General features: G+C 36.0%; 1 protein-coding gene across 1 annotated transcript; it reads left to right on the plus strand.

Moving 5' to 3' along the window:
- The first annotated feature begins 6958 nt into the window (after positions 1 to 6958).
- Positions 6959 to 102058, plus strand: LOC123871675. Its single transcript, XM_045915587.1, has 9 exons — positions 6959 to 7388; positions 16651 to 16873; positions 64318 to 64535; positions 70479 to 70617; positions 72842 to 72991; positions 74417 to 74560; positions 91207 to 91299; positions 98966 to 99112; positions 101319 to 102058. The coding sequence occupies exons 2-9, from the start codon at positions 16801 to 16803 to the stop codon at positions 101840 to 101842; spliced, it is 1488 nt and encodes a 495-aa protein (XP_045771543.1). The 5' UTR covers positions 6959 to 7388; positions 16651 to 16800; the 3' UTR covers positions 101843 to 102058.
- The last annotated feature ends 42121 nt before the right edge of the window (positions 102059 to 144179 follow it).

Here is a 144179-nt window from a genome sequence, read left to right on the forward strand (position 1 = left end):
ATCAGCTCTTTTCTAGTTACTGTAACCTTAACTTGTCGGGGGTGTTATAAATTTTTAATTTACACTTGTATCCAATGACCTTCTAAAGGTTTAGAAGAAAATTAAATTAAAAATTCATTTTTAATCAAAAACCCAAATACTAATTGATTCGCATAAAGGGATACGTGCCTGAAGTTATTATGTCAATATAATATACCTACCAAGAATAAGAGTAAAATCATCACTTCACATCAATCACTTGTTGTTTGTAATAATATAATTTAGATTTTTAATACTTATATTCGAGAGAAAATGCAAAATAAATTAATCTCACATAATATTTTTACATTAATATTTAAATTGATTGCATTGCATGTAAGCACAAAACTATGCTATAATTTTTTTTAACTTGACTCGTTTAAAGTGTAGATATTCCACAGCGAAGATAATGTGTAAATAGCTTAACTTTTGCAATGTAGGTGAAGTGTGTTCAAATATGCGCACGCAGGTAATATTGCGATCCTCGACGCTTTAAAGGGGTGCCTGGGCGTAATGAGTTATAAATAAAATGACTTATTAACAACTTCCACTTATCTTCATACTAGTGACCCGCCCCGGCTTCGCATGGGCACAATTTACGACAATTAGGGAACTTGTAACTAAACGTGGTTTCGACGTCACTAGCAGGCGTCAAAATATGTTCTTACATTTGACGCTAAGTAGTCTATGAGTCGCCTATTGTTCTTTGATTTCCTAATATTTGACAAATCGACGATTCAGCATCAAACCTAGAGTTCAATCACTCTAGTCCACTCTACCTAACAAGTGTAATTAAAAATTTATAACACCCTCGACAAGTGAAGGTTATAGTAACTAGAAAAGAGCTGATAACTTTCAAACGGCTGAACCAATTTTCTTGGATTATAGCTAAGAACACTCTCGATCAAGTCACCTTTCAAACAAAAAAAAAATAGTTTAGGAGCTATGATGCCACAGACAGTTACACAGATATACACACGTCAAACTTATAACACCCCTCTTTTTGGGTCGGGGGTTAAAAATGAACAAAACCAAGCCTTTGGTTGCAATTATTCTTTTTACCAAATCTTTTAACCAACAGTTTTACGTTCACTAAACGACCAATGAATTTGGTACCGAAAACGCCTAAAGGCAGATTGAGTTTTTTAGGTATCAATTTGTTAAAAATTCATATCCGAATTGGTTTCGTGAACAAGGTTTTATTAAAATTTTCGATACATGAATAAATGATGCAGTCTCCGGGTAGCTATACGGTTTCAAGTAGGCACTGCTACATAATTGAATAATACGAATCTGTATGGAACTCATTTATTTTATTTTAAATAAACTAGATGAGCTTCGCCTGCGTGGATTGGTCAGATCCCCTGCAGCATCAGGATTGAGGAGTTGGAATCCAAATTTTTAATGAAACAATGTCGCAAAGTTCCCTTAACGATAAAAAAAATAACGCAAATCGGTTCAGAAATCTCGGAGATACCTATCAGTGTACATAGGTAGAAAAATACAACTCCATTTTTCAGTCGGTTAAAAAAGTAGCCTATCTTACTCCTTGTTTAATCCTCTACTTGTCTATGAAAGTCCCGTCAAAATGGGTTCAGCCGTTCCGAAGATTAGCCCGTTCAAACAGACACGACACTTCAATTTTGCTTATTAGTATGAAAAATCGGTCAAGTGTGAGTCGGACTCGCACACGTAAGGTCTGTACCATCAAACAGAAATAATACTTTCCATTTATTTTTAATTTTCATGGAAGTTACTTTGAAATGTAATAGACACACATATTGTGTGAAAATTTTAACTCTCTACCTATTTCGGTTCACGAGATACAGTCCGCTGACAGACAGACGGACGGACTGACAGACCGACGGGCGACGGACAGCGGAGTCTTAATAATATACGTAACCTTAAAAAGTAAAATCCCATGTTCGTCGCCAGGAAGCAAGCTACGTCTAATCCAAACGTCAAGATTGGTTTATCGGTGGAGCCGGTGCAAGGTCGCCATTCTATCTCTTGGGACTCCAACATCTATTGATTTTTCCCCATTGCCACTTCAGCTTCGCAATTCGTTGAGCCATATCGGTTCACCTACAGATCACTTCATTTCTGATTTGATTACGTAGAGAAATTCCAAGCATAGCTCACTCTATCGTCTGGTGAGTGACTCACGTATAGGTCCCGTCTCGTAAAAAGAACGCTGGCCGTTTTCTGATCTCTTTCTCTTTCCGACTTCCATACGCAGACACATCCCCTCTCTCTTTCTCAGCGTTCTTTTTATGAGACGGGAGCTGTAAGTAGGTTTATTTATTTAACTGCTATTTGCAAGAAGATTCATATTACCAAACGTATTTTATTTCAGCGAAAATTCGCTCGTTAAACCGATTAAAAGCTTCAGTAACAGCGTACAGTAAACCACGGACCAATTGCACGACACAAAGAAGTGTCCTTAATTAAACAATGGAATGGGACATCATTTTCCGAAATAAAGCCATTACATGATTGTGTGAACAGAATTAATATCCGGTTGTAATGCATGGATAAAAAGCGTTTTAATTTCCACCCGGTATTTAAGTTTCCGGCGTTGTTTAAAGCCAGTTATTCATAATATGTGAGTTGTAACTGTAATGCAACACGTTACGTGTTACGTGAGCCTTTCGTGAACGAATCATTGTGGGCTCGCGGCGCGTGTTTGCCTTTTTCCCGTGAGGGATTTTTCGTTACTATCCTATCTATCCGATCTATATATCAAATCTTTGAAAAGAGCTACCGCCGAGTTTCTTGTTGGTTCTTCTCGGTAGGAAAGGCATTCCGAACCAGTGGTAGATGGTCTTGACGATTCAAAAGTAGTTGTAAAAATCTAATTGAATAAAATATTTTGAATTTGAATTTAATATAGATACGGATACAAAGCGTTTTTATTTCCATACGGTATTTAAGTTTCTGGTGTTGTTTTAAGCCAGTTATTCATATGCGAGCTGTAACTGCAATGCAAAACGTTACATGTTACGCGAGCATGCCGTGAACGAATCGTCCTGGGTTCGCGGCGCGTGCTGCGTATTTTCTGAGATGTGTTTATTAGTAGCGGTCTGCAAACAAACGTAGCTTGGCTCTCATTTGAATACTAACCAATCAAACTCAAAGAAATTTTGTAGATACTTGTTTTATTACCAATTTCGACCATCAAATCCTTTTGATGGTCGAAATTGGTAATAAAACAAGTATCTAGTATTTATTCAAAGTATAGTAGGTACAATTGTTATCCTCCTGTATAACAATTGTACCTACTTTGAATAAAGGATTTTGACTTTGACTTTGACTTCATGATTGCCGCAAGTTAAGCATAAGTATTAACAGCTTTTTGCGGTTGTAGTGCCCTTATTGAATGTATTTAATCCTATCGAAATTAAATAATATTTTAAGTTTCTCTCGTCTTGTTCTTTCAATTAACTATGGAAACAGTAACACCTCATTATGAATTAGTCACGAATTTCAATATAGCTAAAATTTCGTAACTTGAAATGTACTTAAGGCGTAAGACACACCAACGGAGTCAGCTGGCGGGTGGCGCGGCGCATGTATACGCGGTTTAATGTGCACATGTCCGTTTATTTGATGCTCGTTAACACGTTAACAGGGCTCTCTCCGTCACTCGTTTCCACTCGTTTCATACAATCGTAGTTCCAATTTCATTTGAATATTAAGCAACCAAAGTCCATGAAATTTTGCAGACATATTCTAGAAACTAATATCTATGTCGGTGGTTTTTTAGAATTTTCTAAAAATATGTAGTTTTAAAATTACAGGGGCTCAAAGATTTGTATGAAAATTTCAAGACCGCGTAACTTTGAAACCGAATATTTTAACAGAAATCTGGAAAACCACAGACATAGATATTAGTTTCTAGAATATGTCTGCAAAATTTCATGGACTTTGGTTGCTTAATATTCAAATGAAATTGGAACTACGATTGTATGAAACGAGTGGAAACGAGTGACGGAGAGAGCCCTCTTAATTAATTGGTAATCCAATAATGCTAATATGGAAATGGAAAACACGAGATGCCATATTTTATTGAAGCTAATTGAAGCCCGTAACTTACGGGTAAGTAGCTTGCATAATCTACTTAGCACTACATTTATTTCTCTTTCTATCCATCTCTCTGATTTCAGCTTTTTTACCTAACTACGGCAAAGTCATAAGGAAGGGTTATAATTTTAGCAGTCTATGTATGTATGTATCCTATGTATGTATGTTTGTATCAGATTTTGTGTGTTCCACTGTAACGCCTAAATTACTGGGCCGATTTTGATGAATAAGGTCTCAATCAATTCGCTTAGTAGCTGTAATGTGTGCTTTCTGTGTGTTGTGCATTACGCGACACTGGACGGGTGCAAAGCTAATTCTGTTACTGTTTGTTACCTACCTATAATAGTAATATATTATTATAGTTTAGTAAACGATAGTAGATATGCATTTTCAAATTACGCGCTTGGTATGGCAAAAGTTTGGTATAAGTTTAATCACCTATTAATATCAATAGGTAACTAATGAGTAAAGTGATTAAAAGTTCATAATCTAACTTTACCACCTACAGAATATTTGTGTAGGTGTTAAGTCTTCTAGTCTAAGTATAGGTCCTAATATTTCTAATAGGTAAGTACAACAATAAATTGCAATTAATGTTATAAAAATAAGTCCTCTGATATTGTGTTACTAGACGATAGATACATGCGATTACGTTGGTGTAGATTTAGGTTTTAAAATCCCATGGAAAGCTTATGTTTTTCTGGGATAAAAAGTAGAGTGCCTATGTCTGTCACCGGGATGCAAGTTATCTCTACCTCTACTCATTTTGCTTTCTGTAATAAGCTTTAACCGCTTGTATGTAAATATACCTAAGTATATATAGGTACAAATGCTAGCTGATGTCCGCGACTTCGTCCGCGTAGAAGGTATCAAAATGTCCTGTCGGACCCATAGGTACTTCAATCAAGCCCATCAGAGGGCGTGATTGAAGGAATAAACCAATCAACAAACACACTTTCGCATTTATACCTATTAGGTAATGGAAATATTGGGAGTCAAGATTTAAAAAAAACTGTTTGAATAGTTAATGTAAAAATAACAACCTTTATTTTTAAAAGCCAAAATCAATATCTGAATAAAACAATGGAACATTTTTAAATATTCATCTCTTGTTCTCGGAAATACGGTATTAATTTACGTTTAAAATAAATAAACAACTGAATTTATTAAGAAATTTCAGCACGCGGAAGGTTCATATCAATATCAATTACAGAATATACTATTTACTTACAGTAGGTACTTTTTAAAAAGGCGGAAATGCTCTATGCCTATTCATTCTTGCCTTGTCTCTATACCTGGCAAGAAACACGAACGTAGGAAGAGCAAAGCGGTTCGTATCAAAACTGCGGTTCGTATCAAAACTGCGTTAATATTACATCGATTCAAAAATCTTTAAAGTTATTTATTAGTTTATGATGGTTTCTAGTAGATTTTGTGTATTCCCTCTTGACCTTTATTATTATAGTATTTTGACCTTTAGCGCTTCAACCTTTTGAATTGCATTCCGCCCTTACCTTTGACCTTAAAGCTGTCCACGTTCTGTTGAGCTCAAACTCTTAAATGATATTGATATTGTTTTTAACCCCCGACCCAAAAAGAGGGGTGTTATAAGTTTGACGTGTGTATCTGTGTATCTGTCTGTGGCATCGTAGCGGCTAAACGAATGAACCGATTTTAATTTAGTTTTTTTTGCTTGAAAGGTGGCTTGATCGAGAGTGTTCTTAGCTATAATCCAAGAAAATCGGTTCAGCCGTTTGAAAGTTATCAGCTCTTTTCTAGTTACTGTAACCTTCACTTGTCGGGGGTGTTATAAATTTTTAATTTACACTTGTTAAATTTAAAATTGCACTTACCTACCTATTTAAATTAATTTTGGTACTTTACGTCGAGTCGCGAGTAGGTATATTGTAGTAATTAAAAATCTATATTCACGCGTCAAATTCGCGGACATCATCTGATAATGAATTTAATGGTTTGGCCATAGTCTACCACGCTGCCCAAGTGCGGATTTGTAGACTTCATACACCACCGAGAACATTTTGGAGAACTCTCTGGCATGCAGGTTTCCTCACGATGTTTTCCTTCACCGTCATCTTAACCTAACACTAGGCAATCACGGCTATTTCTTTTGAAAAATTTGCCCTAAGTACGTGAAATATTTTAGGCTGGTTTATTAATTGGCACCTACTTTCATTCGAATAAATTAACTACACAAAAAATCATCTTTATTCTTAACTAGATGATGCCCGCGACTTCATCCGCGTGGATTTACGTTGTTATAAATACCGTGGGAACTCTTTGATTTCCCGGGATAAAAAGTAGCCCATGTCCCCGGGATGTAAGCTAATTCTGTACATTTCATCGAAATCGGTTAAACAGTTAGGCCGGACAGACAGACAGACACCCTTTCGCATTTATAATAATTCAAAAAAATTCAAATTCAAAATATTTTTATTCAATTAAACTTTTACAAGTGCTTTTGAATCGTCAAAATAATCTACCACTGGTTCGGAATGTCGTTCTACCGAGAAGAACCAGAAAGAAACTCGGCGGTTGCTCTTTTCAAGTATTCAATATTAAAAGTATGGATTGATTCTTCGCTCACCTAAACAGAGACACTCTACTGTAATCTAGAGTTTCATTAACGGTCTCTACATTTTGACAGATATTGATTCAGGCACAGTTAACGTTAACTTGAACAGTGACCCTCCAGGCTCTAGCCTGATCACGCTACATGAATAGCACCATGTATAAGCTGCGAAGAGCGATGCGTATTTCAGACAAGCGGGATCACTGAAAGCTCTCTGAAATTTCATCCCGGCATACGAGAATTCAGTACCGCCAGTCGTGTCCGCGCAGCTGTGGCGAACAGAGTTCCCGTAGGTTCGTCGATGGATCGAAAAAAACTTTCGTACTACATGTACTATTGAAATTCGAAAGTGGAAACAGATTTTTATGTACATATCCAGAATAAAACCATACTAAATGAGCTACTTAAATAAGTAAATCAAGAACACACTTTCTGTTATTTTTAAAATTGATTGATCGGAAAAAAAACTTTTGTGGTGAATTATCATTGTGCTATTGAAATTTCAGAAGTGTAAATTTTAAATCGACTTGAGGTAACTTCGAGTGTGAAATGTTTGGATATGGTGTATCAATTAAAATTTTCTATACTTTTTCGTTTCGGTTTTTCTTTATAGTGACCTAACATGGATTTGGTTTAGTTGGATTTTTGTATGTTACGGTTAGTGGTTGTTTTGGAATGTGGGATTTGATTTCTTGAAGTAAGTATATTTTTATGACAGCATAATTAGTTAATTCAGTTGTATTTCGAATAGTTATACAGTTAAGTACGAAATATTATTAGTTAAATACAAAAGATATGAATAGTAGAATTAGAATTAACGTAGAATTCGATTAGATCATCAATAGCCGTGTTTGAGCAATATCCGTTTAATTTGTCATTAATTTTTATTAAGTAAATTTAAATATTATCTAAAGTTATAATCAGTTTAGTTTCTACTGGCCCTTAGCGCTCCCAAAATCTATCTTGGAAGATGTAACAAAGACTATTATAAGGGACTAAGTAGGTACTTAAATAAATTTTATGTTAATTTATAAAGTTTAAAGTAGTTGGATCCAAGGGCAGGATATCCTTGGGTTTTCCGTTGGGCGACCCAATTCCTACACTGCATGTAGTTTAGTTTTGGTATTGGTATATTGGTAATTTATATAGTTCGAGTGCCTTTTAGTGGGCATACTATTCCTATTTGTCCGTCATCTTCAACGTTTATAATTTTTTAAACAGAGTTGTAATATATCACAACTTCCAACATAATATTACTCATATAATGGAGTATAAAAAGCACCAACCTTTTAAGTCAAGCAAAAACATCTCGATAATCTTAAACAAGAAGCAAATATTAAGTTAATTTAAAGTTTTAAGCAGTTGGATTCAAAGGAAGGATATCGTTGGGGTTTCCGTAAGGCGACCCAAGTCCTGCACCGCATATGGTTATAACTTGTACCTACCTAACAATTTTTACTATTGGTAATAAAGCGGCATCTCAGTGGGCATGATCAATCCTATTCCTTTTCGTCCTTCATCTTCATTGTAGTATGACACAACATAATATTACTCGTATAATGGACCATAAAAGTACCAACTCTTGAAAAACCCGAAAAGCTTAAAACGAGGAAAATGTTATGTTAATTTATAAAGTTTTAAGAAGTTGGATCCAAGAGAGGGGTATCTTTGGGTTTTCTATAAGACGACCCAAATCCTGCACGGCATATAGTTATAACTCGTAACTACTTTTTGTATTGGTAATATGGTAATATTGGGTATTTACATAGTTCGAGCGGTTTCCCAGTGGGCATGATTAATCATCCTATTCCTATTCGTCCTTCGTCTTGAATGTATATTCATTTATGCATTATTGTGGTGTATTATGTAAGTTGGGAACTATGCTGTGATTGATTTGTTTATGCTATAGTCGAATATATTTGGCAGATCTGCTGTTGCCAAAGGCCTGAATACAAACGATTTGTACAGATTTTCGATATCAGCGAAATCGTTATGGTTTTCCGTTATCTATATTTTTGTTTTGTTAGATAAAGATGTTAGGTCGTTTTCTCGGTTCAAATGCATGAATAGCGAGTTAAGTGAGTATTTATCTAAGTTTGCTATGATTTTATTTGTATGTTGCTGTATTTATATACAGCAACAATCAATGATCAATCATCATCAATCATCATCATAATCATCTGTGTAGGTACTGTGTTTGCGTTATGGTGCCAAAGAAAAGAATAGTTATTTATTTTATTTATATATAAGAGATATATTTTTATAATTATAGTCGATGATCGTCCTTCCTGTGTTGGGGACAATACACAGAGAAACTTTCAGCGTTTATAAAATAACGAAGGTCTGGCACGCGCTGGCTCTCTCTCTATAATATCAATCTTCAAGGATACAAGTACATAAGCTGCATTTACTTGGTATATTAGGTGATTTAAATTCCAGTTTAGAACACGCGATTTTCTCATCAAAATTCTTGTTCTTGTAGCGGGAAATGGTATATCTATCTACATGACGGAGCTCTGATTAATTATTTCACAATTTTCGTATTCATATTTCAATCACGTCGTAGAAGGGAAACGCTGTATTACGCGGTTTATATTCAAATCATTTTTATATAATAATATTCAGTTCATTTTTTTTAATGAATATGAAGAGTGCGATTTTAGTCTCCTATTCGGGAGGTCTGGAGTTCCATCCCAGGCAGGCACCTCCAACTATTAGAAGTTATGTGCGGTTTTAAAGCAATTAATTTAATATCACTTGATTTGACGGTGAAGGAAACCTCCATAGCTGATCTGAAAGGGAGAAATCTGCTAAACATCATTTTGAGAGGAGACTCGTACTCAGTAGTGGGCTGGTAATAGAAGATGATGATGATATTAGGTAATTTAAATTCTAGATTACAACGCGCAATTTTCTCATCAACATTCTTGTTCTTCTAGCGGAAAATGGTATTTATCTATATAATAGAGTTGTGATTAATTTCAGAGCATTCATATTTCAAGCACGTTGTAGAAGGGAAACGCTGTTTTACGCATTTTATTTTCAAATTCAATATTCAGTATGAAATGTAACACTTCGGTCTCCATTCGGGAGGTCCTTGGTATCTCGATTACGTACCTCTAAGTTTCTGTTGCTCTGTGGCAGCGTTACTATAGGTCAAACCAACAAACAATCAAACTTTCGAATTATTATAGTATTAGTAGAATGCATTGAATGAATAATGTCAGTGAAGTGTCAATGGTTCGAAAATAAACGATAGTCATTGGCTGTTCGATTTAACTTTTTTTTGAGAATTTTCTTTTAGCCGAACTTCTGAGTTAATTAATACCCAAGCACGAGTGTCTACCAGCTGAGTAGCATTTTCTGTAAAATCTGTAAGCTGATAACTTTTTTAATTAATCCTATAACACTATATAGCAATATTTTGAAAGGATTTAAGCGGGGTCTCTCCGTCACTCGCTCCATACAAACGTAGTTCCAATTTCATTTAAATATTAAGCAACCAAAGTCCATCAAATTTTGCAGACATATTCTAGAAACTAATATTTATGCCTGTGGTTTTCCAAATTTCTGTTAAAATATTCGGTTTCAAAGTTACGCGGTCTTAAAAATTCACATACAAATCTTTAAGCCCCTGTAATTTTAAAACTACATATTTTTAGAAAAATCTAAAACACCACAGGCACAGATATTAGTTTCTAGAGTATGTCTGCAAAATTTCATGGACTTTGTTTGCTTAATATTCAAATGAAATTGGAACTACGATTGTATGGAGTAAGTGACTGAGAGAGCCCTGTTAAGCTATAGCATCGCGTATTAAAACTCGATCCCCGGGGGTTCATTTTCGTTGAAAATAAAACCTTTGTAAAATACGAAAATTTTCGCTGAAAACCTCAAGGCTTTCAATTTTACATCATGAATTTTACTAACGCTGTTTTACGAGCATGAACCGCCAGTCTAACAAAATGGTGAAATGATTATACCATCATTATTATGTGTTAAAATTTTATTCATTGCACTAGCAAATAATGTTTCATAAGCATAACGGTTTTTAGCTTAGATGAACTTAAAACCCCGTTTCATTTTATGTAAAGCCATCTTCGCAGTGAAAAAGGCGACTGCAATCTAAGAGCCATTTTAGTCTGCAAAGTCCATTCGTTGTTCTAAAATGAATTTTTACTCAGCTCCGATCCGTTCCAATGGTTCCAATAATCACAACTTTCAAAATAAAAACATTCACATATTTTAATATTATTGTTGTAGGTCATAGATATTGACGAGTAAAATGACTTGGTTTTTGATTTAGGATCAGTAAAATGGAGAAACGAGAAAGAAGTGAATAATGTATATTATCGTGAAAACTATATGTTATATGGTTTTACTTAAATATTAGAAGCGGAGTCGGTAGGATTTTGTTCCGAAACTCTTCAGTAAAATATAATATGCAGTATTTTTCACGATGTTTTATCAAATATAATATTTGTATATTTGAAGCAAGCGTAGTGTGGGACGCCCTCCAGCACGATGGACCGACGATATAAAGCGGCTGGCGGGAAGTGACTGGATGAGGAAGGCTGAGGACCGGGTGTGGTGGCGCTCTATAGGGAAGGCCTATGTCCAACAGTGGACGTCCACAGGCTGATGATGATGATGATGAATATTTGTATAGTGTATACTCGTTACTCGTATATACTTTGAATGAATGAATGAATGATTTATTCAATAAACGTGTCTTCCAAATAAACTGACAACGTAGATCGCTATCCATGATTCAAGACTTTTCTGAGAGCAGTTTTTCCGTATATATTTTCATTCAAACTTCTTTTAGGCGCACTCATTGAAAGGCAGGACGCACAACACGGTGATTTTCTAATTGAATACGTAATTAGAGAAACTAGCGTGCAGCCAAATTACCCTTTTATTTTTTGGGCCCACCGCTTTAATTATCCTGTGTAGCTTTATTCGTGGTTTACTACTTTTTTATTGCGGAAATTTGGTCTGACCTCCGTCTTATCTAGAATAATATTATTCTGTGAATACACATTATAAATACGATTTCAAATTAGCTGGAAAAGCGGAAGCTTGAAGGGCATTCCATATTCTATCAGTACTTAGGTATTCTACATAGTATGGTATAGCATTATATGTTCTAAAATGAAATAAAATATTTAGTTGAATAATTTCTTTCTGTGTTTTTTTGTTTAACCAATGAGATCCTTCTTTAAATTTAATTAATCGCGTCCATGTTGAATACAAAAAGGGTTGTACAAGAAAAAAAAATCTTAATGATAAAATTTAACAACCGTAAAACGACTGTACAAGCCGAAATACTTTTAATTTGGGGGAAAAATGTTGTTCCTTAAGGGAACAGACGTTAATTTCGTTCTTCCCTCAGGATGAAGACATGTTTCTTTTTCAAAAGCGCTAAGAATAAATGAAGGCAATCACGGGAGCGGGCGCCCGTTTTATTTTTCTGAAGCGCAGCATTTAATTCTAGTTGAATGATATTTTTACGTCGAATCGTATCTTTCTTAGTTATTTCTAATGAGAGAAACATGAGAAAGGAAAATCTGTTTTTGATTGGCGTTTTGTTCAACTGTTTTACTAATAACAATGTGTTGTTTTACAATTGCATCTTTGCAATTATCTTACAATAGCGAGTCACGTGTGGATGAGGAAGGCGGAGGATCGTGTGCGGTGGCTTGCTCTTGAGAAGGCCTATGTCTAGCAGTGGACGAAAACCGGCTGATTAATTGATTGATTGAGAGTGTCACGTTCCAGATCCTCGTCCAGCCAATTATATTATGTACACTTTTTATTAATCATCATCATTTAAACCCATTGCTGGCCCAATACTGAGCACGGGTCTCTCATCAGAACTAGAAAGTTAGACCACAGTCCATCACGCTGCCTGATCAAGTGCGAATTGTCAGACTTCACACACAGCATACCGGTTTCCTTACATTGTTAATCGTAAAGCAAGTAATATTTTTAGCTGCTTTTTATTTCACTTATTTTATACAGGGTGTTTGGTAATTAGTATATAATGACGACACGTACCCATGCTACTTTGATCTGATAAATACAATACTGAAGTATAATGACGAAATAACATTATAAAAATTTCCATACAAAATTTAAAAAAAAATTATGTCTAAGTTTTCATGACCCTAACGTGCCCTAACTCACTGAGATCGTTGGCTCCACCTATTTAAAGATGGCCAATACCAATACCCGTTTGGCCGATACCAAATACCTGTATAGATGCACTGTTTCGTTGTCAGGTCGTGACACCAGGGTTCTGCCTGAAAATCAGCGCAGCAGTAGTCAAATACTCCAGCATTATGCTGAGGCAAAGCCCCTTTAGCTCAAACACAAAATTCTATTAATATTGTTCTTTGTATTCTCTAGTTTTAAGTTTCGTTTTAATTTTGTAGTCTTTAACATCCATTGTATTTTTATTGTGTGTTATATTTTGTGAGCTAAATAAACTTTTATTTATTTATTTATTTATTAATAATATATAATTAATTGCTCAAATCCTAAATAGCTCTGATTTTGAGGTGCATGCTCGGAATTGGAATTTGGACCACGTATCCTCTGAATACGTGCTGATGCGAATAGCCCTCAAACAACTCAATAACAACAAGGCGCCGGGTGATGACGGCATTACGTCAGAACTTCTACGTGCAGGAGGTACTCCTGTGCTGACAGAGCTTACGGAGTTATTTAATGACGTCATCATGAATGGAACAACGCCGAAAGCATGGAGCAAGAGTGTAGTAATCCTTTTCTTTAAAAAAGGAGACAAGGAGCTGCTGAAGAACTACCGGCCGATCTCTCTCTTGAGCCATGTTTATAAGTTGTTTTCGAGGGTTCTTACAAATCGCCTCGCCCGAAGACTTGACGAGTTCCAACCTCCAGAACAGGCTGGGTTTCGAAAAGGCTACAGTACCGTAGATCACATACACACCTTAAGGCAGATTATACAGAAGACAGAAGAATATAATCTCCCACTCTGTCTTGCGTTTGTGGACTACGAGAAAGCCTTCGACTCTATCGAAACTTGGGCTGTTTTGGAGTCATTGCAAAGATGCCAGGTCGATTGGCGGTATATCGAGGTGCTGCGATGTATTTACAATTCTGCGTCAATGACCGTCCAATTACAGTCTCAGCAGACAAAACCAATCAGCTTGCGAAGGGGCGTTAGACAGGGGGACGTAATATCTCCAAAACTGTTTAACAGTGCATTGGAAGACCTCTTCAAAACGCTGGACTGGAAAGGACGAGGACTTAACATTAATGGCGAGTACATCTCACACCTACGGTTCGCCGACGACGTGGTTATTTTAGCAGGAACTCCGCAGGATCTCGAAGAAATGCTGTGTAGCCTAAGCCGCTCTTCCAGACGTGTCGGTCTCGGGATAAACATGGACAAAACAAAGATAATGCTCAACCAGCACGTTGTCCCGACACCGGTTAGCGTCGAAAATGTTGGCATCGAAATTGTTTCACAATACAACTACCTTGGCCAAATAATTCAATTAGGCAGAAACAATTTCGACGAGGAAGCCAACAGAAGAATTCGGCTAGGTTGGGCAGCTTTTGGGAAATTAAGTCAAGTCTTCTCATCGTCAATTCCTCAATGCCTGAAAACAAAAGTCTTTAACCAGTGTGTCCTTCCCGTCCTCACCTATGGTGCTGAAACGTGGACACTGACAAACGGCCTTGTCCACAAATTCAAAGTTGCTCAGCGAGCTATGGAGAGGGCTATGTTAGGAGTTTCCTTGAGGGATAAGATCCGAAATGAGGAGATCCGCAGGAGAACCAAGGTCACTGACATAGCCCAAACTATTAGCAAGCTGAAGTGGCAGTGGGCAGGCCATGCTTGTCGTAGAGGCGATGGCCGTTGGAGCCGGAAAGTCCTTGAGTGGAGACCGCGTTTAAGCAAACGTAGTGTGGGACGCCCTCCAGCACGATGGACCGATGATATTAAGCGGCTGGCGGGAAGTGGCTGGATGAGGAAGGCTGAGGACCGGGTGTGGTGGCGCTCTTTAGGGAAGGCCTATGTCCAGCAGTGGACGTCCACAGGCTGATGATGATGATGATGATCCTCTGAATAACAAGCCAAAGTCTTAAACATTAGGTTATCAGCCTACCAAAAAAAAAATTGTGATTAGTGGGAGTCCTTGATGGGCAAAATAGCGACAATCCCCCATTTATTTTTAGCGAATGTCGAACAAAAATAGACAAGACAGTGTGGATAAGGGAAATCGTTTGAAGATTTCTGCTATTTGTATTGGCATTCGCTTGTGGATTCGTCCGTTAATGGCACTAATCCTGGGGCACGTTGTTGTAGCAGTAAAGTGTATTTACTAAGAGTCGAATAATATTAATGTTTGTGAGGACTTCTCTAGTTTATTCTTATTTCTCTAGCTCTAGTTTATAAGAAGGAAGAAGTAAAACTGGAGTGCTAGTTTGCTGGCGAAATGACGCTTTTTATAACTAACTAGCCACCCGCCCCGGCTTCGCACAGACAGCTTATTACAATTTTCATGCAACCTACAATGAATAATTAAGTAAGTTTTTCATAAAATTGCTAATAATGTAGCTTTAGGTGAAAGAATTTATAAAGTCGGTTGAGTAGTTTTTGAGTTTACCCTACTTTTCTCTTACAATATTAGTTAATTTTCGGCTCAATTTCTTCCCGACACCTTGAACAGTTATGTCTCAACAAATTAACACGAAACAATATTAGACTATACATATAATACAAATAAACCTTCCCCTTGAATCACTCTATCTATTGGTGAAGACCGCATTTAAATCCGTTGCGTACTTCCTGAAACAACAACCCTTTCGTGAAGATCGACAACATTTTTAACCCCCGACCCAAAAAGAGGGGTGTTATAAGTTTGACGTGTGTATCTGTGTATCTGTCTGTGGCATCGTAGCTCCTAAACTAATGAACCGATTTTAATTAAGTTTTTTTTGTTTGAAAGGTGACTTGATCGAGAGTGTTCTAAGCTATAATCCAAGAAAATCAGTTCAGCCGTTTGAAAGTTATCAGCTCTTTTCTAGTTACTGTAACCTTCACTTTCGGGGGTGTTATAAATTTTTAATTTACACTTGTAACCATCACGACTTCACTCAATATTTATTCTCACTTTATCAAAAATGCTGAACATATTTTCAATATCTCAACTAAACCAAAAGTGGCAAAGACTTTCAATTTTTCATCCTATACAGATTCCCGAGAAAGCGTTATTCCTTTCAAAGGCTAGCAGATTAGACGGGAAGCTCAACAGAAAACTGTTACCTCTCTTCTTATTTTACTGCTCCCGGCATTTTAATATTATTTCCCTCGGGCTTTATTTTTTCAACCTAACTTTGATAGATAGCAAAGGGTTGTAAAATTGGTATATTGTGTCTACCTCCGTACCTATTAAGTATTGAAATAGTAGATTACGCAACATGGGGATAATGTAATATCTTACGTACGGGCACCTGGATAAATCCCAAGCGAACGAGGGATTTTAGAGTAACTCCCGAGCCTATCGAGAGTGTTACATCTAGAATCCTGAGTGAAGGGGTTTAGGGGGGCCCAACACTAGTGTTTTAGATTTTTCTAAAAATATGTAGTTTTAAAATTACAGGGGCTCAAAGATTTGTATGTAAATTTTTAAGACCGCGTAACTTTGAAATTGAATATTTTAACAGAAATCTGGAAAACCACAGGCATAGAAATTAGTTTCTAGAATATGTCTGCAAAATTTCATGGCCTTTGGTTGCTTAATATTCAAATGAAATTGGAACAACGTTTGTATGAAGCGAGTGACAGAGAGACCCCTCTTAAAATATTCCACATTATAAGGTTATCATTGCAAAGAAAAAATATGACTGACGTACAATAACAAAAAGATAATAAAACTAACCATATATTTTTTCTTTCTTTTCAGATCACACGTTCACTTCGTGGGCTAAAAAAAGTATTAGAGTTTAATGAATTTGACAAAAGAAAACCAATGACTCTAAAAGTATGACATATAAAAATAGTGAAATGTGAAAATGTTTTAAAAATAACAAGTGTTAAAAGTGCCGTGGACACGATGGCACGGACGACTGGGTTTCTAATAGTGTTATGGATCACTATCATCCCTTTACATCGAGCTGACAACTTAGGTGAGAGTTTAAATAAAATTACTTCTTATAATACTGTTTGAATAGAGCACATTATATTACTTTGTTATGTTGCGGCTACGTTAAGGTTAACGTCAATGTCCAACAACGCCATAATTATCGCGATAATCAACGCGTTAACTGAGTGGCCACACTTGAACCGTTAACGTCTAATGCCAATTAAAATGGAATCAAAATCGTCTAACACCGAACGGCATTGTGAATGCCGTTGTACGTTGATAGTGGCTACATCTACGTTTAACGGGAAAGACAGACATGGATGATGACGGTTCATATTCATCATTATCACAATCCATCGGAACTGAGAACAAATCTCCTATGAGAAGGCATTATGCCATAGACCACTACTAGCCACGTACGGATTGGCAGACTTCACACACCTTTAAGGGCATTGTGAGAAATTCTCAAACATGCAGGTTTCTTCACCATGTTTTCCTTCACTGTTCTAGCAATTGATAATAATTAATTACATATTCTCTTCAAAAAATTAGAGTTGCCCAGGGTCGAGTCCTGGACCCCACAAATAAGAAAACTAAAAGATTTTTATTAATTTGGCTTATTCAAGTTGTCATAACTATACAAAAAGCTACACGTGTGGTTTACAGTAAATGATTATGGTATCATTGAGCGTCTCTGATGAATGATGATAGCGTTTGGAGGTAGATATTGATATGGCACGACAACTGATTTTAGGCTCATTTATTTTTACTTTGTTTTCATGAGTGCTTTTCAAAAAATAAAATGACAAGGTGATTGATGATGAAAATGGAAGGTGGGCGATCTCTCTAATGACATATAATATTTTATTTTTATGAGTTTTCTGTATTTTTAGTCCATAAAAAAACTTTTAGTTTCAAACTTGTTGTCGTTCCATCTTTACACCCTTTCCAAGCACTGAGTTAACCAAATAAGCTCCACGAACTTTACAGTCACTGCGAATGTTCATTCAAAATGAAATCACACCTGTGATTACTGAGTGACGATCACAAATCCCGGTAACAGTAACAATCACGTTCCATTGTCATGTCATCGATCGTTGGGCAATGTATGGGAGCGTGTCGAAATTACGTCACTTCAATTATTTGCCTCGTCTGGATAAATGGATATGTATTCTGTGTATTCGCTTAGGGTTTTTAGCCAAAAGTTTTTGCATGGTAAAGGTAATCGGGGTCTTCGTCTGTGTTGGTGTTAGCTGGCGGGCATGCTCTGCCTTTTTGGAGTGTTTTTTTTTTGTTAAAACTGACTGGAAAGCGCTCTAAGGGGGTGCCGTGTGTATGTCAGCGAGCGCCGGCACAGAAGGGGTCCATACTTGTTACAAATAACTACAAACTTGACATTATTTGGCTAATCTTTGTAAAGCCAGACGAGAGAGAAAAAAAAGGTAAATCAAAGATAATAGGCAATGCCAGTGACTCCCACACACCCGCTTTTGTGTAGGATGCATTGTATTTTCCCCAGCAAAAAAATAGGCTGATTTTTTAGGGCGATAACTTTTAAAATAAATACAATTTTACTATGTAAGTTATTTTAAGACATAGATACTGGAGAGATAAATCGATATATGGCTTAGTTATTGTAAGCGCCCTCTAGTTACTTAAGTTATTATTATATATTTAATTACGCTATCATACATACACACACACAAACACTCACGCACACATAAAATTCCATCCTATTACCCGCTCTTACACCCCGCTCCTGTCAGTTACCTTTGAACCTGCGTTTACGCACGTCGAGTCTGAAACCCGCTAACTGCGTGACGCATGCTATACTCGTACAAACGCCACGCGCCGCTTGTGTAAAAAACTCATATAACGCTAAATTAATCACGCAAAACCCGCTATTAAACTGTAAAAACGCTACGCTAAGTAAATAAGTTAAAATCACATAAACTTTAAAATTAAGTGAAGTGTTCTGCGAATCTGTGCTTCGAAGAAACTATCCACGGAATACGAGAAAGGGAAGACTCCAGACCATCCGGTGACCTATCCTGCCTAAATCCAGGTATTTATCCTACAGTTATAGAACAACATAATATAATAGAATAATAAGCGTAATACGTTTGTATAGAGAAGTGCGTAAGAAGTGTACCCATAAACATAAAACCCTTTTATATTTCCCGAGTCATATCTCGTAGAGAAAATTCCATTAATTTACCAAAAATCCAGTACAATATTGCAAGTGAAATTATACCCAAAGTAAAATGCCACCTGTGATTACGTACACAAATGTCGGTAACAGAATGAAAATCACATCCCATTGTCATGTCATCGATCGTCAGAGGATGTATGGGGACATGCTCCAATTACGTCACTCGTTGTATTTGCCTCTCTAGGGTGTAATAATGCTCTCTTCGTTATCACGTGATTGTGCGACAGACTATGCTGTTGCAATCAACATTACCTCATCAATATTTTTAAACCAACGCTTAATGCCATTAGTTTTGCAATTATTTCATTCACGCACAAAGTTGCTTAATAATTTAGCCTAACTTTCAAAATAAATGTAATTTCACATAAAACCATTGTCAATCAAACAATAGCTGATAAGGATTTAAATTTTCATATTTTTTTTTTGATATTAATAGGTAATTATGGGATTATGGGATTATAATTTTATAATTGTTAATTTTTATAAAGGTTATAATTTTTGTCTTTTTAGGTCGACAAAATTAGATACGTGTCGTAAGCAATTCTACAAATATTATGGACGATATAAACACTTTCACAAATTAAAATATACAGACGACAATTTTCCTAACAATCAAAGCCTGCTCATTCGTCTTAATAATTTGTTACTCACAAAGATCGAAGCTTTTTATCTTATCCACATTAATGTCTTCTCGTTGCTTTTAAGAACTTCTTTGTTGGAGGTTATCCCCACAATTAATCTTAATTCGCTTCAGGAATCAAACATCCTAAATGTTTTATCGCATTATTAAGTTTATGGAGCTCTTCCCTGCACTCTTAGAGAAAGGAGATATTATTAGATCTAAGAATTTCGTGATCCGGCTGTAAAACTGAGTTGCTTTTCCGAATTTTTACGATTTAGATGTCCTATATGTGCTATACATAATAATTTATGAGTCCCGTAAATTATGCATGAAAGAAAAAAATGCGTTATAGGTGAAAGGTCATCTGAAGCAAATCTCTAGCAGCTGTTACATACAAAATCCCAAGATTCTAGTCTCAGTCGTTAATAACCCCGACCCAAAAAGAGGGGTGTTATAAGTTTGACGTGTGTATCTGTGTATCTGTGAATCTGTGTATATGTCTGTGACATCGAAGCTCCTAAACTAATGAACCAATTTAATTTAGTTTTTTTTTTAAAGGTGGCTTGATCGCGAGTGTTCTTAGCTGTAATCCGAGAAAATCGGTTCAGCCGTTTGAAAGTTATCAGCTTTTTTCTAGTTACTGTAACCTTCACTTGTCGGGAGTGTTATAAATTTTTAATTTACACTTGTAACTCTCGTCGATATGTCAGTCAGTTTCACCTTTAATATGTTACAATATATCATTCCTGAACCAAAATACGGTACAGATAAGCGAAAGATTTCATCTTATTCCATACAAAAGGGGCCACAAATTCGAATCTAAATAATGCTAAGCACACTTATCGGCGTCATCTAACGGTTGGGAGGATACGTGGTCGGTCAGATAAATTCGGCCCATTATTCAGTCGAGGGCCTTTGTTCAGAGTGGATTTTACCAAGTTCTTGTCACGTACAAGAATCGGAATAGGTACTGGCGACTCATCCTGAAGCGTTTCGAGACTTGTGCATTTGGTCACGTGTAAAGATATCTACGGTCCTGAATTATTTGTATGGACTGATCAGAAGTGGTATTAGGGATGCCCCAGTTTGTGTCTACTTTTTAACCCCCGACCCATAAAGAGGGGTGTTATAGGTTTTGAGGTGTGTATCTGTGTATCTGTCTGTAGCTTGTAGCTCCTAAACTAATGAACCGATTATAATTATTTTTTTTTTTGTTTAAAAGGTGGCTTAATCGAGAGTGTTTTTAGCTATAATCCAAGAAAATCGGTTCAGCCGTTTGAAAGTTATCAGCTCTTTTCTAGTTACTTGTCGGGGGTGTTATAAATTTTTAATTTAAACTTGTTGTTTGATTAATCAAACTAAATTTTAGTGTACCGATCAATAATAATTGATAATATCTACAGCCACGTGAACGAAGGAACCGGAATCATCTAGTTCTAGTACAATGTTATTGAAATTAATAAAGTTGTAGTTATTGCATTCTACGAGATTGTTTAGTTCATCTCAGTTATAAGATTCCGTATCTTAAACTTCATCTAGCTTGACTGTTAACTTAGGATCAGCTTAAATGCAGCCGGTTATACATAACGGTTAAGCGGGAATTCGATTAAGTTATCCGTTCTAAAATTAGGTTAACTAATATTTGATAAGACTCTTAATAAAGCAATTTGCCTAAGTCAATAGAAAGTCTTCTCTAACATTAACTTCTAATTGCTCGTCTTTATTGTTGGTTTTACACTATTTAAAGTTGAAATAAGTCAAAGCTTTTTAATGTACAAATCACCACCAATGATAATAATAATTGGTGTAGGTAACTAACTCATTAAATGAAGAAATTAAATTTTAACGATAAAGGAAAACATCGTGAGGAAAACTGCATGCCTGAGAGTTCTCCATAACGTTCTCAAAGGTGTGTAATGTCTGCCCATTTGCACTTGGCCAGCGTGGTGGATTCCGTTCTCAACTCTAAAGCCTTCTTATTTTAAGAAAAGGTTCGGGTAAAAGCCGGCGATGGGTTGAGTTGATCATGAATTAATGAAAATATACCTAATGGACTAAGAGCCAGCGCATGCCAGACCTTCGTTATTTTATAAAAGCTGAAGGTCTCTCTGCGTATTGTCCCCAGCATAGGGAGGAACGATCAGCGACTATAAAGTTTGGATCATGGTGGCAAAAAATATTAATAGGTCTGTGTCCAGATCCAGATTTCTGTAAAAATGTGTGTATGTACATACATACACACATTTTTACAGAAATCTGGATACATACATACATATGTATGTTAATACTTTATTGCGCCACAAAACACAAATGACATGTTACAAACAAGAAAACTTAAAATATAGGTACAAAAAGGCGGTAAAAAAAATGTAAGTGTCATAACCGAAAATGACATACAAATCTTTAAAAAGATTTACTTACAAATCTTTGATCTCGTATATCATTTTAGCAATTAAATATTTTTATTATAATAATCAGTAAAGATATATCATTTTAACAAAAATATTATAATTAAATTAACTGAGATATTTTATTGCATATTACAATGGTTTAACAAATCACCGTTTATACTGCCAATTTAACAGCAATAGTCCACAATTTGTGACACAGCATTAATACCACGATGTAATTTATCGATTCTCTTTGTAATAAATAATGTTAATACCAAAATTGAAACATTACCTCGCGCTTATGCTATTATTTTGTAATTAATATCTGGAACATAGGTTTGTGCTATGAAATTGAGTACCTAATGCAGTTTTGATCGGCATAATTTCATTCACTTTAAAAGTTTAAGCTGATTTTTCTGATAGAGTCTTGACCTATATTATAGTAGTACCTAAGTGGCCTACATGAAACATATCCTACATGTCTTGATTAATGTTATTCCATCTATCGGTAGATAGTGATGATGATGAACGAGGTCACGGCCTTTAGTAATAGAAAAAACCGGCCAAGTGTGAGTCAGACTCGCGCACTGAGGGTTCCGTAGGCACTCGGGTATTTTTTCCAACATTGCACGATAAATCAAAAACTATTAGGTATGCATAAAAAAAATTTTCAAAAGAAAAATAAAACCGACTTCAAAAACCACAAACACTAAAAAGTAAAAAATAACTTTTATTTAGCTACACATGTAATGTACCTAGGTATGAAGTCGAGCGAGCATATTAAAACAAAATTAGAAATCCAAGAGTGAAGCTCGCCCGACTTCATACCTAGGTACATTACATGTGTAGCTAAATAAAAGTTATTTTTTACTTTTTAGTGTTTGTGGTTTTTGAAGTCGGTTTTATTTTTCTTTTGAAAATTTTTTATTTCACAATTTTTAGTGGCCCCACTATACTATAATATGCTATGCCCAGTTAAAACCCTACTGTTTACTAAGCTATTGCACTGATCGCGAGCAATTTGCTCCTATCTATTGAGGAGTTCTGTTCTCCATCTCCGAAGATATTCATCAGATCTTCACCAAATTTATATGGGACCACCTGCACAGTATACCCTTTCAAACAAAAAAAAAATTCCAAATCGGTCCAGGGGTCTTTGAGTAATCGGGGAACATACATAAAAAAAAAAAAAAAAAATTAAAAAAAAAAAAAAAAGATTCCGACGAATTGAGAACCTCCTCCTTTTTTGGAAGTCGGTTAAAAATAAACAAAAATCTGTTTTAGAATTTACAGGTAAAGCTCTTTTATATGATACCCCATTTGGTATAGTTATCTTACTTTGAAAATTGAAACACATTTAAATTTTTTTTAAATGATGTCTCCACAAATTCGCATTTTCAGATTTATTCCTGTATTTGTGGTATAAGTCCTACCTTCCTGCCAAATTTCATGATTCTAGGACAACGGGAAGTACCCTATAGGGTTCTTGACAGACAGACAGACAGACAGACAACAAAGTGATCCTATAAGGATTCCGTTTTTCCTTTTGAGGTACGGAAACCTAAAAAGACGATGAAGACTAGTGTCAGGTGACATTACAAGCATTAGTGGAACGACCAAGAAACGGAAAAGCAAAACACTTTCTACACATTTGTGGAATGTAAATCACGTAAGAAGCGAACCCTTACAACGCCTTAAAGAGAAAATAGTGAAGGAGGATTTAAGAAAAAAGCTGACTGCCTTTTTTTCGGAGTAAATAACATTTGGGTTAGGAATAAATGTATCGCATACTTCGTAAGCCATTTGACCGGGTTGGGGGTTCTAAATAAGCACCTACTTATGTATATTACATTCATTTATGGAAACTTTACAAATTTCTCGGGATTAAAAACGAATAAACAATAATTGAGGAGTTACTGAATAAAACGGTATAAATAACAGGCAAGTACCTCTCTTATATTTTTGAGTGGATTTCATTTTTTACCTTCTAACTTTAAAGTAAAGAGACTTTACTTTACTTAGCTCCATCCTAAAACTTCGACTTTTGCCACAGTTGGTAATTTTCTGGACTAGAAATTATCATAATATCCCGCCTTTCATAATATTAGGAATCCTTAGTCTTTGGGAACACGAATTACAAAGTTCTTGAAGTGGAAACTTCTCTAGCCACTTTGGGTGATTTTGAGATGAATAAAAACCGCCATGCTAATTTAATTAACTTTTAAAATGTATTCCTTAACGCAACTTATCATGATTTAAGTTTTAAATGGAATTGTCAAGTATGCTTTCGGTAGTCGGAGTGGTCGGAGTACCTACAATTCCTAATGGCTCCTAATTTTTTCATTATTTTAAATTCCGTGTGCTGTCTCAAATGACTGCCAATTGTTGCTAAAGAAAGTGACTGCATTAACTAACCTAACCTTACTGTTTTGTTAGGTAGTGAATCTAATGAATCTAACATACGACACGCATAATATTATGACAATTCTCGTAAAATAAATGCTGACTCAGTAATTCCCGGTATCCTACATTTATAGAGATGTTAATCGAACTAATAAAATACCGTTACAGCCTCACAAGGGTGAATTCATAGGTCGTCAAATTTATTACGGCTCAGTGAACTCCATAACTTATAAGGTGATCGCATACCATGAAACGACATGTAAAAGCCGCAGGAAGCTCAAAAGCTGCAAACGCTACCAAAGAGTTTCACTACACATTTTTTAATACTGCACATGTAATATGTGATGTCAGTAGCAAAATTCGGTCACATCGTAGGTACGCTTCGAAGAAATGCTACTAATATCGTCAGCTGAATTGGCACTAATTTTACCTCTACTCATACATAGTATCCATTTATTAGTCATAGGTATTATTTAGATTCATATTCATATATTTTGCACTCCAATTATATATTCACAATGATCCTTAGATCTTTTTCCGATGTAACAAATGTGTATTTTAGCCAATAGTGGGAGAGTAGCTGCTAATCAGAAGTAATTGCGATCGTCACACTGTAGCTAGGAAACAGTGGCTTTAGTCTAACTTGCAGTGCTAAAAATGCGTATCATATTATGACTCTTGCGTATATCTTCTTCAAGCTTAAAATGTGATTATAATATAAACGCAAAGAACTCAACGGAGTATAATTTCTATAACAAGGCAAAAAAATTGAAAGTTCAACAAACTCGCCTTGTTCGGTTTAAAACTTTGCTGTCTTATAGAACTCTTTTAAAGTTTAACATCCCAAAGGCTGAAACTTAAAAAGAACTGTTAACAAAGTATTGAAAAACTCCGTAAGTGATTAATGTAATTTTATTTCACTAAGCACTTTTAAATTTGCTTATCGTTTAAAACTGAACGCATAATGCTAAACTATAATACTTAGACGGGGGTAAGAGTCACAAAGCCTCTCGTAGGTGTACGATCACCTTTAGTATCTGCTAGGTTTTGCCTACCCACTGTTACAAGCATTGACAAATCCAACAATAGCTGAATTCTGAAATAAGCTTTACCTTTGTTCACTTTCATCATCATCATCATGATCAACCCATTTCCGCCCCACTATTGAGTACGGGTCTCCTGTCAGAATGAGAAGGGTTTAGGCCATAGTCTGCCACGCTGGCCCAATGCGGATTGGCAGACTTCACACACCTTTTGAGAACATGGAGAACTCTCAGGTATGCAGGTTTCCTCACGATGTTTTCCTTCACCGTTTAAGCAAGTGATATTTAATTGCTTAAAACGCACATAACTGAAAAGTTAGTAGTGCGTGCCCGGGATCGAACCCCCGACCTCCGATTAGTAGGCGGACGTTCTAACCACTAGGCTATCACAGCTATATTTTATTTAATTTTATTTAACAACAAGTAAGTATTTATATGTACAAAAATAAATAAAAATGAAAATTATTTATCCCATTTCTCACCGTAATAAAGCGTGACATAAATCTGGATTTGCGGAGCAAATGGGCGGGAAAAAGGAATGGCGTGGCAAGTTGACATCGCAACTATATTTTCGCTTTATCAAATTTCCGATGTAGACCTCTTTCAACTTGTCACTCACACAAGTTCACACACTCTTATAAAGTTGATCGCACATAGGATGCACTGCACGCACCTTAATTCTAGGGCCCCAGACTCAGAGCTTTTTAAGTGAACTAATACTCTGACATGTGCGTTAGTTGGTGTCGATGTAGGTTGGTTATCTGTTATTTAATTCGCGGACTCAAAAAATGAATAAGGTCAATCAATCAGTGATGCATCTGTTAAATCAAAAATCCCTTGTCTTTGAAAATGCAAATTTAACTTGCGTAATCTACCTCAAATGACAAATGCCAATTCAGTACAAATGCTTCCTACGAGATGCATATCGCTAGTGTTATTTGCAATTTTTCGAATAACTTTTGCGGCGCGGTTGTCTCCGTCGTCCGTTTTAATGTGCGATCAGGATCTCATGTCACGTGCAAACGTTCGGAAAGAGGTGATATGTTATCGATTCGTGTGTGTGACATTTGCGTTTTCATAATCTTAGGCAAACGTTTATTTCATACTAGAGGATGCCCGCGGCTTCACCCGCGTAGATTTCGGTTTTTGTAGAATCCCGTAGGAACTCTTTGATTTTCCGGGATAAAAAATAGCCTATGTCCTTCCCCGGGATGTATCCCATTTCTGTACCAAATTTCATTAAAATTATGTAAATGATAAACATTTACATAATATTCGATTGTATTGCTTTTCTCAGGAGCATAGTTTTAATAAATATTTTAAACTTGTGTAAAGGCAAGTCCAAAATTGATTGCGGAATTTTGTTATAAAAGATTATACCCATTCCCACAAATGACTTTTGGACCTTTCTAGATAAACTAGATATTATAGATAACAAAAGTTTAGTGATGTGAGAATACTAAAAAGAATTAGTAAAGAAGTCCGTAAAGAAATCCAATCTCAGCTTCGTACGGATAAGAATAGATTTCGCAAAAGAAAATAAACATGACACAATTGCTTTGAATTTATCTTTTGCAGATATAGTGCTGTAACTTTCTAGAGCGCCTGAAGTTCCCGCTAACTTCCCGTTTACAAACAATAGCGTGTGCTCTCAAATGGTTCATTGTTAGTTGAACAAACACGTGAAGTCATTCTGGAGGAACGCTATTCAGGAGTCCTTCGCCTTGGATTCAATGTTAACACTTTAGCTGGAGTTACACCAAAGAGTGTTTTTTTCTCCTTATTTTGTAGCTACGAGCTCATACATACCTATACCTAACGAATTATTTTGCTTGTACTTATTTATATCTTTACGAACTTTGTATACTCTACAACTAGTTCTTTAAATGTCGTTTCAGTTGTTTATGTTATGTGGCATGTGGACCCGTTATACATAGTATAAACCAATGAAAACTGGTTTAATATTTTATCCGCTAGTCCTTTTGATTTATAACCCAACCGATTTTGTTTTTTAGTTCTAATTTAATTCAGAGATAAATTAAAAATAGTAATACTTTTAATATCAGGGCTCAAAAATCTAACATAAATTACGTATCACTTTCATGAGAATTTAATTTTAAGAGGAAAACCATCTCGAATGACTTAGACGATTTCACCTTCAAACTAGCAATTTTGACATGTCATGACCCTCTATTGACAATTAATCAAGCAGACATTTCAATCTGCGAAATTTACGCGGACTTTTAGTATTTTGACGTAGGAGGGTAAAAGATCCAGTACATGAACGAATAAGGATTACCCTGACTTTCACCTAAAATTAAGATATATGAGAATTGTTCTACATATAATTTTTATTTTTTGTGTATCTGTACACAGTATATCAAAAAATCAAATAAAATGCGTGGTATTAATTATTATAAATTATTTTATTTAACAAAAGGATAAATTGCCAGTAAATGAACTGGAAATTTCAGTGAATGAACGAACTCTATCTAGTGCATAAACTCTCGATTCCTATTAATAAATTCTTAAGTATATTTTCGGCTTGGAATTTAAAAAAAAATGTCAGATTTTCAGTTTTTGACTTATTGTATATTTTTTTCTACATTTTGCGCGATAAATCAAAAACTCTTTTACATAATAATAATAAATAAAACCTGTTTTAGAATGTATAATAGAGCCCTTTCATATGATATTATCCCCTTTGGTATAGTTATCTTAGTTTGAAAGTCACCTAAATTTTCTGGAAAACAGTCCAAATGACTACAGAGAAAATGAAACTTAACGCCCTTGTTGCATCCAAGTCGCTGGAAGTGCAACATCAGCTACTGAATGTGTTAAGAGTAGTGAGAATAATATACCGTAACACAAGTGTCTGATGTTATCAGATTTGTTCCTTTGAGCCGAGAAGCCACATGTTCTGATGCTTTTTAGACAATCTAAGATCTCTCATTAAGTGATCCAAATAATTTTGATTGAATGGTCTAAGTTGAGATGTAAAAAAGTCACTACATCGTCACTACCTTCTGAAAGTTCTTGAAATGGTAGATTAGAGGTACTGGGTTGGGGCTGAGGTACAAATTTATCACCAGAAGTCAGAATCGTTCAAATTGCAGACTGCAAGTTACAATAGAGCCGCTTGGAACAATTTTTTTGCTGTTTCTTCTGGTAATATTCACAACGCAGAAATAATAATCATCATGGTGTTTAGATGGTTCGCGCCAAATAATAAAATTTTTTTTTAGTAAAAGTAGTTAACTATTCTTATTTGCTCATAAACGCAACGAGGAAATACAGCTTCCACATATAAAAATTGGAGTCCAGGCCTTGCTGTTAGCTGCTAATGGGTTCTCAAAGTAGCCCGAGTATGCTTGTTTTACTGGGCACAAAAGGAAAGAATGAAAGGAGCTTACCCAGTACATCTTAAAAGATCCGTTATAGATACATGCATCCTGCCATGCCTTACCTATGCCAGCCAAACATGGGTCCAGACAAAGAATATAAAAAGAAATAGTAACTTGCTAAAGGGCGATGGCAAGTTGCATAAATTAAGCAAAAAATATTAAAAGTGAGAATTGAAGACATAAGAAAAAAGACAAAGCCTACAGACACCTTGAGACATGCCCTAAAACTGCAATGCAAATGGTCATATTGTATCGATTTTTACAGATGAAAGAAGGACAGGTAGGTAGACCGAAGACGCGTTGGTCTAATGCTATTGTGCAAATCGCGAGAGAAAATTAGCTTGATAGTACCAAAGACAGAGAGAAATGGGGATACCCAAGAGGGATCCATATCCAAGAAAGAAGAATACCAGAATAAATATAAAAAAAATTCAAAAGAAAAATAAAACCGATTTCAAAATCACAAACACTAAAAAGTAAAAAATAATTTAAGTTATTGTGGTTTTTGAAGTCGGTTTTATTTTTCTTTTGAAATTTTTTTATTTCAAAATTTTTAGTGGCCCCACTGTACTATAATAATATGCCATGCCCAGCTAAAACCCTACTGTTTACTAAGCAATTACACTGATCGCGAGCAATTTGCTCTTATCCATTGAGGAGTTCTGTTCTCCATCTCAGAAGATATTCATCAGAACTTCATCAAATTTATATGGGACCACCTGCAAAGTATACCTAGCTTTTCAAAAAAAAATAATTTCCAAATCGATCCAGGCGTCTTTGAGCAATCGGTGAACATACATTAAAAAAAAATTGAATTTGCTCTTATCCATTGAGGAGTTCTGTTCTCCATCTTCAAAGATATTCATCAGATCTTTACCAAATTTATATGGGACCACTTGCAAAGGGTCCCATATAAATTTGGTCCCATATAAAAAAGGTTTATATGGGACCCTATCAAACAAAAAAAAATCCAAATCAGTCCAGGCGTCTTTGAGTAATCGGGGAACATACATAAAAAAAAAGATACCGACGAATTCAGAACCTCTTCCTTTTTTTAAAGTCGGTTAAAAATATACTAAGATTTACTAACATGGTGTTATACCACAGAGTAGCAAACAGAGGCAAAGCTTCTAAGAAGCGAGCAAATTTTATAACTATTTTGGTAGGGTTGGCACTGGAGGATACAATTTAATTAACAATAGTTATTTGTTCAACAAGATGGTAAAGTTTGTTTTTGTTGTGATTGCCTAGTTTAAATATCGATCAATAGATCTAAATATCGATTTTGAACGAAATCAGTCAATTTAGAAAGAATTATAAATGGTGCCAACTTTTTTAAATTTTGGTTACAGTTTCCTATTTTGTGATCCCAGGGAGCTCTAAATATCGATTTTGAACGAAATCGGTCAATTAACAAAGAATTTCAAAATGGCGTCGACTTTTTTAAATTTTGGTAACAGTTTCTTATTTTGTGATCCCAGGGAGCTCTAAATATCGATTTTGAACGAAATCGGTCAATTAACAAAGCATTTCAAAATGGCGTCGACTTTTTTAAATTTTGGTAACAGTTTCTTATTTCGTGATCCCAAGGAGCTCTAAATATCGATTTTGAACGAAATCGGTCAATTAACAAAGAATTTCAAAATGGCGTCGACTTTTTTAAATTTTGGTAACAGTTTCTTATTTTGTGATCCCAGGGAGCTCTAAATATCGATTTTGAACGAAATCGGTCAATTAACAAAGAATTTCAAAATGGCGTCGACTTTTTAAATTTTGGTAACAGTTTCTTATTTTGTGATCCCAGGGAGCTCTAAATATCGATTTTGAACGAAATCGGTCAATTAACAAAGAATTTCAAAATGGCGTCGACTTTTTTAAATTTTGGTAACAGTTTCTTATTTTGTGATCCCAGGGAGCTCTAAATATCGATTTTGAACGAAATCGGTCAATTAACAAAGAATTTCAAAATGGCGTCGACTTTTTTAAATTTTGGTAACAGTTTCTTATTTTGTGATCCCCAGGGAGCTCTAAATATCGATTTTGAACGAAATCGGTCAATTTAGAAAGAATTATAAATGGTGCCGACTTTTTTAAATTTTGGTAACAGTTTCTTATTTCGTGATCCCAGGGAGCTCTAAATATCGATTTTGAACGAAATCGGTCAATTAACAAAGAATTTCAAAATGGCGTCGACTTTTTTAAATTTTGGTAACAGTTTCTTATTTTGTGATCCCCAGGGAGCTCTAAATATCGATTTTGAACGAAATCGGTCAATTAACAAAGAATTTCAAAATGGCGTCGACTTTTTAAATTTTGGTAACAGTTTCTTATTTCGTGATCCCAGGGAGCTCTAAATATCGATTTTGAACGAAATCGGTCAATTAACAAAGAATTTCAAAATGGCGTCGACTTTTTTAAATTTTGGTAACAGTTTCTTATTTCGTGATCCCAGGGAGCTCTAAATATCGATTTTGAACGAAATCGGTCAATTAACGAAGAATTTCAAAATGGCGTCGACTTTTTTAAATTTTGGTAACAGTTTCTTATTTTGTGATCCCAGGGAGCTCTAAATATCGATTTTGAACGAAATCGGTCAATTAACAAAGAATTTCAAAATGGCGTCGACTTTTTTAAATTTTGGTAACAGTTTCTTATTTTGTGATCCCAGGGAGCTCTAAATATCGATTTTGAACGAAATCGGTCAATTAACAAAGAATTTCAAAATGGCGTCGACTTTTTTAAATTTTGGTAACAGTTTCTTATTTTGTGATCCCCAGGGAGCTCTAAATATCGATTTTGAACGAAATCGGTCAATTTAGAAAGAATTATAAATGGTGCCGACTTTTTTAAATTTTGGTAACAGTTTCTTATTTCGTGATCCCAGGGAGCTCTAAATATCGATTTTGAACGAAATCGGTCAATTAACAAAGAATTTCAAAATGGCGTCGACTTTTTAAATTTTGGTAACAGTTTCTTATTTTGTGATCCCCAGGGAGCTCTAAATATCGATTTTGAACGAAATCGGTCAATTAACAAAGAATTTCAAAATGGCGTCGACTTTTTAAATTTTGGTAACAGTTTCTTATTTCGTGATCCCAGGGAGCTCTAAATATCGATTTTGAACGAAATCGGTCAATTAACAAAGAATTTCAAAATGGCGTCGACTTTTTTAAATTTTGGTAACAGTTTCTTATTTTGTGATCCCAGGGAGCTCTAAATATCGATTTTGAACGAAATCGGTCAATTAACAAAGAATTTCAAAATGGCGTCGATTTTTTTAAATTTTGGTAACAATTTCCTGTTTTGTGATCCTAGGGATCCTCAGATATTGATTTTGAACAAAATCTATGACAGTTCAAGAAAATAGATTTTAAACACTATTTAAATTATTATCATTAACATTAAATTAAATGAAAACACGACGCGCGACGTGTACTGCAGCCCCTGAACTTGAGCACAGGCCGAGCCGGTATAAACCGATTTCTCTCCGTACGCGACGTAGCGCCTGTGCTCTCGCACACGCGCCTCAAGCTTGTAGTAGTGTACCTATCGTAGCGCGCTTGTATGAAGCTTTGACTCTGTTCGCTACTCATGTGGTTATACAACGCAATACCACACTCACAAACACTCGTACAAACATACAACACACTCACACACACACATGGACGCACGCACACGCACTTTTGAACGGTTTGAACGGAACACGGTTTTGAAATTGAAATTGAAAAAAGTGTAAGAATTTGTAAGAAAATATTTAAAAAAGGTATATCAGCCGGTTTTTTATTCCAGCTCTTAATACATGTAAAAACGTCCAATCTGTTCATTTACTCGAGCCTTTACCCTAGTACCTAATTATATCGACCGCCCCATATCAAAACAAAGTAAATGTCATTTTTCCGAAAATCGTTTTATGTCATAAGCCTAACTTTCATAGTATGACCCGTTGTATTGTAAGGACACCCACATTAAAGTAAAATTAAAAGCTAGTAAGTCGCTTTGACCATTTTAAAACATAGTAAGTCTTTGAACTGGCTAGGTTTTTATAGATTAATGCGCCTTACTAAGTTTTTAAAAGGAATTAGATTAAATAAAATAAATATCACCCATTATCTAAATACCATGTCAAAACAGTAAATACTTAATAATGCATTAAAACTTAAAAGTAAGATAGGAAAAGTCAATGACCTCTACATGTCAACTGTTAAAATATGGTTTGCAAGGGAAATACTTTGCATACTTACATAATGTTTTTAGGGTTCCATATCTCAAAAGGAAACACGGGACCCTTATAGGATCACTTTGTTGTCTGTCTTTCTGTCCGTCTGTCCGTCTGTCGTGTCTGTCAAGAAAACCGATAGGGTATTTCCCGTTAACCTAGAATTATGGGCACCTGCCCATGATTCTAGGGCTATGAGAGTTGAGACCTATCTACCTAGATAGGTCTCAACTCTCATAGCCCAAGTAAAGGAATAAATCCGAGAACAAATTTCGTGATTCTAGATCAACGGGAAGTACTGTATAGGTTTTCTTGACGGACGGACGGACAAATGGACAGACAGCAAAGTGGTCCTTTAAGAGCTCCGTTTTTCATTTTGAGGTACAGAACCCTAAAAAAGAAAATGATGCACATGTAATGAATAAATGTGTTGGCCAGTCTTCACACTAAAATATTTAAACCTCTTTAATTTAAAAACTGTCATAGCCTAGTGGTTAGAACGTCCGCCTCCTAATCGAAGGTCGGGGGTTCGATCCCGGAATCACGCACTACTAACTTTTCAGTTATGTGCGTTTTAAGCAATTTAATATCACTTGCTTTAACGGCGAAGGAAAACGTCGTGAGGAAACCTGCATACCTGCAAGTTTTCCATGTTCTCAAAGGTGTGTGAAGTATGCCATTCCGCATTGGACCAGAAAGAACTACGGCCTAAACTTCTTTTGAATTTAAACCACTTACTAGGTTTTGATCTGAGAAAGAAATTTGACATTAATTGACAAAATTGAGAGACCTAAGCTTGTATAAGAACACAGAAGTGTCATAATTCGTGTTCACTTTGCCTAACGTCTCTCAGAGAGCAGAGAGAGATTTAAACTGTTTCTTATAATCACTGGCCATATTTCAAATGCGAAAGTGTGTTTGTTGGTTTAATATTCAATCACGCTGCAACGGAGCAACCAGTCGACGTGGTTTTTTGCATGGATACATTTAAAGACCTTGAGAGTGACATCTCTCTCCGCATCGTATTCTTTATTACTGAGGGTTGTGACCTCTTTCCATTATTCCTACATCTAATGGTAGGTTTTCTTGGGATAATAATGCAGTGGGTTCAAAGAGCCTACGGAAGTCGACTAGAAAAACGAGATTTTGACACTTAGGTTTAACGGTTATGAATTAGTTATTAATATCAGTGATAAAATTGATTAGGGCTTTCAGGTAAAATGACATTTATCTCGGAAAATCAAAGAGTGTCCACGAGATTTTTTTCCAAGTTTGCGCTACTAACTACATATATTATGAAGAGGAAAGGTTTGTTTGTTTGTTATCGATAAACTCTGAAACTACTGAACTACTTGCACTAAAGACATAATCATCAACATCAACCGACAGACGTCCACAGTGAACATAGGTCTTTAATAGGGTCTTCCACATGCTACGGGTTTGCGCCGCCTGAATCTTTGCGCTTGCGCTTGACGACAATCATGCTTTAAAGAAAGCAATGATGAGGTCCAAGTTGGAGCACGCTTACCTAGAAGATGCCTATTCACTCTTGGCTTGCAGGTATCTAAGGTATATATGGCAGGAAACACGGCCGCCGAAATGGCGTTCCAACCTTTAGGCTCTCCCCATTGCCCGCAGCATGAATCTGAGCTTTCTTATGAGACCCATGGTTATATTATGTACATATAATATCTCATAAGAAAGCTCTAACACACAATCCAGCTAAGTAAGTCCAATTTCGAAAAAAGCTAGCTAGCCGACAAATCTAACTCAGGCAGCCTTCGGGAACCTTCGAGATGTCTCTTTCCAAAATTCCTCAATGCTTGAAGAACAGTCTTTGAATAGTGCATATTGTCAGTGATGAAATATGGATCCTAAATATAGGTCTTTTTTTTGTAAACAGGAAATGCCTGACGCATACCCCTCCGTCATGTGGGGCTTGCACCAAACTTGCACTACTACGAAATCCATTTCGGAACACGGCACCCGGAACGAGGCGCGCTATCTCCTAACATAGGTATAATACCTATTTAGAACACTTACTATCTGTCATCATAATCTATGACAACCTCCGAGTATTTACCTGGTAAAACCGTAACTTTAGAATAAAATTTAGTATATAAGCAGGCTTCATTTAGAAATGAAAAAATCCCTATTTTATTTTTCAACGATTATAAACACAACTTTCATTCAAAAATAATAAGCTTAAATTCATTTTAAATAATATTTTGCGACGAAATGACGCGCACAGTCCTTCCGCCATGACAGTCCAGTGGACACTGAATTCCATAGAGCGCCTGCAAGAAAATAAATAGCACAGGAAGTTTTTTGGTTAGTTTTAGATTATTTAAGAAACGAAAAACATTTAGTATAAAACTAACAGTTAAAATTGATTGCTAAACCTAAACATATCATTTTCTGGAGGTTGGCTTCAAAGTATCAAGATGTTAAAGAAAAATTTTACAGAACAAGTTGCGAACAGCAATGTTTTCAACTTGGTTTTTTTTTTTATTGGGATAATGTATACTAAATAAAAAGAGGCCCTTATAATCTTCACAAACTGAAGTTTTTAATTGCATGTATTTAATAGCTGTTAATGCTTTAGAAAAATAAACAATTTACTTCAAAGTACAGCATTTTTGCGATTTGTCAAATAGCAATTACCTTAAGTATAATTTTTTTTGATATATTTTCAAAGTAATAATTATTATAGTTAAAAATATAATAAGATCATTATCTGGTCATATCTACCAAAGTAAATCTGGTAGAGAGACCAAGTTGTATTATAAATTATAGTACAAAATTATTGAAAAGTCCCACGCAACTATAGTAAGGTAAGCAGATGCAGTAATAAATCTGTAATCCAAAATTTTATTTCCCTAACATCTTCAGACATGTGTGGCGCAGGGGTCAATAAAAAGATCTCCCAAGTGCTCCGAGGGTAGTAAAAATTTAATGGCGGACCCGATGTTAGTTTGTTATTATGTTCATAAACTTTTCCTATACACGTTCAAGGGAAATAGTCCCTTGGAAACTGACTACCTGTGACGAATCTCTTGTAAGAAGTGTTTGCAGACGTTCTTGTTTTTGTGATTCTCTTCATCACTACCCATATTATAAACGCGAAAGTGTGTTTGTTTATACGTTTGTTGGTTTATTAGTTTAATGGTTTGTCCTCTAATCACGTCGCATCAGAGCAACGGATCGACGTCATATTTGCATGGCCATATAGTTAAAGGTCTGGAGAGTGACATAGGCTACTTTTTATCGCGGATAATCAAGGAGTTCCCATGGGATTGTTTAAAACCTAAATCCACGCTGACAAAGCCGCGGTCATCAGCTAGTAATCTATACTTTAAAAGTGGGGCCAAGTGCGAGTTAGACTCGCGCACTGAGGGTTCCGTACTCGGGTATTTTTTCCAACATTTTGCACGATAAATCAAAAACTATTATACACAAAAATAAATAAAAATCTGTTTTAGGATGTACAGGTAAAGCCCTTTCATATGATACCCCACTTGGTATAGTTATCTTATTTTAAAAATTGAAACATAGGTATTTTAATTTTTTTTTAAATGATGTAACCACAAATTCGCGGTTTTCAGATTTATTACTGTACTAATTGTGCTATAAGACCTATCTATCTACCCATGATTCTAGGTCAACGGGAAGTACCCTAAAGGTTTCTTGACAGACAGACAGACAGACAGATAGACAACAAAGTGATCCTTAAAGGGTTCCGTTTTTCCTTTATCAACGCATAGCCTAAACCTTTTCTTCAAGGTGTCTTCAAGACGAGGAAAGGGTCCACGATGAATATATTAGATTTCGCGAATTTTGAATTTACTAACTTCCCCTACTCTCTTTGATAAAATATTGAAGCTCTAGTGACCTCGAAGACCTGCTTAAAAGTCGCAACTCTCTTCACCCTCATCTAATGATCAGCTGCGCGTAACACATTAACTTTGGGGTTTAACTAGAACCGGTATTTGCGTATTCAAGTTTGTATAACTACTCTGCTCGAATTACGAAAACTTTACGTCTGATTCAGAAGTTGACTTATAAAGCCATGAGCCAGTTTAAATAATTTTCAATGCTGATCTTGCTCTTCCTACGGATCTTGTAGCGGGTAGCCATATTGTGTGATCTGATCTTTTTTAACCCCCAACCCAAAAAGAGGGGTGTTATAAGTTTGACGTGTGTATCTGTGTATCTGTGTGTCTGTGTATCTGTGTATCTGTCTGTGGCTTCGTAGTGCCTGAACGAATAAACTGATTTGATTTAGTTTTTTTGTTTGAAAGGTGGCTTGATCGAGAGTGTTCTTAGCTATAATCCAAGAAAATCTGTTCAGCCGTTTGCAGATTATTATTAGAGGTTTTTGGGTTGGGCGATTTAAATTTTCAGTTATTAGCTGTAAACGTTGAAAAATTACTTAGCCGCTTTAGACTTATTTTTTCTTGTTAGCAGAAGTAGTAACTAAAATAAAGTATTCTATGGTTTTTATTCATGAGTTCGTAGTACTGCAAAAGTAATATAATATTTTCGCTAAATCATTAATTTGGTACGTTATAAAGTTTTGGTCTAAATTCCAAGAAATACCATTTTGTTTCAAAATAGTTCTGTTATTCCAAGTTATTCTTATGAAAATTGAAATGCATAAAATATGAAAATATCAGAAACAACGGTTAGCTATAAAGCCAAGAACAAAATTTCCAATCATGAAGATGGTTTTAAGCGAGCATCCGTGTTTACTGCCAAGTATATCTTAAATACTACCTTCAAGGTAAGAGTGAATGGGCATCTTCTAGGCAAGCGCGTTCCTATACATATACTTTCATCATTGCTTTTTATCAGGCATCGCTGTCGTCAAACCTATACCACAGTTGTTTGACTTTGGTCGTATATGACGTTTAACCCCCGACCCAAAAAGAGGGGTGTTATAAGTTTGACGTGTGTATCTGTGAATCTGTCTGTGGCATTTTAACTCCTAAACTAATGAACATTTTAATTTAATTTTTTTGGTTTGAAAGGTGGCTTAATCGAGAGTGTTCTTAGCTATAATCCAAGAAAACCGGTTCAGCCGTTTGAAAATTATCAGCTCTTTTCTAGTTACTGTAACCTTCACTTGTCGGGGGTGTTATAAATTTTTAATTTACACTTGTGTCCAACCAAAGATAAGACAAATTTTTCAACATTAAATTAAAAATACATTTTTAATCAAAAACCCAAATACTAATTTGCATAAAGGGATACGTGCCTGAAGTCATTATGTCAATATAATATACCTACCAAGAATAAGAGTAAATCATTTGAATAAAATTTTTCCATTTATATCTCAACGATTACACTGCCATCAATCTTGTTAGAGAATTGAATTGATAGAAAACAGTTGCTCATGATAAAATTCCCTAAGGACCATCCGGATTTCAATTCCAATAATGCCTTTTTGGGAAATGTAGCCGTAATGGAGTAAAGGAGATGTTTCAATCAAAAATTGTTTTTTTTTTTTTAGTAAATACTAGTAATTTTTTTTAATAAAAAAACCGACCAAGTGCGAGTCGGGCTTATGCACTGAGGGTTCCGTATTCGGGTATTTTTTTCGACATTTTGGACGATAAATCAAAAACTATTATGCATAAAAATAAATAAAATCTGTTTTAGAATGTACAGGTGAAGTCCTTTCATATGATGCCCATTTGTAGTTCTTACTTCGAAAATTTAAAGATTTTTTTTTTAATGATGTAACATAAATTCACGGTTTTCAGATGTATTCCTTTACTTGTGCTATAAGACCTAACTACCTGCCAAATTTCATGATTCTAGGTCAACGGAAAGTACCCTATAGGTTTTCTTGACAGACACAACCGACGGACAGACAGACAGACAGACAACAAAGTGATCTTATAAGGGTTCCGTTTTTCCTTTGAGGTACGGAACCCTAAAAATTATGACAATGCTCAAAAATGTCAAATTTAGGTCTGTTTCTGTTTGAGTTAGAACCTTATTAATTTTTTTTTAATACGAGTTCCATTGTTAGTAGAAAGTGTTTTAAATCGATATTAGGTAATAACTAAGTCGATGCATAAAGTTAACTATAACTAAATTCAATAACACTTAACTTTTGTTTTTCAGCCTCTAAAGAGAACGGCAAATAAAGAATCTAACTTATACTATATCTTTTTAACTATCATAGAACTCCGATCTTTTTCTGTTCTATCACACCAAATGGATGCTTAGATATATTATATAGTATAGGTGACAAGTAATGGTAGGTGTATCAATTGGTAGATAGCTGTGTTGATGTAACAACCTAAGATATAGTGTTTAAAAAAAAAAAGAATATTAGAAATTTTAATCCCCCTAACATTCCCCTTTCCCCTCCAACTAAGCGTAAAGCTTGTGCGTAAAGGAGTGGGTACGACAATAGTGCAACGGCTGGGGTTTGAACCGCCGACCATTCGGAATTCAGTCCACTCCCATAACCGTTGAGCTATTGAGGTTTGTCTAGAAATTGCCTATCATCCGTTTACATTTCATAATTATTTGTGTTCAATTCTAAACGGATTCATTTTTCGTCCGTTTTTCGCTATTTTATTCCTCTCCACTGGATAATATTTCTACTGAACGAATTGATCCTATCTCAGCTTATCCTCGCATATTCAAAGCATGTTTCATCAAACAAACTGTGTAGACTTATTCCACAATTCAGGAATAAGCCCAGAAAAATTCTGCAGCGGAAAAAATAGTCATTGTACTTAGTTCTATTTATCTAAGCGAGGTTTTCTGTGAAAATAGTAAAATTTCTTTTTCCGCACAAAGAGGTCAGAAATGTACAATAGCTTTTTAGTGAAAGGATTGGAAAAAACGTAACCTTTCTTTTTTCCTTGCATAGCAAAGATAGCAACGTGGATTGTGGTTTAGTTTCAACTAGCTTATGTTTGCCTGCGTCCACGTGTTTTTAGTTTTTAGTTTTTAAGTTTTTAGTTGAAACTCTTTGACAGTCCCGTGTTATATATAGTCCGATAGTTCCATGATAAAAGCAAAAGTCACGTGAAAGGTCACGTGACTTTTATTCAACCTAAAATAGTTCTAGCCTTCAGTCTAGATTCTAGAACAAAGCCTACGCCGAGTTTGTTTGTTTAGAAAAGTTACTTCACTAACCGTTTAAATAATAGTTTCAACAGCCGTAAGCGTGACTAACTCGGTAAATTAAACTTTGGCGAAGTCTAGCTGTTGTTTAATACACTGTTTGAGCTTGGAATTTGAGCATACGAAGTCCTTTTCAAACGAGTCTGTTATTAACTTGATGTGCTTGATGTCGCTCTAGCAATGCGCGGGACTTAAATTAGGTACTTTTATACACGGCATAATATTGTATATCTTTATTGATTTATTGATCAATGATATTGACGATTCAAAAGTACTTGTGCTAAACGAATATTTTGAATTTTGATGAGCCAGCAGAGCCACCTAGGCTTCACTCAGGTGAAATTTCTTAAAATCATTCTTAGTAGGGGTCTATTTTGTAGAGATATCCTACATGCAAAACTTTGCGGGTTTTTTTAGTTTATTATATGCTTATAGGATGCTATCGAAATATTTTCTTTCAGAATAATATGCACAGTATGAATAATAATATGTTGGTCAAAAACGGCGACATGCGGTCCCAGTAGGTATTAAGAAAACAAATACCATTTCTATTACCTTATTGAAAGTTCTGTGGATCCATCCAATATATTTGAACCACAGAACTCTTAAGAAGTCTTCCCAAATCTGTGGTTTGAACTCATACCTACTATGCAATTGTTCACCAAGTCTTAGCATACTAAGCATTATTTTATATCGAACTTGATAACTTTAACTTCTAAGCAACAATGTTCAGTGCAAATTTCGTTAATTAAACCCACTATGTAACGCAGACTAAACTCCTCCTTAGTTCTAACATTTTGGAGTTAACTCTATATCTACTAGAAAGTCCAAAAGCGCTTTTAGCCACATACCGAAGACAAAGGACTTCATTATACGAGGTGGTATCACAAAATAACAAGGTGGTATGATAAGCAACTTGTTATGTACTATAAATATTATTATGAATGCGAAAATGTAGTACATTGTACTTGTATGTTCGTTTGTTCTTTACTCACGTCGCAACGTAGGTATCGACTTGATTTTCGACCGACTTCAAAAAAGGAGAAGGTTCTCAATTCAATTGTTAGGTTTTTTATGTACGTTTGTTAAGCGATTATTCCGCCAAAAAATATTATTATAAAGTCAGGCTATTTTAACTCTTGTATATATAATATAATCGGTCATAAATTAAATTATTTATGAATTTTTAGTGTTTGTGGTTACTGAAGTCGGTTTTTATTTTTTATTTAAAAAATATATGAAAATGAAAATGAAAAATATCTTTATTTACACTTAACATTGCCTTAAAATAAACAACGATAACAACTGCGTTAGTTAGGTACAAACTGTGTTGCAGTTGTTAACGCCCACCTCCAGATTAACAAAATTAGGTACTAAAGACAAGATAAATAAATAGATATATATATAACATTAAATATATATATATGTGTAACAATCTTAAAAATCAATGAATATTGTGTTAAGTTAATATGCATGTGTGTGTGTGTGTGTGTGTGTGTGTGTGTGTGTGTGTGTGCGTGTGTGTGTGTGTGTGTGTGTGTGTGTGTGTTTGTTTGTATGTGCATGCGAGTGTGAATGGATTATTTCAAAGTTACGATGTCTTCCGTGTCCCTATAAGAGAGTGATTTAAGCCATTGAGATATAAGTATTTTACAGGTTCGTTGATTAGCAGAGTAAATATTTAAGTGATAATTTACTTTGTTGTATATTATTGGGCTAGCATAGCAAAAATGTTTACTTGCTAGTTCAGTTCTGCAAGATTTGATCTGGCATACCTTATCGGATCTTCTTTTACGATGGTCTAACGTAGAATCATAGTGCATTTGTTTGTGTTTTCGTAAAATTACTTGGAGTATGTAGATCTGTCGTACCGTTAGAACATCGCATAAACCATACAACTCACGGGTTGAAAATAGTATAGGTTTCCCTAGCATCACTTTAAGGATAGCTCTTTGAGCTCGCTCAAGTCGTAAGAGTAGTGTTTTTCCGCAATTACCCCAGATTGTGATACAATAAAACAGGATCGACTGTACCAAAGCAAAATAAACAACTTTTAAGGTTTTTGTGTCGAGTATAGGCTTGAGATTTTTGAATATGTAAATCATTTTTCTCGCTTGGCCGACAAGTTTGTCAATTTGTGGAGCCCAGGATAGTGTACTATCAATAATTACTCCTAAATATTTCATACAGTCAACTCGTTCCATTTTACCACAGTTACAATTAGCAATATTGAAGCCGCAAGTATGAGCTTTGATTAGAAAAGGGTTTTGGGGCTGTGAGTTCTTTTTTAAAGAGAATGTGATATATTTACTATATGGCATATATGGCATGGATTGCTCGGAACCGAACTTCGGACCACTTGACTAGGAGATCGACGTTTTATAACCACTATTACTACTCAAACTTAGGTATCAAGATTAAGAATATATAAAAAAAATTGGACCACTATGATGTTTGGACTAGAAGCGAACTAAAACAAAGCATTATTTCCGAGTTCACATATTTTACTTAGAGTGCTAGCTAATAGCTACGTCTGTGTGTAAATAATGAATGTAAATTAAGCCATTAAAATAGACGTACTTGGCTAAGAAACTATCTAGAATTTCCGTGAAATTATATTTATTTTCTTACTTAGAAACCAGAAGCAGTCCAAGCGTAATCGATTCGACATTTATTTTTCTCGTAGCTTTTGCAATGCTTTGTTATTGAAAAAGGTAGATAGTTAGATAATATATAAATGGAAAAATATTTGTTTACGAAGTATTAATTACGAAGACTTTAATTTCAAGGAAATTAAATCTCTAGGTACTTAAATTAAAACTATTCTAATTGTGGGAAAACTTATTGTTCCACAATAAGGTTTCACACTCACCACGAATTTGCTTCAAGCTGCAACGCTGGTTTACAGGAGGATACATTTTATATTTTCAGCGTTTTTCTAACAATGAGCCTCATAATATATCTATGCTAAACAAAATAAGCTATGATTCAAAACTTAATTAATTATACTTAAAAACTAAATAAACAAACAAGGTATTAATTTTACTGACGAGTACCTAATTATAAACAATGAGACTACTGCTCGCCCTTTAACCTGAACTCATTACTAGAATTATGGCTGAATTTTCAATTGTCAAATAACTTTTATCTGAGGAAGAAATTTGACGTATTGACAGATTTCCTATACAAAACTGTCAACCTCTCAAAATTCCTCGGATAAAAGTTATTTGACGATTAAAAAATTGACCCTTAATCACGCTTATGCCATCTACCAAGTGTTTCAATAGGTATACTATTTGCAAGCAAGCAAGATAAAAAAGTAACGAAAGAAACCCACGAGATAGCGTTGTCGCACTAATAGTTCTTGTACCTACTGCTTCTGTATGTGTTAGCAAGTGTGAAATAAACTTAGAAACAGGTCACAGACAAAGAGCCCTCACATTCTACATGAAGTGCTCGCAATAAATGTGAATTGTAAATTCAAACAAGCCATTACACTTGTACGAGTACAATGACTTAAGCTGTGAACTGTCTGTACATATACTATACCTACTGAGTTTGTTAAGAGACTGGCTACAAAATGTATTTTTTTTAACCCCCGACCCAAAAAGAGGGGTGTTATAAGTTTGACGTGTGTATCTGTGTTTCTGTGTATCTGTGTATCTGTCTGTGGCATCGTAGCGCCTAAACGAATGAACCGATTTTAATTTACTTTTTTTTGTTTGAAAGGTAGCTTGATCGAGAGTGTTCTTAGCTATAATCTAAAAAAATTGGTTCAGCCGTTTAAAAGTTATCAGCTCTTTTCTAGTTTTCTTGTAGAAAAGAAGGTTAGATAACCGTTAGGTTCATAATATTATGTCAATTGACAAATGTCAAGCTGTCAAGATGGACGTTGCCTAAATACATAATTATTTATTTGAAACTTGGATGAATAAATACTCAGGATGGTATGCTCCGAAAAGTCAAATGAAGCAGGGCTAACTGTCAGTTGATGAGTATGTGTGCGTTATGGAATGATACCATTCACATATGAAAATTTGCCTATTTTCCTATTTTTCCCTATTTTTCCCTTTCACGATGATTATTATTAATAAATGAGATCTCATTAGATTAGTCTTTATTATGACAGTTACAAATCAATGGATGTTCGATGATAAAAATAATAATAATAGATTGCAACGTATTAAAATTTACCTACTCTGTTTTTACATAACTTTGAATTTTACAGTATAGGGCCTCTAGCCCTATTGAAAATCTCTGCTTAACAGGGTGCCCATCACCATATATACTATATAATCGTATCCTGACATTTAAAAATTAAAAAGTTAAAAAGTCAAATATAAAAACACAATATATTCACTAAAAATATTTAATAATAATCCAAGTATGTACCAGTTGGCGATTTTGTTTAGCGTAGCTCGCAGGGTTAGTAGACTATTCACTACTTTTGGTGTTATACACCGGGTAAGTTTACATCCTTATATCGTAGATCTCTTACCAAATTACACAAAGCGGCTCTTGGGTAGCGGTTTTTTTTTTCTCTAAGCCAAATTCAAAGTTATTTATTCAAAATGGGTTCATATTTCTTGTCTTTCTTCTCTTGTCTCTTGGGGTCTTGTGTTTTCTGACATTTATGACCTTAAAAAAATATCTAAATAAAGATAAATATTCTAGCTATCCGTATAGCGTCCCATCTTTGACCACATCACGCGTGACGAGTCCTCCGTTCGTCGCTAAGGTTGTTTTGGTGGGTGCCTACTACCTATCATGGACTAACTATAACTAAATAATATTATTAATGTAGTAAGATTTTGATTACCTATTTATTTATTTCTTTATTGCACACACAAACATATACATTTGCAAAAAACACAGAAGACAACATGGTACCTAGGTACCTAATTACGTAGGTACTTCATGATAAATTTGGCATGCAGCTATTATGACGGAGACTGGTATATTAAATATACTACAATTTAGTAATAAGTTTTGTTTTAGTTAAATTTCAATATCAATTTAAAATCTTTTAACTAACAAAACAGCCCTTTTCGCTTAATTATATTATGATTGTCATCAAAAATAAAATATAAATTTGTATAAATATAATGAAAAAAAAATTGCTCATTTTTAGGCAAAATTACCCCATTTATTTTCTGACAACCCTAGACTTCAATTTGAAGTTGTGTAATTTGCACAGTACGATTACGATACGATTTAAAATTAAATTATTTCATTGAAGTGTCAAACAAAAAATATAATCACTACGTTGTGTCAAATGCGTATCGGAAGGTGTTAAGCGGCCAGTTTCGTAGAATTTATGTTGAGTTTGTGTGCGTGACGTGTAATTACAGAGATTTGGTCGATAGTTGTGCTTCCTTCGTTTGTACGGTGGGGTCACCGGTTGATTTGAAAATGATGTTTTGGAAAACTCAGATACTTTGGATCGTCGGGGGTGTTATAAATTTTTAATTTACACTTGTTTAAATTCAGATACAAGTTAGCCCTTGGCTGTCATCTTACTTGGTGGCCAGTGATGATGCAGTCTAAGATGGAAATGGGCTAACTTGGAAGGGGTATGGGCAGTTTTACATCAAACCCATACTCCTTTGGTTTCCACACGGCATTGTACCGGAATGCTAAATCGCTTGACGGCACGGCTTTGTCAGTTAGGTGGTAACTAGCCACGGCCGAAGCCTCCCACCAGACCAGACCTGAAATTTAGAAATTATAAAATTCCAAACCCCTGCCGGGAATCGAACCCGGGACCTCCCACTAATAAACCACGCGCTTACCACTGCGCCAGGCAGACCGGCAAAGCATTTATAGCATTTTACTAGTATGAGATTTGCCCAACGGAAGACTTCCGTATCCCTATTCCTCCAAGTATTAGACGAAGACAAGGAATTGAATTACAATGTAAATTATAAATTCAAACAAGCCATTAAACTAGACATAGGTACATGTGTCCACAGCTGCGCTCTTTATGTTTTTCAACGGAACAGCTCTAAATCAGCCGGGGTCGCGTCCATTGACCATGTAGGTACCTACGCTGTAGTCGTAAAAATGTTTTGATGGCATCAGCCGTACGATCCTCGAACGTTAATGTCACGCCATCCCTTACTCTGTCAGGGTTTTTTTCTTTGACGCACGTAAAACGATCTCCTCAGAGTGATTCCTGGGAACATAAATAATACGGTTCACCACGCTCGACTTCAAAAGGGAACGCATTGTTCGCTTAGCCAAACACGTTTTTGTGGGGCTTATTCTAACAAATGTAAGACTTCTCTTTGATCATCGTAAGTGTTATTGAGAAATACATTTTATTTATTACTTTGTCTTTTAAGTGAATGAAGTATAAATATAGCAGTCGGAAGAATCCTGCAACTTTGTCTACTTAGTTCTTATAAAGAGCCTTTTCCTTACAAAACAGAACGTTTGTACTTTGTATCTACTATATTTCTTGGAGTACTGAAGGAATATTTGACTTAATTTTATCTAAAAAGTCTTTAGTAACTTGAGTAATATATCTAAAGGCTGTTTAACGCTGCCGGTTTTACATGTGACAATATGGTATATTTCAAATTGAAGGATAAATTTTGCGGCTCCAGCGTGTGATAGTCTTTTCTACGAGACAATAGCGTGCTGCAGAATTAGAATCCAATGTTACTGCCAATGACTTCTATGTATCCATAGAAGTCATTGGTTACTGCTAACGATTCTTGCTACATATTTAATTTTTCAACCACGTGTCCCTGTGGCTTGCTTCAGCATCGCACGGTCTGGCGTAAAACAGCTTTAAAGCGCAAACACTTTGTGTAGAGGTTTGATGTTACACAAGATTGGGTTACAACTTACAACACAACAGTACAGTAGGTAGTTATGCCTTCACATTGCAGGTTACACAGTTTTTCTACGAAGATCACATAATTTACAGAAAAATTTAAAATAGAAAAATAATTAAGACATCTACCTTTTCTATTCACTTTTTTCACATTAATAATACATTTTAATAAAATATTACAATAAAACTTAAAGCTAGCTTTATCTAATTACTATACAAGATACACATAATATATTACCTTATCTATTTACTTATTACATTATATTTGAACTTCGAATTTGTAACATTATTATAAAATACAGCTAATTTGGGTAACTAAATAGTTAATAATAAAATTATAGATAGATGACTCTTTTGATGGATTACATAATTTAGGTACCTAGTAGTTTTGTTTTAATTGCGATACTAATTGCTTTCTAAATCCGTCTGTTATAATGGAAGTTAGTTGTTTGCGGTTGATTGTATTATTGATTAGCTTAAACCTAATAATATGTATTGTAATTCAGTATATTATATACTCGTGAATAGCTCCGTATTAATATAACTATTAATATACCTACCTACCTAGCTCCTTTCCTTTAAAACTTGTTCGTTAGCTTATCTCATCATCACTATTCACTACCCATCGCTGGCCCACTACGAAGCACGGGTCGCCTCTTAGAATGCTGAAACCAGAGTGCGGATTGGCAGAATTCGTACACCTTTGAAAATGTGGAGAACTTTCCGGCATGCCTAGTAGGTACGTCTTTCGGGTGGAATTAAGTTTTTGCAAATTCCGTGGACAGGTACCTGCTCTTAAATTTTGAAAAGTAAAAAGTGTGAGGTTCTTAAGTATATCCATGAAAAAAATCTGGTCGATCCTTTGCTCTATTGCGGCGTGATTGAAGGACAAATGAACTAACAAATACACTTTCGCATTTACTAAGGTATAATATAAATAGAATTATATTATTTACGATTTTCATTATTAGGCTAAAATGTTTCAAAAAGTCGTTAAGTCCACACAAAAAATAGGATCCATGACGTTAGAGCCTCAGATTGTATTATGTGAAAAATTATTCTCTTTACGGCCCCTATATAATAAAATGGGAAGAAATAAAAATGACTTACTATTTTTTCCTTTAAGACCGCAATTTCTACGCCTTCCTGACTCCCTTTATTAATTCCACGGCTACATGAAAGAAATATCTTTACAAAGGACCTCGTCGACGTCACTTTTCCAATTTCAATCTGAACTACTTATTTAAAAATTTAAACACGAAACTACAGGAAGATATTTATTACTTTGCACTGACAAAACATTTACATAAAACTATTATGTTGATAAGATTTAAATGACAAAAATTGAAGTCAAAATTTTTAAATACTATTTTGACAAGTGTAAATTAAATAACAACCCCGACATGTGAAGGTTACAGTAACTAGAAAAGAGCTGATAACTTTCAAACGGCTGAACCGATTTTCTTGGATTATAGCTAAGAATACTCTCGATCAAACCACCTTTCAAAAAAAAAAAACTAAATCAAAATCGGTTCATTAGTTTAGGAGCTACGATGCCACTGACAGATACACAGATACACACGTCAAACTTATAACACCCCTGTTTTTGGGCCGGGGGTTAAAAACTCTGTTTTCTGTTAACACTTAGGTATATCTAACTGCGTTTGCATTGTCATATAATTTGTTAAAGACATTTTAACATTTTATCAAATCTTGGAAGCTTGCTGGCACAAGACAGCTTCCCAAGGTCGTATACCCAAGCCTCCTCTCCAGCCGCTCCTATTTCTAAAGATAAGTAGAGAATCCATAATAAAATAAACTTTAAATAGAAATAAATACAATAAACTTTAGCTGCGAAATGTTCTAAAATGTATAATTATGATTTCATTAAAATCTACTAAGAAGTTTCGAATTAGTTTCTACAAGTGATATATCTGTAATATACCGATACATTTTTGGCAAAAATTTGTTATTTGTCAAAAGAACCGTATAATTTTTTTAATAGCTTGTCAAAGATAATTAATTAATAACAATGTTATTAAGTAACTTATCGACAAATTACAAATAGATTGATTATATTAATTTCGGCCGGCCGATTCGGTGACTGCCCGTATCATCTAGTCTATAGCTGCATAAAAGGAAAAGCTGACTGACTGACTGATCTTTCAACGCACAGCTCAAACTACTGGATGCATCGGGCTATTTGACATGCAGATATAATATAATATAATAGCTATCACGACGTCGACATTCGCGAAGAAAGTATTTATGAAAATTCAACCCCTAAGGGGGTAAAAAATGTGTTTGTTTGTGTACTCAACGCGAATGAAGTCGTGGACATAAGCTAGTCACACTAATATTATAAAGGTGAAAGTTTGTATGTGTGTGTGTGCGTGTATGTTTGTTACTCCTTCACGCAAAAACTACTGGACAGATTTGGCTGAAATTTGGAATGGAGATAGATAATATCCTGGATTAGCACATAGGCTACTTTTTATCCCGGAAAATCAAAGATTTCCCACGGGATTTTGAAACCTAAATCCACGCGGGCGCAGTCGCGGGCATCGGCTCGTCAAATATAAAATGTTGCTTGGGCTGGGCCGTGGGCGGGCTAAACCTGAATAATGACCGAAAACAGAGGCTCCTTTTTTGAATTCGCTGTAATAAATATTTACGAGCAATATATGGGTGCTAAAATTCAATTAATGATTGTTGGAAATTGAAATAGCTCCATAAAGCCTAAAGAGTCTGGCTGGGGCAGTAATTTCTTTCTTTTGTTTCTTTTATAAAAACAAATGTTCTTAATATTAATGACTTTTCCTTTTTCGTGAGAAACTTTTAAGATCTCCAGTGTTTTAGTAATTTATAGGTACTAATGGCTAGAATGAAATGAAATGGGTATGTTGATAGCCTAGTGCTTATCACTCTTTCGTCTCCTATTCCGGGATAGTCTGGGGTTCAAACCTAGACACATCTAACGTTTCAAGTAATTAATAATATACATACTTAATTTGCTTTAACGGTCGAGGAAAAGATCTTGGTAATTACACAGCTTTCAAAAAGTATTGTAACACCACATTATACATTTTATTTTTGCGAAATTGTGCCTGCCAGAAATCGAACCCGGGACCTCCCAATTAAAAGACCACAGCCTATGAGTGCGGCAGGGAGGCAGTCAAACCAATGACAATGGAAGGGATAAGTGGTCTATATAAAAAGTCCGGAGTTGTAAAATAATTTAGAGCTACCCGAAGGTCCGAATATAAAAAGTACAAATTACTTCACTAACTTCGTCGCGAGTTTCGAATATTTCCATAGCTTTCAAAAATTGATACCCAAACGTGACAAAGATAAATGGTGTGCTAAGTATATCTATACCTCGTTCGTGTTCAATTATTTCGTGAAGCATCCCCTTAAGTAGGATGCATGTTAACCGCACCGAAACAGATGCTGCTTGTTTGGTACAAGTGGGCAATACCGCTGATACTTAAAAAGATTCCTATTTTAAGAGCCCCTTAAAGTAGTCGAATATGGTTTAAAGCATACTGTTTTGTATAAAACATAGGGTAAGATCCCATGACCGCCAGACCTTACTTATTTTCTGAGAAACAAAATGTAGTAAGTAATGGTAGTGTTAGTGTTTACTTTTATCATACACTAGCTGATGCCCGCAGCTTCTCCCCTACTTACTCCCTGGTCAATTATCTACTTGTCTGTGAAAATTCCGTTAAAATCGGTTCAGCCGTTCCGAAGATTAGCCTTTTCAAACAGACAGACAGACAGACAAAAATTTTAAAAACGTGTGACTCAGTTATAGTATCGTTCAAATAACCATATGACCTTAATATGCGGTAGTTACTTCGAAATCACAGACAGACACTCCAATTTTATTTATTAGTATAGATAATAATCTGTGCTACATTGTGCCGACGGGCAATTTATTGGTATCAACTAATGTTACCTACGTAAAAAAAACTGGCCAAGTGCGAGTTAGACTCGCGCACCGAGGGTTCCTTACTCGGGTATTTTTTCCGACATTTTGCACTATAAATCAAAAACTATTATTTTTAAAAATAAATAAAAAAAATATGTTTTAGACTGTACAAGTAAAGCCCTTTCATATGATACCTACTTATACTGATGACAAGTTATCTTACTTTGAAAATTGAAACACATTTTAATTATTTTTTTCTGTGATGTAACCACAAATTCACGGTTTCGGATTTATTCCTTTACTTGTGCTATAAGACCTACCTACCTGCCAAATTTCATGATTCTAGGTCAACGGGAAGTACCCTATAGGTTTCTTGACAGACAGACAGACAACAAAGTGATCCTATAAGGGTTCCGTTTTTCTTTTTGAGGTACTGAACCCTGAAAATCTCAATTTTCTTAAAGTCTGAGTAGACATTTAAAGTACACTGTAAAGCTTGAGAAATTTAATTCGGCAAGACTTAATAATCAGTGGTCCCGATGTTACATGAATTAAGCCTAATTTGACAATTAATAATAATGTAATTTAATTTAAATTAGACTTAATTTGATTTGATTTAATTTAATTTAATTTAATCACTAACATAGTTCATAAGGCCCTGTTACTAACACTATATGGATGAAATGTTCCGAAATAAATGTTTATTATTATATTATTATTAATAACTAGCTGACCCGACAGACTTCGTCCTGTCAAAAAGATTTGTAATGTGGCAGTTTTTGTGCCTACGTATTTTAAAAAATTCTCCTGAACAGAACCGTTGACGTTAGGAACACACCTACATTGCTTAGACAACAGTGAGTGCTTGTAATTTAATATGAACTTTATACCATAGCAATAAAGCTCAAATTGACTACGTTTTAGTTAGAAATCATTTGTATGGGAAAAAGAAAAGGGCTATTTTTAGGGTTTTTCCAGCAATAATTCTAATTTTTCTCGCCGTAAAAACCATCCTTGAACTTCAACGAACATTTTAAAAAAAGATTTGGCCAAATTGGTCCAGGCGTTGTTGAGTTATGCGCTTACCAACACATTTTGCGATTCATTTTTATATTATAGATATTATAAATACAAAGGTGTTTATTTGATTGTTTGTTGGTTTTTCCTTCAGTCACGCCACGACGGAGCAACGGATCAACGTGATTTCTTGCATGGATATAGTTGAAGACCTAGAGAGTAGCATAGGCTTTTTTTATGTATGTTTTGCTGGCAACCCTCCGACATGGTTATCGGAGACTTTGTATAGCTTAACACGGCTTTTTTTTTCTTTTTTGAGTAGCATAGGCTACATTTTATCGCGGAAAATTAAACAGTTCTATGATATTTTTATTTTAAAAGCCTAAATCCAGGAGACGAAGTTGCGGCCATCATCTAGTTGTAATTATTAGACTTTAATGCAAAACGCATTAAAATACAATTAACTTTTAGTAATAAAGAAATTTTAATATATTTTAAAATGTGCTCACATTAATATTTTCTGTAAGTATTAAATTTTATCGTGTCGATGTCGTATACTTTTTTATCGTTTCAATTTATTTTGTTTTATAAATATTAAATATTAAAATGGCACAATGTTGTCTAATTTAAATAGAAAGGTTAATAAATTCTTAGCTCTTTTATATTTATTTTGAGTTTACACTGTTAATTTAAAATTTGGCCCCGATATTACAAGAAGTATAGATAATATCATTTTAATTGCTTTTATACAAATAAGTATATTATTTTAAGCAAATCAAAATATATAAAAAGAAAAGAAATACATGACCAGAAAACGCCCAGCCAAAATCCTTGGACCTTGAATATGAACTAATCAAACTAGTTTTAAAATTACACTGGTTTTGTATACAAAAGATTTGAATGTAAATTCTTGAGACCATGTAAGTTTGAAACTGAATATTTTAGGGGGAATCTGGAAAACTACAAACATAGATATTAGTTTTTTGAACATATCTACAAAATTTCTTTGGATTTAATTAGTTAGTATTCAAATGAGAGCCAAATCACACTAATATTAGAAAGGCGAAAGTTTGTATGTATGTGTGTGTGTGTGTGTGTGTGTGTGTGTGTGTGTGTGTTTGTTACTCCTTCACGCAAAAACTACTGAACGGATTTGGCTGAAATTTAGAATGGAGATAGATAATATCCTGAATTAGCACATAGGCTACTTTTTATCCCGGAAAATCAAAGAGTTCCCACGGGACTTTGAAAAACCTAAATCCACGCGGACGAAGTCGCGGGCATCGGCTAGTTACTTATAAACCCATCTTAAAAATCGCTTTGTCCTATGACTAGGACACATGTCAAAAGCGTGGTCGATCATTCGCCACGTGCGCCCTATTACGCCTCTCTTCGAGTATGAAATACGAGTACTCTATAAATAGATGACATACCCTTAATGACCCGTTGTCTAAATGACTGCACCCGAGGGTTTAGAACAGTTGGCTGTTGTAAATATTTTTATCCCACAACTTTTATTATCAACAGACGTTCGGTTGTGTGTGGCCACGATAACGTTTTATGGGATTCGACTTGGATTACGATGCTAACATACGAAAGCTATCCCTATTCCTACCTACATTTTTTTAAAACTTTTAAGACTAGCGCTTTGCTGCAATCAGACCTGCTAAAAAGTGATAGGAATATTAAAAGTGGAAAGGAAATTTGATGCCGCAAGGGCATTATTTAAATTCACCAAGCAGCCATGCAAGCAGCTTGACAACAACCTTAACGTAAGGTCTTCTTTTTGTATTCTGATATACATTATCACTATTTTAAATCATTTTCATCTAGTCAAATTAATTTTTCTTTTAACAGGGCTCTCTCCGTCACTTACTCCATACAATCGTAGTTCCCATTTCATTTGAATATTAAGCAACCAAAGTCCATGAAATTTTGCAGACATAGTCTAGAAACTAATATCTGTGTCTGTGGTGTTTTAGATTTTTCTAAAAATATGTAGTTTTAAAATTACAGGGGCTCAAAGATTTGTATTTTTCTTTAAAAAAAGGCCCAACTTTGTGCTCGTTTTTCTAGACAACGAAGCAATTTAATGAAATTTGGAAAAACCACAGACCTAGAAAATTTAATGAATATTATGTAGTAAAAAAATTATCGTTATATATTTTATATTGTTATAATTATGTGGGAACTACGAAAACCAGAAATTACACCCAGAAATCTTGAAAATTTCGTGCTGTCTCGATTTGTGCAAGCGGGGTGGTGAAGTGCGGGGGACGACACGTGAAACTGACAGAAACTGACAGTCTAAACACACGGGCCACATTTAGACTGCACCCAACTCCAAACTTGTCGATAGGTCTAACTAAATACACTGGTACATTTCAACTTGCGTTAGACGTATGCGTTACCTACCGTTATGCGTAGACGTTGCCTGTAGATAAAAATATGTCTCATGTTTGCTGGCAATAGCGCATGCATCAAACCCTGCAAGTTGCAACTCTCTTGCAACCTATTCCTCACGCAATACGCACAGCTTTAATATTATAATTTTTGACAATGTATACTATATGTAATGCCATATCACAGGTCACTCTCTGATTTATTGCTAACAATTTACTTCCAAATGCAAAGAAATCTAAGTGTGTTGAATTCACACTGCCCAATACCAGGACCTTAAATGACATAAATTCATTGATAAATAATCATATGTTGAAAATAAAGGAGAACCCCGTGTTTCTCGGTATAATGTTAGATGCAAAGCTTCTATGGAACACCCACATATCAACACTTGATGGTAAACTCAGCTCTGCTGCTTACACTGTTAGAAAAATTCGACAGGTACTGACGTGGAAACTGCAAAAATTGTATATTTTGCCTATTTTCACTGTATTATGTCTTACGGACTCTTGCTATGAGATAAAGCGGTAGATATTGAGAAAAAAATGTATTACAGAAAAGGACAGGACGTGCAATTTATAATTTAAAACCCCGCGCTGCCATACAATAAAAATATAAGGAAATAAGTACCTTATCTATTATCTTATAGTAGCTTCTAAATATATTTACAACTAGCTAATGCCCGCAGCTTCGCTCGCGTGGATTTAGGTTTTTAAAAATCCCGATCCTTTCATTTCCCAGAACAAAAGTTGCCTCTCCGTAATAGCCCGTCGCCGGGATGCAACTTGTTTCTGTATCACGTAAGAATATTTAAATGGATGATCCTTTTCAAATCCCGAGGGATCACCAGGATTTAGGAATGCAATTTCTTACAGCATCAGGGTTGAGGTCAACGACAAAGTGTTTACTTGGTATAGATACCTTCAATATCAATTAATAATCGACACTTTTTAAATCCCATTAGCTTTAGTAGTCAGGTCCCCTGCAACATCAGGGTTGAGGAGTTGGAATCCAAATTTATTGAACAATGTCGCAAACTTTCTTTATCGATTAAAAAAACTACCCAAAATTACGCAGTTAGGTTACCTGCCAAATTTCATGGTTTTGAGTCAACGGGAAGTACCCTAGAGGTTTTCTTGACACACACGACAGACAGAGAGATAGACAACAAAGTGATCCTATAAGAGTTCCGTTTTTCGTTTTGAGGTACGAAACCCTAGAAAACGTAGGAACGGCATTCCGAACCAGTGGTAAATTTTTCTGACCATCCAAAAACACTTTGAAGTATACCTAAAAGTTTACAGGAATAAAAATTTATCATTGTATTCCATTCCATTTCATTCTATTCCATTCTGTTCAAAGATAAATAGATTATAAAAATATTTGTCACCGAAACAATAATTTACGATACATCAACCAATATCAATTTTACTGATGACAATCTGACTATTACCAAAGTGAACGACTACTATAATATCTATTATATACGACTAACATAATATGTATTATAAATTGTGTGCCGTTTGCATTCTCTGTTTATTGGCTGAAACTCAAAAATTCAGCCAATCACAACAAAGAAAATATTGTAATAATGATTGATGCAGTTTTCTGTAATTGAAAACAAAATATTTGACATTAACTTGAATGTGACAGTGTTTTCCGAATAGGGTTGCCAGAGGCCCCGTATTTTACTGGTTACCCCGTATTTCAGGATACAGAAACCTGTAATTATGAAAATAAAATACGGGGCAAATAAAACTAAATATTTTTAGGGTTCCGTAACTCAAAAGCAAAAAAGAACTCTTATAGGATCACTTCGTATTCTGTCAGTCTGTCAGTCTTTCCGTCTGTCCGTCTGTCCATCTGTCCTTCTATCCATCTGTCATGTGTTCATGAACAAATATTAGTATTTTCAATTTTCAAAGTAAGATAACTACATATATCAAGTGGGTTATCATATGAAAGGGCTTTACCTGTTCATTCTAAAACAGATTTTTATTTATTTTTATGCATATTTTTTTAATTCATAACAGTTTTTGATTTCTCGAGTAAAATGTCGGAAAAAATACCCGAATACGGAACCCTCGGTGCGTGGGTCTGACTCGCACTTGGCCGGTTTTTTACAAATTCAGCAGGAGCTGGCTGGCGAAATCAAACACTGACGTTATGTCCAGTAGAAAGAATATTTTCCTTTTGCGGCAATGCGTAGCCGAAACCCACTCGATATTGATCATGGTCGAAGCCAAGGCGGCGGGGCTTGGTTTGAGGATCTAAGCCTTTTTTTATACAAGTTAGCCCGTGACTTAAATCTTTTCTAGTGGTAAGTGATGATGCAGTCTAATTTCTTGGCCGTTAGGGCCATACTAACCATATAACTAGCCATGACCGAAGCCTCCCATCAGACCAGAAATTTAGAAATGGCGACTGCGCCTGGGAAGCCGTCAAAAACCTAAGCCTAAAATAATACTTACACTATTTCTTGCATTTGCTTACCAATTTTTTTTTTTTTGGAAATATATCAAATATTTCGCGCTCACTTCACTCGCGCTTTGAATTTGTATTACTTGGTGTAAACCCCGCAATGTCGTTTGCATGAATTCAGATTTTTAAAAATTCTTTGGGGGATTTTCCGGGCTAAAAAGCCGCCTAAACAAAAATGTCTGGGATGCAAGTTACCTCTGAATAGTAAGTACCAAAATTTTGGCAAAGAAGATGGGCCGTGAAAGGGTAACAAATAGATAGGCAAATAGATATACTGTCGTATTCGTAACATTAGTATGGATAGGAAGCTTTAAAAATAAAATCTTGCTATGGCTAAACTCGTTTCCCTTTCACTTTAATTTTTTCTGTATTGAACCAAAAACACTTACGCTCACTGCGCTCGCGCTTTTTTATTGTTGTATTTTATCTCACTGTCAAATTGAAAGGCGAAATTCCACTAACCAGGTAATTAGCCCATAAAGTTGAGCGAATGTTTTTTTCCTCATGACAGGATTCAGTTCCGGCCCTAATAAAACCTCTCCCGCAATCGATTCCTGGCTACGGCCATAGTATTGATACTGTGAAGGTGGAATTACAAATTAAATGTAATTTTAAGTTGAAATGAGAAGATTGTATGCATGAAATGTATAACATTTTGCTTTACAACACTAAGAGTTTTTAAAAGCTATTTAAATAAATAAATCTTTTATTTAAAACCACATTGCAAACACAGTTCACCAATCAAGACACGGCAACATACAGAGAAAAAATACAAAACTTACAAATAAACTGAAATATCTAAATAGGCTTTCCATGCATTTCAGAGAGAACCACCGCCTATTTCTTCAAATACTTCAAATTTTCAAATTTCTTCAAATCTAAACCCCGTGTTTTTGATGGTGGTAGCCTGTAAATCAAAAAGAGCCAGGTGGCAACCCTACTTCGACCTAGACAGAATGAAAAATTGTTTTCATTACTCGGTATGCCTTTTTTTTTTTTTTTTGTTGACGCTGGGGAATGCATTTACGCATCCCCCCCGGAGGGAGGGTATGTGGGACTCGCCGGCCGAGAGGCGACCGGAATACCCACTAAACCCCAGCGGCGCTACTGCGCGTCGCCTGGCGACTGGGTCACGGGAACGGCCGAAGCAAACAACCGCGACCCAGCCAGCGACGTCTGCCGAGGCAGACCCTCCACCGGGGACCTGCTCGGTCCCCATCGACGCACCTCCGGGACGCACCAACGAAGTGCGTCCCCCGACCTTGGGACGCGCTCGTCGCCCGCGTCCCATCCTCCGCTTCATCCACTGTGCCCTCTGCTAGTCAGAGGGACACGCGGAGAAACCTCCCCCCCTGCCAGATCATTAGCCATAGCCAACAATATCTCCGAAGAGAAATTATTAGCCATGTTACCGGGGCGCACCGGCCCGAACACTGCTCTTCCCCTCGGACGCATCCAAAAGGGACCAGCAGCATCCAGGCACACTGGGAGGTTACCTGGCTGGCGCCCCTTACTCGGTATGCCTACTGCCATAGTGTGACAGAAAGTGTGACGGTAGTTGTGACCTCTGATTGGCCGACTCTCTTTCACTATTTGCTAAAATTGATGATTGCAACAACAATTTTTTCTTTTTTGTAATCGAAAACAGAACACGGACGTCAAACAGGTTGACTAATTGCAATCATTTCTGACCGGCTAACATTGTTCCGCTAGTGGCTCAAACTCACTGTCGCAGCAAGAACATGGTAAATTCAGCCAATCACAGCAATTTGAAATTTGGTTATCACAAATGTACCGATCTAGGAACCGAGAATGCACGAACCAGGGCAGATAGAGATAAGAACAATAAAATCATACGTAGGAAATCGACGGGGGATCGTTGGCAAGGATAGCCTTAAGTGAATTCAATCAACACTTCACTAGTGCTTTTCACTCAAAGTAATTTTTCATTTTTCCCACTTAAATCGTTTGCTAAATATGGTCAAGATCAAAAACGCAGACTCAGAGGACGGATCAGGGTGGTTTTTCTTTCAGTGAGTAACTATGTGCAAAAATGCGCTTTCTGTGAAACGTAGATGCTTTCTAACACGCAGCAATGCAACTAAACATTGATAGATTTTTCTTTATGATTTTTCACATTTATAAGATAGCAAGTGTTATATGAAATGCTTTTCACATGATTTTTCACATGCTACTGTGAATTGGCAGTGCATGATAACGTAGACTTATCGAACCGTGCTCATAAATTTACAAGTGTAAATTAAAAATTTTCAACACCCCCGACAAATCATTTTCAAATAAATAATTATGTATATCTAGGCAACGTCCATCTTGACAGCTTGACATTTGTCAATTGACACTTGAATATTATGAAACTAAGGGTTATCTAACCTTCTTTTCTACAAGAAAACTAGAAAATAGCTGATAACTTTTAAACGGCTGAACCAATTTTTTTGGATTATAGCTAAGAACACTCTCGATCAAGCCACCTTTCAAACAAAAAAAAGTAAATTAAAATCGGTTCATTCGTTTAGGCGCTACGATGCCACAGACAGATACACAGATACACAGATACACAGATACACAGATACACAGACACACAGATACACAGATACACACGTCAAACTTATAACACCCCTCTTTTTGGGTCGGGGGTTAAAAATGATCAATCGCAGGTCGGGAGTCTCGTTGGACCTATGAATCATACACGTATCAAACAGAATGAATTGATAGATCCTTCATTTGTAACACTGAAATTATCGGTTGTATAAGCCAGTATCTACCACACAGAATTATAAATAAGGTGATAGAATTAATGGTACATATCTGCAGTCTTTAATTACAGGATATCTCGTTCTCAATAGTGAGCTAACTAGCGATCAGTTGAAAGATGATAAAAAAAAAATATTTCGCACTAATTTTGCAATTCCCGACGATGAAATTTTCTTCTCTCTTCAAAAAGGTGATTTTACTTTAAATGTTTTTTCATAATATTGTGTAAATGATAAAATAATAGCAGAAAACTCTTGCAATGTAAACCTTATCTCGAACTGCACCACCGCAGGTGTTGCAGCATCTCATTACGACGTCCGGTCATAGCTGTTAGGCAAATATGCCTTTACCTTTGAGGGTTTGCGGAGAGCCAATAGAAATTATGCAAATAGCGACATCGTAGTGCTAATCACGACTAACAGAAACAGATCACGTCTGGCCATTCTGATTAACATGCATACCTTCGTCGGTAATAGAATGTTATAGTTTCTGGGTCTTTTATTTTTCTTCTTTTTAACCCCCGACCAAAAAAGAGGGGTGTTATAAGTTTGACGTGGGTATCTGTGTATCTGTGTGTCTGTGTATCTGTGTGTCTGTGTATCTGTGTATCTGTGTATCTGTCTGTGGCATCGTAGCGCCTAAACGAATGAACCGATTTTAAATTTTTTTTTTTTTGTTTGAAAGGTGGCTTGATCGAGAGTGTTCTTAGCTATAATCCAAAAAAATTGGTTCAGCCGTTTAAGAGTTATCAGCTCTTTTCTAGTTTTCTTGTAGAAAAGAAGGTTAGATAACCGTTAGGTTCTTAATATTAAGTCAATTGACAAGTGTCAAGCTGTCAAGATGGACGTTGCCTAGATATACATTATTATTTATTTGAAAATGATTTTTGGAAAATGTTTGGAAAACTCCAAGTTTTTGAAAGTTATCAGCTCTTTTCTAGTTACTGTAACCTTCACTGGTCGGGGGTGTTGAAAATTTTTAATTTACACTTGTTTATACAATTTTCTTTTGGCCTTCCCAATGGTGCGCATTATTTTTTTTGAATGTATTTATTTTAATGTACTAACACGAATTACTTACAATTTACATCTCGCCAAACTGCACAGCAGTTGGCGAGTTAACGCTCATAAAGGCCCGTGACCTTAACTTATCGAAAGGTAATACTTACTCAAATAATATATTGTAATACTTTACAAATACAAACTACTAACATTAACCTAACTTCCTTATCCACTACTAAGTACTTATATTCAAGAGTCAGTCTGTCAAATTCACTATGGTCTTATAATTTCTTGGGTTTGATTTTAAATTTATAATTTCTAAATTAGCTCTTATTTGGTTTGCTGGGAAGCTTCGGCCGTGGCTTGTAACCCTTGACCCTATCGACAAAGCTATCATCATCATTAACAACCGATAGACATTCACTGGCGGACATAGGACTTCTATACGATAAGCTTTTAAGTCGCCTGAATTCAGCGGCCACAAGCGATGCAGTGTTTCAATACGACAATGATCTTAGACTCAGAGGGCCAAACGCAAGCTTTGTTTTCAATATTATGGTTCAAAGTTCGAAATATCCTTGGAAATTCATAATTAGTTCTTTTGTTGCATCATAAAATTTGATGGTAATTCAAATTTTTCTTAGCGCTTAATCCTTTAAATATAGGTATTGAATTCGATGGTGTATTGTTCAAAGTCAACGCTACCAAGTTTCTTTCTTTGAAATATTTATACTAGTTATGCTGATTAATTGACTATAATTGAATATGTACAGAACATTTTTTTTTTTTTTTTTTTTTTTTTTTTTTTTTTTTTCGTGTCCATTCGTGCGAACGCACTCGTTTGGAGCGGGCGCTTTCTCAATAATTGATAAAAGTTTTTTGTTTACCCACACCAAAATAATAAAATGGGAATATGAGTGAATTTAGTAAGGAAATGGAGTGCGAACGTTATATTTCGTGTGAAAATGAATTTGACGAAAGTGTACGATGCGAAAAAAGGCAACGGGAAAAAAGTTTGCGTGACAGTAGCGGCGCGAGTATTGACGAAGAAGGATTTACAATGGTAGCGCGGCGGCGTACCAAACGTCTCGCTGTACGCAAGTCGGGTAGTAGTGATTTGAATGATGACATCGATATGATGGGACAAACACAAGAAAATGAGAAGATTGAGGTGAGTGTTACGTCAAAGGAAATTTTGCCTAAACAAATGGCACTAGCGAAACTATTACGATCAGAAAATATACTAAGCATATTGAGTATTAAATATAAAAGTCCTTTTAAAGTTTTGATAGAGTTTGGTGACAAAGAAAATGCTCATAAACTACTAAGCAATAAAAGGTTTGCGGAAGCAGATTATAGATGTCAATTAACAGAGGGGTTGCAAATGATATTCGGTGTAGTACGAAATATTGATTTAGATGTTCAAGAGGAAGAAATGCTCGCGAGTTTTGAAAGTGAATTCGAAATTTTATCTATTAAGAGATTAAGGAGATGTTTAGAAAATGGTGACTGGATTGAGAGTGAATCAGTAAGGGTGTGTTTTAAGTAAGAGTGTTTGTGGTAAGTTTTTAGTTAAGAGTGTTTTAGAGTCCTACCTTACCCTCGTATATACTGATATACGGGTGCAGATTTAAGGTGGAACCATTCACATTTCCTGTCACGCAGTGCTCTTCCTGCTGGCGCTATGGCCACACAAAGAAATTTTGTCCAAGAAAGAAGGATTTTTGTCCAAAATGTGGAGAACAACACTCAAATTGTGAGACCAAGATATATTCTTGCATTAACTGCAATGGGAATCATATGGCACTTGAAAGAATGTCCTGTCCAGTATTTCTCAAAGAAAAGGAGATCAGGAAGATTATGTGTGAGGAAAACTGTAAATATCGACAGGCTTTGCTTATATATTATGATAAAAAGAAATTAAGTGATAGACGTCAGCGTTATAATATGAACGAAACAAATGAAGAATTCAACAATCGTAACGTAAATTATAATGAGACGAATTTGAATAAGACTTATAGAGATGTTCTAGTTACTGAAGCTGAAATTCATAATGAGAAGAAAGAAGAGTCATCAGATAGTGAAATAGAAATGGAGAATATTGAGACGGTACAGACTGGGTCACAGAAAGAAAAAAAAAGGAAGAAAAAAGGAAGTAAGGTAGAACGTGTAGTTGGTGATACAGAATATATAGCTGAAAACACAGAAAGAGAAAGACGCCAAGGAGAAAATAGAGAAGAATATGAGAAGAGACGTAAGAGATTTGACTTTGTAAGGTTGCTATTAAAAATTAAGGATGTGTGCTTTTCACAAACAAGTTTGGAGAATAAAATGAAATTAATTTTGAAAGTTATCATAGAGGAGATTAAAATGCTAGTAGTTGGATTGATCAATGATAATGACATGCTGAAAAATTTCTTTAGTATATTTCACAATGGATAGCTGCAACAATAGGTGCACTTTAAACATTATGCAATGGAACTGCCAGAGTTTGTAAATAGTAAAATTAGTACAAATAAGTTAGTTATAGCATTTAGACTTAGATCTGGACACGTGCCGTTAGACAAGTTTAAATATTTAATGAGGAAAAGGGATTCTCCCAATTGTGAAGTATGTGGTAACGTAGATGATGTCTCACACTTGCTACTGGCATGTGTTCGGAATCACAATTTGAGAGAAACACTAATGTGTGAACTAAATTTAAATTTTATAAATATTGGTATTTTCAACTGTATTTTAAACAAACCTTTGAGCGTTTCGGCAATGAAAGTGTATGAATTTGTTAGTGATTCTCTCAAATTGTTGTAGTTTTAGGTATATACCTAGTTTAATTTTAATTTAGATTGTACCGATGGGGCTGGCATATAGGACACCTATAAAAGCCCCTTAAAAATAATAAAAAAAAAAAAAAAAAAAAAAAAAAAAAAAAAACATTTTTTTAAAAACTCATTATTTATAAACGTTCATCAGTTATAAATTGCATCATCATTCACCTAGGCAACTGTTATTAAATTAAAAAAACCCTAGTATTTCAACAGTGTTTATTTGCTCATTAATCAAATCCAAATTGGGCGGGCGATCCATCACTTTTTACTTAGATCGATTGTCATCGGAAACCTATTTACACTTTTTCAATAAGTAATGCCCACAGAATTGAGAATGGGTGTAGAACTGGCAAAGGAATATGGAGTTTTTCAATCGCAGATATTTAGATGTATTTGCATAGTGTAAAAATTTTACCTAGATTGCTTTGAATGGAAGAGATTATTATGTGCTAAATAAATAATTCTTTTAGTATGAATTATCGTCGTCTACGTCTCATCCGTTAGGCTATCATCTCTTTACTATAAAAAAGTAAAAAAAAATTATGAATGTCAATGAATGGCAAACACTTATATTTTATTCTGTGAAAAAATGTTCAAATGACTTACTGAGTTGCCCATATTATACTAATTGTTGAATTCAGTTACATGGAGCTCATTAGATTTATTATCTTTATCGAATGTGAAAAAAACACCTAATTTTTTAATTATTTCATTATCTTTTAAATTGAATACATTAGTTTTATCATTCGCATATTTATTGTATGCTCTTGTCCCCAGAGTTGCTCCTTGGAACACTCCGGACACACCAGAAAGCGGCGTGCGACGAAGAGATGGTGACTCTAATATGTCCACGAGGCACAACAATTAGTATACAAGTAGCACAATATGGGACGTCGGCGTCACAAAGCTCATGTTCATCAGAACTGACGGAGTACCAGCCAGTGGCTGTAGAAGTTGTTGGAGACACGTCATGTACTTGGCCTAGTACTTTACAGGTAATCATAATTTTATATTGTTACAAGGTTGTGATAGCCTAGTGGTTAGGACGTCCGCCTCTTAATCGGAGATCGTGGGTTCGATTCCGGGCACGCACCTCCAACTTTTCGGAGTTATGGGCGTTTTAAGTAATTAAGTATCACTGCTTTAACGGTGAAGCTTCTATGCCTAGGAGTTCTTCATAATGTCCTCAAAGGTGTGTGAAGTCTGCCAATCTGCACTTGGCCAGCATGGTAGATTATGGCCAAAACCCGTCTATCTCCGACAGAAGAACCCTTACTCTGTTATGAGCCGGCGATGGGTTGATCATGATAATGATCATGATGAAATAACATAAGTAAATGTGAAATTGTGTATGTCTGTCTGTCTGCTAGCTTTTCACGGCCCAACCATAAAACCGATTTTGATGAAATTTGGTACAGAGTTAACTTACATCCTGGGGAAGGACATAGGCTACTTTTTATCCCGGAAAATTAAAAAGTTCCCACGGGATTCTTAATAAACTTAAATCTACGCGACGAAATCGCGGGCATCATGTAGTGCAATATATTATAAAGAAAGCTTGCTTCGAATAACGTCTGCTACCTATTATAGCTATCTGTAGGGTAGCTTGTGTTCATAATATAAAATTTCAAAAAAAAAGTCACCGGAACCTACTTTACTGATTAGCATACGACCTCTTGGCTTATCTTGTTCAACACTTGACCCCCTTCATGTCGGAGAAAATGGCTCTCGAGTGGCAAACGTCTTTCGAGAATTTTCTCTCTTCGCTTTGTTATAAAAGATATTGTTTCAGTCTATTATTATCTGCCTACTGCGGAGTAAAATACAAAGGAGTATAATTATTATGACAGTGTGACTGATTCTGTTGTACACAATATCTAACATAAACTAAAATAGCAGGTCTATGTATATACGTATACTAGCTGATGCCCGCGACTTTGTTTGCGTGAATTTTGGTTATGAAAAATCCCGCGGGAACTGTTTCATTTCCTGAATAAACGAAGCCTATGACACTCTCCATTATACCCATGCAAAAATCACGTCGATCCGTTGCTCCCTTGCGCATTAATTGAATGACAAACGAACAAACCAATAAATAATTTTAATAAACCAACAAACATTTTCAATATGGGTAGTGAATAATATCTCTTTCATAATGCTCCCCACTGAAAAGGATAGTAATAGATTTGGCCCGTCAATTAAGGTTATTTAGAGATTGCGTACAGCAGAATTAGCCACAGTGCACGGGTAAGAATATTTCCGTTACTGGTAATGCTAGAAGAACGGGTCAATCTAAGTTTACCCGGGTTTACTTAGCACTACCCAAGCGCTTTGGGTTTAGTCCAAATATAACTAAAATAAGTACTTAGTTTTTTCGCGTCACGCCTGCAGAGGTCGTTTGAATAAGCACCCCGTACGGGTTTGAAAGTCAGGCATACTCCAACTAATCACACGAGTCTAGCCTTAAGATATTCAATCTAACATTCAGCGTTTATCCGTGTTAGAGATTATTGTAATTACTAACCACTGCCCATGTTACACCTAAGTTTGCCTTAACGCTCCTTGGATAGTGTTAGATTAATTAGTGAAATTAAAAATCAAATAGTAACTAATTTGCTTGAATGAAATCCTGACCACCCAACATCCAGGAAAAGACGTCGGGTTGGAGTGAAGCGAGCGGGCGACCTGCGTAGCGAAACGATGATTGAGCAGGTGAAGCTAAATGTGACGGAGTGATGGAGCGAGTCTTCTGGCGTAGTTCACTGAAAAAAAAATCCACCAATCATTTTGGTATTTTGAACAAGTCTCAGTCAGAATAGGGTAGACTCACTATGTACGCCTCACATGTAAACGTTAGATTCAACAATCTCAGATTATGATAAGTTAACCTAGGTAAACTTGGCTTAAGAGGGCTCTCTCCGTCACTTGTTTCATACAATCGTAGTTCCAATTTCATTTGAATATAATTATATAATTGATTTAGATAATATAATTAAAAACACTCTTTCCAAAATTCTAAATTGTCCTTTGGATGGCGTAGCTTTGACACAAGCTTCACTCCCGGTCCGCTACGGTGGTTTAGGCGTTCGTAAAATTAGCAGTGTTTCATTACCAGCTTTTCTATCCTCTGGTTATAGTACGTTAGGGCTCTGTGGCAATATTATAAATCCTTCTTTGGATTCCGTAGAGCTCTCGTATTTGGCAGAGGCTAGAGAAGCTTTCAATTTGGCATGTCCCAGTAAAGAGCCGGTATCTTTGATTTCTCAAAGACAATGGGATGACGCACTTTGTGCGAATGTTTTGCAGGAGTTGATAAATTCATCAACTTCTGCAAAGAACCGCGCGCGTCTCCTCGCAGTGTCTACGAGAGAATCAAGCTACTGGCTTCAAGTTCTCCCTTCAAAACATATCGGCACTCTGTTAGACCACCTTACGCTTACCATCGCGGTTGGTCTTCGGCTTGGCGCTAGGATTCAGCAGCCACATCTTTGCCACTGTGGCGAGACAGTGGACGTATATGGTCACCATGGCCTTGCATGTGCCAAAAGTGCCGGTCGTTTCTCCCGTCATGCTTCCCTGAACGGAGTCATACGTAGGTCTCTTGTCACAGCTAAAGTGCCTGCAGTATTAGAACCAAATGGTTTGGCACGTAGCGATGGCAAGAGACCAGACGGTATGACTCTGGTTCCGTGGAAACAAGGAAGGTCGCTTGTATGGGATGCCACGTGTGTTGATACACTGGCGCTGTCTCACATACAGGTGACCTCCGTGGCGGCCGGAACGGCAGCCACTAAGGCAGAAAGGGCCAAGAGGCGCAAATATGAAAATATAGAAAATAATTTCATATTTGTGCCTTTTGGAGTGGAGACCATGGGTTCGTGGGGCGAGGATGCCAGATCCTTTTTTAAGGACCTGTCATCCCGTCTTGTGGAGTCCACGGTGACCAGAAATCTGGCAGTTACCTTGGTCAGCATATTAGTCTGGCCATTCAACGAGGTAACGCAGCCAGCGTTCTGGGCACCCTGCCTCGGTACAGTGATTTGGATGATATTTTTGTTTTATAATTTTTATATTTAAGTATTTTTAACATTTGTGAAAATCTGTATTATCCAATAAATATTTGAACATTAAGCAACCAAAGTCCATGAAATTTTGCAGACATATTCTAGAAACTAATATCTATGTCTGTGGTTTTCCAGATTTCTGTTAAAATATTCGGTTTCAAAGTTACGCGGTCTTAAAAATTTTCATACAAATCTTTGAGACCCTGTAATTTTAAAACTACATATTTTTATAAAAATCTAAAACACCACAGACACAGATATTAGTTTCTAGAATATGTCTGCAAAATTTCATGGACTTTGGTTGCTTAATATTCAAATGAAATTGGAACTACGATTGTATGAAACGAGTGACGGAGAGAGCCCTGTTAATTCTTCTTCTAGTATTACCCATAACATATTTATCGAAATTTTATTTATAAAACAAGTAAATTTTGCCTACGTTACTTTATGTATTTTACGCCTTAATGGCTTAAAATTCGATGGATATTCGAATGAATCCCATTAATTCTCTTGCATTCTGGACCAGTGGGCTGTAATATTATATTTTGACTGTTGGTTTTACAGTAGTTATATTAATGTGAATACACAATACTCTGAAAGCTTTGTACTTACTTAAATAAATTGGATTGGAAGACGTCGATTTTTGGAAAAACCCCGAATATAAAAGATTGGAGAGTTTTTGTGTCCCTATTTAACTTTTACTAACTTTTAGGTACAATAATCTAGTAATTTTATACAAAACCAACTTTAATTACTCTGTTGTTGTGAAAGTTTAAAATAATGATAACTAGATGATGCCCGCCCGGGATATTATCCGCGTGAATTTTTAAAAAATTACGTGGAAACTCTTTGATTTTCCAGGATAAAAAGTGGCTTTTGTCCAGAACCAATTGGGCGGATAAGCCGTAATATGTTAGCTTGAAAAAAAAATTGATTAGACAGACACACATACATACATACATAGATTAGATTAGTGTGTAGGTATATTATACAAACGTTTTATAATTTTGTTCATGATTATGTACAGATCAAGACTCAAGATTCATTTATTTCATATCAAAGCTCTTAAAGATCGTACGTCCCATCGTAAGTTTTTCTGTCTAGACGATCGTCTCAAAAGAGCTAATGATATTATGCACGTATACATACATATTATTGTGTTATTACATTCATTAGATGTCGAGACATGAATAAAATTTTTGTTGAAAGCATGTAGGAAATTTCGACAGTGTTTGATAAAATGTCGAGTAGGTACATATCAAATTATACTATAGTTTTTAAACTTTCTAGACGTATTTAGACATCCACCAATGTACCTAAGAGCACTAATTCATACCTGGTATGAAAAAGGTGCTGTGAAACTAAAAATTTATATAGCACATTTTGCACCATTTTCCGAAAGTAAAATTAAACACGCATACCACCTATTAGGCCCCGACAGAATTGAATCATTTTGTTTTATATTCATGGAGATAGTTATTTAAACATCGTATCATATTGGCTTTATTATATAATTTTTTAAAATATTTTTTAATATTTTAAATGACGAAAATCTCTTTATCACACAGATACACAGTTACACAGACACACAGATACAAACGTCAAACTTATAACACCCCTCTTTTTGGGTCGGGGGTTAAAAAATGTAAAAAAATCATCAAAATATGCGCCTTCTAGGCAGGTGGGTTCCACCTTAGGCTGCATCATCAGTTATTTGATGTGATTGTATGTCATCATGTCATGATTGTGATGTCATCATAATCAACCCATCGCCGGCTCACTACAGAGTACGAGTCTCCTCACAGGCCAGTTGGCAGTTTTGGCCATACTCTACCACGCTGGTCAAGTGCGAATTGGCAGACTTCACACACCTTTGAGAACATTACGAAGAACTGTCAGGCATGCAAGGTCTCTCACGATGTTTTCCTTCACCAGTAAAGCAAGAAATATTTAATTACTTAAAACGATTGAGCCCCCGACCTCCGATTATGAGGCGGACGTCCTAACAACCAGGCTAATATAATAGCCTATACAAAATTAACATCTAAACAGCTGACAACTTTAGACTTTCATCTTTTGTTGTTATGTACTAACAAATCGATTGATATATCGCCTACTGCGCAGGTACAAGGTCAGATGTCTTCTTAATTGAAAAGAAATTGTACGTCCCTAACAAGTTATGCACATACTTAATATATCGTTCCGTAAATCACTCATTTTCCATTACCTGCATGACGTTATCCAAAGGTTAAAAGGTATAAAAACCGCCGACTCACCGTAAAAAAGTCGTATTGTTGAATCACGTCACGGATTGAGCCGTAAAAGCCCGACTGAGTGTAGCGACATGCCAAAAACCACTCAATCGACGTTTAAAATGCTTCGCAAACGTCCTACTTTTGTTACTAGATGGGTATTCAGCCGGCAAATTACCAGTCATTTTCTGGGTGTATGACTAGAAATACCAATGTTGCTTTTTGTAAGTTTTTAAGACTTCGAGCTATTTTTCTTTTTATTTTATTACTGCGAACCAACAGATGTAGAACTTACGGTAAATCGACTGTTTTACTTGGCTTTTTCTGTTGAACTACTTATACGAAAAACCTTTTTTACAATAACACTATCCTTGGATTGTTTTAGTAGAGAAGTTAGCCCTTAAATTGCGATCTCACATAAGGTGTAATTTGAGTGACCAACCAATCACAAACGAGCGTGTGTTTTTTGTTTCATTGGATAGAGTAGTAGGGAAAACATAGGCGCGTTTGTGATTGGTTTGGTGGCAAATGTTTGCCAAGTGCATTTGCCAAGTGTAATGAATGAATGTGAACTAACCGCTTTAGTTACAGTATGATCGGCATACTAACTAATATGCGGCAGTATTCTTTGTTGCAGACCGTGGTGGAAGCGTGCCAAAAGAAGAGGCAATGCAAATTCCATACAAGTCCGAAAGCCTTCGGGGTCGACCCCTGCCCAGGGTCAAGAAGGTTCGTCGAAGTAGCGTACAAATGCCGTCCTTGTAAGTACCTATCTTTCACTATATTTCTAACTATATGATGCCCGCGACTTTATCCGCGTGGATTTAGTTTCTTTAAAAACCCTGTGGAACTGTTTGAATGTAAGCTAACTTTGTACTAAATTTCATCAAAATCGCTTAAACTGTTGTCAGACAGACATACTTTCACATTTACAATATTAGTATGGATAACATAGGACTTTATGCAAATAAACGGATATGTTTTTTAGAGGTCTCTTAGCCTCCCAATATGCCTTGAGGGTGGCCACCGAAGGAGTACACGGCCGGAGTCTCCCACCAGACTAGACCAGAGACAGTTTAGAAGTTAAAGAATCCCAAATTACACATCAGTTAGACATCGAACCCGGGGTCTTCCACTGATAAAATCTTACTTACTACTGCTGCACCAGAGTAGTCGTCAAAGCTCTGTCGTGTCTCTTTTTCATTCCTTCAGTAGTAAATTGCATTATTGATTATCTTGTATGTTGAGATGTAATGTCTTTGAAATCCGCAAACCCTTCAAAACAAGATTGGCACTATTCCGAGCAGGTCAGCCGATTCCTTGGCACCGATTATAATATTCTGACACCATTAACCTCTTATGCTCGCTAAAAATATGCAAAGGAAGTTTTCGTGTGGAAATTGGTACCATTCGAGCTAAGGTTGCCAACCTTTGCTAAATAATCAAACATAAATTGCTACATTTGCTAAATAGTCAAGTCCGTAAGTCGTTTAGCACCTTAATGATCATAATTCGCGTAGCATTTTTCTGCACATGAGTTAGGTGTGTGTGACGTGTTTATAGAAAAAGTTCATAAGTCCCTTAGATTTTTGATGCAACAGTTTCGCGGAATTGCTACTCGAATTCTGAGGCCGGCCGTACAGTTTCTTGTATTATAAAATCGTACACAAATACGTGCGCGTTCGGTATGTCATTGCACTTCACAAAGTATCTTTTCAAACATGTAACATCAACGCTATCACTACAATGTTTTATTTACTTCTGCGCGATAAAATTGTTCTCCCAAGCACTCGACTTTTTGAAGCACATTCCAGAATCGCCAATAAAATTCTATGCAAGTCGATAAAAGTAAAGGAGTAACTGTGATGTAGAAATGCGGTACAGCGATTTTATCTTATTCACGTTTGACTTTAAAGTTGCTGGGTGGTTGACACTTGCAAGAATTTAAATAAAATTGCAGACCCGACCGACGTCTATTTTTAACCCCCGACCCAAAAAGAGGGGTGTTATAAGTTTGGCGTGTGTATCTGTGTGTCTGTCTGTGGCATCGTAGCGCCTCAACGAATGAACCGATTGTAATTTAGATTTTTTTTTGTTTGAAAGGTGGCTTGATCGAGAGTGTTCTTAGCTATACTCCAAGAAAATCGGTTCAGCCGTTTGAAAGTTATCAGCTCTTTTCTAGTTACTGTAACCTTCACTTGTCGGGGGTGTTATAAATTTTAATTTACACTTGTTCGTACTGGAGTTTCAGGGAGGCTGGTCGATTTTTTTTTACCTGATAATTTTATGGAGATTATTTCCAGGTAGAACTTAAAATATTGTTCTACTAGATGGTGCCCGCGACATCGTACGCGTGGTTTAAAGTTTTCCAAAATCACGTGGCAACTCTTTGAATTTCCGGGATACAAATAGTAGATTAATCTTTTCCGGGATGCAAGTTTTCTCTGTATAATATAAATAATGCATCCGACTTCGTAAACGTATATTTAGGTTTTTTTGAAAATCCAATTGGAACTCATTGATTTTCTGGGATGAAAAGTAGCCTGTTTGTCCCCGGAATGCAAGTTGGCTCTGTACGAAATTCCTTAAATTTATAAAATTGGTTAACCGGATAGACCGTGAAAAGCTAGCAGCATTAACTCTTCTGCATTTACAAGAAAAATTATAAGGAGCTCATAGACCAAAAACGCCTAATTCTATGAAGTAGTTTTTCGCAAATAAATCAAATTAAAACCACTGGGGTATCATTTCATTTAAAATTAAAATTGCATTAACTATTTCTGGTGTCTTCATTATCTAGTACGAGAAAACATTAAAAGTCATCAGAATTCACAAGCAATACACTTAAGTGCAGAGTTTTAATTCTTGGAAACATTGTAGAGAAAAAAGAAAATACCGAATCGCTGAAAGCTTTATATGTAACATCGATCGTTAATTCAATTTGAGGCTTGATGGCAGGCTGTAAGGTTTGGTTTTCTTTGGCAGATGAGTTCCGAAGTAAAGTGGGCTGCGAAAACGACGTGCTTCATTTAAGCTGTAACCCACACTCCAGGGTGGCCATATATTCCGCTCAGTACGGGAGGACGGAGTACGACTCGATACAATGCCCGCAGCCGCGGGGAATGAAAGAGGAAAGTGAGTATCCCTCGAGTTATTACGTTGTCTATAAAAGCATCAGAGATGGGCAGAGAGCCTGTAAGAAATTTCAAGGAAGTGCTTGATAACAGCTATAAATTGGTATGGTTTCTCTACAGCATTACTAAGTATTGTAAACTAGACTGGCCAACCTGATTGCGGTAAGTTTCACGACTTTAAAATAAAGATAGAGTTTAGGTACATAGATTTACAAAAAAAAAAAAACAATTTTTGTAAATGAACAGGCTGGTTAAAATGTTTTATGAAATACGAACTATTAATCGCGATATCTAAAAAACTATCAGATCAAATATGACCTGAGAGCCTGTAGTAAATAATGAGGAGCTGCTTCATGCTTTATAAAAGCTCAAAGATTGTATAGTTATATTTTTGTATTAGCCATGTATCATAAACTAAACTGGCCAACCGGACCACGGTGGATTCGTGAATTTACTTAAATAGAGATAGAGACTAGATAGAGTTGGATTGTTTTAAGTAAACGGGCCGGTAAAAAAACATTTCATGAAATATTAATAAATAAAGGTGATACTGGGGTCAAATGGTTTTTGAAAATATCTCGGAAAAGATACCTTTTAAAAATTGAAACTTTATAGTATCCGTTTTACACTATGTGTGGGGTCATGTTACAATGGTAGAAACCAGTCAAAATTAATAACTCACCACAGACGTGCTGGCAGGTCTAGTTTACCATAAATAGCTAACAAAGGAGATTACGTATTAAATGTTCAGTTTTATTCTAACATTTCATCAAAATTTTCCATCGGCTCTCAGGCCATGCTCGGGCCAAAGGAGCATCAGATATAATTGCTTGTGGTATCGGCCCAATCTTTTCCTTGTACTATTTTTTTTTTGGGTGTAATACTGAAATAGGTTTGGGTCTTATATACTTCAACTACATTATAGTGTCTAATATGTCTTACTACTCTGCTCGGACTGTATGTAAAGTCAGTAAACTCCATCCTACTTTTATAAAAAAATGTTCTTGAAATCCAGAAAGTATCTAGATCAAAAATACAATCGATTTATTTGTGTTGCATTGATCTCTCGTAGCCTTTGAGACTTTGTTGGTAAAATATCCGAGGAAAAGCGTTATCGCACTGATCGTGTTTGGGCTGCAGCAGCTTTACCACAATCAGTACGATACACCTCTCTCGCAGATCTTGTTATAAGTTTGACGTGTGTATCTGTGTATCTGTCTGTGGCATCGTAGCTCTTAAACTATGGAACCGATTTTAATTTAGTTTTTTTTTTTGTTTGAAAGGTGGCTTGATCGAGAGTATTCTTAGTTATAATCGAAGAAAATCGGTTCAGCCGTTTGAATGCTATCAACTCTTTTCTAGTTACTGTAACTTTCAATTGTCGGGGGTGTTATAAATTTTTAATTTAGACTTGTTTGTTTATCAGCCTGCCTGGAGCCTTATGCAACAGAGACGTCGATGAGAGAGTGCCACGGCAAGAGACGCTGCGTCCTCTCAGCAGACAGCAAGATGTTCGGCAAGCCCTGTCGGACTGGCAGTCGAACGTATCTCAAAGTGGTTTACACCTGTGGTAAGCTTTTTTATTCAGATACAAGTTAGCCCTTGAATGCAACCTCACCTGGTGGTAAGTGATGTTGCAGTCTAAGATGGAAGCGGGCTAACCTGGAAGGGATATGGCAGATTTTATTAAACCCATATCCCTTTGGTTTCTACACGGCATCGTACTGGAACGCTAAATCGATAAAACGCTTTGGCGATAGAGTGGTAACTAGCCACGGCCGAAGCCTCCAGACCAGATCTTAAATTTATAAATTACAAAATTCCAAACCCCTCCCGGAAATCGAACCTGGGACCTTCCACTTATAAGACCACAGCGCTTATTACTGCGCCAGGAAGGTGGTCAATTATTGATAGACTAGCTTAAAAAAGTAATAATGAGGTCTAAATTGGAGCACGCTTGTCTAGAAGATGCCTATTCACATGCTTTGAAGGTATTTAGGTACGTGGTAGGTGGTTATACATGTAAGTAGGTGTTACAGCAATCTGCCCGCATGCGTTTACTGCTAGACACAGGCCTTTGTCACCTTACAATATGGTCCACCGCCTTCCTCATCCACTCGCGTCCTGCGACTTTCTTGAGCTCATCGATTATAAGATAAAAAATATGAGTCACACTCTTAATATGTGATTGGTATTTGTAATATGCAAGTAGCAATAAAGCCTCGTAAAGCCTTTAGTTTTAAGTTACGGAATTAATTATCACCACTATAATATCGTGCAAACAATTTCGACCATCAAAAGTAGTACAATTGTACCACCTACTTTGAATAAATGATTTTGACTTTGACTTTGAAGTTTACTGAAACAATATTTAATTAAGTACACTAAAATTTGAAACAAATTATTTCTAAAGCAAGTATTTCGAGGCCTATACTCACAAAGTAACCATGTACTTATTTTAAATGTGCAAGGCAACAACTTATTTGCTGGAATAGGATGAATTTCGTATTGCAAGTCAAGATAAAAAAGAGGATTGTAATATAGCTTTTGGGGTTTTTCTAGAAATACCTTGATTTGGTTAGGTTACTCCTGTTAACCTAACAATTAATTTCATAAGTTACCTATGAGGCGATACAAATAAGCCTCTAAGCCTATAGAGGCTATCGTCCAATAATTACGTTAAGTTGTTCTTTCTCTGACTCTTTTTCGCCTCCCTATAATATTATGATTTGACCCAATTACTTTCTGCTCCAGAAAATCTATCTTGGGTTTTTTCCCGTTCCAGAAATTCCCTATATTTTGTTATATTCCCTTAAATGTATGAATAACATATGACCTAATTTATGTTTATTCCATCATTATAAATAGGCGCACGGGTTAACTAAATAGTCACAAATATTATAAGACTAGCTGTGCCCGCGACTTCGTTCGCGTGGAATAGTGACTTTTCGCGCTTTATATGGCCACGGACGCTCAGGCGCGAGGCGCCGTGATTCTTTAAATTGACATAACTTTTTTATTTATGAACCGATTGACATGAAATAAACACTAAATCCTAAGTGAAGCTTACTACAATATATTAGTGAAAACCGTATCTAAATCGAATAAGCCGTTTCTGAGATTAGCGTGCACAAACACACAGACAAACAGACAAACAGACAAAAAAAAAATTAATTACAATTTCGGGTTCGGCATCGATATAATAACAACCCCTGCTACTTTTTTTTTATATATTTCCATTGTACAGACACACTTTTCTACAATTTTATTATATGTATAGATATCAATTGAATAAAGGACGACATCAAATCGGTATTGATATAATGAAATAATTCAAATGTTGAGCCGCTCAACAGGACAAGTATTTTGGGAAAGAAAAACAAGATAATAATAAAGAAATAAAATAAGAGACTTTGACTGATAGGCCGCACTTTACCAAGAAAACAAAATGATAAAAAATTTGCTCCCCTATAACATCAAACAAGGAAATTTCTAGCGAAATGTGTATAGCGTACATTTCCAAAGTTAAAAGTTGTTTTTTGGTATAAATCTGGAAATACCGTACCTAATCATATCATCATTGTTTTATAGTAACAGCTAGCCTATGCCGGCGGTTTCGTCCGCGTGGACTACAGACATTTCAAACTAATTTGAATTTCAAGCAATTTGCATGCCGAATTTTAGCTTGGTCTATCCTGTAGTTTCAGCTGTGCGTTGATCAGTCAGTCACCTTTTCCTTTTTCACCCCCGACCCAAAAAGAGGGGTGTTATAAGTTTGATGTGTGTATCTGTGTATCTGCTGTGGCATCGTAGCTCCTAATCTACTGATCCGATTTTAATTTAGTTTTATTTTTTGTTTGAAAGGTGGCTTGATCGAGAGTGTTCTTAGCTATAATACAAGAAAATTGATCAGCCGTTTGAAAGTTATCAGCTCTTTTCTAGTTACTGTAACCTTCACTTGTCGGGGGTGTTATAAATTTTTAATTTACACTTGTATAATAAGATACTGATGTATCTTTTGCTGTTACTTTACTGTTTTTGAATATCATTGTTAGATAGATTGTTAAGTTTATGAAGAGGAACAAGAAGTTTCTAACATAATAATTTAACTTGAAATATAAATAGAGAACCTATATTTTAGGTAATAATAAACGTTAAGGCGAATTAGGGATTGTACTTTACTTTATCCCTTCTTAGTGGTTAGATAAGTACGAGTAGGTACTAAAGTTTGTATACAAAACTTCGAAGCTGGCTAGTTCAAGCAGTCATTGTATAAGGGATTTCAAATTATATTTGAGTAGATATTGTAAGATTTTGAATAAAAAACCGGCCAAGTGCGAGTCAGACTCGCGCACTGAGGGTTCCGTACTTGGGGATTTTTTCCAACATTTTGCACGATAAATCAAAAACTATTTATACATAAAAATAAATAAAAATCTGGTTTAGGATGTTTACAGACACGACAGACAGACACACGGACAGAAAGACAGACAGGCAGAGAGACAGATAGACAGACAGACAGAGAACAAAATGATCCTATAAGGGTTCCGTTTTTCCTTTTGAGGTACGGAACCCTAAAAAATACAGAATATTTCATTATTGTAAGCTTGTTTGAAATGTTTGAAATGCATACAAGCAAAAGGTCCAGGTTAAATTAGGTTAAATTATTCGTTGAGTTAGGTTACAATTATATCGGAGGTCGTACTCTTAGTTGAGTCGTATATTATGTACGGATCTGCTAACCCACCACCTTCCAAGAAACCGCTTCTTAAGAGGGGTCTCCCCGTCACTCGCTCCATACAAACGTAGTTCCAATTTCATTTGAATTTTAAGCAACCAAAGTCCATGGAATTTTGCAGATATATTCTAGAAAATAATATCTATGCCTGTGGTTTTCCAGATTTCTGTTAAAATATTCGGTTTCAAAGTTACGCGGTCTTAAAAATTCACATACAAATCTTTGAGCCCCTGTAATTTTAAAACTACATATTTTTAGAAAAATCTAAAACACCCCAGGCACCGATATTAGTTTCTAGAATATGTCTGTAAAATTTCATGGACTTTGGTTACTTAATATTCAAATGAAATTGGAACTACGATTGTATGGAGTAAGTGACGGAGAGGGTGCATGGAAACGGGTCATAATCTCAGCATTGAGGAACACGTAGCAAAGAAAAAGATTGTAGGGAAATAAACTCGTTTAATTTTAAAGTTTTATGTTATTTGATCTGAAGTTACATCTCATTCGCTTTTAGACGTTTTCAACATGAATTATTGTGCTTCCTTTTTTACTTTAAACGAAGACTCGAGTGAGCAAAGTTTGTATTTTGTTTCGGTTTTCCCCGTACAAGCTTTGTGTACACTTTGGATTGGTGCCAACTACAAACTTACTTAAAGTGATCTACAACGTTTACTTTTGAAGTATTGCTAATACTATACGAATTGTTATGTTAGAGATTTTTTATTTATTCAGATAAAACTTAGCCCTTGACTGCAATCTCACCTGGTGGTAAGTGATGATGTAGTCTAAGATGGAAGCGGACTAACCTAGAAGGGGTGCTATGGCAGTTTTTGTTAAACCCATAACCCTTTGGTTTCTACACAGCATCGTACCGGAACGCTGAATCGCTTGGTGGTACGACTTTGCGTTTACGGCTAAGGTGGTAACTATAGCCACGGCGGAAGCCTCCCACCAGACAAAAATGATGATCAAATACTATGGAAAAATACCAAAAAATGCTACATTTATAAACTATTCTGTACTCTTATTTTTTTGCAATTGTACTTCTTCACCATCATCATCATCGCGTGCCTTCTTCGAAACGAAGTTATATAACTGCGCCACAATTATCTTTTTGAAAACATCACCTTTGGGTGCACTTAAAGGCGAACCAAGTCATCTTTTTCGAATAGATGGGATGCAAAAGTATTTTCAATAAAATTTTTTTTTCATAATATCACTAGATAATACCCGCGACGTCTTCCTCGTGGATTTAGTTTTATTTTAATTTTAAATCCCATGGAAACTCTGCTTTCCGGAATAAAAAGTTGCTTATGTCAATTTCCGGGACGCAAGCTACCTACCTCTGTACCAAAATTCATATAAATCGGTTTTACGGATGGGTCTTTGAGAATCCCGTGGGAACTCATTGATTTTCCGGTATAAAAAGTAGCCTATGTCCGTCCCTGGGATGTAAGTTAACTCAGTATCTAACTTTCATCAGAATCGGTTAAACTGTTGGGCCGTGAAAAGCTAGCAGACAGATAGACAAACAGACAGACACACTTTCGCATTTATAATATTAGTATGGATTTCATTGTGTGTTGAGGCTTTAAGAAAATAGTCAGTCAAACTGGGGCGTCAAGTGTCGACCGTAAATATAAAACGTGTCATACAACGCCACCATAGCGGACTGTTTTATTATCTGCATGAGTGTTAAATGACTCTTACACTATCACGCTGAGGGATATATTTCTCGTATAAATATGCTGGGAGGGAAAGAATTTTTATTTTATCGAGGTATTGATGACTGAGAGCGTCAAATGATAGATACCTACCTATCTAATTCTGGTGGTACAATGGTAAACTATTTGAAAAGGGACTTCATAAAATTGCTGATCAGACTATCAAAGTCACTTTTCAAAGGTCTATTTTATCCCGAGTAACTCTAAAAATGGCTAAACACAATATATGATGACGACTTCGTCTGTGTTGGTGTTAGCTGGCGGGCGTGCTCTGCCTTTTTGCAGTGTTTTTTTTTGTTAAAACTGACTAGAAAGCGCTCTAAAGGGGTGCCGTGCGTATGTCGGCGAGTGCCGGCACAGACGGGGTCCATACTTGTATAGTTTAACTAACTTGTTACAAATAACTACAAACTAGACATTGGCTAATCTTTGTAAAGCCAGACAAAAGAGAAAAAAAAAATATGATGACTACTAGTCAAATCAGCAACTTTTTATCAAACATCAAAACGCTTGCTTAGTAAGGGAGCTCGTATGAAATTCACAGATGTGACGTCATTTTATGTACGTTTTTAGTTAAATCGATAATTTAAAATAGTTAGCAAACTTAAAACTGGCATCGAATGAGGATTTTACGAATTTTTGAAGACACTTTACTCAATAATTACTAAGAAATAGTTTATTGAAACATTATAGCATTTTAGCACTAAGTAAATACATAATATGTAGTCGGTACCTATTTATAAACAATTTTCAGAATTTTCCATTTGTGCTATTAAAACTAGGCCTAGTAGTAGTAGATTAATATTTGGTAATATATTATAATAATTTAATAATGCATATTCTTGAAGATCAAAGTAACAAATATCTAACAACCGTTTTCACTAGCCTTCGTACTTCCATAAATCTTTGTTTATCTTTTAATTTGTGTTCTTAACGTTCCTTATCGTACTTGTGTAAGCCTTTAGTCGTTATAGATACGAAACTTAAGCCAAATCTGTGTAGATAAAGCCGATAAAGGCACCCAAAGACGACACTTAGGCACAACTAACTCTCATAGCATACATAAAACTATTTTAATCAAATCTCAACATCAATCATCCCAAATACGAGCATTATCCGTCGGTGGGATTTGAATAATCGCTGAACGATGCAATTGAAGCCGATCACAGACGACCGACATTTACATCTGTTGGGAAAATGGAACGCAGCCCATAGACAACATTCAATTATCCATCTGTCACTGGCGAACACTGCACTCTTACGTCTTGTCTCTGCCGCGTTACGCGTAATAAAGTTTCAAGTTCTCTTGTATTTTTGAATATACTTAAATAATTATAAATTTCAAGCCCGTGTTTCAATTAACATATCATCAGGTTATGGGCCGTCCCATACCTAAATAATAACAAGTAAAATGTCAGCAAGTAATCACTTAAGTTTGTGTGAAAAACTCAAAGGGCGTGACAATTACGCCACGTGGAGTTTTTCTATGAAGGCTCTGTTGCAGCTGGAAGATCTCTGGGAATGCATCGATAATGTCAACCCTGACCCCAAGAAAGACACTAAGGCAAGATCTAAACTTATTTTATTAATTGACCCCACATTATACGTGCATATTACAGAGGCCGCTACGGCCAAAGAAGTATGGGACAATTTGTCACGGGCATTTGAAGATTCGGGCTTAACTAGGAAAGTAGGACTCCTGAAAGACCTGATTAATACTACTTTAGAGAATAGCTTAAACGTGGAAGACTATGTAAATAAGATTATGACCTCCGCACATAAATTGAGAAACATTGGTTTCCAAGTAAATGATGAATGGCTCGGGACATTGATGTTGGCAGGGTTACCCGATGTATATAAGCCTATGATAATGGGTATTGAAAGTTCCGGTGTAACAATTAGTGCAGATCTGATTAAAACTAAGCTCTTACAGGAAGTTAAATCATCTGATACTACCGCATTTTACACAAACAGTAAAAGTAACCCTCCGAAGCACCAACAGCAGTCAAAGCCGAAGGGACCTAGGTGTTTCCGATGCAACCGTTATAACCACTTGAGCAGGGACTGCTGGTTTAAGAAGAACAACAAATCTAACAATAATGATAATAATGGATTTATCGCCGCTTTTTCAGCAACAACCCTCAATGACTCGCAGAGCTGGTACGTGGACTCTGGTGCCTCAATGCACATGACAATGCACAGAAGCTGGCTAGAAGATGAGATGCCTCCACCTATCAAAAGCATAAGGATAGCTGACAATAAAGCATTGCTCGTTGAAAGCTGTGGCAACATCACAATCCCAGTACTCGACGCTGAAGGCTGTTTGAGGAGCATTCAGGTTAGAAATGTCATTTATGTACCAGAGCTCAAAACTAACTTAATATCAGTCAGTAAAATTATAAAAAATGGATATAAAGTGGAGTTTAACGCACATGGTTGCAACATATTAAACACAAAAGGTCAGAAGGTAGCAAATGCCACCTTAATAAATGATATGTATAGACTTAATACTGCTTACAAGGAAGGTCACGCCATGCCGGCTCTTATTGAAAGTGATACCTATCTGTGGCACCAGCGTATGGGCCACTTAAACTTTACTGATATAAACAAGATACCTAACTGTACTACCGGTGTAAAATTGTCTCCGATGAAGAAAGATATAACTTGTATAAGTTGTTTAGAAGGAAAGCAGAGTAGGCAACCTTTTCCAAGTGAGGGCTCCCGGGCAACTGAGTTGCTAGAGCTCATTCACTCCGATGTGTGTGGACCGATGCAAACAGCAACACTTGGAGGTGCCAGGTACTTTGTCACTTTTATAGATGATTTTTCACGTAAAGTATTTGTATATGTTATTAAAAGTAAATCCGAGGTATTTGAAAAGTTTATTGAATTTAAGACCATGGTGGAAAATCAATTAGCAGGAAAAAAGATTAAAAAATTAAGGAGCGACAATGGCACTGAATATAAAAATAAAAATTTTGAAAATTATTTAAAAAAATTTGGTATTTTGCACCAATTTAGCAATCCATACACCCCTCAACAAAATGGCTTAAGCGAAAGGATGAATAGAACTATTATTGAAAGAGCTAAATGTATGTTATTAAATGCTGAATTACAGAAAAACTACTGGGGCGAAGCAGTGGTTACTGCAGCACACATCATCAACCGCTCGCCAACCAAATCCCTCTCTGACATCACGCCTGAGCAAGTATGGACTGGCAAGCAGCCAGATTTAAGCCACATGAAGATTTTTGGGTGCAAGGCCATGGTGCATATACCAAAAGAATGTCGCCAAAAGCTTGATGCTAAATCACGTGAGTTAATTTTTGTTGGATACAGCAACTGTGTAAAGGGCTACCGTTTTATAGACCCTCATACCAAACAAGCTATAACTAGCAGGGATGTTGTATTCCTTGAGTCTACAATAAAAAGGAATAAAATCAATAACATGGAAAATGACTTGTCAATAGAAAACAATATATTATTAGAAAATAAAAATGAAAATTTATCAAAGGAAAAGGAAAATAAAAAACAAATTACATCAAACTCATCATCATCAGAAACGATTTATGTACCATTATTTGACACAGACACAGAAGAAGAGGGAAGTCAGCCTGATGAAAAAAAGAATGAGTCAACATCTTCATCACACCAAGATTCAAGTCAATCATCACACTATACTAATCCTGTTGATGAAACATACATACCTGAAGAAAGTTTCAGCTCTCCTATATATGTGAACACTCGGCCTCGGAGAAATGTGGCAAAAAAGGAAGACACTATCTCGCCTTCTTCTTATATATGCATGAACAGTGAATCAGCGATGAGTATTCTAGACAGTGACCCACAATCCCTCACCGAAGCTTTACAAAGCAATAATGCTGAGTTATGGAAAGAAGCGATGAATGAAGAATATCGGTCATTGTTGAATAACAACACATGGGTTCTTGTAGATTTACCTAAAAATAAAAAGGCCATACCTTGTAAATGGGTATTCAAGACCAAAACTGATGAGGAGGGCAACATTTTCAGGTACAAAGCAAGACTTGTTGTGAAAGGCTACTGTCAAAAGAAAGGTATAGACTACCATGAAATCTATGCTCCAGTGGTACGCTACTCTTCATTGAGATATGTCATTGGCTTGGCAGCTAAATATAGTTTAAAAATTTACCAGATGGACGCTGTCACTGCCTTTCTACAAGGAGACATAGAGGAAGAAATATACATGTCACAACCGCCATGCTTTGTGGAAGGCGACAAAGTCTGTTTATTAAAGAAGTCAATATATGGCCTAAAGCAGGCGAGTAGACAGTGGAATAAAAAATTAAATACAGCTCTCCTTGAAATAGGCATGTTGCGCTCTAAAGTTGATCCTTGTATATACTATAGAATAATTGATAAGGAAGATATGTTGTTTATAACTGTTTATGTTGATGACTTACTCTATATATTCAACAAAGAAGATACAGCCTCTATGATAAAGAAAAAGTTAAATGAAAAATTTCATATGAAGGACTTGGGAATAGCAAAACAGTGCATTGGCTTCAGAATAAATCAAAACAGTAATCAAAATGAAATATCATTGGATCAATCTCTATACATAAAAAAAATACTTAGTCGATTTAATATGAGTGATTGTAAAACTGCACACACACCTTGCGATCCCAATGTGCAATTAAAGAAAGCTGATAGTAATGAAGAAATTTTAAAGAATATTCCATATCAAGAAGTGATTGGATGTCTGTTGTATCTATCACAAGGAACCAGACCTGATATTGCTTATACAGTCAATATGTTAAGTAGATACAATAATAGCCCAACAGCTCAACACTGGATTGCAGTCAAAAGAGTACTTAGATATTTAAAGGGAACTTTGAATACCAAACTTACCTTCAAGAAGAATGATGGCAATATTGTGGGATACTGTGACGCAGATTGGGCTACCGATGTAGAAGACAGGAGATCATGTTCTGGATATGTATTTTTGTTTCAGGGTGCTGCAATAAGTTGGTGTTCAAAAAAGCAGCCAACTATAGCTTTATCTAGTACAGAAGCTGAGTACATGTCATTGGCCACTGCTATACAGGAAGCTATTTGGTTAAAGCAGCTGGAAACTGATTTTTGGCCTCATCTTTTAGGTACACCTATCTCCGTTTACTGTGATAATCAAAGTGCCATTAGTATTTCAGGAAATGATGTGTTCCATGCAAGAAGTAAACACATAGATGTCCGCTACCACTTCATAAGAGAGAGGGTGACAAGCAAGCAAGTTTCCGTACTCTACAAATGCACTCAAGACATGGTGGCTGATGTTCTAACAAAGGGTCTGCACCGGCCTAAGCACATAGGATTCTCCAAGGCAATGGGTCTGCGTTCAGAGGAGGATGTTGGGAAAATGGAACGCAGCCCATAGACAACATTCAATTATCCATCTGTCACTGGCGAACACTGCACTCTTACGTCTTGTCTCTGCCGCGTTACGCGTAATAAAGTTTCAAGTTCTCTTGTATTTTTGAATATACTTAAATAATTATAAATTTCAAGCCCGTGTTTCAATTAACATATCATCAACATCACATTACATACAGTTAAGTACATACAAAAGCAACTCACATTAAAAAAATCTTGTATAGTGATAGATTTATTAGTGTAGTACCCAAGTTTGAAAGTGTCCAGATCGAAATGGACTTGGGCAGAGCATGTCTGTAGGGCCACAGATGACCGATGGACTCGCTTGCTACTGGAATGGAAGCCACGTACCGGAAGGAAAAACGTTAGAAGACAAACATCTCGTTGGTCCGACGACATCACCAAGCTTACGGGGAAAAGTGGGAGGAGGCTCAACACCGAGAATAATGGCGTGCACGTGAGAAAGCCTACGTCCAACTATGGATAAATAAGGGCTAACAAAGAAGAAGAGCCTCGATAGCTCAACGGTTGAGGAGCGGACTGAATTCCGAAAGGTCGGCGGTTCAAACCCCACCCGTTGCACTACCACTACCCACTCCTGGCACAAGCTTTACGCTTAATTGGAGGGGAACGGGGAGTATTAGTCTTGACTAGCATGGCTAATATTCTATTTTTTTTTTTTTTTTAAAGAGAAGTACCCAATTGTCGCTGCCAACGAGGCAATTATACCAAACATACCTACTACTCAAATCTATTAATTCCAGATCTCCAAGCACTAATACTCGTACATAGTCAAACCGACAAAAGTCGGCGATAATAAAATACAGGATGTAAATCTAAATAAGTATGTTAGACTCGCCGATCCAATTCGATTTCATCAGAGAAAAAGATAGAACCACAAAAATCAGAATGAAGAAGCTACACGGACTTCAAAAAGTTCTTCGACAATGGCGCAGCGTTTCATACAATTTCCAGTCACAAAATTAGGCGGGGAAAATCGCGCGGTATAGTTTTCTCCTTTGCAACGCTTACCCTTAGAAATGAATAAGGGTAACCTTAAAAAATCAGTCAAGTGCGAGTTGTACTTGCACAGAAAGGGTTCCGACCATCGTACAAGAAATAGATAACGCTTTTTAATTTTTTTAAATTTTCACGGAGGTCACTTTTTATTATTTTTTGTTATAGCGGCAATTGAAATACACATTCTGTGAAAATTTGCAGACAGACAGACGGACAGACGGACGGATGGACAAACGGGCAGACAGCGGAGGCGTAGTAGATAATAGGGTCCGAAATCGATCTTTCATTATATTGTAGTTTTCTGATTTTCATCACAAACTTCAACAAATATATTAGTTAATGAAATTGATATATTAGATACGTCCCATAAAATCATTTCTGGAGATGTCTATACTATATTTACACATTAAAGTTTAATAATAAAGACTATATATATATAGACTTTAATATTAAACTTTAATGTACTTAGAAACGTACGTCCGTAGATACTTACCTAGATAGAACTTATGCTTATCTGGGATTCCATTGCATGTAAGCCAAATAGAGATTTCCCATCTCAGCACAAAGTCGAGACTAAATTAATCGATAGGATCCTAGCAGGTCCTAGTCATAACACGTCGGGCATACGTAGACCCAGATATTCTACTCGACCGGTCCGTTGTCAAAGCCTGTACTACCCGTCTTAAGCCTAGCGTAGACGACCGCTTTCTGTTTGAGTCTGAATTTATCCGACAGCGACGTTTTTAGACAATGATCGATGTCCAGTCCACCCAACACACCGTCGTATATTTTAGGCTCGTCTCCTCGTATCATCATCATCATTAACCGATAGTCCACTGCTGAACTTAAGAGGGTTCTCTCCGTCACTCGTTTCATACAATCGTAGTTCCAATTTCATTTGAATATTAAGCAACCAAAGTCCATGAAATTTTGCAGACATATTCTAGAAACTAATATCTATGTCTGTGGTTTTCCAGATTTCTGTTAAAATATTCGGTTTCAAAGTTACGCGGTCTTAAAAATTTTCATACAAATCTTCGAGCCCCTGTAATTTTAAAACTACATATTTTTAGAAAAATCTAAAACACCACAGACACAGACAGATATTAGTTTCTAGAATATGTCTGCAAAATTTCATGGACTTTGGTTGCTTAATATTCAAATGAAATTGGAACTACAATTGTATGAAACGAGTGACGGAGAGAGCCCTGCTAAGTCTCTTGTAGGGACTTCCACACGCCACCAGAATCCAGCTGCTTCATGTGACTCGAAATAATATACTTTCAACTCGAATAAAATACCCACACTACTGAAAAGTTAGGGATGCCTGCAGTGCTGGAATCAAACCATGCATGCTTATACTTATTTCCTGCATTAACCCCCGACCCAAAAAAGGGGTGTCATAAGTTTGACGTGTGTATCTGTGTATCTGTGGCATCGTAGCTCCTCAACTAATGAACAGATTTTAATTTAGTTTTTTTTGTTTCAAAGGTGGCTTGATCGAGAGTGTTCTTAGCTATAATCCAAGAAAATCGGTTCAGCCGTTTGAAACTTGAAAGTTATCAGCTCTTTTCGAGTTTCTGTAACCTTCACTTATCGGGGGTGTTATAAATTTTTAATTTAGACTTGTTAATAAAGCAAGTGATATTTAATTGCTTAAAATGGAGTATGGTCACAATTCGAAAGTAAGAGCAGCGGTCGGGAACAAACCATGCAAAGTTTTATGTATTTACAAAGGACTAGATGTATTTAAACGTTTGCTGAACCATGCAATTCAGTTATTCAAACTGCTCAAATCTCTTAATACAGGATCCGATGGCTTGCAGTTAGCTTGCATACAAACGGAGGGTTTCGGTTAACTGACGATTAATGTTATCAACAGGAGGATTGAAGAATGTATTGATGTTTTTATATTTGTTTGGACAATAGTTTTACTAGACTACATAATATATTTATTTATCTAACTCCTAATAGATTTTTAAAATGGTGTAGGTAAATGCAAGTCTGAAATTGATTGTGATTTTCAAAATCCCGTAGGAACTCTTTCATTTTCCGGGATAAACAGTAGAATATGTGTTAATCCAAGATATAATCTATCTTTATTCCGAATTTCAACCAAATCCCTTCAGTAGTGAGTGAGTAAGTGATAATTCCTACATCAATTCCCTTTCATGAACGATTTTTCTAAAGTAATTGTTAGCAAACCACACATTGAGAAAACAAAGTAACAAGAAAACTAGAAAAGAACTGATAACTTTTAAACAGCTGAACCAGTTTTTTTGGATTTTAGCTAAAAACACTCTCGATCAAGCCACCTTTCAAACAAAAAAAAACTAAATTAAAATTGGTTCATTCGTTCAGGCGCTACGATGCCACAGACAGATACACAGATACACACGTCAAACTTATAACACCCCTCTTTTTGGGTCGGGGGTTAAAAAGAAAGAAAGAAAAATGTTTATTGCCCCACATCACAAGTTGAATCTACCTAGGGGTTGGGTTATCCTGACGCCTCTAACGCTTGAGGTTGTCACGTAGAATTTTGCAATCCTCCTGGCTTTCGTATTCGCTCCAGTACATTTGCATACTACATAATACTACACAACAAGATTTTCCAAACGTCATCCGCTCAAAATGTGCTCACAATGGAGTCGGCTAAGCGAATGCCTCTCCTGGGTCCGGTTATGCCGATTCAAAGTTTTGGAACAATAGTTTTAGAGGGCCGGCAGATGTACTCGTATTGTTCTGAATACGCAAGTTTAATGCTGTCGTATACGATACGACTTTCTTTGATTGAAACAACGGAAATTGGACTTTGAACTTGAGGTATTGCTAATAACATTATGTCTATCTATCTATCTATATCTATATATACGCCACCCTGAAAAACTACTACACAAAGAATATGTCACTACTTATAGCTCGTTCATACAGGCTGCGTAAGCGTTGCGTAACGCGTACCATAGCGTTGTAATGTATGGAACTGTATGAAACATGGCACACCGCTTGCGTAAAACGTGGACGTATGCGTAACCCGGTGTGATAGTTGTTTACGCGCGCCACGACGCATGTGTCACATGTTCGTGCTCCATACGCAATTGGTGTGAATCGGCCTTTACTCGTACCAACTCAACTCGAGAACTCTCAGGCATGCTAGTTCCTTCACGATGTTTTCCTTCACCGCTAAAGCAAGCGATATTTAATTGCTTAAAACTCACATACTCGTAACTCCGAAAGTTACAGTTTTGTGCCCGGTATCAAACACCCGACCACCTAAATAGAAAGCCAACATCTTAAACATTAGGCTATCATCGCTAAGTCGCATCAGCATCCAACATTCACTGTGTATCTTTTATCCACTGACATGAAACACCTGTCATAAGTAAATAAACCTGGATTAAAATGTTTTAAAGACGTAAAGAACGAAAGATGTTATTGTATGTCAAATCAAACCGCTCAAGGAAACATCAAACATAGCTTGGGTAACCATTCTTTACTGTTGGAACTGTGGACAACAATTTTTTTTCTTTAACACAGACTCAGTATAATTAATGGTTTGTTTTGCCAGACAATTAGTTTTCTTGAAGGACAAGTTGGAACGACCTCTACGCTGTCTAGTTTGTTGCTATATAAAACTATAATAAACACACTTGAAAACATATTTTTATAAATACAAAAGTTAATTTTACTAATCACTAATTTTGAACTATAAATCAATAACTATTACGCATAAAAATAAATGAAGATCTGTTTTAGAATGTACAGGTAAAGCCTTTTCATGTGACCCCACTTGCTATACTTTATCTTACTTTGAAAATACTAACTTTGTTCAGGAACACATTGTTTGTAGATGTAACCACAAATTTACGGTTTCCGTATTTTTTTTTTACTACTGCTATAATACCTACCCACCTACCAAATTTCATGATTCTATGTCAACGGGAAGTACTCTATAGGTTTTTTTGACAGACACGACAGACGGACAAACAGACAGATAACAAAGTGATCCTATAAGGGTTGCGTTTTTCTTTTTGAGGTTTAGAACTCTACAAATGCAATTCCTTCTGCTTTCACTTAAACCGCACGCGAAGGTTACAAGCACTCATTTTTTTCTGTCTTCTTCTCTCTGGGCTGGTTTCCGCACTTAAACGTTTCCGTCTGTATTTTTTTTTTTTTTTTCTGTCATTAAACCCCAAAAAATCAGGACACGTCTTAAGAAAACAAGGAGGTTAGCTACCCTTAAGTAGCTTCCCCTTACGAATCGGGCGTTGGATGTGTAAGGATTCTTTGAAAATCAAAATAAGAAGATAAAACAGGATAATATGGAAATTTGTCTGCTGGGAAATTATTTGGTGAAACTTGTGTATAAATATCAACGTAACAAAAGATGAGTGTTTCATTGGTTTGTGAGGTTTTCCCTGGGGCTCAGTATTGTTTACATCCAACATATTCTAAATAAAGCTTTATTAAAATAATAATATTATATTCATCTTTGTATGCATAAGTTTTGGTTTATTATTTCTTTCCTCTTATATAAATACATTTTATTGCAAGACAGGCGTGTGCTTGGTGATAACCATGCTTAATGGAAAGCAATGATGTGGTCTTAGTTGCAACGCACCTGCCTTAAAGATGCGGTTCATATCAGGAACGTTTCGTTTATAATATATTTCATGAAATCCCTCTATTGGGTCTGAAGACTGACAAACAAAATAAACTGGACGGAAGTACCTATAGGAAACCACTTTCGTCTAGTCCATTTGTGCGACTGTTTTAAAAATCACGGATAGATAGTGACCTTTCAATTTAATTAATTTGTACAGATTGCGCAGAAAAAGCCTTAGGCATTTTATGAGCAACTAGCTGATGCCCGCAGCTTCGCTCGCGTGGATTTAGGTTTTTAGAAATCCCGCGGGAACTCTTTGTTTTTCCGGGATAAAAAGTAGCCTATGTCCTAATCCAGGATATTATATATCTCCATTCCAAACAGCCAAATCTGTCCAGTAGTTTTTGCGTGAAGGAGTAACAAACATACACACACACACACACACATACACGCAAACTTTCGCCTTTATAATATTAGTGTGATGAAAATAGCACCACACACAAAAAACACAATCCCGATCGAGTCACGTACGCACTGAATAAACTTTTTCACTTTCGAAAGCCCTCCAAATTCTAAATCTCCCTAAAATCTAAAATTAACGTCCCGTTTTACGTTGCCCGTAATAAAGCATCGAGTTTACCCATTTTTGCCACTTGTAACTGTCACGGGACTTGTTATCTTACGGCTCTTGTGTTAAAGTGGTGATTATCTTGCAGTACCTCGGACGGTCTTGAAGGAGCGGTATGAGAGCGCTCCAGAAGAGGACGAAGTCGCTCACGATGCATCCGATCTTGAACACGAAGATGTTGGTAAGTGATTTTTGAATTTATATTCAAATTTTAAATAAGTAGGCTTTTAATAGCTCCTTCGAATCGCTAAATGTTACTTAGTAACTTAATTACAAACAGCCTTCACTAAAAATTAATAGGTAAATTTTAAAAAACCTACCTAACTCATGTGTACCCTCGCTTAGAACCCTGTACAATGTTCACGCTACTGAATCCAACTAGAGTTATTTTTAGAATAATTTATAATTCCTTTGCGAAATTATTTCTGCCAAAATAACATTCATTTTCCTCTCTTGTTTGTCGCTTTTACACAGTGTTCATAATAATTACCCCCAGTACAATATTACCCTCCTAAGCTCTCATGATCTTTATGAAAGAAATATGAGGTCGCGATATATACATCCCTTAATTACCCCCTCTTTTCCAATTTCACTTTCTGGAAATTTTGCCGAGAGCTTGTACGTTGAAGAGGAATGAAATATTTTTGAGAGGTGAAATTTTACTCTCAACATCATATTATTTTAAGCTCACATAATGTAGGGATGCCATCTTTATTTGGTTGAAACCGGGACATTTTTTAAGAGGCATGTAAGGCATTTTATGTTTTGACTCATATAAGGTATCTTTTTCATTCAGATTAAATGAACAGTTATTAGGTAAAAAATGGTGTATTAGTACCTAGTCAATAATAAAATCCTTCGGATGTAAAATCAAAAAAAATTAAATTCCAAATCATTTATTCAAAATAGGTACTATTGTACGGTTTTTGATAGTAGTAGGTATATATAGTACTTACCTTTCGAATTTCATTCGTCTGTGACTTGAAATTTTTACCATCTTTCCGATTAAAATCAGCCTCCGAAACTGGTGAGTTATTCAGGCTTCATGATCCAGATGCAGTGGCGTGCATAAGATTTGAATCCAGGTTGTGAATTAGAATAAAATAGACTAGAAAGATTTTTTATTCAAATACATTTTTACAAGTAGGTAGTTTTGAAACGTCAAACGTATCTACCACTGGTTTAGAATGCCCTTCTTGCCGAGAGAAGCCAGCAAAAAAACTCGGCAGTTCCACTTTCAAAGGTTCTTAGACCTTGAAATCTATTTCTACGCTTAATATTAGTTTTCCGTATTAAAGACATTATTTCATGTTCGGTTATTGTAGAAAAATACTGTAAGACGTAAAAAACCAGCCAGTGTCTTTGGAAAAACAGTATCTGTTGGTAACCCTAACAGAGAAGGAAGTTTCATTAAAAATTCGAAATATAGGGTAACTTATTTTCTTCTTATTTCTATTTATGCCACTGTTTTAGCTGAGGCTTGGTTTTCCTATAGCGCAAATTTTATACTTGTTAAATTTCAGTTTTATACTTTAAGAAGATGAATGCTACTCGAACAACCTCGTCAGCGATGTGGCTGAAATGCTTGCTTTGCTATATCTACCACATTTTTTTTTAACGGGGAGGAAATCCTTGAAAAATACTCGACTTTACGAAAGACAAAACCTCCTTGGTGGCCAGCCTGGCATATTTGGTCACGGATTATAGAGATTGGTTAACTGCATGGGAGATATTGCACAAGTGCATGCAGATAGCTATTATGACGTAGACATCCGCCAAGAAACGATTTTTGAAAATTTTACCTCATGGTGATGAAATAGGGGTTTGGTATATATAGTACACGTAGGCTAAGTTGCTTTTAAATAAAAATCTTCCAAAAGTCGCAAAATTTTGCATAGTGGTCTTAAACCCCTATGCAAAATTAAATATTATATTAAATAATAATAAATAAATTAATAGGGGGGTTAAATAAATAAATTATTAATTTAATTAATAGGGGGGTTTAAATCTTTACTCAAGTTTTAGGTCAATAATACAATATCCACAGGTTTATATCCGCAACTAAGGAATTTTTAATCTAATACAGCTTGGGCAATTTTCCAACCATGCGATAACGAAGTCGCGAAGAAGGCGCGTCAACTATAATCTGCAGAACTCTCGGGGCTAAGAGATGACATTTCTATTATTCTGAGCTACAGTTCATAATTACCCCCAGCTTAACAATTTACGCTGCTAAGCTCACATGATCCCTATGAAAGAGATATGAGGACGCTATATACCTATTCATGCCATAATTACCTACTCTCTCCTAATTACACTCAGTGCAATTTTAATAGAGTTACGGTGAACGGTGACACAAAAATGTGTCTAACATTTTTGGGATAGAAAATTAAAATGATACTGTTATGTATTAATATATAATAATAGATTACATAAGCATGTAATGTTATGTACCGATGTTTTTCATGTCTGTCTGTCTGCTTATCCGTCTGGCTATCCATCTGTCCGTCTGTTGCGTCTGTCAAGAAAACCTATATAGAGTACTTCCCGTTGACTTAGAACCATGAAAGGCAGGTAGGTAGGTCTTATAGTACAAGTAAAGGTGAAAATCAAAAAACCGTGTTTTTAGTGATTATATCACACAAAAAAAATGTGTTCACGAAAAATTTAATTGACTAAATCACATATAGATGGCGCAGTCCGTTATTAACTTGTAGTGTACATTGTAAGGCTCCGGCTACACGTTTCATCTTACCTTAGTGAGAGCTTAGCTGCACAAGCCAGTTTGCGCAGTTACTACGCTTTACCGCATTTATGCCAAAGTTCTAAATAAAGCTTAGTTTGACTTGTTATCATGAAAAACGCCGCGCCTCGATCCGGCCAAGTTACCCGTACAAGAGCTACTACAATAGAAATACAATTTTAACGAACGTATGTACATTTTAGAGTGTATTTAACCAAGTAGCTCCATATCAAACGCTTTCAACAGCGGAAGTCTGGGCGGAAGTGGCAGTATCAAACAAGCGCTGCCGCGCAAATATGTCCCATGCATACTGAAAGACATATACGTGTGTACATACGTCTTGTTCCGCTTGCAGTCAGCAGAGCCTTCGGGCGACAGCTTTTGTACAAATAAGTTCTAGAGCACCATTGTATTATTTCGAAAACGGATTCTTTATTACCTATTTACCTAATGTATGTGATTTTAGATAAATTGCCTAGCTTAAGCATTAACAATCAACACTCATATTAAATATACGAAAGGGTTTTTATTTGTTGGTTTATGCTTCAATCACACCGCATCTTTCCATGGATAGGTATGGTAAGATTTATAGAGTGAAATAGGCTACAGTATATCCTGAGTAATCAAAGAGTTCTCACGGGTTTCTTATGCCTCAATTCTTTAAATTCGTGGACATCAGTTCGTAAAAAACCGGCCAAGTGCGAGTCGGACTCACGCACCGAGGGTTCCGTACTCGGGTGTTTTTTTTCGACATTTTGCACGATAAATCAAAAACTATTATGCATAAAAATAAATAAAAACCTGTTTTAGAATGTACAGGTAAAGCCCTTTCATATGATACCCCACTTAGTTATCTACTTTGAAAATTTAAACGCATTTAATTTTTCTTTAATGATGTAACCACAAATTCATCGTTTTTAGATTTATTTCTTTACTTGTGCTATAAGACCTACCTACCTGCCAAATTTCATGATTCTAGGTAATCAGGAAGTACCCTAAAGGTTTTTTGACAGACACGACGGACGGACGGACAGACAGACAGACAGACAGACAACAAAGTGATCCTATAAGGGTTCCGTTTTTCCTTTTGAGTTACAGAACCCTAAAAACGATTAGTTTCGTTGAGCTGCTCTGATTTCAAAATATAAAGAGAAAATATTATAGGTTATCGTGATCATAACGTCGTCGCCAAAGATGTCAGATTATTACCTAACATTACAGTAATAGTAAAATATAATAACGATACATACTCGTTTCCACGTTTTCAGAACTGAAGGTTATTCTCTAAAACTTCAACGTCGAATTCGCCGTCGAATCACCTTTTTATCCCGCAATCTCATGTGCTGGACATACGAGGTCTCTTTTAGGGGTTTCCGCTATTTTCAGTTTTGTTTACCGCTTGTGGCCAAAAAACCTATGACTCGTTCAATGTATTCTGCCTACCTAATTAGTGAAGGGTCAATTTCTTATGCAAGATTTACATTCAAGCAGCTTGTTTATCGGTCGTCTGGGTTATGTGCCTTGGCCATCGCCACTTGGAAGAGAACTTTAAGCTTCTCTCCATAGCAATATTTTTGAATCCAAGTTTTCCTATTAGGTTTGCCACCATGCCTCTGAGCCGTACTTCATCGTATTGTATTCATCGATGATTGTATTAGACTCGTCGCTGCTAAGGCGAGGATTTGTATTTAGTGAATAGCATTCTTAGATCATCCTACTCTTGGAAAATCTTTTATTATTATCGAGACAAAAATTAGTTACGTTGTAGCGATCCTTGAAAATTATAAATATCCCTAATAACACCAATAAAAGAAAATGGTCTTGGAATTGTCTATCTTATCGTAATATTATTATGTAATCGTAGATACCTATAATACGAATATAATGCACGATGCCCGCAACTTCCTCTGCGTGGATTTAGGTACGTTTTTAAAAATCCCATGGGATTTTTTTAAGTTTTCGCTTTCGCTATCCAGGTCATTGTCCAGGTCTTCAACTATCATCATGATCAACCAATCGTGGGCTCAATTCAGAGCACGGGTTTCCTGTCAGAGTTAGAAGACACCCATAAAAATCAACTCGAACAAAAATTTACATCTTTTTACTGTCTAGTTTCACGAACTACAGAACCAAATCGATTGAGAAACGGCAAGGCACTAACGCGAAGCCGGGGAACATGCACAGTCCACACTATAACTTTTTGCATTTACGGGCTGTCGTGACGCAAGTGTAGAGTGGGCTTAAACTCTACTGAGGCTTGAATATCACAGTGGGCGAGCTTGGTATTATTTTTAAACCAATAAGGGATCATTATGAGATAAACTTAAGCGTTTAATCGTTCGATATTGAGCCTCGCATGTAAATAAACGTCGAGATGTTTTATAACATAAGCTGAGCTATAAAGATTTTTTGGGTAAGCCCCGTAGTTTACGGCCTGTTTTTAGTAGAATGTTGTTATTTTTTCGGATGATAAAACTATCTAAAACGTGTTTTCGTGATTTATTTTGTATCGCTTATTTCTATATTTACAGTTTAGACTAGTCTGCTACTAATTTAAATATTTTGATTTAATTATTTTTTTCAAAAATGTTAGCGATATTTACCACCACATAATAAGATTCTCCTTTTTCTTCTCCAATTAAGTGTAAAGCTCATGCTCATCATCATCATCATCATCCTAATTCATCGTCGGCCCACTTCCGATCTTCCCTCAGAATGAGAAAAGCTTAGGCCATAGTCTTCCTTCTTTCTAAGTAGATTTCCGTAGGTACTCCTCTTTGCTGTGCGTGCAGTGCCCTCTTCGGCAGAGTTGTCGCCTAGCTTTCGTTTCAAGCTTATTTTAGAAGCCTAGTAGACCGCCTTAGTTGCGGAGGGTTTCCTGGAGTCACATATTACATATTTCATCCTGTAGATAAAGAGTATCTACATACCACATCAAATTATCCGTGGTATTATCAAAGTAATCGTTATTTGCTATATAAGTGTATGTTAACAGGGCTCTCTCTATCACTTACTCCATACAATCGTAGTTCCAATATCATTTGAATATTAAGCAACCAAAGTCCATGAAATGCAGACATATTCTAGAAAATATATCTGTGCCTGTGGTGTTTTAGAACTTTCTAAAAACATGTAGTTTTAAAATTACAGGGGCTCAACGATTTGTATGTAAATTTTTAAGACCGCATAACTTTGAAACCGAATATTTTAACAGAAATCTGGAAAACCGCAGGCATAGATATTAGTTTCTAGAATATGTCTGTAAAATGGAACTATGTTTGTATGGAGCGAGTGACGGAGATACCCCTCTTTATTGGCTGTGCTTTGTTATGAGTCCTACCACCGTCTTAATTAGTTTATCACTGTCAAGTCAAAACAGTATTATTGGTGGATACAGTTACCGCATAGACCAAAATATAGGGCAAACAATCTATATTATGTGAACTTATAACAACTTTCTTAACACTCGGATTTCCTTCAAGAAAAAATAAGAAAATTCACTTTGAAACTTATTTTTCTCAGTTTTCTTTTGTTACTCTGTTGTTAAAATATTCCGTCCGACACTCCTCTAGTTACATAATAACAGCTGGCTAACAATAAGTCGGTATAGTTCGTTCTTTGCCGATGGAAAGTATCGATAAAAGAGAAAAGAAAGAAATTGTTTATTTTATGAAGAACACTAGATTTCTTTTAGGTTTTTTCAGACCTGACGGGAAAGAAAACATTTTTTTAGGTTTCAGTTCTGTTCGATTCGGTTGAATTAGTGTAGGTGAAATTTTTTACTTATAATATATTGTTGTTTTCTTATTTTTGTTATATGAATTATACTAAGTTTTGAGAGTACTTAGCTGTTTCAGTAAAGCTGCCAAATCACATGTGTCAGATAAAATGGGAAGCCAATATATTGGAACACCAAACTTTCCATGAAAATTGCAATGATCGGCCTGTAATAATAATTTATGGATAGAGAAACCATGGAGTTTTGTTAGTATACTAGATTGAAAATGGAATACGCAACAACAAGGTATTATTAAAAGCAGATTGCAATAAATGTAATACTCACAAATAAGTTAATACCTAATCCCCATTATTAAAGCATTACAGTCGGATACGGTCTAGCGAATTTACTTAATCCCATCTTAATCTGGACTCGTGCAATTTGCCGGGGACTTGTTTGCGGAAGTCGGTTTCTTTACTTTCCCCGTGTAAAAACGGATTAAGTCCCCTTTGAAGGCGACTGGCGAGGAGCTTTCGTTGCGGTAATCTATTACCGATGTATATTTACCTAACAATTTTATCTTTCCACTGGGGTATTATGTTGGGAAATCCGATGGTTATGAAAAAATGTACAGTTTTATTATATTGAAATAACCACAAGTCTTTAAAATTTAGATACATAGCAATTAAAACGAGACCTCTTTTTAACTGTGTCTAAGTCTTAACAAAATCAATGTTACTATAGATCTCAGCCTGAGTAATACTGATTTCAATGAGGGTTAAATAATTTAACGACGACATGTCAAGATATTGGGACGGACTCCTCGAGGAACCCTTACCACTATAAATCATCTTACAATTAATCTAAAAGTATAAATTAAAAATTTATAACACCCCCGACAAGTGAAGGTTACAGTAACTAGAAAAGAGCTGATAACTTTAAAACGGCAGAACCTATTTTGCTTGGATTATAGCTAAGAACACTCTCGATCAAGCCACCTTTCAAACAAAAAAAACTAAATTAAAATCGGTTCATTAGTTTAGGAGCTACAATGCCACAGACAGATGCACAGATACACACGTCAAACTTATAACACCCCTCTTTTAGGGTCGGGGGTTAACAATTCTGACCGTAAAAAAAGTACAATGAGTACTTTGAATAAATGATTTGATTTGACTTAGGGAGACTGGAAACCACAATATAGGTACAAATATGGAGGTTTAAGATTAACGATGCACAAAATCCCGACTAACAAATAAGAAGAGTCTCGAGGTCATCCACGCGGACCCTGTCGGGTCCCGGGGTGACTGTTCAGGGCAATGGCCCTCTTCAGTGGTGGATAACGCGTAGTAAGAAGAAGTTGCTGAATTTAACTTTTTGTTACAGATGAGACCAATGATCGGTGGTGGGGTGAATCAGCGCCACCAGCGCCCGCAGTCGCCGCTGTACCGCCACAGCGACCTTCACTAGTTACCAACATCACCAGAGAGGAACCCTCGCCTACGCCGCCAAGACAGCATGTTTCTAACGAAGGTACCATAAGTTCATACTTATAGCAACAGCGGCATATAGTCAAGAATTCCGATCCAGTACAGTGGATGTTACACCCTTAGAATAAGGATCATACAATTAATAATTTTCTTTAAAATTCTCCTTCTTGAATTGCTTGCGCAAAAAGATTGTTCATATAATCTTGCTTGTACAGAGCTGTGAAAAAATATAGACTCAAATCATTTTATCAATGTTTTAAAAATTAAACTCAACAAACTTAAGCTCTAACAAAGTCATCTAATACTAAATATGCCCACATGCATGGTACGTATAATACGGTTGTCTCTGCTTGACCTTGACGTCGAGCGCAACGCTTGTTGTCACACGTATCGACTTGCACCAGTTGTATTTTTCTACATTCTACATAAGATTTTTTTTGTTTTTCTCTCGGCTCTTCCACTATATTGCCTGAATTTATTCGAGCTCAGTTCCGCTTTTAGCGCTTAATGCATCCTCATCGGGTCGACAGTTGATTTCTCGCCCGGCTGTGCCAACTGCCAACTAAAACCGAACCTAATATGTGTAAAGGTGGACAGGTCGAACAGCCTTTTTGTCGAACATCCATCTACCTAAATTGTACCTATACTATCAGTTACTCCCAAAAATCATTTACCAATTGTACCTATCAGTTACAGCGAATATTCATCTACCTATTGTACCTATCAGTTACGCTCAAAGATCGAAAACGATCACTGAGCGCAAATCAGCTCACAATCCGTTGTGGGCATACACTGTAAAACATACCCACGGCTCTTAAGAAGATGTTCATGCGTTGTGGCAATTATAGAAAGGCTACATAGCGAAATTCGTATATATATACGAACACATAAACAGTTGTTTCAATGCAGAAAAGCCATGACGCGTATGGAACCATATTAGAACATGACGCGCAGTGATTTGCGATATGGGCCCTACAGTTTTCGGTCTTAACTCTTAAGCGTTACAATCCAATTCAGTGCCGAACCCACTATGTGTACTGTATACCCCATTGATGTTGGAAGCGCCACCCCTATATCCATCCTCACGTCACGTGTCCACAATTTTGCGGAGGCAGTGTTTACCCCTTTCAAGCCGCAAAACACGGTCGGTAATTTTGGTTCACGGCACATAAAGCTTTCGTAACCAAAATTCGGACGGACTGCTTTGTTTGAAATATTCCAAGTACCTAATAGGACGAGCTTATTTTTAATGAAAACAAGCAGTTGCACACGATTTTGTCCGTGTATAATTTCTAATTTCAGATGAGATTAAGAAATTTTCCCGCTGTAAAAACCATGGAACCCTAAGAATACCATTAAGTATAGCCATACTTTCATAACATTAGGTATGACTTTCATACAATCTTTCAACTTTTATTTTACCCTCTTAGGGTAGGAATTTTGAAAAATACTTTCTTAGGTGATGCATAAGCCCTAGAAGAAACCTTCGAAATTTTTTAACTTGAAAAGTTACGCTAATGCCTCACAATATATAAAGGAACTGAAGCTTAATAACTAACTTAGCAGAAAGGGTGGATTAAATTCCTAGATGAAATAGAAATAGATTCGAATATCGGGTATTAGCCTCTTATCGGACCCACTAATACAATCTTATCGCTCAGTTAGAGGGGAAAATAGGATGTTATAATAAAATTAAGGATTATCCTACTATTTTTTCAAGGAGAGAAAACTTTATTTTTTTGTTATAGCATTGGTTAAAATGTTACATTCTTGTTATCAATCAGATATAATTTGTTAAAAATTCAAAACCTTTTAATGAATCTACAAGATAAAGTCTACCAATCCGCACTTGGCCAGCTGGCCAACTATACCCAAACCCCTTCTCGTTCTGAGAGGAGACCCGTGCTCTGTAGTGGGCTGGCAATGGGTTGATTATGATAAAAACATAAAAGAAAGTGATAAATAATCTTCCACAAATTATATTCTTCATAGAAAAATTCTAGGAACGATATAATTTAGGGACAAACAAGTTCGTTGTAGATATTATTATTATAGTAGATACACTGTCTGTCTACCTTATAAAATAAAGACCATGTTATATTCGGCTTCAAATGAAACAAGAAACAATATTTATTGCCAAACTATGAAAATATTCGGACAGTACCTACCTATATTAATTTTCCATAGCGCTTGTTTTGTACTTAAGTCTAATAAGAAAACATATCAATAGGTATTTTGTTTGTCAACAGATCAATTCGACATGATGTACGTCTACATCATCGCTGGAGCGGCGGGTCTTTGTATTCTGTGCATCATAATCGGCGTCACAAAGTGTTTGATGCACAAAACCACCGACGACCAACCGAAAGGACCAGACGTATCCGCCTCTACGGACATCCCTAACGGCTTCAACGACAGCATATCAGAAGTCGATAACGACATAAACATCACCAGCCTCTCGGGACCAGTTGACACCGTAGACTCTAGCCTGAAGCAGGAAATGCAAATTCAAAGTATGGTAACGAATTTGAGCCCAAAAATCAATCGATACGTCGGTCGACCAGTGCCTAATACGTATCCCCATGTCAGCACGAACATGTACGGACAGGTGGCTGAATTCCCTGTTGAAATGCCTCTCCGAACTATGCCTCATGGTACGTTAGGACGCGGTGTTGCGGTTAAAACCTTACCTAGAATCCAAATGCAAACGGAATCGGACCCAAACGCTAGGAGTTTATATCGATATTCAAACGCCCAGTACTACTTCGGGTGACAACAAGACAGTGGACAGTGCTCGGATGTATCCAGGACTTACTGTTTCTAGTTGCGTCGTAGTGAAAGGAACTATGTGTTGTCCTACTTTTAAATACAGAAACTGTGATATTAATTGAAACTTTCCTATTGTACTGCAATCTGTTTTTTCATTCTATTGACGGGGGAAGCGCTGTGTATTTTATTTAAAGCCGGGAAATAAAATTCGAATGTTTTCTATTGTTGTTTCTGTCCATTCGTTGCAATAAAAATTCTTCGGAGAGTATTTGATATTATTTAAAGGGTAGGTGTATTTTTTTTATACAGTATGTATACACTATTTTCTTTTTAACTTTATTACTACGGGTTCATGGAAATCCTAAAACCAATTTGGAGTATGAAACAACTTAAGTAGCTACATTTTTATCACTATGTTTAACTTGAGACTTCGAATCAATAATAAATTGCTATTTTATATAAAATGAAAATATCCTAGGAGTTATAGTAGACACCAAAGCTTTTACCTAAAGCAACTTATTTTTGTGAAATGTCTGTTTGTGACAGTTACTCGTAAATAAATATTGCGTTTATTCAACTTTTGAGAAAAGAAAGTTTTGCTCAGAATTACTTTTTTCTCGAAGCGGATATTAAACGTCTCTTACTTTGTAAAAATATTTGGAAATATTTTTTTTGAGCCTTAAATATTCATTCTTTAGCTCGTAATTTACAGAACTTAAGTTAATTTATCTTTGGGAAATATGTTAAGTGAAATTTTCTTTGAAATTGTTTTAGTCATTTTGTTCTAAGGTCAAATAAATAATATTTTAAAATCATTTTGGTAAACAATGTTTACAGTCATACACCTACAAACACCAGTTATGATTAGAGCAGCTATAGCTAGGCCTCAAATCTTGCATTAAAAAAATATTTTAAGTAACTGTTCTGACTCAACTCCCGACCTAATTTGTAATGTGTGAGCAGTTAAAATATTGGCACACTAGAGGATGCCCACGACTTCGTCCGCGAGGATATAGGTTTTTGAAGATCCCGTGGGAACTGTTTGGTTTTCCGGAATAAAAAGTTGCCTATGTCCGTCCCCGGGATATAAGCTAACTCTGTACCTTTCGTCAGAATCGGTTAAACTGTTGGGCCGTGAAAAGGTAGCAGACAGACAGACAGACACACTTTCGCATTTATAATATTAGAATGGATAATAATATGTAGCGATTCATGTTACAAGATTTGGATATGAATAAAATACACAGCGTCTTTTTAAAAATGATAGACTTAAAGAGGTTGATAATTTGAAAATAAATAAATAATTTATAAATGTTTAAAATTTAATATAGTTGAGTTAATTTTACGTAACACCACTTAAATTATAATTTAACGAACGTAAAATTTAGGTGAGCGTAGTGTTGGAATATTTGTGAGATTTTAAAGCTATTGCATATTATAACCTTTTGTTGACTTCAGAGCTTGTCTAGGCTAAAAAGTTCTCAAGTACCTACGAGGTGTGCTGGAGAAGTTATTTTTTTTCGAGACTGAAATAAATAAAAAACATATAGGACAATGTACAGGACAAATTTTTACAGAACATTATTTAGATTCTTTGAAACGTTTAAATGCAAAAATATAATTTTCTACCAAATAGCTCGGCTATATGATCTTTTCAAACGTGGGTTGTAAGTGAAATATAAAATAGACAAGCTCTGGAGATTAAATAATTGCCTTCTTGTTAAAACTTGGCCTTAAAAAACGAAATAATTTAATTATATTATAGAAGTTATAAACTGATTAGGTTTTCTTATTGTAAACTCTGGTCTTGTAATTTAATAGTCTTAAGTGAAAGTAAAAATTGGTATTAATGTTTTAACTTTGTAAAGTACTTAATACAGCTTAGGGCTGATTTTTCGATCGTCAAATAACTTTTATCTGGGGAATAGATTTGAGGAATTGACAGTTTTTATATAAAAAATCTGTCAAAACGTCTTCCTCACATAAAATTGATTTGACGAAAGTTTGACGATTGAAAAATCGGCCCTAAGTAAACGATTTCTATGTAGGTACTTACTAATATTTCAATAAATTGTTTATTTACATTTTACATCATACTTTAATTAATGTTGATCGGAATAATTATTTGAAATTTCTCCTTAGGTACTTTCATAAATAGGAAATTGTTGTAGTAAAAAATTATATTATTGAAAATATTATAATTTTATTGACTGTTGTATTTTTTATTTTATCAAGATTTTCCTACTATAGATCTTGTAATTCCAATATAACTTATTTTCATAAATAAAAGTGTTAACATTTTCATTCATTTGTAAGAAATACATATAAAGAGCGCTAGATCCTGTCCTGTCAATTTTTTTCTGTGCGTAAACGAATATAAATTTAACAATGCATAGAAAAAAAAATTAAAAACTTACCATAAATATTTTTTATTTAGAACATGCTCTTGCCGATGATCATTTTGTGAATTTAGTCAAAAAAAATCATAAAGCCCAGAACACAAGTGTACCTACGTACGTGTGAACCTACCTCACATTTACCTGGTACAGTGTATCTAACTGATTTTACAGCTAAGCACATTGAACCAGTTTTATCTATACCTACAGGTAGGTACACTGCATGAAGTGTGCCTAGGTTTAGAAACTAAACTTCGCTCATCATTATAGTATGCAGCAGCTTCATAATTTTAATGAACGAAAGGATTAAATATCAGAATTAATTATGTATGTAGTTAGATAATTTTTTATTTAAATATGTTTTTATTTTTTAAAATGACTGACCTCAGAGATTGGTTCTTAGATGTTATAAGTAAGTATTAAAAATAATAATAATGTACAGATAAATTTTTATGTGGTACATCGATTTACATTAAAATTAATGCACGACAGAATATTTGTTATTTCATTTAAAAGCTCCCGACCCTAAAAATGAACACCTTTTAGTTACTTCTGGATGCCCAAAACTTCATTGGTGTAGATTTTCATTTTTTAAAATCCGGTAAAAACTCTTAAATTTTTCGGAATAAGTAACCTAACCCTCTCTCCAAGTCTTAAACTACATCTATTTGAAAAATCACATCCAATCCGTTACTCCTTTGCCACGTAATTGTAATCACACTAAAATTATAAAGGCGAAAGTTTGTATGTGTGTGTGTGTGTGTGTGTGTGTGTGTGTGTGTATGTTTGTTACTCCTTCACGCAAAAACTACTGGACGGATTTGACTGAAATTTGGAATGGAGATAGATAATATCGTGGATTAGCACATAGGCTACTTTTTATCCCGGAAAATCAAAGAGTTCCCACGGGAATTTTAAAAAACCTACATCCACGCGAACGAAGTCGCGGGTATCAGCCTAACTAACAACAACAAACAAACCTAACAAACTAACTAACTGTTAGCCTAACAAACTAACTAACACACTTCCGCATTTGAAATAATATTAGTAGATACTATGAATTGTAAGTTGACCAGACGAAATTCCTTTGACCTTTGTGTATACAGAAAGGAAACTAAACGGACAAACCACGCTAAAGAGACTGGAACGCAATTGAAAATCCCCGATTAAACCGGTAACCAAAACGTCCCTTGAGGCAAGCCGGGTAAACTAATATCGTCCCAAGCTTAAAAGCATTAATAGTTCCTCTGAAACTGCAGATGGCCGTGGCCGGAAGTAAATAACGGAAAATTGGTGACCCGTAGCGTGTCCGCAATTTTCAGAAAAACTCCGCTATCAAAAAATCGCTAACCTCGTTCCTATGGAATTTCAAATAAAACAATTTGTTAGTTCTATACAATGTATGGATTTAATTAAAAATCAAATTCTTAACCGTATTTTTCCAGAATGTTTTGTTTCACTGCAGTGAAAACATAATAAAATAATATAAAAACCGACGCACTGCGACACGATCGCTCGAATCGTAATGTTATTACGCGTATAAAGTTGAGTAGAATCTGGAATAATTTTTACTTAAGAAATAAGAAAAAAACAATACATTTCAATTGTTTATTGCTTTCATATCAGTCGAACAAGAGAGTTGCAAGAGTCTTGATGGAAACCTACGCTGCTAAAAATGCTATATTTTTAGCATGTCACCCGGACCTTTACAACGAATCGGTTGACACCTCATTCAACAAAATCGGCCCAGTAGTTTAGCCGCTACGGTGGAACACACAGAATCTTGATACAAACATACACACATACATACATTCATACATACATACATAGACTGCTAAAATCATAACCCTTCCTTTCGGCTTTGCCGTAGTCGGGTAAAAATTTGCCGAATGAACTACGACAGTACCTACTCAGCGGGTGACGGAAAGACTTAGGTTGAATTTATAGAGCGCACTATGTCTTTGCGACTTAAGTTTCAGTTAAAACGAGATAGATTTACGCCAGCGGTATAACGCTGTCTCGTTTTAACAGTGACTTAAGTCTTTGCAAATTCAAAGTGCGCTCTATAGATCTAAGCCTTAGGCTCGGAGTTTCTCTAGATACGTGATCAAATCATAAATTAGGAGATTTGTAGAAACACCAGGTAACCGACATAGCTCAACGGGTTGCACATAGGTCGAAGATCTGACTATCGATACGAAAACATACGTGAAAAAGCATTTCCGGTTTCTATTCCATCCCATTAATGGCTATGATCGAGAGTCATTGTCTATGACGTCATCTTGGTTAAAAACTGACATTAGCGAATAGAAAATTTGAGTTTGACATTTAATTATTAGAAATTTTCACGAAATTAGTGTGCCACTGAGATACAGCATAACCCTGCTGATAGACTTTGAGGTCCCAAGGTGCTGAAATAGCGACCTCGCACAGGAAAGCGCAACGTTGGCAGACCCCCTCTAGGTGGAGAGACGACATCAAACGAGTCGCAGGAAGCCGCTGGATTCAGGCGGCGTAAAACTGTGCCTAATGAAGTTCCTACAAGAGACCTAGTACCGCAGTGGACGTCTATTTGTTGTCTGGATGACAAAAAACTACAATTAGAAGAGATCGCTCAGGATATAGATGCTAATATGCGCCGAGCCTAAGAATACATTTCTTAGCTCCTTAGTGTCTCCATACACCTACTGATAAGAAAATTCTATTAAAAGTTTAACAGAGCTCCTGCTGGAGGATACTTGTCAACAAGCCCCCGTCGATTTCCTACGTATGATATTATTGTTCTTATCTCTATTTGCCCTGGTTCGTGCATTCTCGGTTCCTAGATCGGTACATTTGTGATATCCAATTCAAATTGCTGTGATTGGCTGAATTTACCATGTTCTTGCTGCGACAGTGAGTTTGAGCCACTAGCGGAACAATGTTAGCCGGTCAGAAATGATTGCAATTAGTCAACCTGTTTGACGTCCGTGTTCTGTTTTCGATTACAAAAAAGCAAAAATTGTTGTTGCAATCATCAATTTTAGCAAATAGTGAAAGAGAGTCGGCCAATCAGAGGTCACAACTACCGCCACACTTTCTGTCAAACTTTGGCAGTAGGCCTGCCGAGTAATGAAAACAAATTTTTCATTCTGTCTAGGTGTAGGGTAGGTGTAGGGTTGCCACCTGCCTCTTTTAGATTTACAGGCTACCACCATCAAAAATACGGGGTTTAGATTTGTTTACGGGAGACATTGTTTCTTATATAATATTGTTGTATTATTGTATTGTTTATTATTGTATTTGAAGAAATAGGCGGTGGTTCTCTCTGAAAGCTTATTTAGATATTTCAGTTTATTTGTATGTTTTGTATTTTTTCTCTGTATGTTGCCGGGTCTTGATCGGTGAACTGTGTTTGCAATGTGGTTTTAAATAAAAGATTATTTATTTATTTCAATAGCTTTTAAAAACTCTTCATTTTGTAAAACAAAATGCATGTTAACTTAAAATTACATTTAACTTGTAATTCCACCTTCAAAGTATCAATACCATGGCCGTAGCCAGGAATTGATTTCGGGAGAGGTTTTATCAGGGCCGGAACTGAATCCTGTCATGAGGAAAAATACGTTCGCTCAACTTTATGGGCTAATTACCTGGTTAGTTGAATTTCGCCTTTCAATTTGATAGTGGAATAAAATACAACAATGAAAAAGCGCAGCGCAGTGAGCGTAAGTGTTTTTGGTTCAATACAGAAAAAAATAAGTGAAAGGGAAACGAGTTTAGCCATAGCAAGATACTTCTTTACCAAAATTTTGATACTTACTATTCAGAGGTAACTTGCACCCCAGAAACGAACATAAGCTTTTTATCCCGGAAAATCCCCCACGGAATTTTTAAAAACCTAAATTCATGCAGACGAAATTGCGGGGCATACACCAAGTAATACAAATTCAAAACGCGAGTGAAGCGAGCGCGAAATGTTTGATATATTTCCAAAAAAAATTGGTAAGCAAATGCAAGAAATAGTGTAAGTATTATTTTAGGTTTAGGTTTTTGACGGTCTCCCAGACGCAGTGGCCATTTCTAAATTTCTGGTCTGGTGGGAGGCTTGGGTCATGGCTAGTTATATGGTTAGTATGGCCCTACCGGCCAAGAAATTAGACTGCACTATTACCACTAGGAGAGATTAAAGTCAAGGGCTAACTTGTATAAAAAAAGGCTTAGATCCTAAAACCAACCTCCGCCTCTTTGGCTACGGCCATGATCAAAATCGAGTGGGTTTCGGCTACGCAGGTATTATTCTACGCATTGTCGCACAAGGAAAATATGTATTCTTTCTACTGGACATAAGGTCAGCGTTTGGTTTCGCAAGCCAGCCCGGCTGAATTTGTAAAAAACCGGCCAAGTGCGAGTCAGACTCACGCACCGAGGGTTCCGTATTCGGGTATTTTTTTTCGACATTTTACACAAGAAATCAAAACTGTTATGCATTAAAAAAAATATGAATAAAAATAAATAAAAATCTGTCTTAGAATGTACTGGTAAAGTCCTTTCATATAATAACCCACTTGATTTAATATTTAGTTACTTTGAAAATTGAAAATACTAATATTTGTTCATGAACACATGACAGACGAAGAGACGGACAGACGGACAGATGGACAGACAGACAGACGGACAGACGGAAAGACAGACAGACGGACAGACAGACAGACAGCGAATTGATCCTATTTCCTTTTTGCTTTTGAGGTACGGAACCCTAAAAATATTTAGTTTTATTTGCCTCATATTTTATTTTCATAATTACGGGTTTCTGTATCCTGAAATACCAACCAGTAACCAGTAAAATACGGGGCCTCTGGCAACCCTACTCGGAAATCACTGTCACATTCAAGTTAATGTCAAATATTTTGTTTTCGATTACAGAAAGCTGCATCAATCATTATTAAAATATTTTATTTGTTGTGATTGGCTGAATTTTTGAGTTTCAGCCAATAAACAGACTGTTTGCCAATTAAACGTCATAACAATATAAATGCCAGAAAGTTTAACCAAATAAAACAAACTTAATGAGAACTTAGTGAGAATGCAAACGGCACACAATTTATAATACATATTATGTTAGTCGTATATAATAGATATTATAGTAGTCGTTCACTTTTGGTTGATGTATCGTAAATTAGGTATTGTTTCGGTGACAAATATTTTTATAATCTATTTATCTTTGAACAGAATGGAATAGAATGAAATGGAATGGAATACAATGATTAATTTTTATTCCTGTAAACTTTTAGGTAAACTTCAAAGTGTTTTTGAATGGTCAGAAAAATTTACCACTGGTTCGGAATGCCGTTCCTACGTTTCTAGGGTTTCGTACCTCAAAACGAAAAACAGAACTCTTATAGGATCACTTTGTTGTCTATCTCTCTGTCTGTCGAGTGTGTCAAGAAAACCTCTAGGGTACTTCCCGTTGACTCAAAACCATGAAATTTGGCAGGTAACCTAACTGCGTAATTTTGGCTAGTTTTTTTAATCGATAAAGAAAGTTTGCGACATTGTTCAATAAAAAATTTGGATTCCAACTCCTCAATCCTGATGTTGCAGGGGACCTGACTACTAAAGCTAATGGGATTTAAAAAGTGTTGATTATTAATTGATATTGAAGGTATCTATACCAAGTAAATACTTTGTCGTTGACCTCAACCCTGATGCTGTAAGAAATTGCATTCCTAAATCCTGGTGATCCCTCGGGATTTGAAAAGGATCATCCGTTTAAATGTTCTTACGTGATACAGAAACAAGTTGCATCCCGGGGACGGGCTATTACGGAGAGGCAACTTTTGTTCTGGGAAATGAAAGGATCGGGATTTTCAAAAACCTAAATCCACGCGAGCAAAGCTGTGGGCATTAGCTAGTTGTAAATATATTTAAAAGCTACTATAAGGTAATAAATAAGGTACTTATTTCCTTATATTTTTATTGTATGGCAGCGCGCGGTTTTAAATTATAAATTGCACGTCCTGTCCTTTTCTGTAATACATTTTTTTCTCAATATCTATCGCTTTATCTCATAGCAAGAGTCCGTAAGACATAATACAGTGAATATAGGCAAAATATACAATTTTTGCAGTTTCCACGTCAGTACCTGTCGAATTTTTCTAACAGTGTAAGCAGCAGAGTTGAGTTTACCATCAAGTGTTGATATGTGGGTGTTCCATAGAAGCTTTGCATCTAACGTTATACCGAGAAACACGGGGTTCTCCTTTATTTTCAACATATGATTATTAATCAATGAATTTATGTAATTTAAGGTCCTGGTATTGGGCAGTGTGAATTGAACACACTTAGATTTCTTTGCATTTGGAATTGATTTGGAAGTAAATTGTTAGCAATAAATCAGAGAGTGACCTGTGATATGGCATTACATATAGTATACATTGTCAAAAATTATAATATTAAAGCTGTGCGTATTGCGTGAGGAATTGCGTATTACGTGAGGAATAGGTGCAACTTGCAGAGTTTGATGCATGCGCTATTGCCAGCAAACATGAGACATATTTTTATCTACAGGCAACGTCTGAGTAGGTAACGCATACGTCTAACGCAAGTTGAAATGTACCAGTGTATTTAGTTAGACCTATCGACAAGTTTAGAGTCGGGTGTAGTTTAAATGTGGCCCGTGTGTTTAGACCAGTTTAGACTGTCAGTTCCGCCCCCCGTCACCGTCGGGGATTGGTCGTCCCCCGCACCTCACCACCCCTCTTGCAGAAATCGAGACAGCACGAAATTTTCAAGATTTCTGGGTGTAATTTCTGGTTTCGTAGTTCCAACATAATTATAACAATATAAAATATATAACGATAATTTTTTTACTGCATGATATTCATTAAATTTTCTAGGTCTGTGGTTTTTCCAAATTTCATTAAATTGCTTCGTTGTCTAGAAAAACGAGCACAAAGTTGGGCCTTTTTTTAAAGAAAAATACAAATCTTTGAACCCCTGTAATTTTAAAACTACATATTTTTAGAAAAATCTAAAACACCACAGACACAGATATTAGTTTCTAGACTATGTCTGCAAAATTTCATGGACTTTGGTTGCTTAATATTCAAATGAAATGGGAACTACGATTGTATGGAGTAAGTGACGGAGAGAGCTCTGTTAAGTGTAAGTAAAAGCAAGTTCTTCAGAAGTTAAATATATCCCGAGTAAGCATAATTATAACTTTTACTACTTTGTCTACAATTATTATAACTTTTACTATTTTTGTCGAAATAAATTTTATTCTTTGAATTGGTAAAGTTTGAGTATTTTATAATTTGGTGATCAGTTAAAACCCTTAACAGCGATCTCATCTGGTGAGAAGTGATGATGCAGTCTGACATAGATTCGGAATAATGGAAGGGATATGGCATACTCGTATCTCTTAATAGTTTCACTATGTGTTAAACCTTATTAGATGAAGGCTGTGACTTTAGCCGCGTGGATTTAGGTTTTTTAAATATCTCAATAGGTTAAAATAATATTTTTTTTTTTGGATTTATTTAGAAAACCACACGGATGAAGTCAGAGCAAAAACTAATTAAATGTAATAGGTACTTTAACATTATAAAGCGCCTGTCACCTAAAGCCAAGTATAATACACGAGTTTCACAACTTTGACGGCTTTGAATAAAAGGGCACTTTGACCCAAACAGATTTAGCTAAGTACAATGGCCAAGGTCTTTATTAGTAAAGAATAAGAAAAGGAAAAATAAAAATGTTTTTGAAATCTTTCACACTCGCCGCTACCATAAATCACTGGACGGGCGTCATTGTGAAATATTGCTGCTAATCCCAGTGCAAAATATTAATAAATAAAACTAAGCTCTTTACTATAATAATTGCGAACACCTCGGATGAAAGCGTGTTTTTATTTCTGGTTTTTTTTTCTCAGAAAATGTTCTTGACAAAGTATGGGTAATTAGTGTAAGGTACCTATGTTGAATAAGGTTGCAAGTTGCAACCTTTTATCATTATTCAGCCTGCAGATGTCCATTGGTGAACATAGGCGTTTCCCAAAGTGGCTTGATGAGGAGGGTTGAGGGCCAGGTGTGGTTGCGCTTTTTGGAAAAGCCTAATTATATTATGCCTATTAATTAAGCTTTACTAGTACTAATTTATATTATTACAAGGTTGTGATAGACTTGTGGTTAGGACGTCCGCCTCCGAATCGTAGGTCAAAGGAAAACATCGTGTGGAAACCTGCATGTCTGAGAGTTCTCCATATTGTTCTCAAAGGTGTGTGATGTCTGTCAGTCCGCACTTGGTCAGCGTGATAGACTATGGCCAAAACTCTTCTCACTCTGTGAGAAGCCCTCAGTAGTGAGCTGGCTATGGGATGATCATGATGATAATGATAATTATCATAAGCGCGAAAGGTTTTGTCCTTCAATCACGCCACAACGGAGCATTGGAGACGATTTTTTAGGTAAACACGAAGAGTGACATAGGATACCTACTTTTATCGCGGAAAATCAAAGAGTTAAAAACCTAAATCCACACGGATGAAGCCACGGACATCAGCTAGTTGATATATTTATATACGAATTTTTATACATTTAAGTATAGTTTTTACAGAAAATACCTACATTCAGTTATCATTAAAAATTTAGTAGAAAGTTCTGAAGAAGTACACACAGAGCCTACACACTACATACATAAAGCCTATTCACTATTCAAGTTCTACATGTGAAAACTAGATTACCCATTTTAAAATAAGTTTGAATATGAGAAAAAAGGGCACATTGATGAATAGGTTCATTTATAAAAAATGCTTTTGATCTAAATAAGAAGGCATACTGCAAAAATAAAAGTCCTGACTTACTTTATTTATTTATTTTATTTTATTTACATTTATTTGCCACTTGGATCTAGAAAGCTAAAAGTACAGATGTTGCCTTCATTATTTATGAAACTAGAGAATGCCCGCGGCTTCGCCCGCGTGGATATCGGTTTTTTATCCCGTAGGATCTCTTTGATTTTCCGGGATAAAAAGTAGCCTATGTCCTTCCCCGGGATGTACCCCAAGTCTGTAAAAATGTATGTCTGTCTGTATGTCTGTAGTCAAAATCGGTTCAGCGGTTAGGACGTGAAAACGTAGCAGACAGACAGACAGACACCTTTTCGCATTTATAATATTATAGTATGGATAAGGCCAAATTTTTCAAAATTCCCACTGGATAGGGATTAAAGAGGATTTACATTTTCACCACGAGTTTAACATAGACACCTGCACTCAGAAATTATAATTTAAATGTGTAGATGTTGGCAGGCTTTGTCAACAAGGTGGAAAAATATAAACTTTTTATATCATGTCCCGCCTTGTAATTTATGTATCACTCGTCAACTTTTTCAATTTTGCGTACTATAGTACCGATGCTAACAAAAAACATTTAATATTATGAAAACAAAAACAACAAACAAGGACAGGTATGCGTGACTTGTAAACGTGGAATGACGACGATGTAAAAGTTCGATATTAAAAACGCAACTTTTTTGACAGTTTGTAAATTTGCTTCGGCTTATTTTTTTTTAATGAAAATAAATAAAAGTAAACAAGCGTTAAGTAATTATTAGTTCACCACCCATGAACATTAATTGCAGCACCAGAGGAACTGCCAATACATCGCTTGTCTTTTAGGAATTTGTTGATCCGCCCCTTGAATAACCCCATGTCGAAATCTAGTCGGAACACCGCGGCGAAGCGAGTTGGTTCCACAGATTGCATGTGTATTGTGTATGGAAAAAGATTTCCCTGACAAGAGACCAATTTAGTGGGCTTCTATTGGTTGACGACAACACCAACGATTCAACAGAATACAGTAATTCTACATTAAGAGGACTATAATATTATACAGGTTTATTTTAGTTCGTTTTATTTTCAGAGGTAACAATTTGCTCGCTAGCTATTTTCGCTCGACTGTAAAAGTGGGGAATTTACATATGTTGCATTTTGTATCTTGTGTTATTTAATAAAAATGTGGAGGCAAGCTATTGCGATGTTGGAATTTGTATTAAATACGTTTTGAACTTTTTGATATAGGTATATGTATTAATGTATACTAGGTAAGTCAGTATATTTTTATATGTCATAGTTCAGAGCCGAAACGTCACCTAGGCAATTTTCAGAGATGCCGACGGTGCTTATTCAAAAAGAAAACCATCGGTCATGCCTGATGAATTTGTAGCCCAATCCTACGCTTGAACAAATTTAAAGCTCAATAACATTTGAATACATTCTGTTTGGGACTAGACAGTCTTGAATTATGTACTTATTTGAAAGTGTTTAGACTGAAAAAAGTTTTTTTTTTGTATTTTCACGTTTATCTATGTAAATAAAAATCAAAAAAATCATTACTCGAGAACGGCACGACTGGTTTGACTGTGTTTTTTGTTGTACACGTAATTATTGTCAGGTCAATGTTTGTATAAAAGAAAATTATTGGATAATCCACCAGAAATGCTGGAAATTCGCATGCTATTTCATACTCAAAGTTCAATAGGTAGGTACACTTCTCATTTTCTTCATCAATATTTGATGGGAGACACAAGATTGCATCCGTGCGTAGCCGGGGCGACTCACTAGTTGTTATTAAAGATATAAACACAAAATTTTGCACAGTAGAAAAGTCTGTAATTTAAGCCACAGTTTTGAATAACTTATGAAAATTTCTCCGCTAAAAATACAATAGGCTTCATCCACGGCCCGGCGGCACCATGCCAAGAGTTCGCAAACTGTGGATGTCATGTTAAAATGGACGGCTCTCTTAACCGCCCGGCACTAGAACTAGCAGGTTATAAATTAAAAGCTGTAGGTTGACACCTTTACTCCTGCTGCGCACTGGGACACCGGCCGTGACTGCTGGAGACCGCTACCAGCTGTGGTAAGATTTATTTGGTTGATATAGACTAATGGTTAAGAGTTAAGAAGTCCGCCCCCTATTCGGGAATTTTCAGCCTTTTAAAATATTAAATATCACTTGTTTTTTACTATGAATAAAAAGTTCTATAAAGGCATCTATAGACTTTTATTGCATCAAATAGATATAATAATAATGTACGGTTGTACAGAATACAGTGCTTGCTAAAATAAAATAAATGCTTTTGGGATGAAAAGTAACCTATGTTACTTCTTCATGTCTTCATCTATGTCTACCCAAAAAATCAAATAGCTTTATTGCGGTGAGATTGAAGGACAAACCAACAAATCGACATACAAACACACTATGCCATCACACTAATATTATAAAGGCGAAAGTTTGTATGTGTGTGTGTGTGTGTGTATGTTTGTTACTCTTTCACGCAATAACTACTGAATGGATTTGGCTGAAATTTGAAATGGAGATAGATAATATCCTGGATTAGCACATAGGCTACTTTTTATCCCGGAAAATTAAAGAGTTCCTACGGGATTTTAAAAAACCGAAATCCACGCGGGCAAAGCCGCGGGCATCATCTAGTTAATTAAAACATAGGTAGAGAGAGAAATGGCGCTATCTTGAACGACGGAGCACGACACCATATGAATATGACCACGGCACCATATAAATGAATGCGTATAGGTAATTAATATCATCTATACCTATTATAATATCCTCATCCCATTTCCACCCCACCTACTGATGTCGTCGAAGCTGCAGCCTTCATGTCCGAACCACTAATCCACTACTAAACAAAATAATAATTAGTTCTGTCGACTTTTGTCAGTCGTAATATTTCCTTGGTTTCGCCCCTGTGACCCCACCGAGGTCGAGAGAGAGCGGCGCGTGGCCGGTTGCTGCTGTCGAAAACTAATAACAACTTGATGGAAAATGTACTCGTCTGGCCACCAGTGGCTCCCACACTGGTCTCCCAGTGTGCCGCAGCTGTTAGTAAAAAATAGTGAGGAATATCTAGAGAGAGCTGCATACTGTTGTAGCAGGTTGCTTTTGTTTTGAAAATTTATGGTATGAACACGGCCATAGAATACTAAATAACATTCTCAGATATTTGTGGGTATGACGCATGGAACATAACTCTTGCTCTAGCATAGGTTAGGATATGTTACAGAACGAGACTAATAGATTGAAGGTTGGAGGAGGTTTGATCTGGATATTCCAAATGAAAATATTTCCTACTGAAAAAAAGTCATATTACTTGTGTTGGCAGGTAGAGAGTTTGGGAAAGATTGATTTGGATATTCCAGATGAAATTATTTTCAAATGAAAAAAGTAATAATAATATTATGTCGGTAAGAAGGTACGGGGTGGGTTGATCTCGATACTCCAAAGGGAAATATTTTCAAATTATAAGTCATAATATTTTCCGAACTCGTTAAATATTTGTGAGTAGTTATTTCGATGAACTTGTTAGGTAGGTATAATGTTTTAAGGAACTAAATATCACTTGCTTGAACGGCGAAGGAAAACATCGTGAGGAAACTTGCATGCCTGAGAGTTCTCCACACTGTATTCAAAGGTGTGTGAAGTCTGCCAATCCGCACTTGGCCATGATAGTGGACTAAGGCCTTCACATTCTCAGACTACTCTCACCCATGACCCAGCCTACCCATCTCCACCCATTAAGACAATCTAAGTAAATTCCTTAGGAACTCCCATTTTTAAGACTCCAATGCTCGCCACTGCGCCAAAAAGGTCGTTAAGTTTTATCTTTATTAAAAGGCCTCCATTCCATTCTATTCCATTAGCCTGTATGCGCCCACTGCTGGACAAAGGCCTTTCCAAGAGCCGTTCGGAATGCTGTTCCTACCGAGAAGAACCAGCAAGAAACTCGGCGGTTGCTCTTTTCAAGTACATAGTATCGACGATTCGGAGACCTGACGTTACTTTGAAAATGCTGCTCAGCCCAGCTGAATTCTTTCTGAATTTGAAAGAAGGCCTACCGCATGTAAAATGCGAATCCGTGGGTGAACTAAACATTTTACAGCAGAAAAATCTATAAACGATTTCTCTAAACGGGTCAAAAACCTCAATAATTCATCAGTGGGCTAGATATGACCCAGCTATTTTTATCGTATTTTTGTTAAATTATGACCAAATACCACTGGCCACAGGCTTTAATATCCACCCTTCTGGATACCACAGTAGAATACTCAAGTGCCGACTAAAATTACACTTTGAAATTCTTGGCGAAAATGGCTTTTACGGCGATGAATATAGGGTTTATATTAGTTAAATTTCTTGAATTTTTATAATTCATAACTCATAAATCAAAATGTTTTCGTGTAAGATACCATAGATATAATAATTCAAATTCAAATACCTTCATTTTACCTAACTTTTGGTTCTTAAGATAAATCAAGAGTCTTCCTGATATCACTAACATTAATATTAATAATTATTGAAAAACCTAACAGTTAATCTCGTTCTCTTAGCCGAGTTTAAGCGGAAGGATTTGGGGACCCACCGCAATTCTATTCTAAGAAAACTTCTACCATTATTATCCGATCTAAAAACTGTGGTTATAATATGATCAATGAAAAGGGGTCGCGACCCTCAGCAATTAGGAATATGACATAGAGGGAGAACGACTAGGGTCAATACATGGTGACCTTTTAAACCGGTAGTATCGCAAACTGATTTCCTGTGTAGAAATGACCATCCCCGTCCCCATAAATTTAATTCTATGACTAGCTGATGCCCGCGACTTCGTTCGCATGGATATAGGTTTTTAAAAATCCCGTGGGAACTTATTGATTTTCCGGGATAAAAAGTAGCCTATGTGTTAATCCAAGGTATAATCTATCTCCATTCCCAATTTCTGCCAAATCTGTCTAGTATTTTTACGTGAAAGAGTTACAAACATACACACATACACACAAACTTTCGCCTTTATTATATTCAGTGTGATGTACCATAATGATGTCATACGATGGATTCGATGTAAAATAAATAATCCTTAACATTGTGTGGTTCAACCTCGGGTTCAAGTTTTACTTAACCTTAAATTCAAAATATATTTTCTCCAAGTCTCGAAACCTCGTATTGGAAATAACTTACGAGTTTTAAAATGCTTTGTCCGAAGTCCGAACCAATACCGCTGTCCAGGCAATTTTAATATCCACCTTCTAGCATTGAGTTATAGACCATAGAGATGCAAACTTTTTTACTTTTTATCACAGAGAAATCAAGGCACACGTCAGCGCGTTGCCAAGTTATAACAAGACAAATTCGGAAATAAGAACTGCAATGCACTGTCACTGTGTACTACATACACAAGCATGACAGAATATTTAAAGTAAATTAGGGTGTAGAGGCAGCTTTATCACTACCAGTAGTCTTTTAATTAAAGTTTCATAATATGAAAAACTTCCGTTTATTATAAACCATAAACCACTTGAACGTAAAGTTTAATAACGATTGCAAAATATTAATGACCTCTTGTCATGGACAGTATTTTTTTTAAATAAGGTAATTAAATATTTACTTATTCTAAAATAAAGCTTAACACCTAAGCAATAAGTCAAAAAATTTGACTAATTTGAATTATGGACGTTGCTTTTATTTTTCGGGCCACATTTGGAGCACCTCGTCTCTTGTAGTTACTCAAACCGCTGCCTCTAGTGTATGATACCTCTCTGCCTTCTGGACTAGTGTCCAGTCCAACCACGGCCTGTAGAATACCTAAGTGCTGACTAAAATTAAATAATTGCACAATCCATTCTAAAGTCGACTCTACTGCGCACAAAATATGGTATATTTTAGTTGTAGGGTAAGTCTTTCATATTAACTAAAACTCTATTTATATTCGCAAAATTGTGTACTGTAAGTACAAAGATTATGGTGTTGACGTATTACACTAATAACGTCAGGTATTTTAGCCGTAGGTGCTAATAAGTTGTAATGTAACCAAGTTTTTTGACCTCATTTTTGTATATTTTTTTTCACTTTACTGAGTCTTTTCTTATCTTAGTTAAAAGTAGCCTGTGAAAAATCACGACTCATCACTTTATTATCCCACAAAATTTGAAAATTATCTACATTTGATCCCGCTTTAATTATTATTAGGGTTCTGTATTCGAAGGGTGCCAACGCGAACGGAACCGTATTGCTAAGCCTCCGCTGTCTGTCCATATTCTGTCCATCCGTCCGTCTGTCAGCGGGCTGTATCTCGTGAACCATAACAGGTTGAGAGTTGAAATTTTCACAGAATGTGTGTTTCTATTGCTGCTCTAACAACAATTAATAGAAATTTCAAAATGAACGCTATGAAAAAAATACATTAAAAGTGTTATTTCTTGTACGATGATACGAAACTTTTCATGTGACCAATTTTATCAAATTTTGCGCGTTTTTGGTCCTGATCCGAGCTTAAATACTAATAATAAATAATAATATTATTATTTATTACTCTAATATTATTAATTAGAGTACAAGCAAGAACTCTTGCATCACTGTGCATGCTAGAAAAAGAAAAACATCTTGGTAGTTATTACTATTAATGAAGCAAGTTGATATCGATTGTAAGCGTGAAAATTTAAAAATCTCTTTCCGTTAAAAAATAAATCATCAAATGAAACAAGTGTACTTAAATTAAAAATTTATAACGCCCCCGACAAGTGAAGGTTACAGTAACTAAAAAAGAGCTGATAACTTTCAAACGGCTGAACCGATTTTATTGGATTATAGCTAAGAACAGTCTCGATCAAGCTACTTTTCAAACAAAATTAAAATCGGTTCATTAGTTTAAGTAAGAGCTACGATAACACAGACAGATACACAGATACAACAGACGTCAAACTTATAACACCCCTCTTTTTGGGTCGGGGGTTAAAAAGATTAGTATTAACCTATACTGTCAAGCTACGAGGTTTTGATATTCGGCAGATTAAAGTTAAGCTAATTTAGTTAATCACACATTCGATGCGTATTTGAAAATTAACGCAATATCAGCTGTTAATGAAAACGCGTCCTAAATTAGCGATAATCTGATAAGGGCTGGAATAATTTATGTAATAGCACGAACAACTAATAAGCTTACCAAATACGATTATGCCTCTATTCCACAAATGCTCTGTATAATATACAATATATTATTATTGTTGTGTAAAACGCTAAGCCTATAGCAGTGGCAGGTTAAGGGTGCGCGGAGGTGGAGTGGAGGAGGTGCTCCGCCTCCAGTTTCTAGTCTATTGGGCCTTTTTAGGGTTCCTCAAAAAGAAAAACGGAACCCTTATAGGATCACTTTGTTGTCTGTCTGTCTGTCTGTCCGTCCGTCCGTCGTGTCTATCAAGAAACCTATAGGGTACTTCCCGTTGACCTAGAAGTATGAAATTTGATAGGTAGGTGTAGGTCTTATAGCACAAGTACAGGAATAAATCTGAAAAACGCGAATTTGTGGTTACATCATTAAAAAAAAAATACAATGTGTTTCAATTTTCAAAGTAAGATAACTATACCAAGTGGGGTATCATATAAAAGGGCTTTACTTGTACATTCTAAACAGATTTTTATTTATTTGTATGTATTATTTGATTTATCGTGCGAAATGTTGGAAAAAATACCCGAGTACGGAACCCTCAGTGCGCGAGTCTTACTTGCACTTGGCCGGTTTTTGTCTTGTGAGAGGCTTTGGCTGTGGCCAGTTACCACCCTATCGGTAAAACCGTGCCACCAGGCGATTTAGCGTTCCGTTACTATGCCGTGGAGTATGGTATTAAAACTGCTATACCCCTTTCAAATTAACCCGCTTCCATCTCAGACTACATCATCACTTTCCACTAGGTGAGATCGCAGCTAAGGCCTTACTTGTAACGGAAAACCCCTTAAGAAATCCTTTAGAATATGCCAAAAATATTCAGTGAATGAGATTAAGTTTGGAGTTGGGGGCCCCAAATAATTAAAGAGTGAATAAGACACGAAAAAGATCGCTTCTGTAAAACTAAGAAGAAAAAATAGCACGCTCGCTTTGCTCGAACTTTGATTAAATTTTTCCGTTCATAGAGTATTATGGAAGCCAATACGTAAAGAATATATAACTTATATAATACAGAGAACTATGGCCTCATTTAGTGATGTTCCGGGCCTTCAGCTTAGTCCGCTGCTGGCTTACAGTAATCTCTTTAGTGATAATAAAACTATGAAATTAACTCCTGAGACCCGTATTGACCGTTCTATTTTGTTCGGTAAATTTTGTATTAGTACAGTCAGCGATATAAAGAGCACAGTATACCTACTAACTATTGTAATAGTATGAACATCGTTACAGAAGTAGGCATTTTATATTAATTTGTACTCTCACGGGACAACGCCCCTAAGCTTCCGTGGAAACGTAGGTCCAACACGTAAAGATTTCACGAGAGAATTAATCTAATAAACTAACCATTACCACACTTATGCCGCGGATGCAACTGTTAATTTCACTCACGTACCTAAGTAGCTTAGATGATTAACTTATGACCTTACTAATTTAAACACTCTTATAAGTACATTTACCTTAATAAAGTTGTCAATTAATAATTAAACTCTCGTCGTAAGCTGCATGGCAGGACTAACACTAACCGCATGCGTATAATACGTGTACCATTTCGAAATTCAAAATTCAAAATATTTTATTCAATGAGTCTTATACAAGTAGGTACTTTTGAATCGTCAAAATCATCTACCACTGGTTGGGAATGCCTTTCCTACCGCGAAGAACCAGTAAGAAACTCGGAGGTTGCTCTTTTCTAAGATTTGAATATACATTATTATACCATGTAAAAAATTAATTGAAGTCCTGCGCATTACTGGAGCGAGCTGCAGGTCAGAATTGTAATTCGGTACAGGTCCTGACCTTACGCGCACTTCGCAGTGGGTTCGAATCACGGGTGAGGCCAAAAACGATATTGTGTTTTCTGTCAAGAAATTCGCAGTAGGTAGGTAATAAATAGCACGTAATTCGGAGAGCACGTATAGTTGTTGGTCCTGGGATTGATGTCTCTCCGGTTGTATCGGATTGCCGTCCCATCGGACTTTTGAAAGTAGGGGAATAGAGAGTACACCTGTGTTTGCGCACGTATACTTAAAACTCAAATTCAAACTCCAAATCATTTATTCGAAGTAGGTACTCCTTTTAGTGGTCAGAATTGTTAGATTTATAAGATGATTTATTAGCAAGAAACAGTTAAAAATTATTTTGCTATAATCCGCCAACAGAAAAAATCTGTATGGTCAAACATGCAGTTACAAGCTAAGCACCGCTTACCTCCCCAACCAAGCAATAAAGCCAAGTTCCCAAGATTTCGACTTTACAATGCTGTATTGTCAAGTCAAACTTGACAATACAGCATTGTAAAGTCGAAATCTCCTGAGGATGCTCCGGTGTCGGGGCGAAACGTGCGTCGAGAGTAGTGGAAAAGTCTTGTGTGGTGGTGCATGTGAATGGTGGTGGCAGTGCTTGCTTGGGAACTTGGCTTTATTGCTTGGTTGGGGAGGTAAGCGGTGCTTAGCTTGTAACTGCATGTTTGACCATACAGATTTTTTCTGTTGGCGGATTATAGCAAAATAATTTTTAACTGTTTCTTGCTAAACATGAACTTCCGCAAAGTAACGCCTGATTCTATCCAATAGATGATAATAAATAAAATGGTGATAATTAATTACGTAAACTTAAAACTACAGCTACGAGGGTTTCAAACGCGCCCCAGGTCTGAGAAATATGGTTATCGTGGCTGAAATTCGGTCAGGGAGTATTATTACTAGAGTCAAAGTCTATTATTATAGAAGTCTATGATTAACTACCTAACGTTTGAGCTAAGTATATCTCGCCGGACGCTATTATGACGGGAAATAGGCGTGATGCCTCTTCCTACACAGATGGAAATGATAAAGGTAAATGACGTCATTAGGCGGGTCAAAGCATTGCTTCGAATGATTTTCTTTTCATCGTCGGTTTGTGCTGGTGCTATTAAGGTCATTATTGAGCGTTAACGACAGTGAAAACTCGGCCTTAGCCGTGATAATAAGTATTTTTACTCGGAATCATTTTAGTCGCTATTTTGAATAAGGCTATGTTCATAAGGAACCAAAAGATTTTTTTTTTAAATAATAGCCATGCTATTCATGACTAATGATCCCCTTTCCCTCCAATTAAGCGTAAAGCTTGTTCCAAGAGTGGGTGCGACAATTAGTGCAACGGGTGGGGTTTGATCCTTACGGAAGTCAGTCCGCTCCTCAACCGTTGAGCTATCAAGGTTCTGAATTTGCTATAATCCGCTAAACCAGACAAATCTGTATGGTGCAACATGCAGCATGCGATATGCACCGCCCGCAATCCCACTGCTAAACATGCAGGAAAAGCCAGCCACCAAGCAAGCAATACGCACCACCACGCACGTTTCACCCCGACACCGGAGCATCCTCAGGAGATGTAGACCTTGTAATTGCCCAATTGCAAAGATCTCTTTGCATTGGGCATTGTAACTAGCTATAGAAATCAGTAGTAAAGCAGCCTATTAGCTGTTTATTCAGAATTGTGACCTACCTACTATCTTTATCCAAGTTCCAATTTATGTAGCTTCCAATATATAAATAATTCATCCAACTTTAATAAATTTCAAGAACCAACGAACCGATCAATAACTTGTATTGTAGAATTTATGATACAGCCATTTCTCGGATACCTGCTTCCTGAGATATGGAACTGGTTGCGTTATTATTTTCATGCAAATAAACTTCGGGCAATATTAAGCCTCTCACACACTCAAAATTTAAAAAAAAGAAACAAAACTCGTGCACGGTGCTACTCTTCGAGTGATAATTTGACGTCTTTCTAAGTATCATTGTAATAACCCTTCTCATTCTGAAAGGGGAGATGTTCTCAGTAGTGGGCCGGCGATGGGCTGATCATGATGAATATCTATATCATTAGACTAGATGCTACACGCGACTTTGTCCATGTGTATATTATAGGTTTTTTAACCCCGCCGGAACTCTTTCATTTTCCGGGATAAAAAGTAGCCTATGTGTTAATAGGTATAATGAATTATCTTCATTCTAGATTTCAGCTAAATCTATCCAGTAATTAACTGTGCGTGAAAGAGTAACAAACATACACACACACACACAAACAAACCTTCGCATTTATAATATTAGTGTTACCCACCAAGATTTTTGCCGTAAATGTTCCGTAAATAAAAATTGCCCTATCTGTAAGAAAATTAAATTACAAGCGTTTACTTAAAGCACTGACTTTCCTGTCTCCATTTTGAGAAAATTGTTTCCTGTCCCGCGCAATTTGTCACCCAGTTTGCCGCACTCGACTCTCCGCAGCCAAAAATTGAGATAAAATTTTATACAGGTTTTATCTATTTACTTGCTCAAAAGCGTTTAGTCTTATTACAATAATTTTGAACGTGATTTAAACAGACGTTAAACTCGTGTGTTGTACGGCAAAGACGGGTTAAACGTCTATTTAATCCAAGGCAAGTCCAAAATCGATTGCAGAATTTTGTTATAAATAAAGTTTAAGTATACACATTCCTACAACTGACTTTTGGACCTTTCTGTGGTGGAGCGTAGGAGTCGCAAGGCTTTTACGGTTTCTACTACTATGCTTACACAGTACATTATACGTGTGTCTCTCTTATTTTATTTTATTGGAAAGGCACACAAAACTGGTTGTAACTCTATAAAGTCTAAATATAAAAACAATGATCAGGATCTAATTAACAACTACCTTGCATCAAACAAGATATACATAGAATTTGTAAAATAAAGGCTTAATAATAATTTACAATAACTCTAAATTAAAAAAACCGGTCAAGCGCGAGTCGGGCCTCGCTCTTGTAGGGTTCCGTACATAATTATTATGAACATCATATTTTGGGTATGAAATATTATTTACTAGCTGACGCCCGCGACTTCGTCCGCGTGGATTTAGGTTTTTCGAAATCCCGTGGGGACTCTTTGGTTTTCCGGGATAAAAAGTAGCCTATGTGCTAATCCAGGATATTATCTATCTCCATTCCGAATTTCAGCCAAATCCGTCCAGTAGTTTTTGCGTGAAGGAGTAACAAACATACACACACACACACAAACACACACACACACACACACACACACACACACACACACACACACACACACACACACACACACACACACACACACACACACACACACACACACACACACACATACAAACTTTCGCCTTTATAATATTAGTGTGATATTCCGAGCTAGAACATTGCAATAAACATTGAAAGAGAGGACTTCGTCTATGTTGGTGTTAGCTGGTAGGCGTGCTCTGCCTTTTTGGAGTGTTTTTTTTTTTGTTAAAACTGACTGGAAAGCGCTCTAAGGGGGTGCCGTGCGTGTGTCGGCGAGCGTCGGCACAGACGGGGTCCATACTTGTATAATTTAACTAACTTGTTACAAATAACTACAAACTTGATATTGGCTAATCTTTGTAAAGTCAGACGAGAGAGGAAAAAAAAACAGTAAAAGAAGACCCCAAAAAATGTTCGTTTGTTTTTATCACAGATCTAACAAACACTTATCTAACATGGCAGATGAAAAAACACCGACTTTTATTTATAGGTAAAAAAACATACTTCGCATAATTCAAACAACAAACAACTCAGCCAAGTAGCTATTTTTTGATAACATCGCCTGTATTTCCGTAGGTTTATTTGCATAAAAATAATGACGCGACCCGTTTCATATCTCGAGGAAATTCAAGGAGAGTCCGTATCATCAATTCTACGATAGGACTTGCGGACCATTACGCTGGCACTGCTCTTGCAGATTTGCATTTATATATTTCATAAAGTTTAGAGTATATACTGTTGCTGTTCAAGACAAGGCTGCGGTAAATGTTGCTTTAATTGCTCGTTTCAGTATTTGCATAATATAAAGTGTGCCAATGGGACCCTATTGTTAAGCCTCCGCTGTCCAACCGTCCGTCCGTCCGTCTGTCTGTCTGCAGGCTGTATCTCGTGAACCGTTATAGGTAGAGAGTTTAATTTTTCCCAGATTGTGTATTTCTATTGTCGTTATAACAAAAAATTACAAAAATTTCAAAATGGCCGCCATGAAATTTTTTAAAATGATAAAGTGTTATTTCTTATACAATGGTACGGAACACTTCGTGCGCGAGTCCACGCGCACTTGACCAATTTTTTGCACCTCCGTAATTTAATGATACATTATGGAGACATCACAGATCCTTCTGACCTTTTTAACCGACTTCAAAAAAAAGGAGGTTCTCAATTTGTCGGAATCTTTTTTTTATCCTTTTGGAACACCAGCTGCAGTCAAATCAATAAGTACGACAAATCTTTTCCTTACCTAGCTTTTTCAACTCTTTGTCGGTGAATATTATGTTATCTTGAGAAAATAACATCTTCTAGGTAAACGCGTCCCATCTCAGGCCACATCATCACTTTCCATCAGGCGTGATTGTGGTCAAGCGCCTGACTATGATGAATAAAAAAAAGACAAAGCACCAATTAAATTCTTTCTATTTATGTAAACCTGGAGGTGGGTGTTAATACCTATAACACAGTTTTTCAACTACACAGCTGTTACCGTTCTCTAGCTTATTATAAGATGCCCTTGTTATTTGAATAAATAAATTATTATTGTTGCTTTGTAAGCAACGCTTACCTGTATCTACTTGTTAATTTATTTTTTGACTATAAATAAATATTCTCTTTCATGTTGAAGATTTATTTTATAGATAACAATAGGTATTACTTACATTGACTGGCTATCTTTTTTTTTTTTAATTATATAGACTAGCGCTTGGCTGCAATCAGACCTGCTAGCAAGTGATGATGCAGCCTAAGATGGAGCGCGCTTGCCTAGACTATCTAAAAATATATTTTTTCAGTAAAAAAAATGAGTTATTTCTTGTAATGTTAGAACATCACAAGTAATAACCTACCACTGATAGCAATGATGATCCTATTATCAGGCAAAATTAGCAAGTTCAATACTATCGAATGCAATTAAATTACGGTGAATGGTATTCAATGTTAGCCAATGATCAGTGATTGAATCGGCCTATGATTACTTAAACAATTAACTGCTTTGCCTGCTTAATTGTTGAATCAACGTTTGATTTGCCTTAGTTGAAGTATCAAATGCGACTGCGCGCACACACACACACACACACACACAAACACAAATACAAATACAACGCCGTCTTCTGACACAGAAGTAGTTCTCCTACTCTTTAAAAAAGGCTCCAACCTCTTAGAGATTACTTAGAGACAGGTACTGTGAACATAAGTTACTTGAAATAATTTTTTTTTTTCAAATTATTTGAAAATAATGAAATGTATAGGAAAAGGGTCAAAGTAATGGCCTCTTCAAAAATATAATTTTTAAAATTGATTTGAAAAAAATTTGAACCACAAGTAAAACTTTTTTAGATACCTACAGCAGACAAGTATACCTATATATTTTTACATATGTATAAAAAAATATGAATAATTAGGTGTCTATATTAATCAATACTAATATTATAAATGCGAAAGTGTGTCTGTCTGTCTGTCTATCTGTCTGTCTGTCTGTCTGCTACGTTTTCACGGCCCAACCGCTGAACCGATTTTAATGAAATTTGGTACAGAGTTGGGATACATCCCGGGGAAGGCGATAGGCTACTTTTTATCCCGGAAAATCAAAGAGATCCTACGGGATTTAAAAAACCGATATCCACGCGGGCGAAGCCGCGGGCATCTTCTAGTATTTTATAGAGGTAAAGTTTGTAAATTCGTTTGTAGAAAGTAACTACTAGTTACTATTACTACTACTAGTACTATTACTACTACTACTAGTACTATTACTAGTAGTACTATTGAACTACTGAACCGATTATTAAAATTCTTTCATCAGTAGAAAGCTATATATTATTCCTGAGTGATCCCTGCGGAAATTGTAATAAGCTAAGACCCGTGTGAAACTGAGGTGAGTCGCTAGTAAATAATATATAGATGTTTATTAACGGTGACAGCCTGCCTAATGGTTAAGACGTTGGCCTTCCAGTGGAGGGGTCCAGGGTTCAAGACTGGACACGCAATTAGCTAACTTTCGGAGTTATGTGCGATTTTAGCAAATAAATATTTGAAATATCGTGAGGAAACCTGCATGCTGTTTTTCCATTCTCCACAATGTTTTCAAGACATACCTACTTAGTTTTAGTTTTACGTTTATATTATTTCAGTCAGTTTCCCCATTTATGTAAAACAGGGTTTGAATAAAATTAGTATACAACAAGTCAGATACAAATTATACAAGCATGCTCGTACATAGTCGCTTTGAAACAAAGAAAAGTGCAATGCCGTGTCTTCTTGTAGAGACGTAATATCGTCTATTTCGAGCGACTTTTAGATGACGTCACGCGTGAATAAAATTTGAATTCGAGAAGCGAAAGGAAATTTTATAGCTACGAAAGCATCCTCAAAGTTGACGCTACATGAAATAACTCAAAGTTTAAAAAACCCCCGACACAAAAACCTCTATAAGAAAACTAGAAAAGAGCTGATAATTTTCAAACAGCTGAACCGATTTCCTTGGATTGTAGCTAAGAACACTCTCGATCAAGCCACCTTTCAAACAAAAAAAACTAAATTAAAATAGGTTCATTCGTTTAGGAGCTACGATGCCACAGACAGATACACACGTCAAACTTATAACACTCCTCTTTTTGGGTCGGGGGTTAAAAATGTTTTATCATAATAATTTTTCATGCTTATCCAAATCCATGTTGCATTCTATTGATTAACTTGTAAAATTTATTTGACAAATTTATTTGATAAATGAACATACTTATTTTATTATTTCCCTTTTTCTTTCATCGTGACAAAGGGAAAACTTGAGTATTCGGGAAAAATAAATTTCCGATAGCTCAATAATAGGTAGTAGGTAGGTACGACAAAAGCAATTTGGTATTTGTCACAGTTCCAGATCTTTTCAAACCGGCCTTTTACGTAGGGATGAAAAACTCATCGGTAAAAGAAAATATTTTCTTTATAGACTACAGGCCCATGTTTAAAAATGGGTGGGTCATATGAACCACCAGGTGACGTATACAGGACGATATAAGAGCATAAAATAATAAGTTTCAGCACTATGCCGTCACTTGTAAGCTGTCCAACAGAGTGCTGGTGAGAATTGAAAAGTGCAGGTAGAGTGAGTACATTTTGGTCATATATTTTTGTACGGCATTTTTACCATCGATAGATCCATGAAAAATAATAAGAAAGCGCGCAGTGCCGTAAAAAAATGGTGCGCCACAAAGTCAGTAAATGTTTTGATTTTCTGGCAATTTCCGGGGTAAATTTGGTCATTTAATTCTGTACGGCACTAGTTTCATACTGTTTCAATACAGCCTCTAATCCATTATTCCGCAACGCCGTACAAAAATCATGCGACAAGGGGAAAAAATTGAGGGTAGCAACCCCCTCTCTTTCCGTGGTCCGGGGGGTGATTTGACAAAGTACGGCTTTGGTTCCAAAACATTATCTAGCACTCAAAAGTACTATTAAAAATAATGCCGTAAAAAAATTAGTGTTCATTTGAATGTGTATCAATAATTATCTTAATTTCATGGTATACTTAATTTTTAAAGCTGTAAAATCATTTGACTCTGTACGGCAACTTTTTTTTTAACATGATAGTGTAAAATACTATTGTTATATAGTATTGCCGTTCAAAAGAAACTGTTCTAAAAAAAATTATAGATAAATACAAAAACTGAAATTTTTCAAATTATTGCAAAAGTTTAAATATTCATAGATTAATAAAATATAGCAATTTTCTACGCTTTTCCCTTGTTTTAAATAGTATTAAGATAAATAAATTAGGAAAAAATTATGCCGTACATTTTAATGCAGACCATATCTTTTAGGCTGATGAAAATGACGCTACCATTTTAAGGGTGTAGTACTTTATGGCCATCTGATACTGTACGGCATTAACATATTTTTGAAGAGAACAATTGATAATATGATAAAATCACTATGCCGTCTAACTGAAGTGAACGGGTGTGTATATAATATCCACATCCCCTACAAACCTTTGGACCAACGAAAATGTACGGCATGTAAAAAAATATTATCTATGCATAAAACACTTTCAAAATAAATTAATTTTATATTGTTTCAAATCACCCCCCGGACCACGGAAAGAGAGGGGGTTGCTACCCTCAATTTTTTCCCCTTGTCGCATGATTTTTGTACGGCGTTGCGGAATAATGGATTAGAGGCTGTATTGAAACAGTATGAAACTAGTGCCGTACAGAATTAAATGACCAAATTTACCCCGGAAATTGTCAGAAAATCAAAACATTTACTGACTTTGTGGCGCACCATTTTTTTACGGCACTGCGCGCTTTCTTATTATTTTTCATGGATCTATCGATGGTAAAAATGCCGTACAAAAATATATGACCAAAATGTACTCACTCTACCTGCACTTTTCAATTCTCACCAGCACTCTGTTGGACAGCTTACAAGTGACGGCATAGTGCTGAAACTTATTATTTTATGCTCTTATATCGTCCTGTATACATCACCTGGTGGTTCATATGACCCACCCATTTTTAAACATGGGCCTGTAGTCTATTACTGTCTAAAAGGAAATCCACAATGTACCTATTGACATCTAGGTAACATAAAGAAAATATGAAGTAGGTATATCTAACTATATTTTATGCTTTCATATTTATTTTTTTAACAGGGCTCTCTCCGTCACTCGTTTCATACAATCGTAGTTCCAATTTCATTTGAATATTAAGCCACCAAAGTCCATGAAATTTTGCAGACACATTATAGAAACTAATATCTGTGTCTGTGGTGTTTTAGATTTTTCTAAAATTATGTAGTTTTAAAATTACAGGGGCTCAAAGATTTGTATGAAATTTTTTAAGACCGCATAACTTTGAAACCGAATATTTTAACAGAAATCTGGAAAACCACAGACATAGATATTAGTTTTTAGAATATGTCTGCAAAATTTCATGGACTTTGGTTGCTTAATATTCAAATGAAATTGGAACTACGATTGTATGGAGTAAGTGATAGAGAGAGCCCTTTTAAATCGTATTTTAGCGAGCTGTGAGGCCACCCATAATCCTTACTGGAAAAATGACGTCATTATCACTATCACATAATATTGCCGGCTCGCCACTCTGGCCGTTGTGGCGTTATTCGTAGGATACGACGACATGGCATAGGCAATAATTATAGTTCTTAAAATAGGGTTTACAACTGTCAGTCATTTTTAATCCCCGACCCAAAAAGAGGGGTGTTATAAGTTTGACGTGTGTATCTGTGTATCTGTCTGTGGTATCGTAGCTCCTAAACTAATGAATCGATTTTAATTTAGTTTTTTATTTGAGAGGTGGCTTGATCGAGAGTGTTCTTAGCTATAATCCAAGAAAATCGGTTCAGCCGTTTGAAAGTTATCAGGTCTTTTCTAGTTACTGTAACCTTCACTTGGGGGTGTTATAAATTTCTAATTTACACTTGTTTATCGAAATATTGCCCTTAGCCCTAATTCACACGAGCGATATAAAAGCGTTGCGTTAAAACCCGGCGAGGGCGGGTATTAAAATGTACGCGTTACAAAAGCTTTGTCGTGTGAACAGATACTTGGGTATGCATTTGTTCTATTTGAACGCTTTTTTAACGGACATTAGAAAAGATCCCGTATGAATGAGGCCTTATTTTGAAGTAGGTGTGTAGAGAGCTTGCTCCGCGTTGGTGGCAGGCTGTGAGCAGCGGGTGAATGACATGGCGTGACAGACAGGGAATAGATCCCAGCTGCGAGTGCGAACTGCAAATGCTCCTTTTTCATATTACATGCGAATGCCGTATTTCACTTCTACACGGCATAGCAGTCCAATTTCCTATAGGTTCCTATATTTATTCCATTTTGATATTATACTAATACCATAGTTTTACGTACTTCTCTGGTTGGTGTTTTTATAATGTTAATTTTGGTAAAAGAATAGCATCTTAGGTCCAATGCTTATCTACCCACGGAATAGAGTGGAGCCAAGTTTTTTTTAATAATAATTGATACAGTCTGGTAGGAGAGTTCGGCCGTGGCTAGTTACCACCCTACCGACAAAGTCGTACCGCCAAGCGATTTAGCGTTATGATACGATGCCGTGTAGAAACCCAAGGGGTATGGGTTTAATAAAACCTGCCATAGCCCTTCCAGGTTAGCCCGCTTCCATCTTAGACTGTAATATCATCACTCACCACCAGGTGAGATTGCAGTCAAGGGCTAACTTGTATCAAAATAAAAAAACAGAAAAATCTCCATTCCTGCTTCGGGGTAATCATGGGAAAACTTTATAGCACTAACTTTTAATAAAGTTAAGAGAGTTCGGAAAATCCCCAATGCACTTACAAAATAGTGAAAATAAAGGATTGAATTAGTTACAATGGTTGGAATCGGTACTGAAACTGAAATAATAGTCTTAAAATAGCGTTCAGAGACCTATATATCAGAAATGCAACGTAATTAAGGGGAAAATGGGCTGCAGGGGCGGAATTTATAACTTCCTTATGAAATGACCAACTTAAAATATTACCTCGTATAGAACAGTAATTGCTCCTTTTATTCCCCACGTGGGAACCTATAGATTATCTATATACATATAATAAAATTGTAGAAAAGTGGTGTCTGTACAATGGAAATATATAAAAAAAAGTAGCAGGGGTTGTTATTATATCGATGCCGAACCCGAAATTTCCATAAAAAAATTTTTTGTCTGCTTGTCTGTTTGTCTGTGTGTTTGTGCACGCTAATCTCAGAAACGGCTTATTCGATTTAGATACGGTTTTCACTAATATATTGTAGTAAGCTTCACTTAGCATTGAGTGTTTATTTCATGTCAATCGGTTCATAAATAAAAAAGTTATGTCAATTTAAAGAATCACGGCGAACATTTTTAACGTACAGAGTACGTACTACACGCCTCGCGCCTGAGCGTCCGTGACTATATAAAGCGCGGTCACTATTCCACGCGAACGAAGTCGCAGGCACAGCTAGTATAGAAATATAAGAGGTGCACCTCTTGACGTTGCCAAATTATGTACCTACAACATGACAGGCGTCTGTTTGTCTAATGAAAGGAAAAGGTGACTGACTGACTGACTGACTGATCTATCAACGCACGGCTCAAACCATTGCACGGATCGGGCTGCTTATGACGCAGACATCCGCTATAGAAAGGATTTTTGACCATTCAAGCCCTAAAGAGGTAAAATAGGGGCACTAGTATTCAAATATTTGGACACACGAGTTTTTTTTTATTCTATTAACAGGGCTCTCTCCGTCACTCGTTTCCACTCGTTTCATACAATCGTAGCTCCAATTTCATTTGAATATTAAGCAACCAAAGTCCATGAAATTTTGCAGACATATTCTAGAAACTAATATCTGTGTCTGTGGTGTTTTAGATTTTTCTAAAAATATGTAGTTTTAAAATTACAGGGGCTCAAAGATTTGTATGAAATTTTTTAAGACCGCGTAACTTTGAAACCGAATATTTTAACAGAAATCTGGAAAACCACAGACATAGATATTAGTTTCTAGAATATGTCTGCAAAATTTCATGGACTTTGGTTGCTTAATATTCAAATGAAATTGGAACTACGATTGTATGAAACGAGTGACGGAGAGAGCCCTCTTAACGCATCAAAAATGTTTGCGACATTGTATGACTGCAGAATTGTGACGACATTTTAAAATATCTTTCTTCAGTTAGTGGGTGTAGTCCGTAACTCTTGCTTGCTGTGTGCCATCTTATAATATTATGGCGACCAACTGTACCTACCTATATCATTTTTAAACGGGGTAATATCCATAAAAGCAACAGCAAAGTTAAGTAAATATATTGCGGATGAAGCAAAGTTTATAGCCGTTAGCGCTAAATAATGAACCTATAATAATAACGGGTACAGGTTTTGAAAAGAAAATCATTTTCCCCATTACTTCGACCCTTGTAATGACGTCATTTGCATCGTATCTTTTTCATCTGGCAAAGAGGCATCATAACTGACTGAAATGGACTCCCAAATGGACAGTTTAATGTAAATGAGATGTAATTGGTACGGTCTGCAATATCGCATCTGGCGAAGCATAAGCACTTTATAGCAATAGTTTCTTAATTAAAGCTGGATACCCATTGGCACCTTGTGAGTGATTTTTTTCTTGACAGCCGATTGTCTTATTTTTTAACCCCCGACCCAAAAAGAGGGGTGTTCTCTAGGAGGTCTAGGAGGTGGTGTTAGGAGGTGTATTTGTCTATGGCATCGTAGCTCCTAAACTAATGAACCAATTTTAATTTAGTTTTTTTATTTGAAGGGTGGCTTGATCGAGAGTGTTCTTAGCTATTATCCATTACCAAGAAAATCGGTTCAGCCGTTTGAAAGTTATCAGCTCTTTTCTAGTTACTGTAACCTTCACTTGTCGAGGGTGTTATGAATTTTTAATTTACACTTGTCCATTAGTTTATTCTATTTATCTTTTATTTTTTTCCATAGGTCACACTGTACACCCGTATTTAGAGCTGAGCCACATTTAAATTGCCTCAACTAACCAGGTCTACACCAAACAGCCTCACAAAAAACTGAGCGTAATGACGTCATTTATCGCGCACTCATATCTTTTTCATCTGTAAAAGAGGCGTCATAACTGACTGGAATGGAGTCCCAAATGGACAGTTTTATGTAAACGAGTTGTAATTGCTTCGTCCGATATCCCGTGCTTTCGAGAGGAGAATAATAAATACTTTATAGTGGTCATTTCTTTATTTATTTACTGAAATGTTGATACTGGAACACGCCTCTTTACCGACCTATACTTTTGTGGATTTAAAAAAACCAGCCAAGTGCGAGTCAGACTCGCGCACTGAGAGTTCCGTACTCGGGTATTTTTCCAACATTTTTCACGATAAATGAAAAACTATTATGAATCAAAATAAATAAAAATCTGTTTTACAATGTACAGGTAAAGCCCTTTTTATTTTATGATACCCCTCTTGGTATAGTTATCTTATTTTGAAAATTGAAACACATTTAATTTTTTTTTTAAATGATGTACTTAACCATAAATTCGTGGTTTTCAGATTTATTCCTGTATTTGTGCTATAATACCTACCTACTTGCCAAATTTCATGATTCTAGGTCCATGGGAAGTACCCATAGGTTTCTTGACAGACAGACAGCCAGACAGACAACGAAGTGATCCTATAAGGGTTCCATTTTTTCTTTTGACGTACGGAACCTTAAAAAACACTGATAGTTTAGTGGTTAAAATTTTAACCTCCTCTCCGTGGAATCCGGATTCGATCTTTGACCACAAAAAACCACATTGAGTTGCATTTCACTGAATATACTCGTAACTTTCAAAACCAAGACCAAGTTTCCTAGACTATTTTATAGCCACTGGCTCTAGTTAAAAATTACATAACCAAAAATTGTGTACATATAGGATTTCTAGTCTCTACATAATATTTATTTTTTATTTTAATAAACACCCAAACATCATGCAATGCAAACCGCAGTCGAGTTTTTTAAAACTATTTAAATTCTCTTTGGTTTCAAAATTCTCAGTTAAACATTCTTGAGCTCTGTTTTGTACTAAACTAATTATTATTTTACTCTTAATTATAAAACTCTCCTCTTGGGTTATTATAAAGTCTCTTTCCATCTGCAAAACTTAATTAAAACTATTTCATCTCTCGTGCTATTTTATGGCGTTGTTTTAATACACAACCACAATCAATTCTTTAGTCAAGTAGAAATTTTATGGTCTACTACGCTTATCATTTATTTGTCCAGTAATAATTATTTGCATACGCATTTTGAATGAATAAGTAATTAACACAAACAAACTGAGAATTAAATTAACGCTGAGTAAACAAATGTTTTATAAAATAAAATTAGTAACACGGTAAAGTACGAAGTCCAAACAGAAAACTCTATTAAAATTTTGGTTAACACCCCAAAGTTATTGATGTTGTATAAACATATCCTCTCACGTATCGGGGCCGCTATCTGGTGTATGCAAACAAACACATTTTGGGGTCGTTAATAAAATTTGTTTTAATTATCGAAACCTTATTTGAACCCAATATATACCTTAAACCGTTAAAAATAGAGTCGATTATGGATTGGTCGTCATACTTTAATTTTAAGAGATACTTAAGTATTCTACGTGGCACCTAACTGCAGGGTGGTTATTACAAGTGCTTGTGGACAGTAGTATTGGTTTGGACCAAGCAGTTTAAGTCTGGTTAAGCTATTTCCTATATTAGTTCCGGAGGGTTGGTACTATTTTCAATTTAAGCTCCTTTATGTAGTAACATGAGTAACATATTGATAAGACAGGTTTTGGGTAGCTTAGTTGAATGAGCCCCTTAATGTCCTTATTCTACTTTACCGACTATCAAATTGTCTTTGACTAGGATAACAGATGAAATATACGTGGCAATATACTCTCTAAATTAAAGTAGTATTATAGCCTATAAATTACTTTCGTAGCTAATTCAACGATTTCGGTGCGGTACTGAATGAAGCTGAAATAATTGTTTTGGAAATGCGAATTCACATATTCAAACTATTGTAATTAAAATAACAAACTAACGAACAATAATTCGAAATATTGTAATTTAACGAAATTACTTAGTTAACATTTATCGCCATCACTTAACAGGGCTCTCTCCGTCACTCGTTTCATACAATCGTAGTTCCAATTTCATTTGAATATTAAGCAACCAAAGTCTATGAAATTTTGCAGACATATTCTAGAAACTAATATCTGTGTCTGTGGTGTTTTAGATTTTTCTAAAAATATGTAGTTTTAAAATTACAAGGGCTCAAAGATTTGTATGAAATTTTTTAAGACCGCGTAACTTTGAAACCGAATATTTTAACAGAAATCTGGAAAACCACAGACATAGATATTAGTTTCTAGAATATGTCTGCAAAATTTCATGGACTTCGGTTGGTTTGGTTTGGTTGGATTCTGAAATTGGAACTACGATTGTGTGAAACGAGTGACGGAGAGAGCCCTCTTAAATAAAAATATCAATATGATAGGCTCCTAAAAGCTAGTAGATAGATAGGCCCTTTCGCATTTTCAATATTAGTATGGGTATAAAATAAAATATTTTAACCTACCAAAAATATTCGAAAGAACTTAACTGAATAAGTTATTTTTACATCTGGATTTTGATTCTTTTCTTTCGAGGGAATTATTTTTCGACTAAAAAAAATAAAGTAAGTATATTTTAGACGATTGCAATTTCCTAAGAATGTAGATATTCTAAACATTTTTAACTTGTACTTACTCGACACTCTGCTACAAGCAACGTCTCTTTAAATTCAACAATAGGGTATCAAAATACCATTTAAATGTGACTAAAGATACCATTTAAGAGTGAGTACGGCTCGTATGTGTCACCCTCCAGTATAAATAAGGACTTGACACCGCAAGTGACACTCCAAAAAGACGACACAAGTGTAAATCGCATGACTGGTGTTCTGTTCGTGCCAAATCATGTTCTTGTTACAATGAATTATTAAGGAACGTATGTAGGGAAGATTTATTTGGATTTAGAGATGGCCCATTTCACAGGTAGCATGTAAAAAATGCCTGTTCATAATTTAACTACGACTATAACATAGCTACTTTACTTAAAGTAGCCTATTGAAAATCATGGAACAAAAACTCCCAAAGTTTAAAAATTCCCGCTTTAGTTTTAAATTTCGCGTGTGCATAGTCGTTGACTTGAATTAAGACACTAAATAGTATGCGAGCGAGAATATTCGGGTCATTTCGTGTTAGAAAGAGAAAAACATTGCCTAGTTAAATAATTGTAGCAAACGATTGTAATTGCGAAAATTCACTTTCCATGAAAGATCTCCTGTGAAATATCAGCACTATGTTATCGCTAATAGACTGATATCGCTTGGTCAAAAATTATCCCTAGTTAAATAATATAACAAGCAAACGATTGAATTAAAATCCCATTTCCCTGAAAAATCACGTGTACAATCACTGTGAAGAAAAAACAAAGTCATCACATGAAAATTATTTAAAAGTAGCAATTATGCCCAGCTCTATTTAGAGCACGTACAGCATCATGATTCATGATTAAAGTATGTAATTAGCAGTAAAAGAAAATAAGTTGAAAAGACTAATGACAATGAGACATTTAGAGTGGATGATTGTTTGCAAGCATAGGCACACAAAAAAAAACGTTACATGGGTACGAGACATTTCTGATATTCTTATACATGACAGAACTTGGCTTTATCTTTGAAAGTATAAATTATATTTACACAATGTGCAGTTCTTGTTTCCATGTCAGCGATACAGACATACTTAAAGTACGCGACAGGTGAAGATGGCAATCGGTGTATGAGGCGGGGGGACGCCCCACACACCCGCATGTCACACGCGTTATCCCACACCGGGTTAGCGCGGGAGCTGTAAAGGTGCCCACGCACTCTAACTGAACTGCAGCCGAACTGCGCGTCGCGGCAGCGCCCCGCACGATATTCTTTCCAGCCGCGACGCGCGGCAGTGACGTGCTACGCGGTACGCGCGTCGCGGCTGGAGAGCATATCGTGCGGGGCGCTGCCGCGACGCGCAGTTCAGCTGCAGTTCAGTTCGAGTGCGTGGGCACTTTAAGGGTGTGCGGGGCATCCCCACCGTGATTGCCATCTCGACCTGTCACGTTCTAATATTTCACAGAACTGCTGCTAATCCAGAAAACTAGAACTTCAGTGTGAATTTTTTTTGATCCGTCAGGTCAGCGGTGAAAAAAGGAAAGAATAGGACACTCATAGCTCAGGAAATATTAGTTACATTTTAAATAAATTAACGTTAGGAAGCATACTTACTCACGTAACTTTATACAGAATACGGAAGTTGGATTTTGCCCAATTACTTGATTAGTTAACCTAGATTAGATAAGAGAACTACCATTACCATAGCAAAGTTACTTAAAGTTAAGCAATATTCTCAGTCTCTGGTAGAAGTTTATGAAGTAAACCGAATTTGGCAATTCCTTCGCTTTTGCATCGGGGGCTGAAAAGTCCCAGAGATTCAAGAAAAAGATTCAAGAACATAAGATAAAAGAAGTATTTCATTATTACTTATTATTTTACACAGTGAATTATTCCCTAAATCATAGTTGACAAAATACAGCAATGCCTACTTGAATATTCTTAGAGCTTATAATATTTTTTTGGCTTATTAATTATTTAATACAAAATCTAAATTATTAAAACAATGAACCTAAAACTAAAAACCTTAAAAATATAATATAATAATTAACTAAAATAAATTATTAAAAGAAGTCCCTTTAGGCAAGGTTCCGAAGATACGGGCAGCGTTCCCCCTTTGGATGGCTGGACTAATTCTTTGTCCGAGGTAGCTGCCAGCTCTTCGGTCTCCTGTGATGTTGACTAACCTTTAAGATAAAATATAGATTCAAAATATTAATATCTCATCAAAAATGGGAAAATTAAAAAATCGACAGATCTTCAAAACATCGTATCAAAGGAAATATCCTGTACTCATTTAAAACAGCTCTGTATCAGATAAATTGAAATCAATTCTGAAGAGAAAAGAATAAAATCCAAAGCGATTTCATTTTATTTCGTTTTAAAGATTGCTGAATCTCGCTTCGATATTTTTGTATCTAAATTGAAGTTGTGATTATTATTTTTCTTAATGTACATTTCATCTCTACTTCTATTATATTATACTATATATAGCTCGATTACCACTGACTGACTGACTCATTGACATAATTGTTCTCCTAGAAAGAGAAGGAAAATGATATAGTGATGTAGAGGAGATGTGTTTGGATTCGGGAACCCTCTGGGGAAAAATTATGACTTTTCGGAAAAACAAGATGGCGGCCGACGTGATTTTTGCAGCTCCGTTGTTTTCCAACCGATTTCGTTGAATTTTGCAATCTTTGAAGAAAGTAGTAAATGATTGATAAAAAAAGTAGAAAAAATTGGAAAAACAAGATGGCGGCCGAGCCGTAGCGTTTTCAAAATTTTGATTTTTCGACCCCGAACCGCGGCGCCACAGATCCGAAACGGGAAATCGATAATAATTATTTTTTTCTGGTTTCGTCTACGATTATCCTGAATTTTGACAGAACGGGAGTAGTTTTTAATAATTCAAGATGGCGGCTGTCGTGGCGGCCATTATGTTAGAGACACGAAAAATCGCAATTTTAAAAGTTAAATATCTCAAAGTTGCCAACATCGGAGCGATTCGGCTTCTATGAAGCGGTTGTACGTATAGACTCGAGGTATAGATTGGTGGGGAAAAATTACCCCATTTTTCGGGAAATTTCAAGGTTTTTGGGAAAATGTAAAAAATCGAAATACGGACTTTTTGCAAAATCCGAGTATGAACGATTACGTGTTTTGCTCGTACAAATGACATTTGAGTATTTTCGTCGCCGGAGACTGGCAACACTGGAATTTATCAAAAAAAAAGTTATTTTCGACGTGGTCTTTTTTTAGGGGCGATCGTTTCGCGTGGGTGCAAGCGAGAGGAGAGATTGAACCGTCATCGGGAGCGGTATATCCTGTAGTTAATGGGAAAGTTGTAAAATTATCTAATTTGCTTCTGCAAAAAGAGTTGGTGGCCATTTTGTATTTTCTTTAAATTTTCCGATATTTTGATCATGTTTTTGTGGCAGTTGGCAACATTTTGGAAAGTCGACATGTATCAATCGATTGTGTGACTCAACCAGCAGTATCGAAATATGTAAACAGTGTTGCCACATTTGGGGAAATTTTCGAGATTTTCCCCAAAAACTCCTCCTGTAAAATTTTGTATGAAATTATTTTTTTTCACTGATGGTTTCATATAGAAAACAAAAAAAAAATCGAGGAAAAATTTGGAAATAGCTGATGATCGAGGATGTCGGAGACGGGTGAAGGGTCCGCTCAAGGTATTGAAGATAGGTGGGGGGTGCTCGACCAAATGTCATTCATGACGTCATCCAATTGCCAAAAAGCTGAAAAAAAATTCAAAATGGCGAAGAAAAAATGGCCGCCATACAAATTTCACCGGTGTCCAGCTCGGAGGGTATAAAAGATGGAAGTGTGGTTTGTTGGCAAAAGAGAATCAAGATCCGAAGGTCTACTCGATGAATAGAAAAAAAATTCAAAATGGCGGAATTTATTTTTCCATACATTTTGTATGGCGATTATGAATGTCTCATTCTCCTAGAAAGAGACGGAAAACGATACATTGATGTTTGGGAGATATGTTCGGATGCGCGATATGAGTAGGGGAAAATTATGAAATTTCAGAAAAACAAGATGGCGACCGACGTGATTTTTGCAACTCTTTTGTTTTCCAACCGATTTCGTTGAAACTCGCAATCTTTGAAGAATGTACTAAACGATTAATAGAAAAAGTGGAAAATTTTGGAAAAACAAAATGGCCGCCGTACAAATTTCGTCGGTGTCTATCTCGGAGGCTATAAAAGATGGAAGAGTGGTTTCTTGGCAAAAGATGATCAGGGTCCGAAGGTCTACTCGGTGGAACAAACGCTGCATGCTCGCGGACCACTTTAGTGGTCCGCGCACCCACGCACCCTACTAACTTATTATCCTAATTTACAAAAAATAATATGGATATCGTTTTCAGGGTTTCCAGGGTGCTGATTTTGATAATGACATTTATTTTCAAATCCAAGATTGCGGACTTACATTTTCTACAAAAAATAGAAATGCCTGTCATTTTATGGGGTTTTTCGGGGTGAATTATCTTAATAAATCAATTTGGTTTTATATAATAAAAAAGTTAACCTTACCACGTCACGTGAGCTGCTTTAGCAGCTCGCGCACCGAGCAAAAACTAGTTATACTATATATAGCTCGATTACCACTGACTGACTGACTCATTGACATAATTGTTCTCCTAGAAAGAGAAGGAAAATGATATAGTGATGTAGAGGAGATGTGTTTGGATTCGGGAACCCTCTGGGGAAAAATTATGACTTTTCGGAAAAACAAGATGGCGGCCGACGTGATTTTTGCAGCTCCGTTGTTTTCCAACCGATTTCGTTGAATTTTGCAATCTTTGAAGAAAGTAGTAAATGATTGATAAAAAAAGTAGAAAAAATTGGAAAAACAAGATGGCGGCCGAGCCGTAGCGTTTTCAAAATTTTGATTTTTCGACCCCGAACCGCGGCGCCACAGATCCGAAACGGGAAATCGATAATAATTATTTTTTTCTGGTTTCGTCTACGATTATCCTGAATTTTGACAGAACGGGAGTAGTTTTTAATAATTCAAGATGGCGGCTGTCGTGGCGGCCATTATGTTAGAGACACGAAAAATCGCAATTTTAAAAGTTAAATATCTCAAAGTTGCCAACATCGGAGCGATTCGGCTTCTATGAAGCGGTTGTACGTATAGACTCGAGGTATAGATTGGTGGGGAAAAATTACCCCATTTTTCGGGAAATTTCAAGGTTTTTGGGAAAATGTAAAAAATCGAAATACGGACTTTTTGCAAAATCCGAGTATGAACGATTACGTGTTTTGCTCGTACAAATGACATTTGAGTATTTTCGTCGCCGGAGACTGGCAACACTGGAATTTATCAAAAAAAAAGTTATTTTCGACGTGGTCTTTTTTTAGGGGCGATCGTTTCGCGTGGGTGCAAGCGAGAGGAGAGATTGAACCGTCATCGGGAGCGGTATATCCTGTAGTTAATGGGAAAGTTGTAAAATTATCTAATTTGCTTCTGCAAAAAGAGTTGGTGGCCATTTTGTATTTTCTTTAAATTTTCCGATATTTTGATCATGTTTTTGTGGCAGTTGGCAACATTTTGGAAAGTCGACATGTATCAATCGATTGTGTGACTCAACCAGCAGTATCGAAATATGTAAACAGTGTTGCCACATTTGGGGAAATTTTCGAGATTTTCCCCAAAAACTCCTCCTGTAAAATTTTGTATGAAATTATTTTTTTTCACTGATGGTTTCATATAGAAAACAAAAAAAAAATCGAGGAAAAATTTGGAAATAGCTGATGATCGAGGATGTCGGAGACGGGTGAAGGGTCCGCTCAAGGTATTGAAGATAGGTGGGGGGGGCTCGACCAAATGTCATTCATGACGTCATCCAATTGCCAAAAAGCTGAAAAAAAATTCAAAATGGCGAAGAAAAAATGGCCGCCATACAAATTTCACCGGTGTCCAGCTCGGAGGGTATAAAAGATGGAAGTGTGGTTTGTTGGCAAAAGAGAATCAAGATCCGAAGGTCTACTCGATGAATAGAAAAAAAATTCAAAATGGCGGAATTTATTTTTCCATACATTTTGTATGGCGATTATGAATGTCTCATTCTCCTAGAAAGAGACGGAAAACGATACATTGATGTTTGGGAGATATGTTCGGATGCGCGATATGAGTAGGGGAAAATTATGAAATTTCAGAAAAACAAGATGGCGACCGACGTGATTTTTGCAACTCTTTTGTTTTCCAACCGATTTCGTTGAAACTCGCAATCTTTGAAGAATGTACTAAACGATTAATAGAAAAAGTGGAAAATTTTGGAAAAACAAAATGGCCGCCGTACAAATTTCGTCGGTGTCTATCTCGGAGGCTATAAAAGATGGAAGAGTGGTTTCTTGGCAAAAGATGATCAGGGTCCGAAGGTCTACTCGGTGGAACAAACGCTGCATGCTCGCGGACCACTTTAGTGGTCCGCGCACCCACGCACCCTACTAACTTATTATCCTAATTTACAAAAAATAATATGGATATCGTTTTCAGGGTTTCCAGGGTGCTGATTTTGATAATGACATTTATTTTCAAATCCAAGATTGCGGACTTACATTTTCTACAAAAAATAGAAATGCCTGTCATTTTATGGGGTTTTTCGGGGTGAATTATCTTAATAAATCAATTTGGTTTTATATAATAAA

This window comes from Maniola jurtina, chromosome 14, assembly GCF_905333055.1.
Source record: "Maniola jurtina chromosome 14, ilManJurt1.1, whole genome shotgun sequence".
NCBI lineage: Eukaryota > Metazoa > Arthropoda > Insecta > Lepidoptera > Nymphalidae > Maniola > Maniola jurtina.

What these genes read in the sequence shown, in the direction of transcription:
- LOC123871675 (XM_045915587.1), top strand. Translation starts at nt 16,801, where the DNA reads ATGGCACGGACGACTGGGTTTCTAATAGTGTTATGGATCACTATCATC. An exon ending in ACATCGAGCTGACAACTTAG is followed by an intron (nt 16,874 to 64,317) that starts GTGAGAGTTTAA and finishes TCTTGTCCCCAG; the next exon opens with AGTTGCTCCTTGGAACACTC. An exon ending in ACAGCATGTTTCTAACGAAG is followed by an intron (nt 99,113 to 101,318) that starts GTACCATAAGTT and finishes GTTTGTCAACAG; the next exon opens with ATCAATTCGACATGATGTAC.